The sequence below is a fragment of the Coregonus clupeaformis genome, chromosome 1, assembly GCF_020615455.1.
Source record: "Coregonus clupeaformis isolate EN_2021a chromosome 1, ASM2061545v1, whole genome shotgun sequence".
Taxonomy (NCBI): domain Eukaryota; kingdom Metazoa; phylum Chordata; class Actinopteri; order Salmoniformes; family Salmonidae; genus Coregonus; species Coregonus clupeaformis.
In genome coordinates, this window is record NC_059192.1 from 81996255 (window position 1) to 82140433 (window position 144179).

Sequence of the window (144179 nt, forward strand, 5' to 3'; positions counted from 1 at the left end):
GGTTCCCAATCAGAGGCAGCTGTAGCTTGTTGTCTCTGATTGGGAACCATACTTAGGCAGCCTGCGGGCATGTTACTTTGTGGGATCTTGTTCTGTTTGGTTTGTTGTTATGACCTAGCACTTCACGTTTCGTTTTGTTGTTTTGGTTCGTGTAAGTACAAATAAAGTATGTACGCCTATCACGCTGTGCCTTGGTCCGCTTCTATCGACGATCGTGACAACGGGAGGATCTTGTCAATGATCTCAAGGCAGCTGGGACCATAGTCACCAAGAAAACAATTGGTAACACACTACGCCGTGAAGGACTGAAATCCTGCAGCACCCGTAAGGTCCCCCTGCTCAAGACAGCACGTATACAGGTGTGGTGTCGAGACAACGATGCTGATATGCTGTGTAGACAAGAAATCCGCTTGACACTGTACTTGATTATAAAGGTTTATTATATCAAAGGTTCCAGCGTCAATTTACAGATTTCTGCAGAAATCCGGAGAACAACTAACCCAATCTAAAAATGATTATTCTCCCCGTCCTTTGTTCCAACCATGGTATTCAATCCTATGTAACATAATATGGCGTGATTTGAATAGACTAATCTCTGACCTTCACATAGCAGACTCTCCTCTGTTTTAGGGGGCCCCTATATTAATGCTTTCCAGATGTTTCCGCAAGCAGAGCCAAGTTCTGGAATGTTCAGATACTACATATTTCCCCCCTTCGAGACTAATTAAGTCTCGAAAACAAAAAGAATAGGATTATGATTAATAACAATTTTTCTTATTGAGTAACTTTAGTAATAAACCAACATTTATGGAGAGTAAACACATTTTTCTATGGAGTGTAAATACATTTCTATGAAATATGAACAAATCTTTATGGAGTGTGAGAGCGAAAAACCTGTCTGGCAGCTTTCTTTCCAAATATCCATCAATCAATCAAGACAGGAAAATTCTCTCACGGCCCCTCTGCCCCAGGCAACCACCTAAGTACTCCAGATCAATTTATAAATCTTTATTAATGCATTTTAAACTATGATGCAATTGAATACACATGAAAGCCTCAGAAAACAAAATACTATCAAAAATGTCCACATTCAGGCTGGTCGACCCATCGGACCCTCCTGTGGATTCTCTCTGTCCCTGCCTAGACCCAATTTCCCTAAGCATCCACGAAATAAACAAAAACATCTGAGGTCCCCACATGTACCCAACAACAGAAAACATCATTCTTCAAAAAATTTATACAGAAAGAATATGACACAAATTATGTATTACACATGCAAATATGTCTATATATCATTACAGACACTGGAATGTAGTCCACTACACTGCATCTCCTCAGCAGTGTCGACTTTCAATGCAACGTCGATGATGGAATCTGAACATTTCCACACCTTCCTCGTTCCACTTCCTCCAGTCCATTCATATTGTCCATGTTTGAGTATTTGAGTCCCACTCTAAACATTCCCCATATGCTTCTGGAAGAAAAGAAAACACCAACCAGTATCTTTTGCAAAACAACACATGCAAATTAAAACATCAATATCAAAAATAATATATAAATGATATATAAAATGAATCACATTCCATTTCCCCCCTTTGATTCATTTGAAAATACTAAATATCACAATAATATGTAAAGAAATGTGAAAAGTTATCACACAATCAGATATTCAAAATTGCCTAGAGTTACTTCAACCCTAGTTTTCCTAACATTTTGATCTGACTTTTTTCCCCACATTTTTTTTTTCTTCCAATTTTTGAAAAATCCATTTCACTGATTTATCCACAAAACTCTTTCCCATTTTCGGAGGATATTAAATCGGGAAATCCCCACCTGCTTATGACTTCTTTACACAAAAACTTTGCAACCGACTGAGCATATTTTAGCTTAGTTGGACATATTAGGACATCTTGGTGTAGGAATGTAACCAAGAAAAACAGTCACACCCCTGCGAACATTATTTTTCAGACAGATTGTGCACCTGCCTATGACATAGTCAACCTGTTCCAGCATATATGGTAACCAAAAACCATACTCCTTTGTGATCTTTCTCCTAACCTCCCCCTTTGCAACATGAGCTAACCCATGTGTTTCCTGAATCATCAGACCTAATAGGTCTAGCGCTACTATCAACCCCTCATGGTTTCTCCAAAGACCACAAAGGCATGTTACTCTGAGGATTTTCTATTGTCCTCAAAACACCTGCTTTCGAAAGTCCTTCAATTTGTGGTTCGATCCCTTGGATTGCTTCATCTTTCAATGGATTCTGATTCTTCCAAGGAGGTCTGGCTCCTGGTCGAAGTTCAACTTTCACCGGTTGGGCTGATTTCACAAGTCCAATATCGGTACTGTGTTGAGACCACAAACATTCTGGAACTTGTTGCAACATCTCCTCTTTCATAGGGTCTGAATCCATCTTCACACTGCAAATAGATTCATGTGTCATCCGTACAGCTTATGGCTCTCCTTGTCCTTGAGCCGAAATCATGATTTTGAGAAATCGCTGATCTTCACTCCTCCAAATCCCCAAATTCTCTTTCATCGGTACGAAAACAGCTTTCTCTGCTTCTGTCATAATTTCTCCTATTTGCTTCTGCTCATAGCCTTCAGAAACCAACAAGGTCACATGTGGCACACTCTTCTCAATCTCAAATTCTTTATCCAGATAATCATCTATGTTTATCTTCATAGCTGCTCCTTGTGGTCCTAAAATTATGCAACATGAGCTGAGTTGAACTTTCTTTGGTTGATGACTCAACCATTCCTCTGAGTTCGATTGGGCAGCATTCTTGAAATACTTGAGCATACAATGAAATGGATATTCCGGAAGCCTCACATCTGGCATGTTTGCCACAATGAATTTCTCCCATATCTTAGCCTGCTTCAAAAAATCTTCCCTGAGATTTCCAATCCAGAATACTGAAGAAGAATCCATCTCTGTCGTCATCAACAAATGGTAAACCTTTTCCTTTGGCAATTCTACCAAACAGCCGTCTGGTGTACATGTTATTGTACAGTTCAATTTACACAATGCATCTCTTCCCAACAATGCGATAGGTGTATGTTCCGATACCAGTATGGGTATTGTAATTTTCTGATTTTCATAGCAGAGCTCAATTGGTTCCGTAAGAGGAATCAGCTGTTTCACTCCCTTAAATCCGATTCTCCTAATTAGTTGATTGGACATAGGGAGATGTGTAGCATCTTCAGGCCGAACACAGATAAAAGCAGCTCCGCTATCCGCCATCACTTCCAATGGTCGTTTGTTTACTTTCACCTCAATTGTTGGATCTTTTTCCGGTCCTGATGCTACCAGCTGACACCCCCCTCTCGGATCTTCTGGGCACCTCTAGAATCCTTGCTCCGGGCCCCTATAAGGGTTCACCGGTCCTCCAGATGATCTTGACTGGCCCCTGTATCTTCCTCTGAAATTCCCTCTGGTGTTTCCTCCTGGCCCATTACACTCACGGGCAAAGTGACCAACCTGTCCACAATTATAACACACTTCTGAAGATTGCTGGAAGTATGGCTTAAATCTTCCTCCTCTTCCTCTTCCTAAGCCTTCTCGTCCTCTTCCTCTCCAATTCTGTGTCTGTCCAGAAACTGGCTGTGGATATGAAACAACTGGTACCCCTATTGGTGGCTGGTACAATTGCGGTTGGAACTGGTTCGGTTGAAGCTGTGGCAGTGATTGTTGATTTGGTGAACACCGATTCTGTATAACCAAAGCTCATTTCTTCTCCTTCTTCTTATTCTCCACCAGTTGTATTTGATTGAGTTTTCTGAGAGTTTCTTGGTCCTGTTCTTTCTGGTTGTGTTCCTTTTTCCGGTACAGATCCACTTGATGGGCTATATGATCTGTATAGATACTTTTTGTCATGCTTCCAAGTCCAACCACCTCTGCCAGTTTGCTCCTTACTGGTGAGGGCAGTACCATCTGCAGTTTAGCTCGCAAAATTGACTGCTCTATTTGACTCACATCTGGATCATTTCCGGTAATATTTATCCACACTTGATGAACTCTTGACACATAGGCTCTCTGATTTTCTTGTTGTCCTAGTGGGTCAATCAGAATGTTGTCAGGATGCACATTTGTTGGAAACGTATCTTTCAGTGCTCTCCACAGCCGATTTCTACTTGCAGCTAACAATTCAGGATCATTATGGTGGATTGTGGAGGAGGAGGGTTGAGTGTGTTGGAGTATGTGAGTATGTGCGTGTGTGCTTGTCTGGCATCTGTTGTGGGGAGGTGGGGATGTTGGGGGGGGAGGGTATGGGATGGACCACGGGAATTATTTGCCAGGATAATAATTGCTTGTCAATGAATTAAATGTAATACAATGGCAATCCGGGTTATATGTTAGAATCCTACGCGTGAACTTCCGACATTATTACGCATATTAATTGATAATGATGGAAAATAGGATATGCATAATTTAAAAAAAATTGTTATATAGATACAGTGGGGAGAACAAGTATTTGATACACTGCCGATTTTGCAGGTTTTCCTACTTACAAAGCATGTAGAGGTCTGTAATTTTTTATCATAGGTACACTTCAACTGTGAGAGACGGAATCTATCACATTGTATGATTTTTAAGTAAATAATTTGCATTTTATTGCATGACATAAGTATTTGATACATCAGAAAAGCAGAACTTAATATTTGGTACAGAAACCTTTGTTTGCAATTACAGAGATCATACGTTTCCTGTAGGTCTTGACCAGGTTTGCACACACTGCAGCAGGGATTTTGGCCCACTCCTCCATACAGACCTTCTCCAGATCCTTCAGGTTTCGGGGCTGTCGCTGGGCAATACGGACTTTCAGCTCCCTCCAAAGATTTTCTATTGGGTTCAGGTCTGGAGACTAGCTAGGCCACTCCAGGACCTTGATATGCCTCTTACGGAGCCACTCCTTAGTTGCCCTGGTTGTATGTTTCGGGTCGTTGTCATGCTGAAAGACCCAGCCACGACCCATCTTCAATGCTCTTACTGAGGGAAGGAGGTTGTTGGCCAAGATCTCGCGATACATGGCCCCATCCATCCTCCCCTCAATACGGTGCAGTCGTCCTGTCCCCTTTGCAGAAAAGCATCCCCAAAGAATGATGTTTCCACCTCCATGCTTCACGGTTGGGATGGGGTTCTTGGGGTTGTGCTCATCCTTCTTCTTCCTCCAAACACGGCGAGTGGAGTTTAGACCAAAAAGCTATATTTTTGTCTCATCAGACCACATGACCTTCTCCCATTCCTCCTCTGGATCATCCAGATGGTTATTGGCAAACTTCAGACGGGCCTGGACATGCACTGGCTTGAGCAGGGGGACCTTGCGTGCGCTGCAGGATTTTAATCCTTGACGGCGTAGTGTGTTACTAATGGTTTTATTTCCCTCATTAAAATGCAAATCAATTTATAACATTTTTGACATGCGTTTTTCTGGATTTCTTTGTTGTTATTCTGTCTCTCACTGTTCAAATAAACCTACCATTCAAATTATAGACTGATCATGTATTTGTCAGTGGGCAAACTTACAAAATCAGCAGGGGATCAAATACTTTTTTCCCTCACTGTATGTTGTAGGGTGCATTAGTTGCCGTTCACTGTGTTATAGAGTGTGCAGGCAGAGGACCAAGTTAAATGGAATGGAAAGCTATTACTTCAGAGTTGTTTGATGGTGCTTCAGGTGAGCACCTTAGAAAGTGATTACATCAAAGGCGAGGTAATAAATAATCAAAGAATTGACATACATATGTGTAGAATTGCAGGGAATTAACTTAAAAAAACTGCTCTCTCCACCGCCAAGAGGGTGGCAACTAAAATGGCTACTAGTGGCAGATGCATCCTGTGTCTCCATGGATACCACCGAGGATCAGACAATGCTCAAAACTCAGCTGGTTGGCCCCTTTTATGCTGACTACTACTGCACATACATTTTCACAGATATAATATGACAAAAACACTCAAAGTAAGTAAATAGACATGACAGACAAAGACAGAACTGACACCCGTCACTATATATAGTGCCAGGATTAGTGACCATGCATCCATGACTTTGAATGTGTGACTACATAAATACTACTTACAAGGATCCACTTTGATTTACTAAGGCAGAGCTCTTATATCACCTAATATTGAGAGTTCCAGTACATGCAGAGTTGTGGTATAAGTACTGATGAAAGAGTGAATTAAAGTGAATTAAACGTAACAAATTAAAGCTGGATTAATGACGTGCATCTGGAAACTCACCTTTTCTGTAGTAATTGTGCTTTATGGGGTGCTGAAATTGGGTTTTGATTTGGCTGTCAAAACTGTCACAAAAATGTTTGCAATAAATTATACATTTGCTGTATTTATCATGGTTTCAGAATCACTTCATTTCGCAAGTACATTTACACATACCTGGAATTTGTGAATAGATGCTGCCAGCAATAGACAATGTACAAACAGAATACAGACACATTTAAAAGTCAACATAGAGAATATACAATACAAAATACAGTAAATATACAAATCTGGAGTATAAAACTATTTACAGAGGGATTATGTACAGTTGAAGTCGGAAGTTTACATACACTTAGGTTGGAGTCATTAAAACTCGTTTTTCAACCACTCCACAAATTTCTTGTTAACAAACTATAGTTTTGGCAAGTCGGTTAGGACATCTACTTTGTGGATGACAAGTAATTTTTCCAACAATTGTTTACAGACAGATTATTTCACTTATAATTCACAGTATCACAATTCCAGTAAGTCAGAAGTTTACATACACTAAGTTGACTGTGCCTTTAAACAGCTTGGAAATTTCCAGAAAATTATGTCATGGCTTTAGAAGCTTCTGATAGGCTAATTGACATCATTTGAGTCAATTGGAGGTGTACCTGTGGATGTATTCCAAGGCCTACCTTCAAACTCAGTGCCTCTTTGCTTAACATCATGGGAAAATCAAAAGAAATCAGCCAAGACCTCAGAAAAAAATGGTAGACATCCATAAGTCTGGGAGCAATTTCCAAACACATGAAGGTACCATGTTGATCTGTACAAACAATAGTACTCAAGTATAAACACCATGGGACTACGCAGCCATCATACCGCTCAGGAAGGAGACGCGTTCTGTCTCCTAGAGATTAACGTACTTTGGTGCGAAAAGTGCAAATCAATCCCAGAACAGCAGCAAAGGACCTTGTGAAGATACAGGAAGCAACAGGTACAAAAGTATCTATATCCACAGTAAAACGAGTCCTTAATCGACATAACCTGAAAGGTCGCTCAGCAAGGAAGAAGCTACTGCTCCAAAACCGCCATAAAAAAGCCAGACTACGGTTTGCAACAACACATGGGGACAAAGATCGTACTTTTTGGAGAAATGTCCTCTGGTCTGATGAAACACAAATAGAACCGTTTGGCCATAATGACCATTGTTATGTTTGGAGGAAAAAGGGGGTCGCTTGCAAGCCGAAGAACACCATCCCAACCGTGAAGCACGGGGGTTGCAGCATCATGCTGTGGGGGTGCTTTGCTGCAGGAGGGACTGGTGCACTTCACAAAATAGATGGCATCATGAGGAAGGAAATGTATGTAGACTCAGGAAGTCAACCACCATCTCCACAGGTTTTGACTGGGTTGAGTTCCAGGTTGTTGTGACTGCACCAGGCCATTAGTCGGTCAACCTCTCCTCGGTACTTAGACTCAGGAGCGCAACTTTCACTGGTTTTATCATTGCACTGTGATACAGAATGTGGTATCGGTATGCTTTAGGACAACCAGGTTAAGTTCCCCCCACTTCTAAAACGAAAGTTGCACCCTGCTTAGACTCATCACCGTCGGAGATGAGGTCGACCAGGGTGGAATCATCAGCAAACTACAGCAGTTTGACAGAGGCATTGTTGGAGGGGCAGTAATTGGTGTAGGGTCAGTTGAGTAGGGGGAAAGCACACAATCTTGCGGCGCCCCTCTGCTGTGGAATGTACGGTGCTGTGGCTAAAGTCAAACAGTATTACAGTAAGTCCTTGGTTTGTCGAGGTGTTGGAGGATGTAGTGAAGGCCCATATTGACAGCTTCGTCCACAGACCTGTTTGCTCTGTATGTGAACTCCATGGGGTCGAGGAAGGTATCAGTGGTGACTGAGATGGGACAGGACCAGGCGCTCAAAGGTCTTCATGATGACCGAGGTGAGCACTACAGGTCTGTAGTCGTTCAGGCAGGTTACCTTTTGTTTCTTCGGGACAGTGATGATGGTGGAGGATTTGAAGCAGGCAGGTAAAGTGCATAGTTCCATAGGTCCAATGACTGATATGTCTGTGAAAACAGGGGAAAGCTGGTCAGCACAGTGTTTAAGTGTGGCTGGAGAGACCCGGTCCGGTAGCTTTCCTGCAGACCCTGGTGGATGTGGGTCCTTTGTGAATCTGCAGTAGAACTGGTTTAGTTTATTCGGCAGTAGAGAGAGCAGACCTGTTCGTCTACCCATGAAATAAGCCAAATCCCCTGAAGCCTGACAGTAAATTGAGGCAGCAGACTGGTGCTCCTGACTGAGTATTCTGAGTGTCTCTGAATAATGACTCATCAGGTGGCTCAAAACAAGTTCATTCTCTGTTCGGGAGTAGGCTAGGCCTTAATGTGCCCTCCCCCACCCGGCCAGTCTGTCTCACTCCTGACCAGCCAGTGAAAGCAGACCTTGGGAGTGGAGTCTAATCCCATGAGCGTGCCACATTCCTCATTCCTGTCACAGCTGTCCCTGTCCATGTCTGCCCAATCATTTCCCTACCCCTGTCTGGGACTGGGACTGCAATATAACGAGAGGAAGAAGTGTGTACTGTATATCCTCTGTAGCTCAGTTGGTAGAGCATGGTGCTTGTAATGCCAGGGTAGTGGGCTCAATTCCCGGACCACGCATATGTGAATTATATGACTAAGACGCTTTGAATAGCAAGGGAGCTGGCCGGCCTGCCCCTTCTGTCATAGTAATTGTGTTTACATGTGCAATGCCAGATGTCAGCAGACAAGAATGCCCCACACGTAACGTATCACTTCAAAAGCACTAAGTGATTCTCTCAGCTATGGTTTTGGTTGGATTTGTATCTTTCACCAAATATACTGTACATGTTGTAGGGGTGAAGGAGGTCTAAGGCCAAGCAGAAATCCAGACAAACACAATCCCCTAAAAATCAAAGTGAGTAATGTGCAAGCCAGGAGACTCAATATGAATTCTTAAAAGAATCATAACAATGTTTAATGAATCATAACATAACTTGCCTTTTGATTTTGTAACTTCGGAATACAAGACTAACGAGAGGGCTAGTTGACAGGCTTTGAATAAGCCTCCCTCTAATGTGTCAAATGTGGAGGAACTCTGAGGACCACTTAAAATCATATTTGAATTAAAAAAGGTCAACCCAATTTAGTGCCTAAACCCAATAGAATGGTCATTTCTGGGAACATGCTAATAGAATCACAGACAGGCCGACTAAATTATTTTCCTCCAGGAAAGTTGGATAAAAGTAACTTGTATCTGCTCATACGTGTTGCTGAAAGGGTCTGATGAAATATCTTGCTGTAAGCAGAAGTTGAATTGCAGTGTCTACATATTTGAAAACAGCGCATTTGTACTTTTTGTAGAAAAATATTAAGTAAAAAAGTTATACCCGATGACATCATAAAACATTTCCAAACACTATGAGATTCGCGGTAATGTGGGGAGTAAGAAAATACCCTCCCTCTGGCTACAAACTCGTTGCAGGTTTTGAAAATCACAGTTTTTCTTACTTAATCCTACCCGGTGATGTTACAGAGATGCATTTTTTATGACCTTCCTTCTTATTTTTGTTAAGCACAGATTATAGAAACGCGCCGTTTTCACATACTCTATGTAGACACTAGTATGGTGCTGGAAATAATGAATACGAGGTTGAAAAGGGGCAGAATTGTCCTTTAAATATATCTTTCTCTTATAGCAGGTGCCCAGATTCCTTAATTGGTGCCATATGCTGCAGCCATGAATTCCTCATGACTGTCATGTCTGGCTGAAGATCCTGTGGGCTTAGGCAAATGTTTTCTGAAGTAATCAACATATTATAAAAAATAAAGTGTTTCTTAGTTTGTGATTTAATTAGTGAGTAGGTACGTAGCATAAATGGCTTCTTGGCAACAGGTGTCAACACTGAGTATACCAAATATTAGGAACACCTACTAATATTGAGTTGCACCCCTCCCTTTTGCCCTCAGAACATCTTAAATTAATCGGGGCATGGACTCTACAAGGCGTCGAAAGCGTTCCACAGGAATGCTGGCCCATGTTGACTCCAATGCTTCCCACAGTTGTATCAAGTTGGCTGGATGTCTTTTGGGTGGTGGACCATTCCTGATACACATGGGAAACTGTTGAACTGTTGGAAACCCAGTTTTTGATTGGTTTTGTCTCTTGAGCCACATGTAGACATTGTCTTTTTCTTTTTTTGCACACAAGAAAATACAAGACAAGGGGCGCATTCCTCTGCTCAGTCGTTGCTGACGCTTGCCAGATCATACAATGCCTGGATAGGTATTTTACGAATCAGCTAACCCCATGATGTTAAAGCAATCTGGTGCCTGACTGCACAGTCAATGACATGGCATGCAACCATTGGTTGATGCATGCAACGTCTGAGCAGGGGAACGTGACCAATGTGAGTTTAAAAGCCAAGTGAAAAGTCCATGTGCAGGAGAAGTATAAAACAAACAACCTGAGGGGCTTGTACGGGCAAGTTTCAAATATTTATAGAACAAACAAAAAATGATATCCTGATTATTAAAAAAGATAAACAAATAGTTGGAAATTTACACAAAGAAAAACATGATAGATCAGGGGTAAAAATAAATTCTATAGATATATATTTTTTGTAACTTTTTTCTTTTTACATTTAGAGACAACTTATTTGCTTTGAACCAGTTATTAACATTATTTAGCTCCAAATCAATTAAAGAGATATGTTTTTGTTGGTGTCAGCAAATATCAACCCAGCCCAGTAGTAAATTAAGTATTATTGTGTATGTGGCTGTGAGGATGTTCTCTGCACCGTGGCAAAGCTATGAATGCACAGCAACCCGCTTCTGCCATCAGGAACACTAGGGAATAACCTTGACGAACAGGCTATCCCTCGCTCCATTGTATTTTGATGTATTGTGGTGTGTATTTCATGAGAAATATGGATAACATTTTCTTCCACTTCAAATTCCTGAGTGCAGACCTTCATTATTTCTATAGCTGTGTTTCCAAGAAATGTGAACACAAACATCAGAGCCCTGTCTCAACCCTTACTTCCCTTGTGGTGTCATCAGCTAACGTCTGTCCAGACATATCAGTCACCGTGCTACTCGATAGGCCTTTCTTGTGTCTCTGAGAATGAAAATTGAATGACACAATGTATTAAACCAATGATGCTTGAACAATAACATGATCCATCATCAAATGTGTAAACTTTCTGGCAATAATTACTTTGCACTGCTATACCCATCAGGCTCAGGACTCATAACATACCTTAACAATTTATTACAGTGTATTAAAACACCTGATAGCGTCTCCACCCTACCAAAGACAGTTTCACTAAACCAGTCAGTATAATTTCACTTCAACAGATGTAATTACATAATGTCTAAATCCAATAAAAATGCACACAATCTGTAGCCATCTGTTCATATAGAAATTACAGAATTCTGTGAAGAAATGTTAATCTTACATTTAAGTCAGGGAGCACCACCCCTACAAGTTTCTTTCATGTACAGCTTTGCAGAAATTGAGGCACAACCCTCACATATTATTTTAAACATGTAAAGTGTGCATGGAAGACAAGGTAAAAAGGTGGGCAAGCCGGAGGACGTGACCTTGCTCCTCAAACACTCCAGCTATTAGAGCAGGGTGTTGAGCATCCTGCAGACTAGCTGAGAATACCAAGCTGTTGTGGAAAGTGGGATACGAGAGGTGCACCGGCACAGCAGAAACTAATCAAAGGTCAAATAAAAAGGTCCCTTTCAAACACGGAACATAAATGTGTAGCTGTACCGTTTGTACTTGTGGCTGTACACCCTTTTGAGTTGCACTTACCTCTAACTTTGACAAATACAGAAGGTTTCACAGAGCTTTCAAAAAGGTTTGGAAAACAAAAAACTTTCAGAGAACTTTTTATTGAGAAATTAAGTATTTGGCAATATAAGAATGGTGAGAGAATGAACATCAAAATAAAATAATATCATAAAAGGAAAGTGACGTCTAAAGTGTTGCACATTCTAGTAGAGTAGCAGGTAACCGGTTAAGTACAATTCTTTCTTTGATTTTACATAGATTGGAATCAGTAAACAAGGTACAGTGAGGGAAAAAAGTATTTGATCCCTGCTGATTTTGTACGTTTGCCCACTGACAAAGAAATGATCAGTCTATAATTTTAATGGTAGGTTTATTTGAACAGTGAGAGACAGAATAACAAAAAAATCCAGAAAAACGCATGTCAAAAATGTTATAAATTGATTTGCATTTTAATGAGGGAAATAAGTATTTGACCCCCTCTCAATCAGAAAGATTTCTGGCTCCCAGGTGTCTTTTATACAGGTAACGAGCTGAGATTAGGAGCACACTCTTAAAGGGAAGGGAGTGCTCCTAATCTCAGCTTGTTACCTGTATAAAAGACACCTGTCCACAGAAGCAGTCAATCAATCAGATTCCAAACTCTCCACCATGGCCAAGACCAAAGAGCTCTCCAAGGATGTCAGGGACAAGATTGTAGACCTACACAAGGCTGGAATGGGCTACAAGACCATCGCCAAGCAGCTTGGTGAGAAGGTGACAACAGTTGGTGCGATTATTCGCAAATGGAAGAAACACAAAATAACTGTCAATCTCCCTCGGCCTGGGGCTCCATGCAAGATCTCACCTTGTGGAGTTGCAATGATCATGAGAATGGTGAGAAATCAACCCAGAACTACACGGGAGGATCTTGTCAATGATCTCAAGGCAGCTGGGACCATAGTCACCAAGAAAACAATTGGTAACACACTACCCCGTGAAGGACTGAAATCCTGCAGCGCCCGCAAGGTCCCCCTGCTCAAGAGAGCACATATACAGGGCCATCTGAAGTTTGCCAATGAACATCTGAATGATTCAGAGGAGAACTGGGTGAAAGTGATGTGGTCAGATGAGACCAAAATCGAGCTCTTTGGCATCAACTCAACTCGCCGTGTTTGGAGGAGGAGGAATGCTGCCTATGACCCCAAGAACACCATCCCCACCGTCAAACATGGAGGTGGAAACATTATGCTTTGGGGGTGTTTTTCTGCTAAGGGGACAGGACAACTTCACCGCATCAAAGGGACGGTGGACGGCGCCATGTACCATCAAATCTTGGGTGAGAACCTCCTTCCCTCAGCCAGGGCATTGAAAATGGGTCATGGATGGGTATTCCAGCATGACAATGACCCAAAACACACGGCCAAGGCAACAAAGGAATGGTTGAAGAAGAAGCACATTAAGGTCCTGGAGTGGCCTAGCCAGTCTTCAGACCTTAATCCCATAGAAAATCTGTGGAGGGAGCTGAAGGTTCGAGTTGCCAAACGTCAGCCTCGAAACCTTAATGACTTGGAGAAGATCTGCAAAGAGGAGTGGGACAAAATCCCTCCTGAGATGTGTGCAAACCTGGTGGACAACTACAAGAAACGTCTGACCTCTGATTGCCAACAAGGGTTTTGCCACCAAGTACTAAATCATGTTTTGCAGAGGGGTCAAATACTTATTTCCCTAATTAAAATGCAAATCAATTTATAACATTTTTGACATGCGTTTTTCTGGATTTTTTTGTTGTTATTCTGTCTCTCACTGTTCAAATAAACCTACCATTAAAATTATAGACTGATCATGTCTTTGTCAGTGGGCAAACATACAAAATCAGCAGGGGATCAAATACTTTTTTCCCTCACTGTATCTTTATTCAGACGCAATACATAACTAAAAACTTTGGCTAAGAGTCTTACAGAAAATGTGGGCACAACATAAATCTTTCATTATTTCCTCTCCGCTGCTGGTCAACCAATGCTACCTTTCAGCGATAGCAGAGACTTGATGGAATAATGTCAAGGAAGACTGAGGTTTATTGCTTTGCTGCCTAGAATGCTTTCTGTGGCAACTGACATATCATAACCTGATCTAAACTGAGGAACATTGGTGCTTTTCAGCATGGACTGAACATTAAGCGAGAATATTCTCTCAGGCGAGTCATCTCACACAATTTTCTACAAATAACATTAGAAGTGGCCATCATGTACATATGGAGGTGAGAATACCAAAGGCATTGGCGAGGCATCAAACCTGAGAAGTGTGAAATCACAATTGATTTGCTATCTCTCCTGAACAACGTCACACTCTATTAATTCAAAGTACATTTTAAGACATCACCACAACTACTACATGAAAGACTCCTTTCCGAAGTGACTCAGACAAGTATAGAAGTATTATGATACTAGGTTATGACATCTAGACTCTTTGGCCTTCCATACTTTCACACATTATAAATATTTCCACCAGGTGAAAATACAGCATTGGACTGCAGGTGTTGGGAGAAGGAGGCCAGGGTTCAGACTGTCTCCAGAGCCTCTGCAGGGACTGTCACACCCACCGCGTACAGTCGTGGTCAAAAGTTTTGAGAATGACACAAGTATTGGTCTTCACAAAGTTCGCTGCTTCAGTGTTATGAGATATTTTTGTCAGATGTTACTATGGTATAGTGAAGTATAATTACAAGCATTCCATAAGTGTCAAAGGCCTTTATTGACAATTACATTAAAGTTTATGCAAAGAGACAATATTTGCAGTGTTGACCCTTCTTTTTCAAGACCTCTGCAATCCGCCCTGGCATGCTGTCAATTAACTTATGGGCCACATCCTGACTGATGGCAGCCAATTCTTGCATAATCAATGCTTGGAGTTTGTGGGTTTTTGTTTGTCCATCCGCCTCTTGAGGATCGACCACAAGTTCTCAATGGGATTAAGGTCTGGGGAGTTTCCTGGCCATGGACCCAAAATGTCGATGTTTTGTTCCCCGAGCCACTTAGTTATCGCTTTTGCCTTATGGCAAGGTTCTCCATCATGCTGGAAAAGGCATTGGTCGTCACCAAACTGTTCTTGGATGGTTGGGAGAAGTTGCTCTCGGAGGATATGTTGGTACCATTCTTTATTCATGGCTGTGTTCTTAGGCAAAAATGTGAGTGAGCCCATTTCTTGGCTGAGAAGCAACCCCACACATGAATGGTCTCAGGATGCTTTACTGTTGGCATGACACAGGACTGATGGTAGCTCTCACCTTGTCTTTTCCGGATGCCCCAAACAATCGGAAAGGGGATTCATCAGAGAAAATGACTTTACCCCAGTCCTCAGCAGTCCAATCCCTGTACCTTTTGCAGAATATCAGTATGTCCCTGATGTTTTTCCTGGAGAGAAGTGGCTTCTTTGCTGCCCTTCTTGACACCAGGCCATCCTCCAAAAGTCTTCGCCTCACTGTGCGTGCAGATGCACTCACACCTGCCTGCTGCCATTCCTGAGCAAGCTCTGCACTGGTGGTGCCCCGATCCCGCAGCTGAATTAACTTTAGGAGACGGTCCTGGCGCTTGCTGGACTTTCTTGGGCGCCCTGACGCCTTCTTCACAACAATTGAACCTCTCTCCTTGAAGTTCTTGATGATCCGATAAATGGTTGATTTAGGTGCAATCTTACTAGCAGCAATATCCTTGCCTGTGAAGCCCTTTTTGTGCAAAGCAATGATGATGGCACGTGTTTCCTTGCAGGTAACCATGGTTAACAGAGGAAGAACAATGATTTCAAGCACCACCCTCCTTTTAAAGCTTCCAGTCTGTTATTCTAACTCAATCAGCATGACAGAGTGATCTCCAGCCTTGTCCTCGTCAACACTCTCACCTGTGTTAACGAGAGAATCACTGACATGATAGCAGCTGGTCCTTTTGTGGCAGGGCTGAAATGCAGTGGAAATGTTTTTTTGGGATTAAGTTAATTTTCATGGCAAAGAGGGACGTTACAATTAATTGCAATTCATCTGATCACTCTTCATGACATTCTGGAGTATATGTAAATTGCCATCATCAAAACTGAGGCAGCCGACTTTGTGAAAATTAGTATTTGTGTCATTCTCAAAACTTTTGACCACGACTGTAGTCACTCCAGACATGTCACATTTTATCTAAACTCCTAAAAAACAGGGCATCTCCCTCTCGTGGAATGGGAGGGGCCAAAACATCTGCTTCAGAGGCTCATTTGTAGAGGTAGATAGAAGAATGACACTTTGCCCAACTGAATTCGAACTTCTAAATTGAAAGTGCATAATAGATTTTAAGTGCTGTACAGATATTTTTCATCTGAATAACTACCTTTGTTTTGTGAGTCTCCCTTTCAGAGAGAGAAGCTGGAGTGTAACAATACTATTTTTGTCTTGATTCATTGTGGTTGGTCTCCCACATGGATGATGCAATGCAAAACAAGTTTATTGTTCTAGCCAAACAAAGACTCCCGTCGTTCAATGAGTTAATTCTTGCCATAGTCTTACCATTTACTGTAGCAGCTATCAACATTAATGCAACAAAACAGTGGTGTAAATCATCCCAAAATAGCAGTGCAATGCCAACAGCCATTTTTACTAGATTCTTAATTACATAAACATATCTTTAGCTGGAATATCATTTTTTAAACAAGTTAATCTATAGAAAAGAAACGGGAAAGACAGTTCCCACGTCATTTAAAACAAAAAATGTAATGTGATGATGTTGAACCAACGTGGAAAACTGATTGGAAAAAGTCATCAACGTAAGGGAATTTCGTATTTTTTGACATGGTGACATTTTTTGTTGATTTGACAACTCAACCAAAAGTAAATCAAAACTACACGTTGAACTGACGTCTGTGCCCAGTGGGTTGTGTATAACAAGTCAGTTGTCGACAACATTGCAAACTTTAGGCATGTGGTCAGGGGGGATAGAAAGCACTGTTAAAGCACTCAGAGTGGATGTGGCTGTCAGGATCTTCAAAGTCCTCTAATGCCTCACTGTCAGGGTCCTGTGTCAAGGGCTCTACATCCTCGTCTGAGGTAGAGGGGTGGGTGAGGATAATCCGAGGTATCTAGCAGGAAATTGTCCAGAAATTGAACATTAATGGGTGGGAAATAAAATGAGTTAGTTTGACGGCATACTGACATTTCACAATTGTTGTGATGAGTCCACATCTGACTATCTGTTGTCTAGATTTACACCCCAATTCCAAATGAATTGAAAAGAGGCACTGAAAAAAGTGTATCTTTTCGATTAATCTGGGGTTGAGGTATACTATAGTTGGATCTAAACAACAGATGGTGTGGGACATGGCCTAAACTTGACATTACACCACTTATGAGCTTTGAACACATCTGACAAACGTTTGAAGTGAACAATCCCTTTAAGGTCGTTTGATAGTGCTAATACTGTAAATTATGAATTATTCAACAAGAGTGTACATCTAAGGGACACTGAGATGACTGACGAGTTGCAAAGATTGCAACAGCATAGCCGCGGGGGGAAGATGTTTTGATTTGGGGGATGCTTGGGGGTGGCATACAGCTGAGCAGACAACTTTGGTAGTTTTTTTTAGCGTTTTGTCAACTCATTTCATGCAGTTCTACAGCATTTACATGATAGACGACATTAACAGAATATTTAATAGCACACAAATGGCCAAATGCGGGCTACTACTGTGCAACTCACTATTCAGGTAGGATGCAATTTTTCGTATCCATAATAATTTATTTTACCATGATTATTATTGTATATCATTGTTATTATTGTAGGCCTATTTATTAAATCTAAATATGCAAAACGTGTTTTGTTTCATTCTGTTGAGACATTTTCTTTGACCAAATGAAGTTTCAACTGTAATGTTGTGTTTGCCGCAACATAATATCCTGCTCGTATTTTCGCTATAAACAATGGCTTGACTTACTTTTGATATTACCCTAATAAAGTTTAGAAACTTGTGTGAAGGTTTGGTGTGGTGTGGCTATGAGCCTATTATACTGCAGGCCTATGATATGAAGGCAGTGCACACTTGCCCTCCAACTAACTCCGACAGTTGAACTTGAGGTGAGGAAGAATGTTTGAGGCCTACCAGAGTTGCTCCTATAATCTAACAACATAATGCTTATCTTGAAAAAATATTTTGATTGAAAAATAACAAATTAGCCTCCTTCTGTACGCCTATATCTGTAAAGCAGACGCAGTAGCCTATCAGACAAGGATAAAGAAATGCATGTTGGGGTCGTAGCATATCTCTATCTCTCGCTCTCTGGGGTTAGGCCTAAGCTTCTCTTCCTTTATATATATATATTTTTTAAAATATTAATATCATACAGTGGACGCCTAAGCCTATAGGCCTATGCATGCAATGCCCTGATGCATTTAGTGCTCAAATCTCTGACAGCTGAACCGTGAGGTGGACAATTATTGTTTTAGGAATGTAAAAACCAATAAAAGTTAACAGGAAGGGGGATACCTAGTCAGTTGTACAACTGAATGCATTAAACCAAAATGTGTCTTCCACATTTAACCCAACCCCTCTGAATCAGAGACGTGGGCTGCTTTAATCGACTTCCACGTCATCGGCGCCCGGGAAGCAGTTATTGTTGGGGGTTAACTGCCTTGCTCAAGGTCAGAATGGCCGCTATCCAAACACAAGGAATAGTGTTTCTGTAATTTGTTAAAGGCTGTTAAGGATATGTAAATGTGGCTCACTTGGCCAATATCGCTCGTTTATTGATACATTTTAATCTTCCCAGTCACTTGTCTGGCACCAAATTCTCCTATCCGAAACCCTGATATATAGTATATACTGTATATAGTATGCTATAAATAAACTTTAGCTTGTGCCAATATCTCAAGATAAGCTACTTTGAAAAACAGTGCTGTTCACTCAGAATCGCTCAAACGTTGCTGAGAATTGTTTTATTTGCTTCTACAGACAGATTAGTCTTCTCTTTTCAGCAGTAGGCATTTGCTTTCAAAACAGCAGGCCTATGTTTTTCTCGCGATTGTATTTTGAAATTTGTGAATGGTAAACTGACAGCCATACAAATATAATCCATAGATGGCAGTTCCCATTCAAGTCAGGACTGGCAGCCATTGCTAGTGTATCCATGAGTTTAACAGTCAGTGCCAGGGTTAGAGGTTCCAAAATCGTCATATGGATTATGTCTATGGCCACAATGCAACAAGCTGTTCTATATTTAGCGCTCGTACTGCCCAAATTGCGGCCTTCCCGACTAAGTGTTTGTGATTAAACTTAATCCACAGAAATTCTTTAGAAGCTATTGATACTCTGTAGCTAAATTACGCTCTCTGGTGTAGTATTTTTTATTATTTTATTTATGTCTGTTCAGACAGGAGTAATATCATTTTGGGGAAAATATTTTTTAAAGACTAATGTTGGCAAAATTATTTCCATTTATCAGGGGGTGCTGCAGCACCCCCAGCACACCTACTTCCCACGGTTATGTGCATCAGAAACTCTTTTAAAAAAAGAGAAAATAATCTGTCCTGCCTTCGACTCCTTCCCCTTATCTGGACTGGTTGTAAAAGACTTGACCAGGTGAAAACCAGCCTAATGATGAGCATCCACCAACTGGCTTTCCCCTTGTCAAATTTTCAGACCAGTGTAGATAAAGGAGAGGGGGTGAGGAAAGGACATATTTTTTTGACCCCTGAGAAAGAGCCTTTTGCTTACCGTCATGGTATTTTTCACCACTTGAAGTGCATTGCTTTTAAACGAGGCCTCCGGTTCTCGTTTAAAGAACGACCAATTAAGATCGCTCTGCAGATCAGACTGAAAAGAACCAAAGACATGAACAATAATGAAAACCTTAACCTAGGTGGAGAGAATGTTCAGAGAAAACAAGACAGTATAATAATGGAGTCGTTTTAAAAGGACAGCTTGAGGATTTTCTGAAACCTGTGAAATACCCAACCTAAAATGATTCTGTTCTGCCTCACCTTTCTTTTGTCAACACAATTATAGTTAGAGCCATTGGAGTGGTCAACTCCACTCACCACTCCATTGCCGTTACAGACTACAGCCTCAATCCTCTTGGTCAGGTCACAATCCACAGAGGGCTCCGGGCCTGGCTGCTGGGCCTTGGGTCGCTGGCGTCCATCCTCCAGGTCAACAAGCTGCCAGCTCATGAGAATGTCCGTCTCCGCGGTGACGGCAACAGAGTTTTCCTGCTGGGCCCGGCAGGTGTCGAGGCGCTGGATAGCCCTCTCCCTCATGACTTTCATCTTGATGCAGCTCCCAGCATTCCTCAGGGCGGTGACAGCTTCGTGGTGGCTGACCTCCTGCATGTCCAGGCCATTGACCTGGATGGACAAGTGACAAATGATCTGGTTGGACACCAGCGAAAGTAGAAGCAGGGGTCAAGGGTGGGCAGTAGAAGCTATCGCATCAAAGTGTGCATTCACTGAAAATAAACAGGTCTATTTATGGGACAACAATAGCTCATTCATCGCCACATTTGGTCTAAGAGTTTGACATTTAATATGTAGTGCAAATGAAAGGTCAACTCTTAGACCAATATCACTCACATATTGATATCTACTCTCTAGATATTTCTATACTTGCTTGTAGAGGAAAATGTTTTTTGTTCTACAAACCAGCATAACTCCTTTGTAACAGGAGCCTATACATGCAAAAAAAAAAGTCTAACACTGCAGACCACAGTTTGTGAGTTTGTGTCCATCTAATGGCGCCCTCCTCTGGCCAGGAGGTGAATGGCAATGGCCTCTTTTACTGAGCCTGGTATGGAGGGGATGTATGCTGGTGATTTATCTGGTGGTCATAAGAGCTACATGTAAATAATCAGATATGCTAAAACTACAGGGACTACATGGGAGGATGTTTTGGTCCAACCTCCAGTACTCTGTCTCCAATGTGGACACCCGCCTTTTCCGATGGCCCTCCTTTCGACACTCTGGAAATAAAGATGCCCTGAAAAAGGAAAATATACACTAGTAGAAGTACAACAACCGGCATTTAATGGTGAATTTTTTAATGGTAAATTTTTTTTGAATCAACTGCGGTTTCACTGCGCCTCTAATAATCTGATCTGAATCTGGATTTGTCTGCATCCCTCATGCTTCTGAAATATGTCAGCTGAGAGCTACCACTGAAATTAAATATCAACTGCCTAAGTAAATATTCAGCTATATTACTGATGGCTGACATTCCTGCCATTTATAAATGCCAATACACATATATTATTATTAGCTATCGTTATCATGCAGGAGGTGGTGCCTCAATTGGGGTTGCAGCAGTGCTGCATTAAGTCTGACAGCTCTGCTGTTCCTGCATTAAGGCTGACCTCATCATGCTCCTTGTAAGGCAGAGAGCCCTTCCCTCCTGCAATGCTGATTCCCAGACTGCCCCTCTGGCCGCAAACTTTGATCTGTAGCTAAGTGGGAAAAAGCACAATTAGAGAACAAATGAGCCCATCTCTCAACAGAGCGACCTACAGAAAGAACTTGGTATGCATACATAAAGAAAAATTATAGTACACATCTACCACAGAGAGCTGAAAGCTTCTATACCATGAGACTTGCATTGTAGCACTAATAGGAACTGAAGTTTGAAAAACAAATAGAATATATTATATCATAGGGCGTGCAGATTTACTCTTAAGGGCACTTTGGAGATGACTGATTCGTGTGATGAGGTCCTGTCGGCAGCCCCAGCTTGGACCGTTTTCCCGGAGCTATCGAGGTTTACGGTACTATGTGGGGGGGACTGGGGACTGGGCCCTGCTTGCTGAGCTCTGCATCGCTGCAGTTTCCTGTCCTCGCGGATGTCTCCTCTGTCGTGCCTGAACCTCCTGGGCATCCCCTCTCCCTCAGAGAAATGGACAGAACCATCCTGGGAGAAGGGAGGGAGAGAGAGAGGTAGACAAAGAAAAAGTTGCAATCTGTAGCTTTCAGCACCCTAAGTACAACTAAGTACAAACTTTTTATCCAATAAGTTTGACTTCGACAAAGTGAGACGTAAAAATCAACAATGAGACAGATCAAGTCAACGGAAGAGTACGCTCACGTCTTCAAGCTGTTCCTCCTCGATCTGCTCAGCATCCTTCTCTGGACTAGAGCAGCGTCCCCTCACGCTGTCATAGACGGGGAACAGGTTGAGGCCCCCATGCAGGAGCTCCTTGGAGGCTCCCACCCAGCGCAGGCCAGAGATGGGCCAGTTGTGGCTACTGCTGCCACTGGAGGATGTGTTAGCCTGAGCATTTCTACATCCCTGGAGAGTCAGAAAATATCATGCATAGCTACACATGTTATGATTAGTCGACAATGATTGCAAATCAGAGCTCATTTTGCTGATTGAGATTACACTTCAAAGTTAAGAGAAATAAATCTACTTTGAAATTGTGTCATTTACTTTGTCATCTACTTTTAAACTGTGAATAGTGCATCGTTTTAGACTAGTGTACGCACAGTAACACAAGAAAAATGTGTACATACCCGACAGCATGAATTAACTCTCAGAGCACGCTTAGAACTGCCTTTACATTTCTTTTAAGTTCATTAGCAGAAATGTACACTATATGCACAAAAGCATGTGGACACCCCTTCAAATTAGTGGATTTGGCTATTTCAGTCACACCCGTTGCTGACAGGTGTATAAAATCGAGCACACAGCCATGCAATCTCCATATACAAACATTGGCAGTAGAATGGCCTTACTGAAGAGCGTGGCACAGTCATAGGATGCCACCTTTCCAACAAGTCAGTTCGTCAAATGTTATTGCTGTTATTGTGAAGTGGAAACGTCTAGGAGCAACAACAGCTCAGCCGCAAAGTTGTAGGCCACACAAGCTCACAGAATGGGACCGCCGAGTGCTGAAGCACGTAACAATGGTCTGTCCTCGGTTGCAACACTCACTACCGAGTTCCAAACTGCCTCTGGAAGCAACATCAGCACAATAACTGCTCGCCAGGAGCTTAATGAAATGGGTTTCCATGGCCGAGCAGCTGCACACAAGCCTAAGCTCACCATGCACAATGCCAAGCGTCAGCTGGAGTGGTGTAAAGCTCACCACCATTGGACTTTTGAGCAGTGGAAATGCGTTCTCTGGAGTGATGAATCACGCTTGAATCCGGGTTTGGCAGATGCCAGTAGAACGCTACCTGCCCCAATGCATAGTGCCAACTGTAAAGTTTGGTGGAGGAGGAATAATGGTCTGGGGCTGTTTTTCATGGTTCGGGCTAGGCCCCTTAGTTCCAGTGAAGGGAAATCTTAACGCTTAGCATACAATGACATTCTAGACATTTCTGTGCTTCCAACTTTGTGGCAACAGTTTTGGGAAGGCCCTTTCCTGTTTCTGCATGACAATGCACAAAGCGAGGTCCATATAGAAATGGTGTCGAGATTGGTGTGGAAGAACTTCACTGGCCTGCACAGAACCATGACCTCAACCCCATCGAACACCTTTGGGATGAATTGGAACGCCGACCGCGAGCCAGGCCTAATCCCGTGCCCAACCTCACTAATGCTCGTTGCTGAATGGAAGCAAGTCCCCGCAGCAATGTTCCAACATCTAGTGGAAAGCCTTCCCAGAAGAGTAGAGGCTGTTATAGCAGCAAAGGGGGAACCAACTCCATATTAATGCCCATGATTTTGGAATGAGATGTTCAACGAGCATGCATCCACATACTTTTGGTCATGCAGTGTTCTTAAAGGCCCAGATCAGTCAAAAACTACATTTTCCTGTGTTTTATATTTCCACAATATGGAGGTTGGATTAATACTTTGAAATTGTGAAAATGATAACGCCCTTTTAGTGTTAGAGACGTTTCAAAAGACCAACTGAAATTTCTGCCTGTTTTGGTTGGAGGGAGTTTTGGCCTTTCACAGTAACATATATCTCCCGAGTGGCGCAGTGGTCTAAGGCACTGCATCGCAGTGCTAGCTGTGCCACTAGAGATCCTGGTTCGAATCCAGGCTCTGTCGTAGCTGGCCGTGACCGGGAGACCCATGGGGCGGCGCACAATTGGCCCAGCGTCGTCCAGGGTACGGGAGGGAATGGCCAGCAGGGATGTAGCTCAGTTGGTAGAGCATGGCATTTGCAACGGCAGGGTTGTGGGTTCGATTCCCACGGGGGGCCAGTATGAAAAAAATTAAATTTAAATTTAAAAAAATGGATGCACTCACTAACTGTAAGTCGCTCTGGATAAGAGCGTCTGCTAAATGACTAAAATGTAAATGTAACATCAACATGTGGTAAACTAGTTAATAGACCAATAAGAAAGAGTTCCAAACTCTGCCAATAACAGCTCATTTTCAGTTTTCCTGTTACCACTCAAACCACTCCCAGTCTTAGCAAAATTCTTGCTTGAGAAATTGTTCTTTGCTAAGAAGCTATTTTTGTTTCTTTTTGACGATTTTAATTGAAAAACAATCAAAGGTACTTCATTGTTACCCAGAAAATATTTGATATTGAGACAAAATGGCTACATTGGACCTTTAAGGCATTGCTCTTCAAAATGACATAAATCCACCAGTTATTGCACAATAAGAATACAAAGCCAGGAGAAAAACCGATGCACATTACACATCAATTACAATTTAACACAGAAAAGTTTGTTAGATTATGTATTGTTAAGCAGCAATAAACTACAATGGATTATGAACTAAATCTAATTTACCTTTGGATCATTGGCACTAATAATGCTCAGATTAAATATTTGTATTATTGAAGGATTAAAATGGAATCCTGATACAGTGATTTCACTGTGCAGGCACTAGACAGGCTGCCAAAAATAAGCACCATGAGGAGGAACATTATGTAATGTAGAAGTACTGTTTTCAGAGATAATTAGTATGAGTTCTTGTGAAATTATGTTCTTACCGGACGGTATACAGTGGGGAAAAAAAGTATTTAGTCAGCCACCAATTGTGCAAGTTCTCCCACTTAAAAAGATGAGAGGCCTGTAATTTTCATCATAGGTACACGTCAACTATGACAGACAAATTGAGATTTTTTTCCCAGAAAATCACATTGTAGGATTTTTAATGAATTTATTTGCAAATTATGGTGGAAAATAAATATTTGGTCACCTACAAACAAGCAAGATTTCTGGCTCTCACAGACCTGTAACTTCTTCTTTAAGAGGCTCCTCTGTCCTCCACTCGTTACCTGTATTAATGGCACCTGTTTGAACTTGTTATCAGTATAAAAGACACCTGTCCACAACCTCAAACAGTCACACTCCAAACTCCACTATGGCCAAGACCAAAGAGCTGTCAAAGGACACCAGAAACAAAATTGTAGACCTGCACCAGGCTGGGAAGACTGAATCTGCAATAGGTAAGCAGCTTGGTTTGAAGAAATCAACTGTGGGAGCAATTATTAGGAAATGGAAGACATACAAGAACACTGATAATCTCCCTCGATCTGGGGCTCCACGCAAGATCTCACCCCGTGGGGTCAAAATGATCACAAGAACGGTGAGCAAAAATCCCAGAACCACACTGGAGGACCATCATGCTTTGGGGCTGTTTTTCTGCAAAGGGACCAGGACGACTGATCCGTGTAAAGGAAAGAATGAATGGGGCCATGTATCGTGAGATTTTGAGTGAAAACCTCCTTCCATCAGCAAGGGCATTGAAGATGAATCGTGGCTGGGTCTTTCAGCATGACAATGATCCCAAACACACCGCCCGGGCAACGAAGGAGTGGCTTCGTAAGAAGCATTTCAAGGTCCTGGAGTGGCCTAGCCAGTCTCCAGATCTCAAACCCATAGAAAATCTTTGGAGGGAGTTGAAAGTCTGTGTTGCCCAGCGACAGCCCCAAAACATCACTGCTCTAGAGGAGATCTGCATGGAGGAATGGGCCAAAATACCAGCAACAGTGTGTGAAAACCTTGTGAAGACTTACAGAAAACATTTGACCTGTGTCATTGCCAACAAAGGGTATATAAAAAAGTATTGAGAAACTTTGACCAAATACTTATTTTCCACCATAATTTGCAAATAAATTCATTAAAGATCCTACAATGTGATTTTCTGGAATTTCTTTTCTCATTTTGTCTGTCATAGTTAACGTGTACCTATGATGAAAATTACAGGCCTCTCTCATCTTTTTAAGTGGGAGAACTTGCACAATTGGTGGCTGACTAAATACTTTTTTTCCCCACTGTATCTGTATACACTTCAGATGAAAGCAAACTTTGTTTTCCAGTCTCAATTCATTTACATTCTTGTTAATTAATTTACACACTTGATAACTGTTGCAGCTAGCGACTGGAACGAGCTGCAAAAAACAGTCAAACTGGACAGTTTTATCTCCATCTCTTCATTCAAAGACTCAATCATGGACACCCTTACTGACAGTTGTGGCTGCTTCGTGTGTTGTATTGTTATCTCTACCTTCTTGCCCTTTGTGCTGTTGTCTGTGCCCAAAAATGTTTGTACCATGTCTTGTGCTGCTACCATGTTGTGCTGCTGCCATGTTGTGTTGCTACCATGTTGTTTTCATGTTGGATTGCTACCTTGCTGTGTTGTCGTGTGTTGCTGCCATGCTATGTTGTCTTAAGTCTCTCTTTATGTAGTGTTGTGTTGTCTCTCTTGTTGTGATGTGTGTTTGGTCCTATATATATATATATTTTAAATCCCAGCCCCCGTCCCCGCAGGAGGCCTTTTGGTAGGCCGTCATTGTAAATAAGAATTTGTTCTTAACAGACTTGGCTAGTTAAATAAAGGTTAAATAAAAAAATAACTGCATGCTCATGCAATTTAGTGCTGGTCACGACCAGCTCTATACATATGTATCAGGAGTTGATTGTATTTCATTTCAAACAGTGAGGAGCTCTGCCTTTCCAGGAATGAGAAAAATAAGAGAGACCGTCCCTTTGGGAGATGTACACACTTCCTTTACAAAATGGTAGATAAGTAAAAGTAAGCTACACAGTTCCATTGGTTATTTACTAAGGACCAGAACACTTCAGAAGCAGGGTGACATAGTGCCTTCAGAACGTATTCACAAACCCTCGACTTATTCCACATTTTGTTGTGCTAAAGGCTGAATTTAAAATGGATTAAATGGGGATTTCTGGTCACTGGCCTACACACAATACCCCATAATGTCAAAGTGGAATGATGTTATTCAAAATTCTTATAAATTAATTTAAAATGAAAAGCTGAAATGTCTTCAGTCAATAAGTATTCAACCCCTTTGTTATGGCAAGCCTAAATAAATTCAGGAGTAAAAATGTGCTTAACAAGTCACATAATAAATTGCATGGCCTCTGTGTTTAATAATAATAATAATAATAATAATAATAGTGTTTAAAATGATTTTGGAATTACTACCTCATCTCTGTATCCCACACATACAATTATCTTTAAGGTCCCTCAGTCGAGCAGTGAATTTCACAGATTAAACCACAAAGAACAGGGAGGTTTTCCAATGCCTCGCAAAGAAGGGCACCTATTGGTAGATAAAAAAAATAAAAATAAAAAAAAGCAGACATTGAATATCCCTTTAAGCATGGTGAAGTTATTAACTACACTTTTGATGGTGTATCAATACACCCAGTCACTACAAAGATACAGGCGCCCTTCCTAACTCACTTGCTGGAGAGTTTAATGGCTGTGATAAGAGAAAACTGAGGATGGATCAACAACATTCTAGTTACTTCACAATACTAACCTAATTGATAGAGTGAAAAGGAAGCCTGTACAGAAAACAAATATTCTAAAACATGCATCCTTTTTGCAATCCTGTTCACTTTTTGTTCTGAATACAGTGTTATGTTTTTTGGCAAATCCAATACAACACACATTACAGAGTACTCCATATTTTTCAAACATAGTGGTGGCTGCATCATGTTATGGGTATGCTTGTAATCATTTAAGGACTGGGGAGTTTTTCAGGATAAAAAAAGAAACTGAATGGAGCTAAGCACAGGCAACATCCTAGAGGAAACCTGGTTCAGTCTGCTTTCCATCAGAAACTGGGAGATTAATTCACCTTTCTGTCTCCTAGAGATGAACGTTTCTGGTATCTGGTATTAAGAAAACATTTCAAAGCACTGAAGCGCAATGGAAGAAAGTAAGACAGCCTTGTCACTTCCAATCAATCTGTTGTGGGAGAGTGGTTATGGTACGTGTTGTGTTCCCCACTTAATTACAAAATTACCAAACGTGTCTATATAAAAATGAGTTTAGGATTTGATTAAGAAGTTAGACAATGGAGTAGAAAATACGATTTGAGGCTGTCTACTCACCCAAAGATAATTATATTGTTTTGATAAAACATTAGCAACTGCATTTTTGTTCATTTCTTTACTTAAAAGGAATCAATCCCAGAACAACAGCAAAGGACCTTGTGAAGATGCTGGAGGAAACAGATACAAAAGTATCTATATCCACAGTAAAACGAGTCCTATATCGACATAACCTGAAAGGCCGCTCAGCAAGGAAGAAGCCACTGCTCCAAAACCGCCATGAAAAAGCCAGACTACGGTTTGCAACTGCACATGGGGACAAAGATCGTACTTTTTTGAGAAATGTACTCTGGTCTGATTAAACAAAAATAGAATTGTTTGGCCATAATGACCATTGATATGTTTGGAGGAAAAAGGGGAAGGCTTGCAAGCCGAAGAACACCATCCCAACCGTGAACCACGGGGGTGGCAGCATCATGCTGTGGGGGTGCTTTGCTGCAGGAGGGACTGGTGCACTTCACAAAATAGATGGCATCATGAGGAAGGAAAATTATGTAGATATATTGAAGCAACATCTCAAGACATCAGTCAGGAAGTTAAAGCTTGGTCGCAAATGGGTCTTCCAAATGGACAATGACCCCAAGCATACTTCCAAAGTTGTGGAAAAATGGCTTACGGACAACAAAGTCAAGGTATTGGAGTGGCCATCACAAAGCCCTGACCTCAATCCTATAGAAAATGTGTGGGCAGAACTGAAAAAGCGTGTGCGAGCAAGGAGGCCTACAAACCTGACTCAGTTACACCAGCTCTGTCAGGAGGAATGGGCCAAAATTCACCCAACTTATTGTGGGAAGCTTGTGGAAGGCTACCCGAAATGTTTGACCCAAGTTAAACAATTTAAAGGCAATGCTACCAAATACTAATTGAGTGTATGTAAACTTCTGATCCACTGGGAATGTGATGAAAGAAATAAAAGCTGAAATAAATCACTCTCCACTATTATTATGACATTTCACATTCTTAAAATAAAGTGGTGATCCTAACTGACCTAAGACAGGGAATTCTTACTAGGATTAAATGTCAGGAATTTTGAAAAACTGAGTTTAAATATATTTGGCTAAGGTGCATGTAAACCTCTGACTTCAACTGTACTTGAGATAAGCACATGGATTTTAAACTTTGTGAATACAACATTGAATGCAGTCCATACTTACCCTCTAATTTCAAGACATGCAGACTTCACATACAGCACATGACAGTAAGGTGAGGTGTTGCATAATATATACACAAGTCAAGCAATGCAAGATGGACAGACAAAACAGGACATGAATGGTTGAGGAAAAAGTACTAACGTGTGTATGTGAATGACCACCCTGATGAGCTCTTTATCAACGGGCTTTGTGATTTCCTTTATCAACAGAGTGATTTCCTTTAGAAAATTGAAAATAAACGGTTTAAATCTAATCCAATTTTAATGGTTAATACATACAGTATTTAAGAATAATCAATGATAACGGGCATGTGCGGCTTGAACACAAAATGTCTATATATGGCGTTTATGATTTGACATGTTAACAGTTATGAGACCTGCTATATGACATGTTAACAGTTATGAGACCTGCTATATGACATGTTAACAATTGTGAGACATGCTATATGACATGTTAACAGTTATGAGACCTGCTATATGACATGTTAACAATTGTGAGATGGTGAAGCAAAAACGGAAGATGGTCTACATTTTTCATAAAGGACTATAGGCTGAAACACTAAAGACTAATGGACTTAAAAAACGGAGTTACGGGGAATAACGAATCCTGTTTGGTTTTAAACCCATTTTATTTTATCAGTGGTTAAAAGTAATCAAAATCTGTAGGCTCAGTGTCCATGCCCATTTCGGATTCTGTTTTTGTGCAGCTTGATCATTAAAGAAAATTAAAGAATTAAGATAAAATCCACATTAAAACAAATGTATATGGTCCTCTCCTTGAAATACAATTAAAACAAAAAAAAGTTAAATCAATGTTGTAGTGTACCATTTGAACAACAATCCATTTTTATTAAGACGTAATAAACTTTAAGAAGTGCATTAGTGTATGCTTAAACTGCATTTTCTAAAGATTCCACCCTGGTCCTTATTACCTTGTTTTTAATTAAATTGGCCATTGAAAGTCTAATGCTCATATGCTAAAGGGAGAAAGTGGCAAATTTAAAAAATGCAGCCGTATCTGGTATTAAGAAAACATTTCAAAGCACTGAAGCGCAATGGAAGAAAGTAAGACAGCCTTGTCACGTCCGCTCAATCTGTTGTGGGAGAGTGGTTATGGTACGTGTTGTGTTCCGCAGCACTTATTTATAAAATTACCAAACGTGTCTATATAAAAATGAGTTTAGGATTTGATTAAGAAGTTAGACAATGGAGTAGAAAAGAAGATTCGAGGCTGTCTACTCACCCAAAGATAATTATATTGTTTTGATAAGACATTAGCAACTGCATTTTTGTTCATTTCTTTACTTAAAAGGAAAATACTAAAAAGGAAATAAAATACGTACCAAGTTCCAAGATAACGTTTTTAAAATTCTGCGATAGTTTAAGAAACTTGCTATATACTGTTTTAATTTACACCATCTGAGCTGCCAAAAAGTATAAAAGTATCAATATTCACAAATGACTATACAATAATCCTTAAATCAGTAGGTCCAAAAACTCCTCGGTTTTAAGTATCCCCAAAATGTAAATAGAGAAATTCACCCAGTGTTTAAAAAAAAAATTATTGAACAAATATATAATATATTTATGAAGATGTCAACAATATTTAATATACTTAAGACTTACAGTAGTGCAACTACCTATTGTCCATAAAAAAAGGAAAAAAAAAGATCTTTAAAAAGCACTAACTTTAAAAAATACCTTTAAAAAGGAGCACACCTGTGCATAGTATTGCTGTTTGAAAAGATAGCACAATAGTTTGAAAAGAAGGCACATGGGCCCTGGTAGTCTGAGCCAGATACCGTGGTGGGTATTGGAGATGAAGTAAGGTACTGGACAAGAGGATCACAGCAGAGTCCCAGGGTTGAGCCGCAGGAGGGGTAGGTAGACCGCAGAGGGGTTCGTGGGGAAAAGTAGGTTCAGGGGGTTGTGCAGGTGAACATGGCGAGAGACATAGGAGGTAAGAATGTTTCTGAGGTAAGAGTCACACAGACGTGGTGACTGTAGCATTATTGACCTCGTTTTTGTTGGAATCCAGGCCTTTGGCAGCGTTCAGGTCGTTACGGAGGTTCTCCGCTGCTTTCTTCATAGTCTTCAGCTCGCCTGGGTGAGGAGTGGCCCGTCGCATCAGTGTTCCCTGTGGGGAGGAGACAAACATAGGGGCAGGGAGGAGACAAACAGGGAGACGGATCTGTACGACTGAATGGACCCAGATTCTACAACAGGTCTCTCTTTATGCCATGCATTATATTACCTTCATAGCAACGGATATAATATGTTATACACTCAGTGGCCAGTTTATGCATGGTTCGCTTCTACAGACAGTGAGTCACATTGCCGTGGCTTGCTATATACTGTAAAGCAGGCAGACAGGCATTGAGGCATTCAGTTACTGTTCAACTGAACGTTAGAATGGGCAAAACGGGTGACCTAAGCAACTTGATCATCGGTGTCTGGCGCACCGGTTCCAGTATCTCAGAAATGGCCTGCCTCCTGGGCTTTTCACCTAATAAACTGGCAACTGAGTGTACATATACACTTGGACATACAGTATGGTCCAAAATTATTGGCACCCTTGATAAAAATGTTTTTCTTTAATACTGTATAAAATAAATACAAATACTGAGCTATATTGTATGCTAAAGAAAATGGGGATATTATTCTATTCTAATATAATTGCTCAGAGAAAGAGATTGTCATATTTTTTCTCTAAAAGCTAGGGGTCAAAATTATTGGCATCTCTGTTTTCAATACCTTACCTTCCGAGGATAACGGACATCCATACGTAAATGTATGCACGCATGACTAAGTCGCTTTAGATAAAAGCGTCTGCTAAATGGCATATATTTTTACTAATGGCACTGAGCCTTTTTCAAAAAAATTGAGATTTGAATTGAAGAGGGCAAGTCCATAAGCGCAGACGAAGGATATCAAGGATCTGGAAAGACTTTGTATGGAGGAATGGTATAAGATCCCTTCCAATGTGTTCTCCAATCTCTCTTTTTTTTTTTAAAGGCTCAGTGCTGTGAGTTATTGAAAACAGGGGTGCCAATAATTTTAACTCATATCTTTGAGGAAAAATAATATTACTTGTTAAACAAAATCTTTATCTGAGCAATTGTGTTAGTATAAAATAATATAATAGTCTTTTTATTTTTTTTTACATACAATATAGCTCAGTATTTGTATTATTTATTTTATACAGTTTTTTTTTGCTTATCTTTATCAAGGGTAACAACCATTTTGGACCCAACTAATTTAAAATATCTGAAAGATTAAACCTAGTTTTAAACCAGTTAATGGACTCAACAATGATCATGGCTTTTTATTAGTTTAATCTAAATTCAAGTGGCATCTCTATTCCTTGTTTAGTGAGTATTGACAGTTTTGACGTTTCAAACGACCCGTGAGTGGTGAAAGGTATTTTCTACCTCATCGCCTACTGTCATTCCCCTTCACACGCTCCTCATCTCTCCACAACCTTATCGTCTCTTCACACACTTCTAGTCCTTCATCTCACCTTTTTATCATCCTCGTCATCGTCATCATCCAGGAAGTGGATGGCACTGATCCTGTTCATGGCTCTGTCATCCCAGGTGTCATCCACCATGTCATTCACCAGGCTCTCCAAAGCACCGCAGCGAGCCAGGTTGTCTGAGCCTAAAACAGGATCCATTGGATATGCATGTGAGGATAGTAATCATTCACATCTTTATTAATAATTGGCTTTTCAAAATGACGTTTAAAATCATGCATGAAATGTAAGACCTGTGTGAAAACTACCACAAAAGTGGCCTGAATTCTCCAACAGATTAAAATCTATGTGTTTGGTATGATTGCTTCACTCAATCATGACATATGGATGCAGCAACTAGGTTGTGGAGATAGCGCAAAATAATCACTATCAACAATTGGATCATGCCTAGATTCTGCCAGGCCTCAGCTGAGTGAGTGAACGAGCCTCTCCTCGCCCAGCACAGCCAGATTTTAATAGCTGCAGTTCAGTTGGGAGTTAAGCCTCTTTAGCTGTCCAATCCACTGAGGTCTTTTTCTTTTCCAATACATAGCAGCGTAGCACCAGAACTAGATCGATTAGAGCACGTGTCAAACTCAAGGCAGGGGGGCCGGATCCCATTCAATCCGGCCCGCAGGTGGTTGAGTACAAAATGCCATAAAAAATGTATACAGTGAATTTGGAAAGTATTCACACCCCTTGACTTTTTCCACATTTTGTTACAGCCTTATTCTAAAATGGATTAAATTGTTTTTTCCCCTCATAAATCTACACACAATACCCCATAATGACAAAGCAAAAACAGCATTGAAATTATTTTTGCAAAAAAAATAAAAGTACTGAAATATCACATTTACAAAAGTATTCAGACCATTTACTCAGTACTCTGTTGAAGCACCTTGGGCAGCGATTACAGCCTCGAGTCTTCTTGGGTATGACGCTACAAGCTTGGCATACAGTTGAAATCGGAAGTTTACATACACTTAGGTTGGAGTCATTAAAACTTGTTTTTCAACCACTCCACAGATTTCTTGTTAACAAACTATAGTTTTGGCAAGTCGATTAGGACATCTACTTTGTGCATGACACAAGTAATTTTTCCAACAATTGTTTACAGACAGATTATTTCACTTATAATTCACTTTATCACAATTCCAGTGGGTCAGAAGTTTACTTACACTAAGTTGACTGTGCCTTTAAACAGCTTGGAAAATTCCAGAAAATGATGTCATGGCTTTGAAGCTTCTAATAGGCTGAATTGACATAATTTGAGTCAATTGGAGGTGTACCTGTGGATGTATTTCAAGGCCTACCTTCAAACTCAGTGCCTCTTTGCTTGACATCATGGGAAAATCAAAAGAAATCAGCCAAGACCTCAGAAAACAAATTGTAGACCTCCAAAAGTCTGGTTCATCCTTGGGAGCAATTTCCAAACGCCTGAAGGTACCACGTTCATCTGTACAAACAATATTACGCAAGTATAAACACCATGGGACCACGCAGCCGTCATACTGCTCAGCAAGGAGACGCGTTCTGTCTCCTAGAGATGAACGTACTTTGGTGCGAAAAGTGCAAATCAATCCCAGAACAACAGCAAAGGACCTTGTGAAGATGCTGGAGAAAACAAGTACAAAAGTATCTATATACACAGTAAAACGAGTCCTATATCGACATAACCTGAAAGGCCACTCAGCAAGGAAGAAGCCACTGCTCCAAAACCGCCCCCCCCCAAAAAAAAGATCATACTTTTTGGAGAAATGTCCTCTGGTCTGATGAAACAAAAATAGAACTGTTTGGCCATAATGACCATCGTTATGTTTGGAGGAAAAAGGGGGTTGCTTGCAAGCCGAAGAACACCATCCCAACCGTGAAGCACGGGGGTGGCAGCATCATGCTGTGGAGGTGCTTTGCTGCAGGAGATATTCTGGTGCACTTCACAAAATTGATGTGGATATATTGAAGCAACATCTCAATACATCAGTCAGGAAGTTAAAGCTTGGTCGCAAATGGGTCTTCCAAATGGACAATGACCCTAAGCATACTACCAAAGTTGTGGCAAAATGGCTTAAGGACAACAAAGTCAAGGTATTGGAGTGGCCATCACAAAGCCCTGACCTCAATAGAAAATGTGTGGGCAGAACTGAAAAAGTATGTGCAAGCAAGGAGGCCTACAAACCTGACTCAGTTACACCAGCTCTGTCAGGAGGAATGGGCCAAAATTCACCCAACTTATTGTGGGAAGCTTGTGGAAGGCTACCTGAAACGTTTGACCCAAGTTAAACAATTTAAAGGCAATGCTACCAAATACTAATTGAGTGTATGTAAACTTCTGACCTACTGGGAATGTGATGAAATAAATAAAAGCTGAAATAAATCACTCTCTACTATTATTTTGACATTTCACATTCTTAAAATAAAGTGGTGATCCTAACTGACCTAAGACAGTGAATTTTTACTAGGATTAAATGTCAGGAATTGTGAAAAACTGAGTTTAAATGTATTTGGCTAAGGTGTATGTAAATATCCGACTTCAACTGTTCCTTTATTTGGGAGTTTCTCCTATTCTTCTCTGCAGATCCTCTCAAGCTCTGTCAGGTTGGATGGGGAGCGCTGCTGCACAGCTATTTTCAGGTCTCTCCAGAGATGTTCGATAGGGTTCAAGTCCGGGCCACTCAAGGACATTCAGAGACTTGTCCCGAAGCCACTTCTGCGTTATCTTGGCTGTGTGCTTAGGGTCGTTGACCTGTTGGAAGGTGAACCTTCGCCCCAGACGGAGGTCCTGAGCGCTCTGGAGCAGGTTTTCATCAAGGATCTCTCTGTACTTTGCTCCGTTCATCTTTCCCTTGATCCTGACTAGTTTCCCAGTCCCTGCCGCTGAAAAACATCCCCACAGCATGATGCTGCCACCACCATGCTTCACCGTAGGGATGGTTCCAGGTTTCCTCCAGACGTGACGCTTGGCATTCAGGCCAAAGAGTTCAGTCTTGGTTTCATCAGACCAGAGAATCTTGTTTCTCATGGTCTGAGAGTCTTTAGGTGCCTTTTGGCAAACTCCAAGCGGGCTGTCATGTGCCTTTTACTGAGGAGTGGCTTCCGTCTGGCCACTACAGTACCATAAAGGCCTGATTGGTGGAGTGCTGCAGAGATGGTTGTCCTTCTGGAAGTTTCTCCCGTCTCCACAAAGGAACTCTGGAGCTCTGGCAGATTGACCATTGGGTTCTTGGTCACCTCCCTGACCAAGGTCCTTCTCCCCCGATTACTCAGTTTGGCCAGGCGGCCAGCTCTAGGTGGTCTTGGTGGTTCCAAACGTATTCCATTTAAGAATGATGAGGCCACTCTGTTCTTGGGGACCTTCAATGCTGCAGACAATTTTTGGTACCCTTCCCCAGATCTGTACCTCGACACAATCCTGTCTCGGAGCTCTACGGACAATTCCTTCGACCTCATGGCTTAGTTTTTGCTCTGACATGCACTGTCAACTGTGGGACCTTATATAGACAGGTGTGTGCCTTTCCAGATCATGTCCAATCAATTGAATTTACCACAGGTGGACTCCAATCAAGTTGTAGAAACATCTTAAGGATGATCAATGGAAACAGGATGCACCTGAGCTCAATTGAGTCTCATAGCAAAGGGTCTGAATACTTATGTAAATAAGGTATCTGTTATTGATTTTTTTCCATTTTAGAATAAGGCCGTAACATAACAAAATGTGGAAAAAGTCAAGGGGTCTGAATACTTTCCGAATGCACTGTATATACAGTACCAGTCAAAAGTTTGGACACCTACTCATTCAAGGGTTTTTCTTTATTTTTACTATTTTCTACATTGTAGAATAATAGTGAAGACATTAAACTATGAAATAACACATGGAATAATGTAATAACCAAAAAAGTGTTAAACAAATCAAAATATATTTGATATTTGATATTCTTCAAATAGCCATCCTTTGCTTTGATGACAGCTTTGCACACTCTTGGCATTCTCTCAACCAGCTTCATGAGGTAGTCACCTGAAATGCATTTCAATTAACAGGTGTGCCTTCTTAAAAGTTAATTTGTGGAATTTCTTTCCTTCTTAATGCATTTGAGCCAATCAGTTGTGTTGTGACAAGGTAGGGGTGGTATACAGAAGATAGCCCTATTTGATAAAAGACCAAGTCCAATATTATGGCAAGAACAGCTCAAATAAGCAAAGAGAAACGACAGTCCATCCTTAATTTAAGACATGAAGATCAGTCAATACGGACAATTTCAAGAACTTTGAAAGTTTCTTCAAGTGCAGTTGCAAAAATCATCAAGCACTATGATGAAACTGGCTCTCATGAGGACCACCACAGGAAAGGAAGATGCAGAGTTACATCTGCTGCAGAGGATAAGTTAATTAGAGTTAACTGCACCTCAGATTGGAGCCCAAATAAATGCTTAAGAGTTTAAGTAACAGACACATCAACAAAGAATGTTCAGAGGAGACTGCGTAAATCAGGCCTTCATGGTTGAATTGCTGCAAAGAAACCACTACTAAAGGACACCAATAAGAAGAAGAGACTTGCTTGGGCCAAGAAACACAAGCAATGGACATTAGACTGGTGGGAATCTGTCCTTTGGTCTGGAGTCCAAATTTGAGATTTTTTTGTTCCAACCGCCGTGTCTTTGTGAGACGCAGAGTAAGTGAACGGATGATCTCCACATGTGTAGTTCCCACCGTGAAGCACGGAGGAGGCGGTGTGATGGTGTTGGGGTGCTTTTGCTGGTGACACTGTCTGTGATTTATTTAGAATTCATGGCACACTTAACCAGCATGGCTACCACAGCATTCTGCAGCGATACGCCATCCCATCTGGATTGGGCTTAGTGGGACTATCATTTGTTTTTCAACAGGACAATGACCCAACACACCTCCAGGCTGTGTAAGGGCTATTTGACCAAGGAGAGTGATGGAGTGCTGCATCAGATGACCTGGCCTCCACAAACACCCGACCTCAACCCAATTGAGATGGTTTGGGATGAGTTGGACCGCAGAGTGAAGGAAAAGCAGCCAACAAGTGTTCAGCATATGTGGGAACTCCTTCAAGACTCTTGGAAAAGCATTCCAGGTGAAGCTGGTTGAGAGAATGCCAAGTGTGCAAAGCTGTCATCAAGGCAAAGGGTGGCTAAATATATTTTGATTTGTTTAACACTTTTTTGGTTACTACATGATTCCATATGTGTTATTTCATAGTTTTGATGTCTTCACTATTATTATTAAAAAATATATATATATATATTGTAAAGTGGTCATCCCACTGGCTATCATAAGGTGAATGCACCAATTTGTAAGTCGCTCTGGATAAGAGCGTCTGCTAAATTACGAAAATGTAAATGTAAATGTATTCTACAATGTAGAAAATAGTAAAAGTAAAGAAAAACCCTTGAATGAGTAGGTGTTCTAAAACTTTTGACCCGTAGTGTAACTTGCAGGATATCATGGTAGCCAATGTGTGTTGGCCAGTATACCTGGATTTACTGTTACTGCTGCTAGTAACTTTAGCACTCAGGTTAGCATGTGGCTAGCTATAGCTACCATCAGCCAACAACAGAGTTTTATCCAGTTTGGTTATAGGCGTTCAATGTCTACAATGCTGGTAAAGGCTTATCTTGATTTTGTGTAACAGTACAAGAAATGCTGATGTTCTGAACTGCTAATAAGTGATACGTTTCAAGGCTGCTAGTGGTTAGCTAGTAGAGGTAAGCCAGCAAGGGTCTAAAAGGGGCTATGCTAAAAGCCTGTGTGCTGTAAAAGTGATAATTTGTTTTAGCTGATACAGAATAAAGAAATCAGAGGATATGGTCAGATGATAAGTTGGCTTTATTCAGAGTGCCAATTTATTTTTGCAAAAACCATAGGAGGACTCGATATGATGTGGGTCTTTACTGTCTTATGTGATCAGTGGTTCACTTTTTCAAACATTTTTCCGACATGACTCCGGTTAAATTATATAAAATATGAATTTCTCCCAAAATACAAATTTAAAGTGATATGTCATATTGGGACTTTTAATTGGAAGAATGAAACAAATCAGAATGTTTAACAACCTAATTCCGCAATTTTCCCTTTAATGCCGAGTGCCAAGCAGAGACGCGCATCAGGTCACATTTTTACAGTCTTTGGTATGACCCTGCCGGGGATCGAACTCCCAACCTTCCAATTTCAGGGCGGATACTCTACCCACAAGACCACTGAGTTTATAGCACATGAGAAGACCTTACCTTTACTGTCAGGTTCTGAAGGCTGCTGGGGCAGGAGAACACAGGTGAGCACCTTTTCCCCCGACTCTGGGTCCATGTCATTCTGGAAGGTGAGTAGAGGCTGGGACTGGTTCTCTGACAGCCACAGGGCCTTGAGTCGCAGCGTGGTCAGAGATATGGGTAGGTGGAGTAGTCTGGAGAGAGATGATACCGTGTTATTGAAAGGCTTCAGAGAATATTTTGTGAACCTTATTGATTTGTGGACAGCTCAGAAGGAGTTTATGTTGGTGTCAAATATTATGACTTACTTTGCTACAAGTGAGCACCTGTCACATAAAAATAAATTAAAAAAATATGCCATTTAGCAGACGCTTTTATCCAAAGCGACTTACAGTCATGTGCGCATACATTTTTACGTAAGGGTGGTCCCGGGGATCGAACCCACTACCCTGGCGTTACAAGTGCCATGATCTACCAATTGAGCTACAGAGGACCACATATAAAAGCGTTACTGGATCTGGGGTATAATAATGTAAATAATGTATATGATATAATGTGTATATGATCAAAGGTTAATAAAGACACATTTACAGTGGGGGAAAAAAGTATTTAGTCAGCCACCAATTGTGCAAGTTCTCCCACTTAAAAAGATGAGAGAGGCCTGTAATTTTCATCATAGGTACACGTCAACTATGACAGACAAAATGAGAAAGAAAATTCCAGAAAATCACATTGTAGGATTTTTAATGAATTTATTTGCAAATTATGGTGGAAAATAAGTATTTTGTCAATAACAAAAGTTTCTCAATACTTTGTTATATATCCTTTGTTGGCAATGACACAGGTCAAACGTTTTCTGTAAGTCTTCACAAGGTTTTCACACACTGTTGCTGGTATTTTGGCCCATTCCTCCATGCAGATCTCCTCTAGAGCAGTAATGTTTTGGGGCTGTCGCTGGGCAACACAGACTTTCAACTCCCTCCAAAGATTTTCTATGGGGTTGAGATCTGGAGACTGGCTAGGCCACTCCAGGACCTTGAAATGCTTCTTACGAAGCCACTCCTTCGTTGCCCGGGCGGTGTGTTTGGGATCATTGTCATGCTGAAAGACCCAGCCACGATTCATCTTCAATGCCCTTGCTGATGGAAGGAGGTTTTCACTCAAAATCTCACGATACATGGCCCCATTCATTCTTTCCTTTACACGGATCAGTCGTCCTGGTCCCTTTGCAGAAAAACAGCCCCAAAGCATGATGTTTCCACCCCCATGCTTCACAGTAGGTATGGTGTTCTTTGGATGCAACTCAGCATTCTTTGTCCTACAAACACGACGAGTTGAGTTTTTACCAAAAAGTTATATTTTGGTTTCATCTGACCATATGAAAATTCTCCCAATCCTCTTCTGGATCATCCAAATGCACTCTATCAAACTTCAGACGGGCCTGGACATGTACTGGCTTAAGCAGGGGGACACGTCTGGCACTGCAGGATTTGAGTCCCTGGCGGCGTAGTGTGTTACTGATGGTAGGCTTTGTTACTTTGGTCCCAGCTCTCTGCAGGTCATTCACTAGGTCCCCCCGTGTGGTTCTGGGATTTTTGCTCACCGTTCTTGTGATCATTTTGACCCAAAGGGGTGAGATCTTGCGTTGAGCCCCAGATCGAGGGAGATTATCAGTGGTCTTGCATGTCTTCCATTTCCTAAAATTGCTCCCACAGTTGATTTCTTCAAACCAAGCTGCTTACCTATTGCAGATTCAGTCTTCCCAGCCTGGTGCAGGTCTACAATTTTGTTTCTGGTGTCCTTTGACAGCTCTTTGGTCTTGGCCATAGTGGAGTTTGGAGTGTGACTGTTTGAGGTTGTGGACAGGTGTCTTTTATACTGATAACAAGTTCAAACAGGTGCCATTAATACAGGTAACGAGTGGAGGACAGAGGAGCCTCTTAAAGAAGAAGTTACAGGTCTGTGAGAGCCAGAAATCTTGCTTGTTTGTAGGTGACCAAATACTTATTTTCCACCATAATTTGCAAATAAATTCATTAAAAATCCTACAATGTGATTTTCTGGAGAAAAAAAATCTCAATTTGTCTGTCATAGTTGACGTGTACCTATGATGAAAATTACAGGCCTCTCTCATCTTTTTAAGTGGGAGAACTTGCACAATAGGTGGCTGACTAAATACTTTTTTTCCGCACTGTAATTGAATTTTAATATGTGACTCGTTTCAGGAAACTAGGCGTATGTCGCACATCACTACTTCACAGGAGCAGCATTTGAACGTAAACATTTATTTTTTATCAAAACACGTTTTTGGGCAGAAATGTATTCTGGAACATGTGAACTTTACCCATCCCACTAGCCATGATTCGCTGAGATAATGTATGGGCTGGACATCCCAGTAGATGAGTTTGGATTGAACTGCCATGTTGCACGCTTCTGTCTATAACGTGAGCTGTTCAGTATGTGTTGACAGTCTTTACTACCGTGCCGTTTTTGAAAGATATAACGTTAGCCATCGAGAACTACAAAAGTTTTGCTACTTTTCTCAACAACATTGATGCCCTGAATTTAGCAGGCGCTATCGACAGATCAGTAGGGAAATGTGATTGGCTACTTTCTGCACCCGCCACGGTCAGTGTGAACCGGAGTGACTTGACACAAAGCTGGCCAAACAAGATGTAGCTACAAACAAAACTGAGTTAAATGGTTCCAGTCAGCCGTGAAGCGTTCATCCATGTATACGGGTAAGAGTCTAGCTACATTTTCCAGATATAAGTTTCCAATTCTGTCACAATTTTTTTTTTATTGCAAGTTAAAGCGTACTGTTAGTTAGCTAGCAAACGTTAGCTTGCACGCACACTAGCTAACATTACGTGTATGATCGGTGTATTGATATTATTGGAATCAGAAAACCATTTGCATTGCTAGTTATAGCCTAATGTTAGCTAGCTAACATTGAACCTAGTTTGTTAGCTTTAACTACCTGCAGATTCATCCTACAGCTATGACAATGTTTGTATTGGTAGTAGTACGAGTTGGGGTTATGTCGGTTCATTATTTAGCTTGCTAGCTACCTAGCTAGCTACATGTTTAAACAAAAAAAAAAGACTCCACTTCGACTGGATTATTGCATGACCCATCAAATTAGCAGGTGTGTCTGGGGGTGATTACAGCCATCGATTGTATTTCATGAACATGTGTACAATGTCTAGACAATAGTGACCCATCCACTTAGCTAGATGTGGATGAGGGGTGGTTATAGCATTTCCTTCACATGACCCATCAATGTAGACAAGTGTGTCGGCTAAGCATCATCTAATAACAAAAATATATTTTTATCTGGCAACTTTCTGTTTTTGATATTGCTACTATGCAAGTACTATCACTGTCGTTTACACCTTCTGTGTCCTGTGCATGTGACACATAAACTTATATTTTATTTGATGTAGTGTGTGTTCACCACATGGCCTCAAATGTGAATCCTTAAAGTGGTGGGTGGGATTAGGCTTAAGAGGGTGTGAACGACGCTGAATGAGTGTAGACAAAGAAGAGCTATCCAGTAGGTGTATCAAAAACATTCGAGGGCCATTTTCTCAAAAGTGGGGTTACAAGTTTATCAACTTTCAAAGCAGAATTACTTTCCCATTGTTCCTGAACTGCAGTGTATGATATACAATTGTATAGCTCTGAGTCTGTACTTTTATCCAATGTAAAAAAACACAATTTCAAATGTTGCTACATACAGTGGGGAAAACAAGTATTTAGTCAGCCACCAATTGTGCAAGTTCTCCCACTTAAAAAGATGAGAGAGGCCTGTCATTTTCATCATAGGTACACGTCAACTATGACAGACAAATTGAGAAGAGAAAAATCCAGAAAATCACATTGTAGGATTTTTAATGAATTTATTTGCAAATTATGGTGGAAAATAAGTATTTGGTCACCTACAAACAAGCAAGATTTCTGGCTCTCACAGACCTGTAACTTCTTATTTAAGAGGCTCCTCTGTCCTCCACTCGTTACCTGTATTAATGGCACCTGTTTGAACTTGTTATCAGTATAAAAGACACCTGTCCACAACCTCAAACAGTCACACTCCAAACTCCACTATGGCCAAGACCAAAGAGCTGTCAAATGACACCAGAAACAAAATTGTAGACCTGCACCAGGCTGGGAAGACTGAATCTGCAATAGGTAAGCAGCTTGGTTTGAAGAAATCAACTGTGGGAGCAATTATTAGGAAATGGAAGACATACAAGACCACTGATAATCTCCCTAGATCTGGGGCTCCACGCAAGATCTCACCCCCGTGGGGTCAAAATGATCACAAGAACGGTGAGCAAAAATCCCAGAACCACACGGGGGGACCTAGTGAATGACCTGCAGAGAGCTGGGACCAAAGTAACAAAGCCTACCATCAGTAACACACTACGCCGCCAGGGACTCAAATCCTGCAGTGCCAGACGTGTCCCCCTGCTTAAGCCAGTACATGTCCAGGCCCGTCTGAAGTTTGCTAGAGTGCATTTGGATGATCCAGAAGAGGATTGGGAGAATTTTCATATGGTCAGATGAAACCAAAATATAACTTTTTGGTAAAAACTCAACTCGTCGTGTTTGGAGGACAAAGAATGCTGAGTTGCATCCAAAGAACACCATACCTACTGTGAAACATGGGGGTGGAAACATCATGCTTTGGGGCTGTTTTTCTGCAAAGGGACCAGGACGACTGATCCGTGTAAAGGAAAGAATGAATGGGGCCATGTATCGTGATATTTTGAGTGAAAACCTCCTTCCATCAGCAAGGGCATTGAAGATGAAACGTGGCTGGGTCTTTCAGCATGACAATGATCCCAAACACACCGCCCGGGCAACGAAGGAGTGGCTTCGTAAGAAGCATTTCAAGGTCCTGGAGTGGCCTAGCCAGTCTCCAGATCTCAACCCCATAGAAAATCTTTGGAGGGAGTTGAAAGTCTGTGTTGCCCAGCGACAGCCCCAAAACATCACTGCTCTAGAGGAGATCTGCATGGAGGAATGGGCCAAAATACCAGCAACAGTGTGTGAAAACCTTGTGAAGACTTACAGAAAACGTTTGACCTGTGTCATTGCCAACAAAGGGTATATAACAAAGTATTGAGAAACTTTTGTTATTGACCAAATACTTATTTTCCACCATCATTTGCAAATAAATTCATTAAAAATCCTACAATGTGATTTTCAGGATTTTTTTTCCTCATTTTGTCTGTCATAGTTGACGTGTACCTATGATGAAAATTACAGGCCTCTCATCTTTTTAAGTGGGAGAACTTGCACAATTGGTGGCTGACTAAATACTTTTTTTCCCCACTAAGACCGAATGGAGGAGGTCAGTCACATATAGCCTACCTATTTCCAGACACATCAAACACATGCAGTTCTGTGGCCTGAGAGATCTCAGAGGGAATCTTTGTCAGCCTGTTCCCTCGTACACAGAAGACATTCAGGCTACTGCATCCGCCAATCTGGATTTGGGAAGAAAGGCATACAAATAAGACAAAACAGTGTCTTTAGAGTTTAAGTTATCACACAAGCACACAATTACATATATACGAACAGAGAAGTTGTTCCGTGTTCTTTGAGGCAACAAACATCTTGAGCAGTGATGAATAGAGGGGAAAAGCTTTGGTTAGAACAGTTCACATAAAAAATATAATCAAAAGTAAAGTTTCTAAATCACAGAAAATGAATTCATGTTTATAAAAACACCTTAATTGTTCCAAACTCTATTTAGCATAATGGGCATGGATAGGTAAACCATTTAGAGCATTTGGGAGCTTTGCCACAGAATTGGGCATCTTGATGGAATTGGGCTATGGAGTTTGGCAGAGTAGGAGCTAAAATTAGCTGCAATTAGTAATGTGTTAAAGTAGGGACCGGATGGGCCAGCTAAAGTGCTGTTGTCAGACTGTAATCTACCATCAGCCAGCGGCCAGACAGACCAGAACAGGGACCAAATACAGTAATGGAGTCTCATCAAGTTAAAAGGATCTAGCTAAGCTGATGCCCTCACTGGAGTAAATAAGATTGACTTAAAGAGGTGCTTAGCAGAGGAGTCCAAATATCCGCAGGAATTACAGTTAGTAGGCTACACACAGGTTCTCAAAGTCCAGCCTACAGTGGCTTGTGAAAGTATTCACCCCCACCCCCCCCGGCATTTTTCCTATTTTGTTGCCTTACAACCTGGAATTAAAAGGGATTTTTGGGGGGGTTGTATCATTTGATTCACACAACATGCCTACCACTTTGAAGATGCAAAATAATTTTTCTTGTGAAACAAACAAGAAATAAGACAAAAAAACAGAACATTTGAGCGTGCATAACTACCCCCCTAAAGTCAATACTTTGTAGAGCCACCTTTTGCAGCAATTACAGCTGCAAGTCTCTTGGGGTATGTCTCGATAAGCTTGGCACATCTAGCCATGACAGGTGAACCTCTGTCCCAGTCTCAAATCTCTGGAAGACTGAAACAGGTTTCCCTCAATAATTTCCCTGGATTTAGCGCCATCCATCATTCCTTCAATTCTGACCTGTTTCCCAGTCCCTGCCAATGAAAAACATCCCCACAGCATGATGCTGCCACCACCATGCTTCACTGTGGGGATGGTGTTCTCGGGGTGATGAGAGGTGTTGGGTTTGCGCCAGACATAGCGTTTTCCTTGATGGCCAAAAAGCTCAATTTTAGTCTCATCTGACCAGAGTACCTTCTTCCATTTGTTTGGGGAGTCTCCCACATGGCTTTTGGCGAACACCAAACGTGTTTGCTTATTTTTTTTCTTTAAGCAATGGCTTTTTTCTGGCCACTCTTCCGTAAAGCCCAGCTCTGTGGAGTGTACGGCTTAAAGTGGTCCTATGAACAGATACTCCAATCTCCGCTGTGGAGCTTTGCAGCTTATTCAGGGTTATCTTTGGTCTCTTTGTTGCCTCTCTGATTAATGCCCTCCTTGCCTGGTCCGTGAGTTTTGGTGGGCGGCCCTCTCTTGGCAGGTTTGTTGTGGTGCCATATTCTTTAAATTTTTTAATAATTGATTGAATGCTCCGTGGGATGTTCAAAGTTTGATATTTTTTTATAACCCAACCATGATCTGTACTTCTCCACAACTTTGTTCCTGACCTGTTTGGAGAGCTACTTGATCTTCATGGCGCCGCTTGCTTGGTGGTGCCCTTGCTTAGTGGTGTTGCAGACTCTGGGGCCTTTCAGAACAGGTGTATATATACTGAGATCATGTGACAGATCATGTGACACTTAGATTGCACACAGGTGGACTTTTCTTTAAAATGTATGTGACTTCTGAAGGTAATTGGTTGCACCAAATCTTATTTAGGGGCTTCATAGCAAAGGGGGTGAATACATATGAACGCACCACTTTTCTGTTATTTATTTTTTAGAATTTTCTGAAACAAGTTTTTTTTCTCATTTCACTTCACCAATTTGGACTATTTTGTGTATGTCCACTACATGAAATCCAAATAAAAATAAATTTAAATTACAGGTTGTAATGCAACAAAATAGGAAAAACGTCAAGGGGGATGAATACTTTTGCAAGGCACTGTACCTCAGAAGTAGAATATACAAAGTACTGCATGCATGGGCCTACACTTAAACATCAATACCGGATACATTGTTTGTCTACGAAATTCAGTAGAATTGTACATTGCAAATATGAACAAATTCCCAATTAAAATGGGAATAAGCCAAGGTTCAGCAGATATCTTACCTTGAATGTTTGGATTTAAAATCACAAGAAAATCAGGTTTGGAAACTTTTAGCCAATTATCAGTCATGACTATTAATTAAAAAGAACAACATAGCTACATCCTGACACCACTGTATTGTTGTAAACAAGTACTTGTCTAGTACCAGGACTATTGTTACTGTTAGAAATGTTAATGGTTAGAGAAAATAAAACAATGACACTACCAATTCATTATCTGGGCCAAGTGCTGTGGACTCACACTGAGACACAGGGGCATTGTATAACCACTAAAGGGCTTTAACCAGAGGGAGCTTGCCTTCGGTTTAATAGACAAGAGGCTAGAATCAACAACAGTATCTCACTCTCTCACACGCGCACACACACGCGCAGCAGGCATTCTGGGACAATAAACCAGTGCTGAACACACTAGAGAACTGCAGAAGATAATAGAAAAAGCAGACAAAAACAGGCAGTGTGTGTGTGCTTGCTTTGTCTGTGCTTCAATCCCCTGGAAACAAAAGATAGCATGCCAACAGCCAGATAGCTGAAATCATGCTACTGTACAGACAAATAGACAGTCAGTCACACACACACAATGAAGAGTCGCACAGCCATGTCTTGGGTGAAGACAGTCACAGTGGGAGATGGCCTTTGTGCCTGTGAGAGTGCTCCAGGGCAGGTCGATATGATAATCGACCTTAGTCTGCATAGTACCACTGTGGCATACGCTTCCGCTGAATGTGATTCAGCGCACAGAAACCGGATTTGCTGGTTAGCAGGTGTAAGGATGAGCCTTTTTACAATACCCATTAAAATAAGAGAGGGTCAGGTTTAGTCCAGCAAAGCTCTGCATGCAAATCATACAGTGATCACTGGGGGATGCACTAACCGGATTCCACTTACTCATGACTGAGGCTTCTATGATTTTACATCAATTTTTCCGAGCAGCAGGGTAAATCATGGAGGCAAAATGAGATGCGATCAAGGTTTACGTTAGCTTTTTCTGAGCATGTTCAGACCGAGCATGCACAAGCATTTTGCTTAAGAGTATTGGGGGAAAATGGTTAACATACAGTGAGGGAAAAAAGTATTTGATACCATGCAGATTTTGTACGTTTGCCCACTGACAAATAAATGTTCAGTCTATAATTTTAATGGTAGGTTTATTTGAACAGTGAGAGACAGAATAACAACAAAAAAATCCAGAAAAACACGTCAAAAATGTCATAAATTGATTTGCATTTTAATGAGGGAAATAAGTATTTGACCCCCTCTCAATCATAAAGATTTCTGGCTCCCAGGTGTCTTTTATACAGGTAACGAGCTGAGATAGGAGCACACTCTTAAAGGGAGTGCTCCTAATCTCAGCTTGTTACCTGTATAAAAGACACCTGTCCACAGAAGCAATCAATCAATCAGATTCCAAACTCTCCACCATGGCCAAGACCAAAGAGCTCTCCAAGGATGTCAGGGATAAGATTGTAGACCTACACCAGGCTGGAATGGGCTACAAGACCATTGCCAAGCAGCTTGGTGAGAAGGTGACAACAGTTGGTGCGATTATTCGCAAATGGAAGAAACACAAAATAAATGTAAATCTCCCTCGGCCTGGGGCACCATGCAAGATCTCACCTCGTGGAGTTGCAATGATCATGAGAACGGTGAGGAATCAGCCCAGAACTACACGGGAGGATCTTGTCAATGATCTCAAGGCAGCTGGGACCATAGTCACCAAGAAAACAATTGGTAACACACTACGCCGTGAAGGACTGAAATCCTGCAGCTTCCGCAAGGTCCCCCTGCTCAAGAAAGAACATATACAGGGCCGTCTGAAGTTTGCCAATGAACATCTGAATGATTCAGAGGAGAACTGGGTGAAAGTGTTGTGGTCAGATGAGACCAAAATCGAGCTCTTTAGCATCAACTCAACTCGCCGTATTTGGAGGAGGAGGAATGCTGCCTATGACCCCAAGAACACCATCCCCACCGTCACACATGGAGTTGGAAACATTATGCTTTGGGGGTGTTTTTCTGCTAAGGGGACAGGACAACTTCACCGCATCAAAGGGACAATGGACGGGGCCATGTACCGTCAAATCTTGGGTGAGAACCTCCTTTCCTCAGCCAGGGCATTGAAAATGGGTCGTGGATGGGTATTCCAGCATGACAATGACCCAAAACACACGGCCAAGGCCACAAAGGAGTGGCTCAAAAAGAAGCACATTAAGGTCCTGGAGTGGCCTAGCCAGTCTCCAGACCTTAATCCCATAGAAAATCTGTGGAGGGAGCTGAAGGTTCGAGTTGCCAAACGTCAGCCTCTGAACCTTAATGACTTGGAGAAGATCTGCAAAGAGGAGTGGGACAAAATCCCTCCTGAGTGGCGCAGTGGTCTAAGGCACTGCTTTGCAGTGCTAACTGTGCCACTAGAGATCCTGGTTCGAATCCAGGCTCTGTCGCAGCCGGCCGCGACCGGGAGACTCATGGACGGCGCACAATTGGCCCAGCGTCGTCCAGGGTAGGGGAGGGAATGGCCGGCAGGGATGTAGCTCAGTTGATAGAGCATGGCGTTTGCAACGCCAGGGTTGTGGGTTCGATTCCCACGGGGGGCCAGTATTAAAAAAATATGTATTCACTAATTGTAAGTCGCTCTGGATAAGAGCGTCTGCTAAATGACTAAAATGTAAATGTAAAAAATGAGATGTGTGCAAACCTGGTGGCCAACTACAAGAAACGTCTGACCTCTGTGATTACCAACAAGGGTTTTGCCACCAAGTACTATGTCATGTTTTGCAGATGGGTCAAATACTTATTTCCCTCATTAAAATGCAAATCAATTTATAACATTTTTGACATGCATTTTTCTGGATTTTTTGTTGTTGTTATTCTGTCTCTCACTGTTCAAATAAACCTACCATTAAAATTAGACATATCATGTCTTTGTCAGTGGGCAAACGTACAAAATCAGCAGGGGATCAAATACTTTTTTCCCTCACTGTAGCATTACATGCACATAGACAACTTCACTCACACATACAGGACTCCCTGGAAAACAGTGGCAATTGTTACTGAGTGGACTATCCTAACTAAAAGGAATTAAATGATACAGCATAGAATCATCAGTTTATTTCCTGGATTTAAATTGAAGACAGAAACGGGCGGGAAAAAACTTTTCTACAGCAGAGATAGGAAACGCATGTTCTGCCAATTAGAGAAAGTGACAGTTGGTTTGATTCTAGAGTACCCACAGAAGAAGTGCCTCACTGCAGCAAGGGAACAAATTGCTTTTGGATCCAGTCTGTACTCATTCAGATAATACAAGAACGGGGTTGTAAATCACAATGTACAGTTGAACTACTTCACTGCTGCATCACAAAACGTGATCTATATGGTAAAATCACAACGGGAGATGGAATAAAACTTTGAGCCATACAACAAGCACTTTTCCTTCTTTTTTTGTTTTATCACAGAAAGAAACTCAAAGGAAGCAGTATCATGTCCTAATAACATAATAGATACATCTAAGATAATAACAGCTTGGCACAAATACACTATTGTAGTGGACTGTGGTGCCCTGTAAAGCAGAAAGGACCTACCATTCATCAACAAGTCTCACATTTGCTTCAAACTATTACATGTTGAAAGACTATAGCATACCTCTTTTGGTAATGACGCTAATCGGTTCCTATCACAGTTGAAGTTGGAAAGTCTCTTTAGTTTTCCAATACTTCTTGGCAAACTCTAAAGAGGGAAACAATAAGTAAGAAATAATACATTAACCATCTACAGTTCGAACATACAGTAATGGGTATAGCAGTGACAGTAGACCAGCTAGTGGCCCGAGCATGGGGATTACCTGCACAATCCCACTGTGAGGATGAAATAAAAATATCTGATTGGTTAGTGGTAAAGTGAGGATACGTTCCTGGCGCACACTTAGATGTTTTAAGCCTATTAGGAAGTGAAGACTAAGGATATAATGGAGGTCAAAGGTTACAAGACAATAAGAATGCATCCCTTCAGAAGGAAAAATACAATTTGTCATGCTATACTGTAAGTCACAAGGTCTATCCAAGGACCGAAGAGGGCAGCCATCAGAGTTGGGTAATTAGTACTGTGGAAAACAACAATAGGTTAGAGGACACACTGTTTTGACCTTGTGAGCACATATCAAATTAAACAGTTGGCCGTGGGCTGAAAAAGACGGCCATGTGTATTGTGATCTCGATTACATAAAATAAAATAAATTGGGTCTTACTTTTCAAACCTGCCCTCATAATATTAAGTATATATGAGCAAGTACAGCGCAACCACAAACCCACCTGTAGCCGATTCTCTGTGAGCACCAGTTCAGTGAGACTCTCACAATTGCCAATGCTCTCTGGCAGCTGGGCAAGCCGATTCTGGTCTGCTTTCAATATCGACAGTCGCCTTAGTCTTCCTGCAGAGCAAAAAAGCGTAACATACTTTGATACAGACATATGAGAGTAGTGAGGATAGCATGGCAATCAATATAATTCGTAAAAAAAGTTAGTTGATTTGCAACCAACACCAGAGCCTATGGCTAATGAAACGACATTACACAGATCAATACAACATCAAATAATGCTATATGGATTTAATGACTGTCACATTTCATTTTCCATTCATCCAAAGTTATATTGTGCCCTAGGGGCACATCACCTGTGTTAGTAAGTCAGTTCTGTTACCAAATGTGGACTCCTTTATTTTGTGGTTCACAATCTCTTTTGGTAAAAGTACTTTGTTTAATCTGTTCAGATTAACTTCCTGTTTATGCTCAGTTTACATTGATCCCAGCTTTGACCCAATCAGTTTCAGCATGGTCCAATCCATGACATGGTAAAACAAGTGACCAATAACAAACATGTACACAAACACGCAAGCATACACATGTACAAACACATGAGTGCACACAAATGCACAGAAGCACACACGTCACTCACACATTTATTTTACTATCCTTGTGGGGACCAAACAATTGATTCCCATTCAAAATTATATTTTCCCCAACCTTAACCTAACCCAAACTTTAACCCTAACCCCAAACCCTTAACCCTTAACCTAACCTTAACTCTAACTGTAACCCCAAAACCTTACCCCTCTAACCACTAACCCTAATTGTAACCCTAACCCCTAAGCCTAAAATAGCCTTTTTCCTTGTGGGGACCGGCGAAATGTCCCCACTTGTCCAAATTTTTCTGACTTCTGATCTCAACAAGGATAGTAAAACTAAAAAATACACAGTATTGTAGTGTACAGTGCAGCAGCGTGCTGACCTATACCCTCTGGCAGAGCATCGATGAGGTTCTGGGACACCAGCAGGTCAGTAAGGGAGACCAGGCCGCCCATCTCCTCTGGAAGGTGCTCCAGCTTGTTCTCTGATACGTCTAGACACAGGAGGCTTTTCATGCTGCCCATCTCCTACAGGTTGAACACATTTCTATTATAAATACATTTCCCAGTCTGTGTTAGTGCTTAACGATAATGGTGCATCTCTTGTGATTGCATTATATCAACACAAGTCGCAATATTAATTTAGCCTAAGCACATCGAAAGTTTTTAAATGGGTGGCAGCCTTTCACTTTTTGGGGAATCAAACCATATTCTACAAGTTCAACAGTAATATCAAGGCACTTAAAACATGACAATTATTAGTATAAATATTACAGAAATATCTTACTGCAGGTATTTCAGCCAACTGGTTTCCGTCCAGCCACAAGTCCTTTAAGCTGACAAGACAGCCTATTGTTTCTGGCTGTGTGGGAGGAAGAATTGGAGGCAGAAAATAGAGACAGAGACCGAGAAGCGAGAAAGATGGGGGAGGGAGGGGAAAGGGGTGAGAGAGTGAGAGAGGGAGAATTATACACGACTGAGGCAAATGTAAACAAGACTGTGGAAGAATTTCAGCCATGTGTAAACTGTCATTCCCTAGCCTTGTCTGGTTTCAGTAAATCTCTCAGGGAGTGTGTCTCCGTCTCGGAGTTAAATTTTCATAAACATCAAACCTGACATTATGTTGTAACAGACTACAACTTAAAAACTCAATGGCCCTGTCACACTACCCCTTCAGGATGATAAGAGGCATCTGTATCAGTACTCCCAATTATGTTTCATATACCAAGAAAAGTGTTGAGTGAGATTTGAGTGCTGCCCATTCCACACGATTAGTTTTGCACATCGTTTTCTTCAGTGTGAATGTTATTCCAAGAAATCAACATCTTTACTGAGATCAAGTGTATTTTCGCAAAGTCAGAAACTCACCAAATTGTAAAGTTCATTGTTCCCTAGGTCAAGTTCTTCAAGTCTGTGAAGTTGCGATAGCGACCTGTGGAATGCACAAGAGGGGTTATAAAGTCAAAAAACATTACATTTAGGCTTTGAAAAAATAAACATCATACAGTGACGGATTCACATTGTATCTGCTTCTCATTCTCGGTCTGTTTCACTGCCGTTTAATTTTAACCACGTGCGAGTAAAAATGTAGTGGCCACATACCAAGCAGTGAGATGGTTAGATGTTCCGCGGGAGACTGTTGTTGTGCCAACATAATAGTTGAGCATTGGCTGAATAGAGGGTACACTGCATTCTCTATCACCTCTAAAGTCTACACACATATACATACACGTGTGTACACACACACACACAAGACATGTGAAACACATAAGGCTTCATCTGTGGTCTACCCACAGCCGAATGTGTTACATGCTTGTAATGTAGCCACACAGACGTTACTTCTTTACCTCCCTTTTCAGGGGGATGGGTGGCACTATCAGAGCGTTTGTGGAACACAGATGTCTGGGGGGTTGGGAGCAGAGAAAAATAAGATTTTCTGTCTCTCAAGGACTAATAAAGTAGGCCTACTTGTCTTGTGCCTTCAATAAATGTTTTGCCCTGAAACATATCGTATCTATCCAGGGGAAGTACTTACTCCGGTAAATATGTCAGCAGATTCTCTCGGAGTTCTAGTGACACCAAGTTGGAGAGGCTGTGGAGAAAGGCAAAAGACAGAGAGCCATTTGGTTTGTTAAGTTTGTTATTGTCCCCAAATGATCACGAACAACAGAAAATACTAGACAAAAAAAGCAACGACATATTTGTCCTTTTTATGAGTATTACTGATTGAAGCCATCTAGGACAGAGTGGATGAATTCCAAGAATTGAGGCTTTTAGGACCACAACATGGCTTTGAGGTAATGTCTTTGTTCCCAAAAGAAAGGAAAATTGTTTTATTTAGTAATCGCAGTAAGGGAGCTATGTAGCTCTGATGAAAATAAATTGTTATGCACAATCTGTAACTAGACATTTCTTGCCAAGGTATATTTGCTTCCATCTAATGACGGTCGGTGGCAAAGTGATGCTACTCACTCCTACAAGTCTCAGAAGATATGGCTTGGACATCAGTGGTGAACTATAGGCCTAACTGAATCAGTTAAATGAGGAGCAGAGGAATCTCAAAATCATCTGGACTGGAACATTAAAGCCTAAAATCAAATCGTGGGTTATTGCAAATCCAATGGCACAAAAAGTAAACATATATACACTACCGGTCAAAAGTTTTAGAACACCTATTCATTCAAGGGTTTTTCTTTATTTGTACTATTTTCTACATTGTAGAATAATAGTGAAGACATCAAAACTATGAAATAACACATATGGAATCATGTAGTAACCAAAAAGATGTAAAACAAATAAAAATATATTTTATATTTGAGATTCTTCAAATTGCCACCCTTTGCCTTGATGGCAGCATTGCACACTCTTGGCATTCTCTCAACCAGCTTCATGAGGTAGTCACCTGGAATGCATTTCAATGAACAGGTGTGCCTTCTCAAAAATGAATGTGGAATTTATTTCATTCTTAATGCATTTGAGCCAATCAGTTGTGTTGTGACAAGGTAGGGGGGTATACAGAAGAAATCCCTACTTGGTAAAAGACCAAGTCCATATTATGGCAAGAACAGCTCAAATAAGCAAAGAGAAACGACAGTCCATCATTACTTTAAGACATGAAGGTCAGTCAATACGGAACATTTCAAGAACTTTGAAAGTTTCAAGTGCGGTTGAAATTTTACCTTTGGTCTGGAGTCCAAATTGGAGATTTTGGTTCCAACCGCAGTGTCTTTGTGACTATTTGACCAAGAAGGAGAGTGATGGAGTGCTGCATCAGATGACCTGGCCTCCACAATCCCCCGACCTCAATCAAATTGAGATGGTTTGGGATGAGTCGGACCGCAGAGTGAAGGAAAAGCAGCCAACGAGTGCTCAGCATATGTGGGAACTCCTTCAAGACTCTTGGAAAAGCATTCCAGGTGAAGCTGGTTGAGAGATTGCCAAAAGTGTGCAAAGCTGTCATCAAGGCAAAGGGTGGCAATTTGAAGAATCTCAAATATAAAATATATTGTCATTTGTTTAACACTTCTTTGGTTACTAAATTATTCCATATGTGTTATTTCATAGTTTTGATGTCTTCACTATTATTCTACAATGTAGAAAATAGTAAAAATAAAAAATAAAACTTGAATCAGTTGGTGTTCTAAAACTTTTGAATGGTAGTGTATATATATAGTGCATTCGGAAAGTAATCAGACACCTTGACTTTTTCCACATTTTGTTACAGCCTTATTCTAAAATGGATTAAAAATAAATAAATCCTCAATCAATCTACATACAATACCCCATAATGACAAAGCTAAAACAGGTTTTTAGAAATGTTTGCAAATGTATAAAAAATAAAAAAACAGGAATACCTTATTTACATAAGTATTCAGACCCTTTGCTATGAGACTCGAAATTGAGCTCAGGTACATCCTGTTTCCATTGATCATCCTTGAGATGCTTCTATAACTTCATGGAGTCCACCTGTGGTAAATTCAATTGATTTGACATTAATTGGAAAGGCACACACCTGTCTATATAAGGTCCCACAATTGAGAGTGCATGTCAGAGCAAAACCAAGCCATGAGGTCAAAGGAATTGTCTGTAGAGCTCCGAGGCAGGATTGTGTTGAGGCACAGATCTGGGGAAGGGTACCAAAAAATGTCTGCAGCATTGAAGGTCCCCAAGAACACAGTGGTCTCCATCATTCTTAAATGGAAGGAGGACAACCATCTCTGCAGCACACTGGTAGACAATGCTACGATTGAAATCTCAGAAGTTATATGAAAAGAATAACGGTGCATGTACTTTGGCAACATGAATGTCAGACTATCCACTTATACTCACTAGGTGATGGGTGTGTGTCTTGATCAGTGTAGAGGCATCTTTTTTCAACCGTGTTATAGTGCTGTCATTAACTCCCCTAATTGGGAGGGCAGATACTCACATGCCCTAACTCATTGAGTTGTGAAAGCCAGATATAGCACACATGCCTTTGGCGGCGGTAGAGGCCTATGCCGTACATTGGGAGGTAGAGGAGATGGCTCTGATAATAACTGTGATCTGTCACCCCTGAGCCCTGTAAATCACCCTACTCTGCATGGGAGTCAGATCCAGAAGAAATCAAATAAAGAGATATGACAGAATCCATCTGGCCTGTCATATTTACTGTGAATGCAGGAGCAAAGGTCAATTGTGTACAGGCTCAAGTGCAGCAACACTGATATGGTATATCAATGCTGAATGATTTCCAGCGTGGATTACAAATGTAGCTACTACAGTAGTGTCTCGGTGGTATCCAGTGAGGAGTTAGAGGGCAACATCGATAATCAATATTGGCATCGACAACAGAGGTGTAATTTTTGAAACCTAGTACTAAAATCTTGTGTAATTGTGTCAGATGCTCGATTAAATTCTGGGGGCAGATGTGTTGAAAAGCAGAAGCAGGGCGGTAGCTCCACCCCTCTCTCTCTGAAGTTACAGGCAAGTATATGGGCCAAATGTCACCTCCCCTTCGAAAAGTTGAAAGATACGAAATAGTGATTTGTTCAAATGATCAGTGACGAAATATCTGCACACCGGAACAAAGTTGTTGACAGACGCTACGATACCATTTATGTTACGTGCGTCTGTCCACGAGAGATTAACTAGAGATGAACAGAGGTGTAAAAAAAGTTTTATTTTTTCTACAAATCCATTAAGCCTACACCATTTGTGTGACAGTATTTCAGCCCTCCACAGCTAGACGAGAGAGTGAGTGAATGGATGGATGAACAATCAATATCTGGCCTAATGCTGTGCATTTATGCACGAGTAGGTCTGTCTTCTCATATCTTCACCAACTGTCACAGAGCTCTTACTAGGTCACCATGGTAACTCACAGATCAACGCAGCTTTAATATTACTTAATTGAGCTGAGCACAATAAGTAACATTACTCAAAGTCTATAATCTAGACCTACCTATCACTGAGAGAGAGAGAAAAACACAGCTGAATCATTCCGCAAAACACCATCTTTACATTAACCATGTAAGGTAATCCCTAATTTACAGCAAAATGTCAAGTCAAAACAGAGCCCTGTTTAGTTTTACACTAGTTAAATTCTTCAAGTGTTCCTTAATTCAAAATATATTGCTGTGTTGTGCATAACACAAAAGGGGCCTGTCAACGAGCATAGAATGATATAAGGCCGGTGAGTGTTGGAGGTGTTGTATAATATTAGTTCTTCATCTGAGGATGATAAATCCTAGTAGGAGCCTTAAGGGAGATTATGACTGTAGCTGCTGTATGTAGACTGTAGTCAACCTACAGTCTCCTGCATGATAACTGCATGAAATATTACAGAGTTATTTGAAGGGAGAGAGGGCTAGCATTCTTTTGCAAGTGAAACGTAAGGGAACGTGGCAGGCTGGAGGAAATTACACAGGAAATTACAGGGTCTTCTGGGGATAGAGGGGGACAGGAAAGCAGCAGCACTTACTGATACAACTACTCATGTAAGTTTATTTGCCATAAATCCAATAACACCATTCTTGTCCCTTTGTGAAATAATACACTGGATCGTCATAAAATTACCAAAAGATATTACACAGTATTTATTAAAATATGTTGTCATGGAAACACACACAGCTCCAAACCACGTCAATTGAAGGAGGGTGTGACGGAGTGCCAGTGACTCCCAAAAATGTCAGTGATAGACAATTTGTAGTCACAGTATGTCATTACATTGTTCAGACCTTAAAAACAGGAAGCCGTTTCATAACCACCTGTGACTAAGAAATATGACCGACAGTAGCATATAATTTCTTATTTCTTATTTTTTTCTGTTCAAAGTCACAGCCCATATCAACATCTAAAAGCACAGAAGTGAGAACTAAATTCCAACCAATAAAATATGTTTCTCTATGAAAGGACTATGAAGCAATTTGTATTTATTTTTTTATGACAGAAAGGAGCACTTACTTTCCAATGTTTTCGGGAAGAGCCTGCAACGAAATGTCATTGATGGAAAGGCATGTTAAATTCTGGAGCTCTGGAAAACTCTCAGGCAATCTGCAAAAACAAGAGAGGAATTCAAATCAAATCAGATCTTTGCAGCTGACAAATGGTGGCAGATTCCTGAAAATCAATGGATCCGACTGCATTAATAGGCAATAAGAATACCATAAAATATACTATAAAGCTAATACAGGCCTACTACTTTCCTCTTTGACAGGAAAGTTTCCTCTATCAACAGGAACTAACTTTTTCTTTCAATTTTTTGACAGTGCATTCATAAAGTATTCAGACCGTGGAGATGGGAGAACCTTTCAGAAGGACAACCATATACTGCAGTATTCCACCAATCAGGCCTTTATGGTAGAGTGGCCAGACGGAAGCCACTCCTCAGTAAAAAGCACATGACAGCTCGCTTGGAGTTTGCCAAAAGGCACCTAAAGGACTCTCAGACCATGAGAAACATGATTCTCCGGACTGATGAACCCAAGATTGAACTCTTTGACCTGAATGCCAAGAGGCACGCCTGGAGGAAACCTGGCAGCATCCCTACGGTGAAGCATGGTGGTGGCAGCATCATAATGTGGAGATGTTTTTCAGTGGCAGGAACTGGGAGACGAGTCAGGATCGAGGGAAAAATGAACTGAGCAAAGTACAGAGAAATCCTTGATGAAAACCTGCTCCAGAGCGCTCAGGACCTCAGACAGGGGCGAAGATTCACCTTCCAACAGGACAACGACCCTAAGCACAAAGCCAAAACAACGCAGCAGCGGCTACGGGACAAGTCTCTGAATGTCCTTGGGTGGCCCAGCCAGAGCCCGGACTAGAACCCGATCGAACACAGAGCTTGAGAGGATTTGCAGAGAAGAATGGAAGAAACTGCCCAAATACAGGTTTGCCAAGCTTGTAGCGTCATACACAAGAAGACTCAAGGCTGTAATCGCTGCCAAAGGTGCTTCAACAGAGTACTGAGTAAAGAGTCTGAAAAATTATGTACATCTTATTTCTGTTTTTATATACAGTGGGGGGAAAAAAGTATTTAGTCAGCCACCAATTGTGCAAGTTCTCCCACTTAAAAAGATGAGAGAGGCCTGTAATTTTCATCATAGGTACACGTCAACTATGACAGACAAATTAAGAAAAAAAAATCCAGAAAATCACATTGTAGGATTTTTAATGAATTTATTTGCAAATTATGGTGGAAAATAAGTATTTGGTCACCTACAAACAAGCAAGATTTCTGGCTCTCACAGACCTGTAACTTCTTCTTTAAGAGGCTCCTCTGTCCTCCACTCGTTACCTGTATTAATGGCACCTGTTTGAACTTGTTATCAGTATAAAGGACACCTGTCCACAACTTCAAACAGTCACACTCCAAACTCCACTATGGCCAAGACCAAAGAGCTGTCAAAGGACACCAGAAACAAAATTGTAGACCTGCACCAGGCTGGGAAGACTGAATCTGCAATAGGTAAGCAGCTTGGTTTGAAGAAATCAACTGTGGGAGCAATTATTAGGAAATGGAAGACATACAAGACCACTGATAATCTCCCTCGATCTGGGGCTCCACGCAAGATCTCACCCCGTGGGGTCAAAATGATCACAAGAACGGTGAGCAAAAATCCCAGAACCACACCTAGTGAATGACCTGCAGAGAGCTGGGACCAAAGTAACAAAGCCTACCATCAGTAACACACTATGCCGCCAGGGACTCAAATCCTGCAGTGCCAGACGTGTCCCCCTGCTTAAGCCAGTACATGTCCAGGCCTGTCTGAAGTTTGCTAGAGTGCATTTGGATGATCCAGAAGAGGATTGGGAGAATGTCATATGGTCAGATGAAACCAAAATAGAACTTTTTGGTAAAAACTCAACTCGTCGTGTTTGGAGGACAAAGAATGCTGAGTTGCATCCAAAGAACACCATACCTACTGTGAAGCATGGGGGTGGAAACATCATGCTTTGGGGCTGTTTTTCTGCAAAGGGACCAGGACGACTGATCCGTGTAAAGGAAAGAATGAATGGGGCCATGTATCGTGAGATTTTGAGTGAAAACCTCCTTCCATCAGCAAGGGCATTGAAGATGAAACGTGGCTGGGTCTTTCAGCATGACAATGATCCCAAACACACCGCCCGGCAACGAAGGAGTGGCTTCGTAAGAAGCATTTCAAGGTCCTGGAGTGGCCTAGCCAGTCTCCAGATCTCAACCCCATAGAAAATCTTTGGAGGGAGTTGAAAGTCCGTGTTGCCCAGCGACAGCCCCAAAACATCACTGCTCTAGAGGAGATCTGCATGGAGGAATGGGCCAAAATACCAGCAACAGTGTGTGAAAACCTTGAAGACTTACAGAAAACGTTTGACCTGTGTCATTGCCAACAAAGGGTATATAACAAAGTATTGAGAAACTTCTGTTATTGACCAAATACTTATTTTCCACCATAATTTGCAAATAAATTCTTGAAAAATCATACAATGAGATTTTCTGGATTTTCTTTTCTCATTTTGTCTGTCATAGTTGACGTGTACCTATGATGAAAATTACAGGCCTCTCTCATCTTTTTAAGTGGGAGAACTTGCACAATTGGTGGCTGACGAAATACTTTTTTCCCCCACTGTATGTATATATAAACACAGCAAAAAAAGAAACGTCTCTTTTTCAGGATCCTGTCTTTCAAAGATAATTCGTAAAAATCCAAATAACTTCACAGATCTTCATTGTAAAGGGTTTAAACACTGTTTCTCATGCTTGTTCAATGAACCATAAACAATTAATGAACATGCACCTGTGGAACGGTCGTTAAGACACTAACAGCTTCCAGACGGTAGGTCAGTTATTAAAACTTAGGCCTTTCTACTGACTCTGAAAAACACCTTAAGAAAGATGCCCAGGGTCCCTGCTTATCTGCCTGAACGTGCCTTAGGCATGCTGCAAGGAGGCTTGAGGCCTGCAGATGTGGCCAGGGCAATAAATTGCAATGTCCGTACTGTGAGATGCCTAAGACAGCGCTACAGGGAGACAGGATGGACAGCTGATCGTCCTCGCAGTGGAAGACCACATGTAACAACACCTGCACAGGATCGGTACATCCGAACATCACACCTGCGGGACAGGTACAAGATGGCAACAACAACTGCCCGAGTTACACCAGGAATGCACAATCCCTCCATCAGTGCTCAGACTGTCTGCAATAGGCTGAGAGAGGCTGGACTGAAGGCTTGTTGGCCTGTTGTAAGGCAGGTCCTCACCAGACATCACCGGCAACAACGTCGCCTATGGGCACAAACCCACCATCGCTGGACAAGACAGGACTGGCAAAAAGTGCTCTTCACTGACGAGTCGCGGTTTTGTCTTACCAGGGGTGATGGTCGGATTCGCGTTTATCGTCAAAGGAATGAGCGCTACACCGAGGCCTGTACTCTGGAGCGGGATCGATTTGGAGGTGGAGGGTCCGTCATGGTCTGGGGCGGAGTGTCACAGCATCATCGGACTGAGCTTGTTGTCATTGCAGGCAATCTCAACGCTGTGCGTTACAGGGAAGACATCCTCCTCCCTCATGTGGTACCCTTCCTGCAGGCTCATCATGACATGACCCTCCAGCATGACAATGCCACCAGCCATACTGCTCATTCTGTGCGTGATTTCCTGCAAGACAGGAATGTCAGTGTTCTGCCATGGCCAGCGAAGAGCCCGGATCTCAATCCCATTGAGCACGTCTGGGACCTGTTGGATCGGAGGGTGAGGGCTAGGGACATTCCCCTCAGAAATGTCCAGGAACTTGCAGGTGCCTTGGTGGAAGAGTGGGGTAACATCTCACAGCAAGAACTGGCAAATCTGGTGCAGTCAATGAGGAGGAGATGCACTGCAGTATTTAATTCAGCTGGTGGCCACACCAGATACTGACTGTTACTTTTGATTTTGACACCCCCCTTTGTTCAGGGACATATTATTCCATTTCTGTTAGTCACATGTCTGTGGAACTTGTTCGGTTTGTCTCAGTTGTTGAATCTTGTTATGTTCATACACAATTATTTGCACGTTAAGTTTGCTGAAAATAAATGCAGTTGACAGTGAGAGGACGTTTCTTTTTTTGCTGAGATATATACATACACACACAGTTGAAGTCGGAAGTTTACATACACCTTAGCCAAATACGTTTAAACTCAGTTTTTCACAATTCCTGACATTTAATCCTAGTAAAACTTCCCTGTCTTAGGTCAGTTAGGATCACCACTTTATTTTAAGAATGTGAAATGTCAGGCTATGTGTATTAGGTAGGTGAATCGCACATCCCAATGCAGGGCCAGTCCCGAACTGAACCATATGGCATTGTGGATTTGCCTCCACTAGGGTGCAAACTACACAGACCTCACCATGAGACAGCTAACAGGCAAACTGTGGCAAAAAATATCCCATACAATATTCATTAGCATAAATTACCTGTTAAATACAGCAGATCTAATACTGTAGTTCTTCAATGCCATCAATGAAATTGTCACTAAAACGGGTCCATCAGATTACAGTTCGAGCAAAAAAGAAATCCTGTCTGAAAATACCTTTATAAAAGTTACTCCATTTTCCTCTCAGTATAGTTCGTGTTCTGCTTGTGTTCGAACGACTCTTTCTCTATGTTGAATTTGTCATGCAAAGTTCCTAGATATAACCTACTATAGTGCTGCTACACTACTGTGTTGCTACGGTATGTATTTTTGTTATCACTCCCATTTGCTAAACATTTATGGCAACATGAATTCAAAGTACAGTTACCTTGTTAATGGGTTTCCACTAAAGTCTGCTACTTGGAGAGCTTTACAGTAAGAAATGCTCTCTGGAATTTCCATGATGTCTATATGAGGGATGAAAATAAATACATGTTAGATACATCTTGATCAACACACACTGTAAATGGTATAGAGAAACAATATACAATAAACGTTGGACATAAAATGAAGCCAGGCCTAACCTTTCTTGACCAAACTATAAAATGATCAACTATACCGTCCCTCGGTCAAGATTACAACATAGTTCAGAACATCCATCCAACTAGACATTCCACTTAAAGCTACTGATCCAGACAATGTTAATAGATAGACATAAAACATCCATAAAGGAGAAACGTCTGTTTAGAATAATTTGAATCGCCCCTAAATTATCCTGGTTGTTGCGCCAAACATGGAGTTGCATGTGAAACTGCCATTTGAACAACATAATTAGCATTCTGGATTTGGTCCTGCTGGGAAGCTCTGTGATGGCAGCTTTGAGGAATGTTAACCCGTTTAGTCCAGACGTTATGGGAGAAACCACACCATTATGGCTCTGAGAATATGTTGGGCGTGTACAGTGAAGTCGAGGGAATGGATAGTGCTGACCATGACTGGTGGTTTGAGCTACTTATATTGCTCGTCTAGCACTTACTCGCTGCATTTTCTAACATATAGGCCTATCATAGTAATAACATCTTACAACCAAGGTCTAGGTTGCTTCCTAGGTTCCTGCATTTCTAGGGAGTTTTTCCTAGCCACTGTGCTTCTACATCTGCATTGCAGGCTGTTTGGGGTTTTAGGCTGGGTTTCTGTATAGCACTTTGTGACATCAGCTGACGTAAAAAGGGCTTTATAAATACATTTGATTGATTGTTATCAAAATATCAGCAGTTTTAAATTGTCTGTTCATTCATAGCACCAGAGGTTGAATCAATGTGAGTTTATTTGGTGGGGCTGAAGATCCTTCCAACAGTGTTTAGAGCAGTGGTTCTCTCTTCTCACCATTACGAGAGACATCAAGTTCTACCAGTTCCATGAAGTTAGCTATTTCTGGAGGAAGTCTCTGGATCTCGTTGTCACTCAGGCCCAGCTTTCGTAGCTTTAGCAGCTGAAAAAATGGCTGAAAAAGAAACACATATTAGACTAGCTGTATAGTTGACATGGACATTCACTACTGTTGTGCTGATTAAAGAAGCAATAAAACTGGCTTTCTTGAGACTAGTTGAGTATCTGGAGCATCAGCAATTGTGGGTTCGATTACAGGATCAAAATGGCCAGAAACAAATAACTTTTTTCTGAAACTCGTCAGTCTATTCTTGTTCTGAGAAATGAAGGCTATTCCATGCGAGAAATTGCCAAGAAACTGAAGATCTCATACAACGCTGTGTACTACTCCCCTCACAGAACAGCGCAAACTGGCTCTAACCAGAATAGAAAGAGGAGTGGGAGGCCCTGGTGCACAACTGAGCAAGAGGACAAATACATTAGTGTCTAGTTTGAGAAACAGACGCCTCACAGGTCCTCAACTGGCAGCTTCATTAAATAGTACCCGCAAAACACCAGTCTCAACGTCAACAGTGAAGAGGCGACTCCGGGATGCTGACCTTCTAGGCAGAGTTGCAAAGAAAAAGCCATATCTCAGACTGGCCAATAAAAAGAAAAGATTAAGATGGGCAAAAGAATACAGACACTGTCCAGAGGAAGATTGGAAAAAAGTGTTTTGACAGACGAATCGAAGTTTGAGGTGTTCGGATCACAAAGAAGAACATTTGTGAGACGCAGACCAAATGAAAAGATGCTGGAGGAGTGCTTGATGCCATCTGTCAAGCATGGTGGAGGCAATGTGATGGTCTGGGGGTGCTTTGGTGGTGGTAAGGTGGGAGTTTTGTACAGGGTAAAAGGGATCTTGAAGAAGGAAGGCCATCACTCCATTTTGCAACGCCATGCCATACCATGTGGACGGCGCTTGATTGGAGCCAATTTCCTCCTACAACAGGACAATGACCCAAAACACAGCTCCAAACTATGCAATAACTATTTAGCTCAGTTGGTAGAGCATGGTGCTTGCAACGCCAGGGTTGTGGGTTCGTTTCCCACGGGGGAGCAGTATGAAAATGTATGCACTCACTAACTGTAAGTCACTCATTCTAAATGACCCCAAACTTAAATGACAATAAATGAGATAAAATATGGTTTTCAATAGCCTATGGTTTGTCCCATCCTGAAAATGTGATGGAACAGTACCATTGATAAAACACTTTCCAGAAACCTATGAACCCAATTAAAGGGTCAATCTGCAGTTGCTACTGTACATCCATTTGATACTTGAAAAATATAACTGTCTTTTTATTGGTTTATTCGTATCCCCATTTGCTTTTGCCGAAGCAGCAGCTATTCTTTCTAGGGTCCACACAAAAAATTACAAGTAACAAAACACTGATACACTGATAGACAAGAACAGTCATACCCCAACTGTCGTACCACATCAGAACCCAAAATATAAGCTTGTTTAACTCCAATGTTTGTAAACAAAGTACATTTAAACAAACACTATATAACCTCAAAACATGGTTAAAACTATTATTTTTATATAATGGATGGTCAGTCCTTGCATCCATAGCTCTGTCTTTTAATTTAAGAGTGGTTACATTTCTCCAGCCCCATCCCTAACCTTTTACCGAAATGGGGGCAGGGAGCCGCTTTGTTATTGTTTCAACTGCTGATTGCCACTTTAAAATGTTGAGTGACTAACCAGGTTTCCATCCAACCATTTCATGTGGATTAATTACCTGATGCATGAAAAAAAAGTCCCAACCGGCTTGATGGAAACAGGAAATGTCAGTACAATTTCTTAAATGTCGACAGACAATTTGTTCGTTGTTCTCCCACTACGACTCGGGAAAGCATGCCGTTTATAAGGCTATAAATGCAATAAATTAAGATGAAATTCACAGGGTGGTGAAAATGCACGCTGATGAGCTTGATGCTCCTTTCCAATAAATATTGAGGGTCTTGTTCTGGTGACATGATGATCGATGCTTGGCTGCCGTTTGACCAACAAAAAGAATCTCGCTCTTATCCATAATAATCTCATCATCTAGGCTATCCTACCCGCACTGTAGCTGCGAGCTGTTGGCTAGAGCGCACGTGCCAAGACCAGAGTGGGAGCATCTGCAATATAAACACAATTTTACTGCAAAAAAAATATTTATATGTGCCCTACGTCATCATGCATAGACAAGTCAGTTTGATGGAAACATCTCTGGTGGGAAAATGCGCATATTGTTTTTAGATTATTTGCATTAAAATCTGTCGCCAATTGGATGGACACCTAGCTACTGTTAAAAATAGGTAATAATAGACTAACTGAAAGACCATACTTGGCCACAATCAACTCACTAAATACATTTTAACCAGCAAAAAGTTAAGCAATTAGGCCTAAGAGTGGTGGTCAGTGGCCTGGCAAATATTGTTCAGTTCCTACCCAGTTCTCTGATGTAATCAACTAGCCTATTCTTTTATCTGGATGATGACCTACTTGGATGCTGCCTTATCCTGACACTTACAGGCACCCTGAATCAACCTTTTGTCAACATGCAATTTAACCATCTCTGTTTCATAGATTAACCCCAAAAGACTTGTTCTTGAAAATGCTGTATGTTTTTTTAAACACTATGGCTGTGTTTACACAGCCACCCTAAAAACCCAAATCTGATTTTCTTTCTATATCTAGGCCTAATCTTTTTTTCTGACTGTCCACACTCAGTTTTACATTAACCATATCAGATTTGCAGATTCACACTGATGTAGCCTCTGATTGTTGGTAAAAGAGCTGATCTGATTGTACAAAATACCAATTAGTGAAAAAGTTATCAGAATTTGGCTGCTTGCGTAAAGGTGATATAAATCGGAAGTCAAAAGATCAGATTCCATGTGTTTTTTTAGCTGTTTACACTAGGGAAAAGATCAGATTGGTATCAGATATGCAAATAATTGGCAAAATATCTGAATTAGGCTGCGTTTACACAGGCAGCCCAATTGTGAGATTTTGCACAAGTATTGGCAAAAAAGCTATCTGATTGGTCAAAAGACCAATTAGTGGAAAAAGATCAGAATTGGGCTGCCTGTGTAAACACAGCCAATGTCCTGCACATTGAACCTAGGAGTAGAGACCTATAGTGAGACTAACAGAAGTCGTGAGGGAATAGCCCTCCACTTTAATTGAATATGAATAATAGGCTACTGCATAACAGGTATAAAACATCTCAATTGAAGTAGGTCTATTTTAAGGACAAGTAACCTACTTTGATTGCAAACACAATGTAAATCAGTGAAGATGGTGAACTGCACTCCAATTTGCATTTTCAAGAGCACACTCAATCTAGGCTTCCACCTTTTACATATTTTACATGAATTTAAATGAAAATGTAGCCTAGACCTTCTACCTGTAAGTAAACTTCCAGAAAAGTACAAGGTTCTGAACTCAAAAGGTAATAAGGAGTCACTCAAATCCATCAATGTTTTGATTTGATCATCCTTTAAGGTTGATATAACTTTCATAACTATTGCAGGCTGTCTTTATGACAAAGGCCTGCCCATCTTTGTGTGAAGGAAAGTAGATCAATTCTGGGAGTTTCTAGGCCTACAGCTTCAATACCAACTGCATATTATGTTTGAACGGTAGCCAGGTTGTGGGATAGGACTAACTTCAAGCTACATGTATTGGCCTGACTAGGCCTACTCATAATAATAATCATCATCAAATAGAGGTGACAATGACATGCTAAAATGGAAACTAGAGAATGAAACAGGCAAGCTAATAGGCCTACATGTGCCTTTCTTGTTGACTGTGCTTTTTTGATAAAGATATTACGTTGTGGTTGTGTTCTTTGGAAATATACATTTTCCTGTTCACAATACCGCATTCTGCTATGTCAACAACAAACCTAGCCTACTAACTGAACTGAAAACTGGCGTTCTTGGGACGGAGGCACAGACAGACAGACAGACAGACACACACACACACACACGGACAATACAACCTAGGCCTAGCCTATCTGATGTGTGGATAAAACTAACACTGGTTTCATAGAATGTTTGTCCTGGCCTGAAACTCATGGTTTCAACGACCCTTTGGCCAGACAGAGGTGCACACAAGCCTCTATTGTGTTCATTATAGACTAGGCCAATTCCAATGTCCCGACAAGATAGGTCAATCAACTGCTCCAGAATACAATGTCAGCTAGCCTAACCTGCTTTTCCTGTTACCGTTATTCATCCCCAGAGCACGCCCAACACAATGAACCCACCTAGAGGTCTGCGCGGGACAGATCCCGCTGCCGCCCACACCCGCAGCTTTTCATACTATACCCGCCCGCTCCTTCTGGCTTTCTGTCCGACTCCCACCCGCTTCCCCCCAGTCCCGCAATGTTAATTTCGACCTCTGGTCAGGTTGGATGGGGAGCATCACTGCACAACTATTTTCAGGTCTCCCCAGAGATGTTCGATCGGGTTCAAGTCCGGGCTGTGGCTAGGCCACTCAAGGACATTCAGAGGTTTGTCCCGAAGCCACTCCTGCGTTGTCTTCGCTGTGTGCTTAGGGTCGTTGTCCTGTTGGAAGGTGAACCTTCACCCCACTCTGAGGTCCTGAGTGCTCTGGAGCAGGTTTTCATCAAGGATCTCTCTGTACTTTTCTCCCTTCATCTTTCCCTCGATCCTGACTAGTCTCCCTGCCGCTGAAAAACATCGCCACACCATGATGCTGCCACCACCATGCTTCCCCACAGGGATGCTGCCAGGTTTCCTTCAGACGTGACGCTTGGCATTCAGGCCAAAGAGTTCAATCTTGGTTTCATCAGACCAGATAATCTTGTTTCTCATGGTCAGAGTACTTTAGGTACCTTTTGGCAAACTCCAAGCGGGCTGTCATGTGCCTATTACTGAGGATTGGCTTCCGTCTGGCGACTCTACCATAAAGGCCTGATTGGTGGAGTGCTGCAGAGATGGTTGTGCTTCTGGAAGGTTCTCCCATCTCCAAATAGAAATTCTAGAGCTCTGTCAGAGTGATCATCGGGTTCTTGGTCACCTCCCTGACCAAGGCCCTCCTCCCCCGATTGCTGAGTTTGTCCGGGTGGCCAGCTCTAGGAAGTCTTGGTGGTTGTAAACTTCTTTCATTTCAGAATGATGGAGGTCACTGTGTTCTTGGGGACCTTCAATGCTGCAGAATTTTTTTGGTACCCTTCCCCAGATCTGTTCCTCCACAAAATCCTGTCTCAGAGCTCTACGGACAATTCCTTCGACCTCATGGCTTGGTTTTTGCTCTGACATGCACTGTCAACTGTGGGACCTTATATAGACAGGTGTGTGCCTTTCCAAATCATGTTCAATCAATTGAATTTACCACAGGTGGACTCCAATCAAGTTGTAGAAACAGCTCAAGGATGATCAATGGAAACAGGATGCACCCGAGCTCAATTTCGAGTCTCATAGCAAAGGGTCTGAATACTTATGCAAATAAGGTATTTTTAATACATTTGCAAAAAAAATCAAAAAACCTGTTTTCACTTTGTTATTATGGGGAATTGTGTGTAGATTGCTGAGGAAAATATTTTATTTAATCAATTTTAGAATACGACTAACGTAACAAAATATGGAAAAAGTCAAGGGGTCTGAATACTTTCCGAAGGCACTGTAGGTAGTCGCTACCGAATGTCATTTTTGGGTGAGTTTGGACATTTACAAGCGAATGTGAACGAGAGACATTGTGCAAATGAACAAAGTTTGACACATGCTTGTCTGAAGGAAGAACTGTACTGTATACACACTGTCTGTGTGGAGTCTGGAAGTCGCTAGGGCAACGGGCCTGCCTGCTCTGCTCGGAGAAGATAGGGGAGGAGCAGACGGGCCTAGAACTGAGAGGAGAGGAGCAAAAATGCAAGGAAATCAAGCTGCAGCGGCAGCTGTACAGATAACTAATCCAAAGGGCTTTGACTTCCCAAACATGGCAGAAAGCTAACACAATTTGATGCCCTGTGAGCTTATTAATTCAGCCACTTACTTAGATAACTAGCAAGTTAAACTTAAGGGTCACCCTAACGCAGAATTCTTCATTTTTCACACAGGAAAAAAAGATAACGCATAAGAAATATCTTGCTGCGTTTTTTAAACGCAGATCTAAAATGCTTCTTATTGTAATTCCTGCTCAGCATCAAACTAATTTTGTGCTTCAGTTGCACTTCTCCACTCAGTTGAGAATTCACGAATGGACATTCTATCAAAAGACAGCACTCTGACTGATGTGTAGCTACTTTTCTCGGTGTAGCCAGCCTACTTTTCTCCAGTAACATGCAAGATTGACTTTAAGCAAAACATTAGGAAATGTAGCTGGCTACATTATTTGTATGATAAACATTAGAAATATCATGACCATGCATCGTTTTTTGCAAAAACAAAGACCTTGCTTTTTCATTTTAAGCTTATTTACTTGTGTGGCTGCCAGCCAAATAGTGTTGCACTTCTGTTTTTCCTCCTCTTACTATTATTACAGCATTGTTGCGTTAGGTATTTGTTATATATTTTGTTTTATGATGATGATTGGGACCTGTTAGTGGTAGTTGTGACAACTGCACTGTGATTAAAACTGTGTGAGAAAATAAGAAGTTTTTCGGTTAGGGATTATTTATTTTTACGTTAAGGATTCCAATTACGTTTTTAAACGTTTTAACGTTTAAACGTTCACACCCTTAACCGACACTGTAACTAACTATAGCCTAATCATATTTAAGTTAATTTCCTTGGAAAGATAACTGCCACGTGATTCTCCACCCATGCATAGTCAGCCTACTCTATTTCATTGAGACCACACATATAGGCCTACTGTAGGCACACTTGATCTTGCACATCCAACTAGGAGAAGAAAGGTAGGCTACTTAACTTGAAGCAGTGAACTCAGAGTGTGAATAAAGCAACAAACATTGTAATACAGTAGGTAGGCTAACACATACAATGCAGAAACAACCATTTCCAAATAATCTGCGTGACAAAAAAATCCCAAAGTCGTCTGTCTGACCGCCAGCTCCCTCCCGCAGAATGAAAAATAGACCGCACCGCAATGATCTCGTCTGGAACCGCAGCCCTCTAAACCATCCTCCACACCATGCAGACAGAAACTAACAAGTAGGCTATACTTAAACCGTTCTCCACTCCTAAATCAATATTTTGAATCTTATTGGGTTAAGTCAGACTGAGGGATAGCTTAATGACTCCGACAAACTAAACTTATTTTTGTCTCTGTACCAGTTTCTTTACAAAAAGAAGAGCTCCTGTTTAAAAACAGAAATTGGCAACAAAATAGAACAAATCTAATAGACACAACAGAGTTGAACTCCTGCTCCCAGCATGGTTAGCGTGATCTGTTAGTTTGGTCTGTTTGAGCTAGGCTATTTGATCATCACTGATAGCCTATTTCATGATTTAGGCTATAACTTAGTGAAGTTTAGTGTCTACCTTCTTCCTTGCACATAACATTATCCAAAGTCAAAGGTATTAGCTTGAAAACTGACAAAAACAACCAAAACTAGCCTACATTTAGCTTAACCTAGACATTTTCCCTGTGGCCTAACAAAGGTTTTCTAAACTAAACAACTGTACAAGCCTGATTAAGACCAGTCGAAGTCACAGATCCTCAAGGACAACTTGTTCAAACAGCTGCCAAAATTCATTAACTTAACAAACTACTGGTACTGACTCCGTCTCTAAATGAGGGGCCCCAAGAGGTCACACTAACCAACACTGCTAGGGGTAAAGGGGAATGTCAAACATTCCAAGCCATTTGATATGGTTACCTTGTACAACAGCTCTGCTGACTCATAGTTTTTAAAGGGGGAAATTATTACCTAGATGAAGGCGTTAAGGTGTGGTCTAGCATCGTAGCCTAGATCTCTAAAAGCTGCAGATTGGAGAAAGGGGGCTGGTTTTGACTAGGACTGGCTTTTGTATATTAGGCTAAGTTAGCATCTTACTTAACTTAAGACAATGGCAATAAACTTCAGGTGTGATGCTAGGCCTAGAGTTCAACAGAACAAAGGAACAATCACGTTGCGCCATAACACTATTATCCCTTTCCTACTAAGATGTTTTTACGCCAATTTTATCACACCAACTTTTTTCTGCATTTTCTTTATATATGAAAGGTATTGCCAGTATCAAAGCAACAGTTAGTATTTCCGCCAAACGACCTAGTAATCATTTCGGTAAAGTTCTGCCTACGGCTTAGTATGAAACGTAGCAGTAATGCCGAGGAAGCATTGGCACGCACTACGCTCTTAAACTCTTCATGGTTGCTAGGCAGCGCCCGTTAACCATCCTCCTGCCAGTTCTAAACTATGCAAGGCATGTCACTTCGCCTATCTCTTCGCATAGCCAACCACTAAGCATGCACTGTTTTCTTAACCACAACTGGATGGATCCATAAAATAATTTCTATGGGAATAAATATCCCGGAATGACGAAAATATTGGAATAAAGTAGGCTAATGCAATTGTTGCTTACTGAAACTCCCAAAGTCATCCACTCCTTGTAATACATTTGAAGCAATAGCCTACCCGCGTGTGATCAACTAGATTATAATTTCATCACCGTTTTTGATTGGGACAACACCATCGTGCTGCTTTAAGACAATTAAATAGTGATTTGTTTTCCACTGAATCTCCATTTGGATATTGGTTAGGCTACAATTAGGCTGGGAAAATGTCAGCTAAGTTGAGGTGAGTGCTTCCCATGATCCTCTTGTCTAGTTGGCTCATTCATTAGAACATTTTGCTATGTTATGTAGTTTAACAAGTGGATTATTTTGCTCTTCACTCGCAGTCGCCTAGTAGCCTAGGCCTACTCCCGACCAATAGCCTGTGACTTCACCGAATCTCTATCTGTATAGGCTTTTTGGTTAATTGGTTTCTGGCTAAGCAAATAAGTGAAGGTGGTATAGCTCATCTATTCGTTTGCTCATCTATCACTGATTAGAAACATTTAGCATGCAATAATGTAGCCTAAATCAAGTGTAGACCTATTATTTTGCTCAATCGCATATAGGCAACTTCAAAAGCCTGCGATGTTGTGAAATATGAACGAGCTTCACATGCTTTTGAAAATAGGATTGCTATTATTTTCTATCAGTATCATGCTGAAGGTAAGACCCTACGCCTGCTCCCTAACAAAGCGGAGTGAGGGTAGGAAAGAGACGAAAAGTGGATCAAAAAAATAATGGGCTTGGGCTCCGTTTCAAAATATCACTTTTTTATATGACAGCGGTTCCACACATTCCCGTGAAATATTTGTTGTATTTTATTCCGTTATATTCCATTATATTCTTACTATAAAATATATATGTGTGTTGACTGTGATTGGGTAGGTGCGCCTTATCTCTTTAATTAACAAAATAACAAACTATTGATTTTATTTGGATTGCGCAGCCATGGCTGCACAGACCCGTAACATAGGCCGAATTAAACTCAAAATATGCTATTCTATTCTTTTGAAAATACATTTAGTCTTATGTTTCTTAGGACCTGCCTAAACAAATCAATAATGGATTTATTTTGATGGTGTATATTCTCAATGGACTTATTAAAATAGACACCCAGCCACATCTCAAAACCAGTAATACCACTCGTTACCAGGCATGCCGGTATGAGCACGGGATGTATAAAAGGTGTATGTATGCAGACAAGAATGTTCTAAAAATGGGCCCGTTTGTAAGGGGGATATATACACTACCAGTCAAAAGTTTGGACACACCTACTCATTCAAGGGTTTTTCTTTATTTTAAAAATTTGTTTTACATTGTAGCATAATAGTAAAGATATCAAAACTATGAAATAACACATATGGAATCATGTAGTAAACAAAAAAGTGTTAAACAAATCAAAATATATTTTATATTTGAGATTCTTCAAATAGCCACGGTGATGGAGGCGAATCGGGTAAGGAGGTACTAAAGTGCCCAAGGGGTTTTGTTATGTTACGTTGCTAGTAGAAGATAGAGAACTACTATAGATAGATGGCTAAGTGCACCGGGCCATCCAAAACAAACTGGTCCACTCTAATCTAGCATGGTGTTTGGGGATGGAATAAGCTAGCTAGCAGGCAAGCTACAACTCCATCAACACTGCACGTTTTGCAGAAATGAATGGTCAAATTCCAAATCTGATTAATGTCATTGTTTATTTCAAGGTATGTTTTTATTTTTGCTGAACTGCCTGATCTTTATTGGCCGATATAACTTGCAGGATATCATGGTAGCCAATGTTTGTGTTTGCCATTATTCCTGGATTTACTGTTACTGCTGATAGTAAAGTTAGCCCTCAGGCTAGCATGTGGCTAGCTATAGCTACCATCAGCCAACAATAGAGTTTTAGCCAGTTTGGTTATAGACGTTCAATGTCTACTATGATGGTAAAGGTTTATCTTCAATTTGTGTAACAGCACGAGAAATGCTGATGTTCTGAACTGCTAATAAGTGATACGTTTCAAGGCTGCTAGTGGTTAACTAGTAGGGGTAAGCCAGCATGGGTCTAAAAGGGGCTATGCTAAAAGCCTGTGCGCTGTAAAAGTGATAATTTGTTTTAGCTGATACAGAATAAAGAAATCAGAGGCTATGGTCAGATGATAAGTTGGCTTTATTCAGAGTGCCAAAATATTTATTCACAAACAAATGAGGACTCTGTATGATGTGGGTCTTTACTGTTATGTGGACAGTGGCTTTACTCCTGCTGTGTAATCATTTGTGTGTTCTTCTCGAAGTCACTTTTTCGAACGCTTTTCTGACATGACGGTCAAATTCGGATAAAATATGAATTTCTCTCAAAATACTAATGTAAAGTGATATGCCATAATGGGACTTTTAGTTGGAAGGATGAAACCAATCAGAATGTTTAACAACAAACTAATTAAGCAATCTTCCCTTTAACTAAATTTGAATAAATGTGTTAAAATATTTTTGTGTAACAATAGTAGCAGTGCATTCAATTGTGGGCGGCGTGGGGTAGCACGAGATGTTCACCCATGATGAAAGGCTGGGGCGTGACCATGGCCGTTGACAATGCTGCTGTCGCCGACCAAACATTTTAGAGGCCCTCCTGTTGGCCGCAGTGACATAATGTAGCTGTTTTAAAGTAAATTTAATGCAACTGTACACATTTTGCCACGGGGCTGAGAGAATTTGTAGTTTTAAAGAGCGACCTCCCATAAAATCAACTTCTCGTTTTGAAAATGGCCTATGTGGCATCGATATGAGTCAAACATTTATTATAGTGTCAAAATTGTCTACAAAGTGTAAATAGGATAATTTGTCATAAAGTCCGTCTTCGTCCAAAACTGAGATTTGCGAGATGATAGTAAAAAATCGTTTGTCAAGGAATTAAGGGTACCTAACAGTATTCCGTGAGTTGGGTTTATTTTAGTCCTGCCCACAGACCACAGCACCCAAGTAATCATCAATTCGGAGAACAGATGGCACGCGACCCGATCGTAACGCTGATGGTCAATTTGGTTTGACATTCAAAATCCCTATGGGGCTAGTTAGGGACCATAAGTAAATTACACAATGTACATGGGACAATATTTTAAAAGGCCAATAGCTCCAAATTTCAATGACTTAACCAACTATACATTGTAGAAATTAATATACAAATATTGAAAGCCTCCTGTAGCTCAGTTGGTAGAGCATGGCGCTTGCAACGCCAGGGTTGTGGGTTCGATTCCCACGGGGGGCCAGTATGAAAAATTTATGCACTCACTAACTGTAAGTCGCTCTGGATAAGAGCGTCTGCTAAATGACTAAAATCTAAATGTAAATGAGACAACTAAAAGATGTGTAACATGACAATATTGACATTGTGTCATTTATTGACAGTCCCTAACTATCCACAGAGCTAGGCTATCCAAAGTCAAACCAACTTTGACACGGTCACACACCAGCCGGCTGAAGCCATCTACTCCGAATTAAGATTTAAAGATGTCGGAAAAAAGAATGGTGTGTCAGCTATGATACGACACCTTGACTTTGCAAAAAAACGATTTTGGTTATTGAACTACAGTAAGTGAAGTGGATCAACACCCAGTAACAGAACGATATCATGAGTCCTTGATCTGTACTATACAGAAATGCAGAATTATAAATGTCTTTCTCTTCATGGTGATGTATCTTGAATAGGTACACAAAGATAGAAAAAAATGTATATCCTCCTCTGCATGTTTGTGTATTATTCTACACACTGGATACTATTCTAATGAGCTCCGTCCCCCAAACAAGACAACATTTGGATGGACCATATAGGACCAAATCTAAACCAATCATAGACGTGTATGTTTCACAAGTTTGGACATCACAGTACAGCAGAGTAAAGTACAGCCCTCTAACCAATTGTACTATTATGTGTGTTTTTTCGCGTTATTTGTAATTTATTCTGTACATAATGTTTCTGCTACAGTCTCTTACGACCAAAAAGAGCTTCTGGATATCAGGACAGCGATTACTCACCTCGTATTGGACGAATATTTTTTTTTCCGAACGAGTCGAACGCAAAGGATATTCTACAGACACCCGACAAGGCCCAAATCCCTGTCATTCGCATGAGAAAGAGACAGATATATCGTGGACGTAGGTCGGGGTGCCTTGTAAGGATCTGACAGCGAGCGAGTAAACTGCCTCTTCCATCAAACCTATTAGCCAATGTTCAATCATTTGAAAATAAATTGGACAACCTAAGATCAAGGTTATCCTACCAAAGGGTTTCACAGAGTTGTGGCTGAACTACGACATGGATAACATACAGCTGGTGGGATATACGCTACATCGGCAGGATAGAACGGCTGACTCCGGTAAGACAAGGGGTGGCGGTCTGTGTATATTTGTAAACAACAGCTGGTGCATAAAATCTAATACTAAGGAAGTCTCAAGGTTTTGCTCGCTGAGGCAGAGTATCTCATGATAAACTGTAGACCACACCATTTACCAAGAGAGTTTTCATCTATATTTTTCGTAGCTGTCTATTTACCAGCACAAACCGATGCTGGCACTAAGATTGCACTCAATGAGCTGTATAAGGCCATAAGCAAACAGGAAAACGCTCATCCAGAGGCAGCGCTCCTAGTGGCCGGGGACTTTAATGCAGGGAAACTTAAATCCATTCTACCAGCATGTTAAATGTGCAACCAGAGGAGAAAAAAAAAAAAACTCTAGACCACCTTTACTCCACACACAGAGACACATACAAAGTTCTCCCTCGCCCTCCATTTGGCAAATCTGACCATAACTCTATCCTCCTGATTCCTGCTTATAAGCAAAACTAAAGCAGGAAGCACCAGTGACTCGGTTAATAAGGAAGTGGTCAGATGACGCAGATGCTAAGCTACAGGACTGTTTTGCTAGCACAGACTGGAATATGTTCCGGGACTCTTCTGAGAGCATTGAAGAGTACACCACATCAGTCACTGGCTTCATCAATTTTTTTATTTATTTTTGTTTTACCTTTATTTAACTAGGCAAGTCAGTTAAGAACAAATTCTTATTTACAATGACGGCCTACACCGGCCAAACCCGGACGACGCTGGGCCAATTGTGCGCCGCCCTATGGGACTCCCAATCACGGCCAGTTGTGATACAGCCTGGAATCGAACGAGGGGGTCTGTAGTGACGCCTCAAGCACTGAGATGCAGTGCCTTAGACCACTGCGCTACTCGGGAGTGCATCGATGACGTCGTCCCCACAGTGACCGTACGTACATACCCCAACCAGAAGCCATGGAATACAGGCAACATCCGCACTGAGCTAAAGGGTAGAGCTGCCGCTTTCAAGGAGCGGGACCCTGTGCCCAAGAACACTAAGATTACCTGCCTAAATTACTACCGACCCGTAGCATTCACGTCTGTAGCCATGAAGTGCTTTGAAAGGCTGGTCATGGCTCACATCAACACCATTATCCCAGAAACCTTAGACCCACTCCAATTTGCATAGCGCCTCAACAGATCCACAGATGATGCTCTCTCTATTGCACTTCACACTGCCCTTTCCCACCTGGACAAGAGGAACACCTATGTGAGATTGCTATTCATTGACTACAGCTCAGCGTTCAACACCATAGTGCCCTCTAAGCTCATCACTAAGCTAAGGACCCTGGGACTAAACACCTCCCTCTGCAACTGGATACTGGACTTCCTGACGGGCCGCCCCCAGGTGGTAAGGGTAGGTAACAACACATCTGCCACGCTGATCCTCAACACGGGGGCCCCTCAGGGGTGCGTGCTCAGTACCCCTCCTGTACTCCCTGTTCACCCATGACTGCATGGCCAGGCACAACTCCAACACCATCATGAAGTTTGCCAACGACACAACAGTGGTAAGCCTGATCACCGACAACGATGAGACAGCCTATAGGGAGGAGGTCAGAGACCTGGCCGTGTGGTGCCAGGATAACAATCTCTCCCTCAACGTGATCAAGACAATGGAGATGATTGTGGATTATTAGGGGGAAAAGAGGACTGAGCACGCCCCCATTCTCATCGACGGGGCTGTAGTGGAACAGGTTGAGAGCTTCAAGTTCCTTGGTGTCCACATCACCAACAAACTAACATGGTCCAAACACACAAGGACAGTCGTGAATAGGGCACAACAAAGCCTATTCCCCCTCAGGAGACTGAAAAGATTTGGCATGGGTCCTCAGATCCTCAAAAGGTTATACAGCTGCACCATCGAGAGCATCCTGACTGGTTGCATCACCGCCTGGTATGGCAACTGCTTGGCCTCCGACCGCAAGGCACTACAGAGGGTAGTGCGTACGGCCCAGTACATCACTGGGGCCAAGCTTCCTGCCATCCAGGACCTCTATACCAGGCGGTGTCAGAGAAAGGCCCTAAAAATTGTCAAAGACTCCAGCCACCCTAGTCATAGACTGTTCTTTCTGCTACCGCATGGCAAGCGGTACCAGAGCGCCAAGTCTAGGTCCAAAAGGCTTCTTAACAACTTCTACCCCCAAGCCATAAGACTCCTGAACAGCTAAATCATGGCTACCCGGACTATTTGCATTGCCCCCCCACCCCATCTTTTTACACTGCTGCTACTCTGTTAATTATTTATACATAGTCACTTTAACTCTACCCACATGTACATATTACCTCAACTAACCGGTTCCCCTACACATTGACTCTGTACTGGTACCCCCTGTATATAGCCTCCCTACTGTTATTTTATTTTACTGCTGCTCTTTAATTATTTGCTTCTTTTTTTTTTTACTTAAAACTGCATTGTTGGTTAAGGGCTTGTAAGTAAGCATTTCACTGTAAGGTCTACACCTGTTGTAAGGTCTACACCTGTTGTATTCGGCCCATGTGGCAAATACATTTTGATTTGAAGTACAGTACTAGGGTTTAATATACAGTGAGCTACAAAAGGTATTATTTATCGTTTTGGCTCTGTACTCAAGCACTTTGGATTTGAAATGATACAATCAATATGGAGATAAACGTGCAGACTGTCAGCTTTAATTTGAGGGTGTTCTCATCTATTACAACACTTTTTGTACTTAGTCCCTTCATTTTAGGAGACCAAAAGTATTGGGACAAATTCACTTGTGTATTAACGTAGTCAAAAGTTTAGTATTTGGTTCCATATTCCTAGCACGCAAAGATTACATCAAGCTTGTGACTCTACAAACTTGTTGGATGCATTTGTTTTGGTTGTGTTTCAGATTATTTTGTGCACAATAGAAATTAATGCTAATAATGTATTATGTCATTTTGGATTCTACCATGATTATGGATAGTCCAGAATGAATCATGAATAATGATGAGTGAGAAAGTTAGACGCACAAATATCATACCCCAAAGACATGCTAACCTCTCAACATTACAATAACAGTTGAGGTTAGGATTTTTTGGGGGGTATGATATTTGTGCGTCATACTTTCTCACTCATCATTATTATTCACGATTAATTTAGGATTAACCATAATCATAGTATTATTATGGTAGCATGGTTCATACCCTCAAATTAAAGCTGACATTCTACACTTTAACCTTATAGTCATTGTATCATTTCAAGAGCTACCGCATTTAGCGCACGTCTTCCATCTAAATAACACTGATGTAAACATGTCTGCCAACTGTTGATAGCCAACTGCTGATGCTGTCATTGACAGTAGAGGCCTATGGGAAAGAGTCGTTTTCAATGTGATTGTGGAGGCTGCGCGTTGCGGTAATTCAGTTGTTCTGTAGCACTGGGGGTGTTTTCTATACAGCCTGCCAAGTGCGGGTTAAACTGAAATTTGACGCATAGGCCATGGATCTGATCATGGATGGGGTGGCATTTTGGAGAAGCCCCGGAGCCATGCTTTCTTTGGAGAGGTGGATTGTGGATGTTGATCCATGGGAACGTTTATTTTTGGATCTTAGGATCAATGTGATCACAGTTGCTTCTTGTTGAAGAGGCAGCAGATATCGTTAGTTTGCTATAGCTAGCTGTCCTCTTCCTCCATTTCTGAATGAACTTGCGGCCATTTTCTTACTGTCAAAATAAGTGAGCTAGATTTTGTTTGTGTACTGCCATATGTCGATAACACAGCTAAATTTGACACTGGTATGGGCTAGTAAATATAAGATAAAGATAAATGCCATTTAGCAGACGCTTTTATCCAAAGCGACTTACAGTCATGCGTGCATACATTTTTTTTTTGTGTATGGGTGGTCCCGGGGATCGAACCCACTACCTTGGCGTTACAAGCGCCGTGCTCTACCAGCTGAGCTACAGAGGACCACCCAAATATCCTAAACCTAGCCAGTTAGTGATAGCCGTAAGCTAAAACCGGGCAGAGAGAATTCACTTCTGTTTCATCTGCTGCATGCTTGCTAATGTAAAATATACACAGGTAATTATTGAAATTAGATTTTTTTTGTATAAAGATTGTAATTGTGTCAATATGTTGTGAACATTGTAGAAAATCCTCACAACCTTTTTCCATAATAAAAATGAAGTGCCACTTGGTGCGCACCAGCTTACCATGTACAGTAGGCTAGAGGTAATATGTTCCTCCACTGTGTGAGTCATAGAAATTACAATCTTGCGTTCGGGACTTTCCAGCAGTCTTCGCGATTTTTATATGCGGGGAGCATAAATTGTACAATTGTAAACTAACAAAGATTTTTAAAAGTTATAAACCATGTATATTAGTTATTATAAAATGAGTGGTTCGAGCCCTGAATACTGATTGGCTGAAAGCCGTGGTATATATATTTATACAGTACCAGTCAAAAGTTTGGACACACATACTCATTCAAGGGTTTTTCTTTATTTGTACTATTTTTTACATTGTAGAATAATAGTTAAGACATCAAAACTATGAAATAACACATATGGAATCATGTAGTAACCAAAAAAGTGTTAAACAAATCAAAATATATGTTATATTTGAGATTCTTCAAATAGCCACCCTTTGCCTTGATGACAGCTTTGCACACTCTTGGTTGGCATTCTCTCAACCAGCTTCACCTGGAATGCTTTTCCAACAGTCTTGAAGGACAAACTTTTGACTGGTAGTGTATATCAGACTGTATACCAAGGGTATGACAAAACATTTATTTGTACTGTTCTAATTATGTTGGTAACCAGTTATAATATCAATAAGGCACCTAGGGGGTTTGTGGTATTTGGCCAATATACCACGGCTAAGGGCTGTATCCAGGCACTCCAGCGTTGCTATGCATTAGAAGAGCCCTTAGCCGTGGTATATTGGCCATATACCACACCCCCTTGGGCCTTATTGCTTAAATATACAGCACCAACTACATAAATATCAGATAAGGGCCATTATCTGCTACCTGGACTTATGAGCACCACATTAAAATACATTTTATGAGCCCAAGCCCACAAAATACCAAATGATAGGCTGCCGAACATTATGCACATAAAAGCCCATAGATGTATGCTCTCTTGGGTAAATAAACTTAAACTCCAGTAATCTTTTTGAGTGTGGACTCTTACTGTATTGTATTATACAGAGTGGAATTACGCACCTCGTTCAAACCATGAAGCTGGGAGAGAACACGCGATGCTGGTACAGGACATGTGGCCTACAAAGTCACAATTATAGATTTTAATCTGGAAATATAATAGGGCCCGTTTAAAATTTGTATAATTAGTAGGCTGACGCATACCTTTCAAAATAATTCCCCTAATGTTGTGCGACATGTGTATTAGCCTACCTCATATTTCTCTCTATTGTTGCTTCATTCCGTCCTCGCTTTCAACAGTTAAATGAAAAAAAGCTGCATTGTCCTCATCATGGTAATAACATGCTTGAATAATATAGGACTAGAATAAGATGCAGCCATCTTTCGCTTCTCTTCACGAAGATTGAACGGTTATGGTTCTGAATAATTAACTCTTCTTTCAAACTGCCCTGTGAGTTCTATTGGTTGCTGTATTTAACATTCAGCAAACAAGAGTAAGCTTGCATTCCTCTTTGAATAGTCTATTAGTATAAAATATGCAAAAAAATGTGCAACAAGCTATTCTAGTCTAGCTTTTCCTTGGACTCCAAGAGCTAGGGAGAGAGGCCAGCGGAGCACAGGCGCGTATTGCGCAAGAAACAGAGGATATAAGTTAGAAGCTTATGCATAACCCATCATTCATTAGATAAATATAAGGCTAATACTGCATTGAATGTATTAACTGAAAGAGATAAACTAGGACATATGTACATTATTAATCTCGAACAGGATTTCTATTTTAAATGCAATTTCAACGTAATTGATGGAGAGAGAAAGAGAGCTCGCGTGCGCACCGATTTAAAGCAACAATACTCGATTGATAGGCTGTGTTAAAACTCTGCAGCTGCAATTTTTAAATATCTTCTTTAAAATAAAAAAATAAGCCGACGCCCGAAAGCAGGATGGAGATGTTTAAATTAGGCACGCATTCAGTCCTTATATTACTGCAGAAAATGTACCTGTCACAAGAAAAAAGTTGCGATGACACATGCATTGTGAACTGTGCTCCATAGTGAAAAGTGCCGTCTGTTCCCACGCTGCACGTTGATAACTGATTCAAATGTATTTATTTTTATTTAACCTTTATTTAACTAGGCAAGTCAGTTAAGAACAAATTCTTATTTACAATGACAGCCTACCCCAGCCAAACCCAGACGATGCTGGGCCAATTGTGCGCCGCCCTATGGGACTCCCAATCACGGCCGGATTGTGATACAGCCTGGAATCGAACCAGGGTCTGTAGTGACACTTCTAGCACTGAGATGCTGTGCCTAATCAAAATCACATTTTATTTGTCAGGTGCCGAATACAACAAGTTTAGACTTTACAGTGAAATGCTTACTTACGAGCTCTTTCCCAACAATGCAGTTAAAAAGTAAGAAAATTAACAAATAGATAAAAATTATATAGTAACAAAATAAAATAACTGTTTTTCCTCAATCTACACACAATACCTCAATGACAAAGCTAAAACAGGTTTAGACATTTTTGCAAATGTATTAAAAATAAAAAACAGAAATACCTTATTTACGTAAGTATTCAGACCCTTTGCTATGACACACGAAATTTAGCTCAGGTGCATCATGTTTCCATTGATCATCATCATTGAAATGTTTCTACAACTTGATTGGAGTCCACCTGTGGTAAATTAAATTGATTGGACATGATTTGGAAAGGCACACACCTGTCTATATAAAAGGTCCCACAGTTGACTGTGCATGTCAGAGCAAAAACCAAGCCATGCGCTTCCCGAATGCTGGAAAGAGGGCTCTGAGTGAAAAAGTTTGGGAATCCCTGCTTTAAGGGACGGGCCGTTACCGTGGTAATTTGGGCACTCGCTTGTTTGTGATTTTTTTTAAATCTCAGACTGCAATGTCTTCCTTGCAGCTGACGGTTGCAACAAACTCAAACGAACACTGGCCTGAATGCCAAGCGTCACGTCTGGAGGAAACCAGGCACCGGTCATCACCAGGCCAATACCATCCCTACGGTGAAGCATGGTGGTGGCAGCATCATGCTGTGGGGATGTTTTTTAGCAGCAGGGACTGGGAGACTAGCCAGGATCGAGGGAAAGATGAACGGAGCAAAAGTACAGAGAGGTCCTTGATGAAAACCTGCTCAAAAGCGCTCAGGACCTCGACTGGGGCTAAGGTTCACCTTCCACCAGGACAACGACCCTAAGCACACATTGAAGACAACGCAAGAGTGGCTTCGGGACCAGTCTCTGAATGTCCTTGAGTGGCCCATCCAGAGCCCGGACTGGAAGCCGATCGAACATCCCTGGAGAGACCTGAAAATAGCCTTGCAGTGACCCTCCCCATCCAACCTTACAGAGCTTGACAGGATCTGCAGAGAATAATGGGAGAAACTCACCAAATACAGGTGTCCCAAGCTTGTAGCGTCATACCCAAGAAGACTTGAGGCTGTAATCGCTGCCAAAGGTGCTTCAACAAAGTACTGAGTAAACGGTCTGAATACTTAAGTAAATTTGATATCAGTTTATTTTTTTTTATACATTTGCAAAAAAATCTAAAAACCTGTTTTTGCTTTGTCATTATGGGGTATTGTGTGTAGATTGACAAAGAAATTCCAGCATTAATCTAAAATTGATTAAAATGTAACGTAACAAAAAGTCAAGGGGGTCTGAATACTTTCTGAATGGACTGGTTAAAAGACGCAGGTCACAAAAATGAAATGAAATGAAATTAAGCAATATACCCCATTACTTCTTACTAGTAATACATTTCTTCATGCTCATCTATATTTATTTATTATTATTATTATTTTATTTTTTTGTGTAATTATGGCAAAAATGTATTTTGGCTGGTAAAAAATCTGAGTGGCTGGTAGATGTCTACCTGCCACAGTGGCTGGTGGACCAAAACGTTAATTTCCCCACCCTGACTGTGTTTTGTGAATACTATGATTTCCCATTGTGGCCAATTCAATTGCAGTCACTGTTATCGGTTTGGTAACAGAGTGACGCACTTTAATAACTGAATAATTCATTAACAAAATACTTATCAGTAAAAACACTAACTAAATTGGTAGGTCTACCTTTACTTGATACTTCTGTTAACTTTCATAATCCTCCCTCCTCATGAGGGAGAGAAATTAAAAAATATCTTAAAGATATGTGGGTTTTTGGTAACAGAATGACATGACATTAAGCAATATTTCTTTAACTAACAGAAGGCAAATACTTTCTGCAAAACTAAATATAAATGTTGATATTAGTTGGCAGGGGCCGTTACTTCAACATTGTGTTTTGGTGTATTTCAAATAGCTTATAAGACTTTTTCTAGTAGACGGTTTTAAGACCCCTTTTCCCATCTGTGTGACCAGAAATCAAAGCCTTTGTTTATTACACATTTTTGGGATGGGAAATGGTTGAAAAACATATCTACGCCTTCATTTCCCCAAAATATAGACTCTTACCTTTCATTTGACATGCTCCTATAAACTTCACATGTTGATGCTCATGGGTCCTTTTACATGGAAATGGCCAAATGTAAATACTATAGGCCTGTCTTGTGTTAAGGCGAGTGTTAAATCACCAACATGGTAGCAAATGTGATGGGACCACACAATGAGTAGAGCACATTACAGTACAACAGTGATCTGGAGGATATATTCTGTTTGACTCGTCTTGCGTCCACTCAGCTAGCCTAGATAGTATTAGTTACATGCCAAGGAGCACCATCAACAATGGTTGTGGTCTATCTTACAGCATGGCATGCAATGCAAGGGAGCTCCCCTCTTCTCCTCCTAATCTCACACAAAGATATTAAATGAAAGCTTAGAGAATGATGACTGGGATGAAATTGCATGTTTGCTCAATGTTCCCTAATGTTTTACCTTGGGTCATTTCCATGTAAAAAAGGATCCATGAGCATCAACATGTGAAGTTCATAAGAGCATATCAAATTGGGTGTCAAATGAAAGCTAAGAGTCTATATTTTGGGGAAATGAAGGCATAGATACAGTGGGGGAAAAAAGTATTTAGTCAGCCACCAATTGTGCAAGTTCTCCCACTTAAAAAGATGAGAGAGGCCTGTAATTTTCATCATAGGTACACGTCAACTATGACAGACAAATTGAGGAAAGAAATTCCAGAAAATCACATTGTAGGATTTTTTATGAATTTATTTGCAAATTATGGTGGAAAATAAGTATTTGGTCACCTACAAACAAGCAAGATTTCTGGCTCTCAAAGACCTGTAACAACTTATTTAAGAGGCTCCTCTGTCCTCCACTCGTTACCTGTATTAATGGCACCTGTTTGAACTTGTTATCAGTATAAAAGACACCTGTCCACAACCTCAAACAGTCACACTCCAAACTCCACTATGGCCAAGACCAAAGAGCTGTCAAAGGACACCAGAAACAAAATTGTAGACCTGCACCAGGCTGGGAAGACTGAATCTACAATAGGTAAGCAGCTTGGTTTGAAGAAATCAACTGTGGGAGCAATTATTAGGAAATGGAAGACATACAAGACCACTGATAATCTCCCTCGATCTGGGGCTCCACGCAAGATCTCACCCCCGTGGGGTCAAAATGATCACAAGAACGGTGAGCAAAAATCCCAGAACCACACGGGGGGACCTAGTGAATGACCTGCAGAGAGCTGGGACCAAAGTAACAAAGCCTACCATCAGTAACACACTACGCCGCCAGGGACTCAAATCCTGCAGTGCCAGACGTGTCCCCCTGCTTAAGTCAGTACATGTCCAGGCCCGTCTGAAGTTTGCTAGAGTGCATTTGGATGATCCAGAAGAGGATTGGGAGAATGTCATATGGTCAGATGAAACCAAAATAGAACTTTTTGGTAAAAACTAAACTCGTCGTGTTTGGAGGACAAAGAATGCTGAGTTGCATCCAAAGAACACCATACCTACTGTGAAGCATGGGGGTGGAAACATCATGCTTTGGGGCTGTTTTTCTGCAAAGGGACCAGGACGACTGATCCGTGTAAAGGAAAGAATGAATGGGGCCATGTATCGTGAGATTTTGAGTGAAAACCTCCTTCCATCAGCAAGGGCATTGAAGATGAAACGTGGCTGGGTCTTTCAGCATGACAATGATCCCAAACACACCGCCCGGGCAACGAAGGAGTGGCTTCGTAAGAAGCATTTCAAGGTCCTGGAGTGGCCTAGCCAGTCTCCAGATCTCAACCCCATAGAAAATCTTTGGAGGGAGTTGAAAGTCTGTGTTGCCCAGCGACAGCCCCAAAACATCACTGCTCTAGAGGAGATCTGCATGGAGGAATGGGCCAAAATACCAGCAACAGTGTGTGAAAACCTTGTGAAGACTTACAGAAAACGTTTGACCCGTGTCATTGCCAACAAAAGGTATATAACAAAGTATTGAGAAACTTTTGTTATTGACCAAATACTTATTTTCCACCATAATTTGCAAATCAATTCATTAAAAATCCTACAATGTGATTTTCTGGATTTTCTTTCCTCATTTTGTCTGTCATAGTTGACGTGTACCTATGATGAAAATTACAGGCCTCTCTTATCTTTTTAAGTGGGAGAACTTGCACAATTGGTGGCTGACTAAATACTTTTTTTCCCCACTGTATGTTTCTCAAACATTTTCCATCTTAAAAATTTGGCATAAGTAATGATTTTTATTTCTGGTCAAAGAGATTTCGATCTGGTGTCTTAAAAAGCACCTACCGGAAAAAGTCTTAAGGTATTAGAAATAAATCAAAACACAATCAAATTGAAGTAAAGACCCCTGCCAACTAATAATCAACACATATTTAGTTTTGGATAAATTATTTGCCTTCTGTAAGTTTAAGAAACATTGCCTAGTGCCTTGTAATTCCATTACCAAAAACCAACATATCTCTAAGATATTTGATCATTTCTCTCCCTCATGAGGATAATGAAAGTTCACAGAAGTAACAAGTAAAGGCAGATCTACCAATTGGTTAGTGTTTTTACTTATATACATTTTTGTTTATGAATTAAGTGATTAAAACTCGTAATTCTGCCTTTCTCCATCTCTCTCCAGTTAATGTTCCCTCTCCCGGCTCTTACTGACACATACATACCCATGAGCCCGCGCTTTCCATTTACTGTAACCAGCATCCGCACCCACTGAGCACCGACTGACACCAGACGTCCATGGACAATGAAAAGTAGTTGATACTTGGTCAGTCAGCCCTGGCCTTGATTTCAACGTCCACAGACGTCGTTTTTTTGGGCCCGGACAGACCGGCCTTGATTTGGCCCAAACATAGACTTCCATGACTGGTGACCGGACCAAATCTGAACCAATCGTAGACGACTATGTTTCATAAGTTTGGACAGCACAGTACACAGTGAAGCACAGTAGTGTACAGTAAAGAAAAGTATTGTATAGTTCAGTACAGTAGATTTCAGTAAAGTGCACTAGAGTACAGTACAGTATAATGTACTGTATTGTACTATACTGAATTTTACTCTAGGGTTTCCCAAACTCGGTCCTGGGGCCACCCCTAGGTGCACATTTTGGTTTTTGCCCTAGCACTACACAGCTGATTCAAATAATCAAAGCTTGAATCAGCTGTGTAGTGCTAGGGCAAAAACCAAAACGTGCACCCAGAGGGGGCCCCAGAACCGAGTTTGGGAAACCCTGTTCTACTGAACTCTACTGTAATGTGCTGTGCTGTCCAAACTTGTGAAACATAACCTTGACGTCTATGATCGGTTCAATTTGGTCCGGTCCCACCAACCTTGGTCTTGTTTAGAATAATACCCAGTGCGTAGGACACTACCCATATTTGCAAAGGATGATATTGCATATTTCTACCTTTGTGAACCTATTCAGGATGCACCATGAAGAGAATGACATTCATATCCATAAATGATGCATTTCTGTGTAGTACAGATCAGGGACCCATGATGAAATTCCATTACCGCAATTCCATTAACAGGTGTAAATCCACTCACTTACTGTAGTTCAATAAGCTGTAATGTCATAGCTGACACCCCATTTTTCTGCAGACATCTTTGAATCTTAATTCGTAACAGATATTTGGAAAACGTGTTCGGAAAAAAAATTTAACTGGGGGAGATTTTACCGTAATTCTGTTACCAAACTTTGCATCTGCACAGTTCTTCCAGTAAATGCCTTGTCAATGCCATATAGGCCTAGCCCTTGATCATGACTCTCAGTTCCATTACATTAGACATAAAAGTAATTGGACTAAGGCGTCTTCTGCACAGGGGAGTTTTGTTAAGAGCCCCGATGCTCAGTCTGAACATTAACTCTCATCGCTTGCAGTACGACTTTGGAAGCATAAGGACCTTATCTTACATATCAGTGAGAAATCATTTTCTAAAAGCAAAAGGTTAAATTGATACGCACCTTTATAGGGTTAGGGTTCCCGCACGGCCATATAAATCATGTTACAGTGCTTGTTTATGGAAAACAGAGTGGACTCAGGGGTCACGTTAACGCGTTAAAAGATAAAACACATAAGAAATATCTTGCTGCGTTTTGTAAACGCAGATCTAAAATGCTTCTTAATGTAATTTCTGATGCTCAGCATCAGACACATTTTGTGCTTCAGTTGCACTTCTCCACTTGGTTGAGAATTCAAGAAGAGCCATTCTATCTGCAGACAGCCCTCTGACTGATGTATAGCTACTATTTTTCCGGTACTTTTCCTCGGTGTAGCCTACTTTTCTCAGATAAAATGCAAGATTAACTTTCAGCAAAACATTAGGAAATGTAGCTGGCTACATTATTTCTATGATAAACATTAGAAATATGACAGCCATGCATAGTTTTTGCAAAAAATACCTTGCTTATTCATTGTAAGCTCATTTACTTGTATGGCTGTCAGCCAAATAGCGTTGCACTTCTCTTGTCATCTGATGAAAATGAAGCTATTTTCTGCCGAATGTGTTGAACTAATGTATATTCTGTGAAGGAAAACTATTTGCACACACCTAATCACTCAATTGAGGCACTCGATTGACTTTCAATATAAAACGCAGGTGAAATTGATTAAAACGCAGATTTTTTGAAGTTCTGTATTTTGAGAACGCATATTTCTGAACTCTAACACAACCCCCTGGGACTACCTGTGCTAATTAGGTATCTGTGTGTCCGAACACCTGAGTGAAAACAGAAGACGGACGCCACAAATGTGTTGTCACTGAAATATACTGTTGGCTGCAACTTGTGTTAAAACAGTATACAGTTTGCATTAGTGAAATTATATTGATGTGATATGAAAGTAGAGGGATTTATGTTTCTAGAACTGTACCGCAATTGAGAATCAATGTATCTTTAAATGCAGTAGGGTGTATTCATGGATGCCAAGGGAAGCCAGGATTCCCCAAATATTTGACCAATAAATAAATACAAATTATAAACTAATTTATCTTTCATCTCTCTCTGTGTTTTCATAATTTTCCAACAATTCGCAAGTGGCCGAATCTCACCGGAGAAATCATCCGAGCGAGGGAAACAGTGCTCCTCTGTCTCAGTATGTGTAGCCCATGTATTCATCCCCCTTGGCGTTTTTCCTATTTTGTTGCATTACAACCTGTAATTTAAATGGATTTTTATTTGGATTTCATGTAATGGACATACACAAAATAGTCCAAATTGGTGAAGTGAAATTAAAAAAAGTAACTTGTTTCAAAAAAATCTAAAAAATAAATAACAGAAAAGTAGTGTGTGCATATTTATTCACCCCCTTTGCTATGAAGCCCCTAAATAAGATCTGGTGCAACCAATTACCTTCAGAAGTCACATAATTAGTTAAATAAAGTCCACCTGTGTGCAATCTAAGTGTCACATGATCTCAGTATATATACATACATACACCTGTTCCGAAAAGCCCCAGAGTGTGCAACACCACTAAGCATGGGGCACCACCAAGCAAGCGGCACCATGAAGACCAAGGAGCTCTCAAAACAGGTCTGGGACAAAGTTGTGGAGAAGTACAGATCAGGGTTTGGTTATAAAAAAATATCTGAAACTTTGAACATCCCACGGAGCACCATTAAATCCATTATTACAAAATGGAAAGAATATGGCACCACAACAAACTTGCCAAGAGAGGGCCGCCCACCAATACTCACAGACCAGGCAAGGAGGGCATTAATCAGAGAGCCAACAAAGAGACCAAAGATAACCCTGAAGGAGCTGCAAAGCTCCACAACGGAGATTGGAGTATCTGTCCATAGGACCATTTTAAGCCGTACACTCCACAGAGCTGTGCTTTATGGAAGAGTAGCCAGAAAAAAAGCCATTGCTTAAAGAAAAAAATAAGCAAACAAGTTTGGTGTTCGCCAAAAGCCATGTGGGAGACTCCCCAAACATATGGAAGAAGGTACTCTGGTCAGATGAGACTAAAATTGAGCTTTTTGGCCATCAAGGAAAACGATATGTCTCGTGCAAACCCAACACCTCTCATCACCCAGAGAACACCATCCCCACAGTGATTGAGAATCTGTGGTATGACTTAAAGATTGCTGTACACCAGCGGAACCCATCCAACTTGAAGGAGCTGGAGCAGTTTTGCCTTGAAGAACGGCTAAAAATCCCAGTGGCTAGATATGCCAAGCTTATAGAGACATACCCCAAGAGACTTTTTGTTTGTTTCACAATAAAAAAATATTTTGCATCTTCAAAGTGGTAGGCATGTTGTGTAAATCAAATGATACAAACCCCCCCAAAAAATCAATTTTCATTCCAGGTTGTAAGGCAACAAAATAGGAAAAATGCCAAGGGGGGTGAATACTTTCGCAAGCCACTGTAACATGTTGCTGACATAGCATTTGATTGATTGATGCCAGCAAGCATTTGGCCTCCCTTGATAAAAAATAATAATTAGCCAATCAGCGTTGAGCTGAGCTCAACTGTGGGTTGTCCTGGTGCAGCAAAACGCCGCCAACGGAGGCTAGTTTGGATTTGGATTCAGACCAATCAAATCACTTCCTTTGCAAATCGTCTTTTTCAGAAAAACTTGTCTGTTTCTGGTCTGCTTATGTTGATGTCCTGCAGTAGCTAGCTTGCTAAATCAGCCCTTTCCTAAGACATGGATGGAGATGTGGATTTGGACTTGGGGTTTTCACTTAATTCTCTGTACAGGCCAATGATTTTGACGGTGATTCTGATCTAACCATAAGTGAATATGCTGTGCCACTGGCCTGAGATGATTGAAGTTCAATATGTAGCCTAGTAGGCTCACATTACCTAGCTAGTTAGCTAACTTAGCTGCTTCATTGTTGCCCATTGGAGGATGTCAGGCTAGCAAGCATTTTAGCTAGGTAGCCTGTGACAACAAAAACAAAAAGTGTACTGTATGACAGACCCATAGACCATTGACAACATGAAAGAGAGGAGGATGGCATTGGCGTTCAACTAGTCTATAAGTAGGGTGAGTCAAAAAAAAATGTTTTACTTGCACACACACACACAATATTTTGTAACATTGATTGGACTAAATTGTTTTTGGCATCTTTAAATTTGCTTTCAGTGTATTAAACTAAGCATATATAGCCTTGTTGATTTGATGATGTTTAAATGTTTAAGTTGAAAGGCTGCTGGAATAGCGGAGGCAGTGCTCCTGTTATCTTTGTGCTGACTTGTTTAGTAAACTGTCGAAAACATGAACTTGCTTGACCAATGCCGCAGGTGATATAACTGTTTGTATGCAATATTTTATTTGTGGACTTCACCAGACAGATTTTGCTCACCGGTTTTGTGATGAAACAAAAGTATGTGTAGTTGAATTTATTCCGCCACTGGTTGACTGTTGTCTTTTTGTTGCCAAGGTCTTATTGTATATCACGGTGGCGTACAAACTAGTGGGTTATAATAATATAATATGCCATTTAGCAGACGCTTTTATCCAAAGCGACTTACAGTCATGCGTGCATACATTTTTTGTGTATGGGTGGTCCCGGGGATCGAACCCACTACCTTGGCGTTACAAGCGCCGTGCTCTACCAGCTGAGCTACAGAGCAAACAACGCAATTATCACAACATAGGTTGTAATATGGCTTTTTTACTGGCTTGGCTTAGCTTCCTCTGTGATTTTACCCACACACCGCTACTGTTTAGATGGAGTATTTGGCTTTTTGGCTTCCAGAGCCAATTCGCCTTTAAGCAAAACATGTAAAGGTCCTTGGACTATAAGGACTGAGGTTAGGCTCCTTTAGTCCATTATTGGGCTAAGCCATGGCCTAACTGTTGTAGTCACTTCAAAACCACAGGGCCAGAGATAGACTCATCATTGTGACAGGCCTATTTCTTATTTTACCTTTAATCTTACAAATACTGACAACTACCATATGGTCTTCATATAGCCAGATAGATGTGTAACAAGCTGATCCTACTGATTTTGTTTTATGTAGCTTGATTATTGAATAAAGACGTTTGCAGCTGACTAGTATTCCCTCTTCATAATAAAGATGACATGACAGTAGAAAGTATCATTTGTTGTAGCAGCATGTTTTGCAGTTTGCATGTCAAATAATAGGGCGTGCGCATCATTCCACGTCAAGTCTGTCCAAGGAAAATTCCTACGACATGCGCGTTGCCTCGCTGTCCTGACGAATGGCGATATTGCGTAATGATGTCCCCATGAGATGCAATTATGTACCTAACTACCTGTTTAAACTGCAGGTTCTGGTATTTCCCTTCACATGAACAACACATGGTCATTGGTTACATTTAAAATACTTACAACTGTTTTTTCCTGAAATGACACCACGTAAACCTTATCAGTGAACTTCACATTCTACAGGTTTAGCTTAGCAGCTAGCCAGTTGGAAAAAACATTCTGCTTACCTTGGGCAAGTCACTGAGTTGGTTAGCATCCAGCAAAAGCTCCTCCAAACTCCGACTGTAGCGGTAGATCTCATCCGGAACGTACAACAGAGAACAGTGCCGCTTATCGATCAATTCAATATGACGGTTGCACCGCCACAGGGGTATACACTGAAACATCACGGGGTGATGACAAAATCCGTTCTTAAAAAATATCCCGAAAAGATGTCCAATAAAAGAAACAGAAGGCGCAACTGAATACGGCCAACTACTACTCGAACTGAACTAGCTAGATGGCTTGCCAAACACCTTCTTGCTCTTCGAACGAATTTTCAAAACAAACAAACATCGAAACCACCTCCCCAGGCGTAAATAAATTGTACTGGGCACCATGGAATAAATACGCTGTGTATCTCACTTTGAATACTTGTAGGCACCTGATTTTCGCTTGGTTCTTTATCCTTTACTCACGTCGCCACTGGGATGTTAGTCGTTTTTCTAATCGGGTCCAGAAAACGATCATATCTCTGTTTTATTTCGTGTTTCCTACTGTTTTCCTTGTCCCAGAGTTAATTTCCTCAGTCCAGTGTCTGACCCGGAACATTCACTCCCTCATTCCAATCTGACGTCACCATTCCTAACTGCTCCTCCCTTTGTATTTCTCCCTCCCTCCCTCTGGAAAAGTAGAAGCCAGAGAGGATTATACAAAGGCTACTGATTCATTCTTCAGTTGGCCTACTGTACCTCAGCTCAGTGTTATTTTAGCCTGAAATAGCCTACAGTTATACATATCTTTTGACCTTTTTACTGTTTTTTAATACAGTTTATTCTGGAGTTATACTTTAGGTAGGTAGAGTACAAATAACTAAATTACACTGCTTTAATTGTTTTCATTTCAGCATGGGTGATTTTTTAGAGAAAGTATTTCTCTCAAATGTAAATCTGTCTTTATGGGGCCCCTGTCTGAATTGTACATGTAAACCTGGGGTGCATTCAGTTTGGTTCAACTTTTGATACATTTGACGGTACAGTACAGTAGTTTCCTTTGACTTAAATGTTAAACACCGTTCTGTCATACTGAATGCACCCTAAGGTATGTCCATGCACCAAAAGCAATAATTACAAATATAGAACCCATTTTCTAAATAGTGAGGGTGCACTGTATGAACTCAAGTCATTGCTTGCCTTTGTAAATCAGGATTAATAAGTCTCCACTTGGTGAACATCTAGGTCAGAGGGTCTCAACCCTGGAGTACTAGTACCCCTGGGGGTACCTAGTATACCCACAGGTGATGCATGGGAAGACTCAAGAGCATAGGCATAATGATCAGTTGCATATGATGGGATACCTTGGGTAGAGCAAAATGTGATTAGGGTATACAGTAACCAAACATTTTGAGAACCACTGCCCCGTTGACAAAATGAGATAGCCTTGATAATATGATGGGCATGACTGACTTGACTCTAATTTTCTTCTCTTATCCACTAAGAGGCGCTGGTGACTACTTAATGACAACAAGTGGGATGAAAGGCCCAAAACAATCATGCATGGTTTATCATATTTAAAGGGGAATTTCACCCTGGCTTTGCCACGGCATATAGTCATTACTATATTAACAACATTACAATTTTATCATAAACATCACAATTATCCAAACCACAAGCTAGAACTAGCACATTTTAATTTCACTGGCAGAATCGGGAAGTTGCGACTCCCTGTGTATTGGTCTGCTCAGAGTGAACCACAAAGTCCGGCATTCATTGCTAATGCTGGTACCGCCCGCTAGATAGAGGGGGCGTGCCCACAAACTTGAATTATGGATTTGTTTACTTCGAACTTCGAATCTCAGAACTTATTTTTTCTTTTTTTCACAGTTTGTCATGATGCTCGTGTGGTGTTCTCTGCCTGGCTGTGCTAATTACAAACAAGCACGAAAATGAGTTATCTTTCACCATTCTACCTACCAGAGATTCACCCCGATTCTGCCAGTGGCTTGCAGCTATCAAGACCCTTACAAAAAAAGATTGCAGTTTTAAAACTGCAGTAAAAGTGCAGTAACTGCAGTCCACTGTGGTATGTTGGACTCAGTAATTGCAGAATAACTACAGTGTACTGCAGTTGAACTGCAGTTACAGTACCAGTCAAAAGTGTGGACAAACCTACTCATTAAAGGGTTTTTCTTTATTTTTACTATTTTCTACATTGTAGAATAATAGTGAAGACATCAAAATTATGAAAAAACAAATACGGAATCATGTAGTAACTAAAAAAGGGTTAAACAAATCAAAATATATTTTATATTTGAGAATCTTCAAATAGCCACCCTTTGCCTTGATGACAGCTTTGCACACTCTTGGCATTCTCTCAACCAGCATCACCTGGAATGCTTTTCCAACAATCTTGAAGGAGTTCCCACATATGCTGAGCACTTGTTGGCTGCTTTTCCTTCACTCTGCGGTCCGACTCATCCCAAACCATCTCAATTGGGTTGAGGTCGGGGGATTGTGGAGGCCAGGTCATCTGATGCAGCACTCCATCACTCTCCTTCTTGGTAAAATAGCCCTTACACAGCCTGGAAGTGTGTTGGGTCATTGTCCTGTTGAAAAACAAATGATAGTCCCACTAAGCCCAAACCAGATGGGATGGCGTATCACTGCAGAATGCTGTGGTAGCCATGCTGGTTAAGTGTGCCTTAAATTCTAAATAAATCACAGACAGCATCACCAGCAAAGCACCCCCACAGCACCATACCTCCTCCTCCATGCTTCACGGTGGGAAGTACACATGCGGAGATCATCCGTTCACCCACACCGCGTCTCACAAAGCCACGGCGGTTGGAACCAAAAATCTGAAATTTCGACTCCAGACCAAAGGACAAATTTCCACCAGTCTAATGTCCATTGCTCGTGTTTCTTGGCCCAAGCAAGTCTCTTCTTCTTGTTGGTATCCTTTAGTAGTGGTTTCTTTGCAGCAATTCGACCATGAAGGCCGGATTCACACAGTCTCCTCTGAACAGGTGATGTTGAGATGTGTCTGTTACTTGAACTCTGTGAAGCATTTATTTGGTCTGCAATTTCTGAGGCTGGTAACTCTAATGGACTTATCCTCTGCAGCAGAGGTAACTCTGGGTCTTCCATTCCTGTGGCGGTCCTCATGAGAGTCAGTTTCATCATAGCGCTTGATGGTATTTGCGACTGCACTTGAAGAAACTTTCAAAGTTCTGGAAATGTTCCCAATTGACTGACATTCATGTCTTAAAGTAATGATGGACTGTCGTTTCTCTTTGCTTATTTGAGCTGTTCTTGCCATAATATGGACTTGGTCTTTTACCAAATAGGGCTATCTTTTGTATACCCCCCTACCTTGTCACAACACAACGGATTGGCTCAAACGCATTAAGAAGGAATGAAATTCCACAAATTAACTTTGAAGAAGGCACACCTGTTAACTGAAAGGCATTCCAGGTGAGTACCTCATGAAGCTGCTTGAGAGAATGCCAAGAGTGTGCAAAGCTGTCATCAAAGCAAAGGATGGCTATTTGAAGAATATCAAATATCAAATATATTTTGATTTGTTTAACACTTTTTTGGTTACTACATGATTCCATATGTGTTATTTCTTAGTTTTGATGTCTTCAATCTTATTCTACAATGTAGAAAATAGTACAATTAAAGAAAAACCCTTGAATGAGTAGGTGTGTCCAGACCTTTGACTGGTACTGTATACTGCACTCTAACTGCAGTTACACTGCAAAATTACTGCAGTAAAAAAAACGGTGTTATTTTGGATGCAGTATTTGCAGCATACTGCACTCTGACTGCAATTTATTTTCTTAATGGGAATGATGGCTGCGGAGACCAAAGATTACCAGAGGGATTTTCAGGCTGAACTGATGGGAAATCCATTTCGATGACAGCTGAGAAGTGATGGAATACCAGTGATTTTTTTCCTTCACAACAACACGGAAGATCCTCAATTAGAGGTAACCTAACGTTAGCTAGCTTGCTAGCTTAGCTGGGTAAGTTAGCTAGCTAGAGAACGCTACAGTCCTGTATTGAACTCTGAAAGCCATAAGCTAAATCATATAGCTATCTTTTGGTATACACACTGCCAATCAATTTCGCCTATGCCATGGTAGTCAGTGCTGGACTGGTAGCTACCTTCAGCAGAGTAAACATGTTTGTTTGTTCGTTCTATCTTTGACTGACGTTAACTAACGTATCTCAATTTGGTAGCAATCTATTCCACCCTTGTCTGGAAAACACTCCGTTACTAAAATTAAAATTGTCAGTGTAGCTAACTCACTCTGTGGGTTGATAGCAATGTTGAATGTATATAAATCGTCTATGGTTGGTTAGTTGGTTCTCAGCCAGTCTCAGCAGGCTAGCAATCTTGCTGCCAATTTGGTGACTCTAGTTAGCTAACAGCAAGCTGACAATATTGAAATGTCCATGTTAGGTATGCTTAGCTAGCCAGTCTAATAGAGATCAATACAGTTGGTGGCGTGGTTAAATTATGTATTGTTGTGTATTTTGTTGTAGGTGGTACAGAATCTATTTCCACCAACATGCGCTTCCTAGCCCTAGCTCTGCACAAGGTGAAGGTAAGTTGGCCAAAATATTTACAAGCTGACGGCTAAGATAGCTCAATTAAGCATGGTATAAACACGAGTTGGGTAGTGTTTGTATGATTTGTGTTATGGGGTTACAGGTGGTTAGAGGCAGCCTGAGGACCAAAGTGTATCTTCCAGACAATGTAATCAATTTAGTCTACCCCTCTCTTTTTACTTTTTCTTTTTGTAAAACTCAGGTTATCTGGAGTCATTCCACAGTGCCCTGTTGAAAAATACCCCAAAGCTGGGACATTTTGGGTACACAAGCACGAGGGAGCGGACACACCTTGTTATGGTTATGGAGAACAACACGATTGTGGGACAGAAACCAGCAAGGGACACTGAAAGGTATAAAATCAAGACTACACCAGTAATGACAACCACCTCATTATTCACACTGCAGATTCTCAAAACACAATACAATGACAGGTCTACAAAATTCCCCTGCAAAGGGCTACTATTGACAAGAATGATCTGTCAAAGTCAATGGGCTGGGGGAGGTTTACAGACTGTACTTTGAGATGAGGAAGGGGGTTTTGGTTGTGCAGGGTTGTGCTTAGACTGTAAATGTATTGTTGTGTATGAAATCTCTCATACACAACAATTCATACTGTGTAAGAACTGCCTTCCTAAAACTTTTCACACCTTCTTTAGTCCCCTTGCCCATTCACTTTGTTGACTGACCTTTCCTCTCAAAAGCACCTCCCAATGTCCCCTCATTGTCCCTAAACAACACACTATCCGGTCCCATTCGGTTGATATCATTACCAACAAAGGTGTGTTGCCCTACGTCCCTTCCACAAAAAGTGTAAAATAGTAAGACCAAAACCATGTCTTTCCAGGAGATGTGCAGAACCATCAAATCTACCAGACGAGCTAAATGACTTCTATGCTCGCTTCGAGGCAAGCAACACTGAAGCATGCATGAGAGCATCAGCTTTTCCGGACGACTGTGTGATCACGCTCTCCGTAGCCGATGTGAGTAGATGGATTACCAGGACGTGTACTCCGAGCATGCGCTGACCAACTTGCAAGTGTCTTCACTGACATTTTCAACCTGTCCCTGACTGAGTCTGTAATACCAACATGTTTCAAGCAGACCACCATAGTCCCTGTGCCCAAGAACACTAAGGTAACCTGCCTAAATGACTACCGACCCTATAGTACTCACGTCTGTAGCCATGAAGTGCTTTGAAAGGCTGGTCATGGCTCACATCACCTGGAGAAAAGGAACAACTACGTGAGAATGCTATTCATTGACTACAGCTCAGCGATAAACATCCTGGATCCTGAACTTCCTGACGGGCCGCCCCCAGGTGGTAAGGGTAGTTAACAACACATCTGCCACGCTGATCCTCAACACGGGGGCCCCTCAGGGGTGCGTGCTTAGTCCCCTCCTGTACTCCTTGTTCACCCATGACTGCATGGCCAGGCACGACTCCAACACCATCATGAAGTTTGCCAACGACACAACAGTGGTAAGCCTGATCACCGACAATGATGAGACAGCCTATAGGGAGGAGGTCAGAGACCTGGCCGTGTGGTGCCAGGATAACAATCTCTCCCTCAACGTGATCAAGACAAAGGAGATGATTGTGGACTACAGGAAAAGGAAGACCGAGCACGCCCCCATTCTCATCGACGGGGCTGTAGTGGAGCAGGTTGAGAGCTTCAAGTTCCTTAGTGTCCACATCACCAACAAACTATAATGGTCCAAACACACCAAGACAGTCATGAAGAGGGCACGACAAAGCCTACTACCCCTCAGGAGACCTGTGATCCTCAAAAAGTTATACAGCTGCACCATCGAGAGCATCCTGACTGGTTGCATCACTGCCAGGTATGGCAACTGCTCGGCCTCCGACCGCAAGGCACTACAGAGGGTAGTGTGTACGGCCCAGTACATCACTGGGGCCAAGCTTCCTGCCATCTAGGACCTCTATACAAGACTCCATTATCTATGCATAGTCACTTTAACTCTACCTACATGTACAGTGGGGGAAAAAAGTATTTAGTCAGCCACCAATTGTGCAAGTTCTCCCACTTAAAAAGATGAGAGAGGCCTGTCATTTTCATCATAGGTACACGTCAATTATGACAGACAAATTGAGAGAGAAAAAATCCAGAAAATCACATTGTAGGATTTTTAATGAATTTATTTTCAAATTATGGTGGAAAATAAGTATTTGGTCACCTACAAACAAGCAAGATTTCTGGCTCTCACAGACCTGTAACTTCTTCTTTAAGAGGATCCTGTGTCCTCCACTCGTTACCTGTATTAATGGCACCTGTTTGAACTTGTTATCAGTATAAAAGACACCTGTCCACAACCTCAAACAGTCACACTCCAAACTCCACTATGGCCAAGACCAAAGAGCTGTCAAAGGACACCAGAAACAAAATTGTAGACCTGCACCAGGCTGGGAAGACTGAATCTGCAATAGGTAAGCAGCTTGGTTTGAAGAAATCAACTGTGGGAGCAATTATTAGGAAATGGAAGACATACAAGACCACTGATAATCTCCCTCGATCTGGGGCTCCACGCAAGATCTCACCCCGTGGGGTCAAAATGATCACAAGAACGGTGAGCAAAAATCCCAGAACCAGGACCTAGTGAATGACCTGCAGAGAGCTGGGACCAAAGTAACAAAGCCTACCATCAGTAACACACTACGCCGCCAGGGACTCAAATCCTGCAGTGCAAGACGTGTCCCCCTGCTTAAGCCAGTACATGTCCAGGCCCGTCTGAAGTTTGCTAGAGTGCATTTGGATGATCCAGAAGAGGATTGGGAGAATGTCATATGGTCAGATGAAACCAAAATAGAACATTTTGGTAAAAACTCAACTCGTCGTGTTTGGAGGACAAAGAATGCTGAGTTGCATCCAAAGAACACCATACCTACTGTGAAGCATGTGGGTGGAAACATCATGCTTTGGGGCTGTTTTTCTGCAAAGGGACCAGGACGACTGATCCGTGTAAAGGAAAGAATGAATGGGGCCATGTATCGTGAGATTTTGAGTGAAAACCTCCTTCCATCAGCAAGGGCATTGAAGATGAAGCGTGGCTGGGTCTTTCAGCATGACAATGATCCCAAACACACCGCCCGGGCAACGAAGGAGTGGCTTCGTAAGAAACATTTCAAGGTCCTGGAGTGGCCTAGCCAGTCTCCAGATCTCAACCCCATAGAAAATCTTTGGAGGGAGTTGAAAGTCCGTGTTGCCCAGCGACAGCCCCAAAACATCACTGCTCTAGAGGAGATCTGCATGGAGGAATGGGCCAAAATACCAGCAACAGTGTGTGAAAACCTTGTGAAGAATTACAGAAAACGTTTGACCTGTGTCATTGCCAACAAAGGGTATATAACAAAGTATTGAGAAACTTTTGTTATTGACCAAATACTTATTTTCCACCATAATTTGCAAATACATTCATTAAAAATCCTACAATGTGATTTTCTGGATTTTTTTTTCTCATTTTGTCTGTCATAGTTGACGTGTACCATTGATGAAAATTACAGGCCTCTCTCATCTTTTTAAGTGGGAGAACATGCACAATTGGTGGCTGACTAAATACTTTTTTTCCCCACTGTACATATTACCTCAATTACCTCGACTAACCTGTGCCCCCGCACATTGACTCTGTACCGGTAACCCCTGTATATAGCCTCGCTACTGTTATTTTACTGCTGCTGTTTTTTTTTTTTTTTTTTTTTTAAATTTACTTATGTATTTTTGACTTAACTCTTCTTTTTCTTAAAACTGCATTGTTGGTTAAGGGCTTGTAAGTAAGCATTCCTGTTATATTCAGCGCATGTAACAAATACAATTTGATTTGATTTGAATTCAGAATTGACCCCAACCCTGTTAGGATCCTCTCATATTCTAATAAACAATCTCTAGCCTTACATGGCCAGCGGGGGCTCTGACAAATTGACAGGTTCTCATTTAACCCTGTAGCCAGTTTCACTCCAGATCTATTCATAGCCTCAGATGGTCGGGGGACAGATGGCCAGGTCTTTGTTAACCCAGTGCCTGGCCAGTATATATGAGTAGTCTTGCTCATATGAGTAGTCCCTGCTTTCAACACCTTGTAGAGTCCATGCTCCGACGAATTGAGGCTTTTCTTAGGGCAAAAGGGGGTCCAACTCAATATTAGGAAGGTGTTCCTGATGTTTTGTACACTCAGTGTATATACAGTGCATTCGGAAAGTATTCAGACCTCTTCACTTTTTCCACATTTTGTTACGTTACAGCCTTATTCTAAAATGGAATTAAAAAATATATATCCTCATCAATCTACACACAATACCCCATAATAACAAAGTGAAAACAGGTTTTTAGAAATCTTTGCAAATGTATTAAAAATAAAGAACAGATATACCTTATTTACATAAGTATTCAGACCCTTTGCTATGAGACTCGAAATTTAGCTCAGGTGCATCCTGTTTCCATTGATCATCCTTGATATGTTTCTACAACTTGATTGGAGTCCACCTGTGGCAAATTACATTGATTGGACATGATTTGGAAAGGCACACACCTGTCTATATGAGGTCCCGCAGTTGACTGTGCATGTCAGAGCAAATACCAAGCCATGAGGTCGAAGGAATTGTCCGTAGAGCTCCGAGACAGGATTGTGTCGAGGCGCAGATCTGGGGAAGGGTATCAAAAAAATTCTGCAGCATTGAAGGTCCCCAAGAACACAGTGGCCTCCATTATTCTTAAATGGAAGAAGTTTGGAACCACCAAGACTTCCTAGAGCTGGCCACCCGGCCAAACTGAGCAATCGGGGGAGAAGGGCCTTGTTCAGGGAGTTGACCAAGAACCCAATGGTCACTCTGACAGAGCTCTAGAGTTCCTCTGTGGCGATGGGAGAAACTTCCAGAAGGACAACCATCTCTGCAGCACTCCACCAATCAGGCCTTTATGGTAGAGTGGCCAGACGGAAGCAACTCTTCAGTAAAAGGCACATGACAGCCCGCTTGGAGTTTGCCAAAAGGCACCTAAAGACTCTCAGACCATGAGAAACAAGATTCTCTGCTCTGATGAAACCAAGATAGAACAAGGTTGTCCACTATCGGCATATCTATTTATTGTGGCCATCGAGATGTTAGCTATTAAAATCAGATCCAACAATAATATCAGGGGATTCGAAATCCAGGGCTTAAAAACAAAGGTGTCATTGTACGCTGATGATTAATGTTTTTATTTTAAATCCACAACTAGAATCACTCCACAGCCTCATAGAGGATCTAGATACATTTTCTAACCTCTCTGGATTACAACCAAATTATGACAAATGTACTATATTACGTATTGGATCAATAAAAAATACAATTTTTACATTGCCATGTAGTTTACCAATAAAATGGTCTGATGGTGTAGTGGATATACTCGGAATACATATCCCAAAGGAAATAAATGATCTCACTTCAATAAATTATAATAGAAAGTTAGCAAAAATAGATAAGATCTTGCTACCATGGAAAGGTGGGTGCCTGTCAATTTGTGGAAAAATCACCCTGATTAACGCTTTAGTATTATCCCAGTTTACCTATTTGCTTATGGTTTTGCCTACTCCTAGCTAACAGTTTTTTTAATTATATGAGAAAAAAATATTCCATTTTATTTGGAACGGCAAGCCAGACAAAATTAAACGGGCCTATTTATATAATGAATATGAATTTGGAGGACAGAAATTGTTAAATATTAAAGCATTAGACCTATCACTAAAAGCTTCAGTCATACAAAAGTTATTCTTTAATCCGAACTGGTTCTCTAGCAAATTAGTAAGATTGTCTCACCCAATGTTCAAGAATGGCCTTTTTCCCTTTATTCAGATTACAACCAGTCACTTTCAGTTATTTGAAAAGGAAATCATCTCCCAGATATCACTATTTCTAAAACAAGCCATAGAAAGTTGGTTGCAATTTCAATTTAATCCTCCAGAAACGACAGAACAAATAATGCAACAAATATTGTGGTTAAACTCAAATATACTAATTGACAAAAAAACTTTTTTTTTTTTGACAAAATGTTTAAAAAAGGTATAATCTTTGTAAATGATATCATCGGTAGGACTGGTGGAGTTATGTCGCACATGCAGCTAACAAAAACATGCTCTACCCAAAATTACAACCAAATAATTGCAGCCTTACCGCAAAAATGGAAGAGGAAAGTGGAAGGAGGAGAAAGTAAGGAACTTGTCTGTCGGCCTTGTATTAAAGAACATAATTGGTTAAGGAAAACTGTGATAAATAAAAAAGTATATCAGTTTCATTTAAGGACCAAAGGATTGACGGCCATCCCATATAGATTGCAAAATAGTTGGGAAGAGATTTTTGACGTACCGATCCCATGGCATAGTGTTTATGAACTGATACGCAAAACGACACTGGATTCAAAACTTAGTATCTTTCAATTTAAATTATTATATAAAATTATTGCTACCAATATAATGTTATTTATATGGGGGATACAATCTTCCCAGCTCTGCAGATTTTGCTGCGAAGAGACAGAATCATTAGATCATTTGTTTTGGTACTGTCCATTTGTAGCTTGTTTTTGGACGCAGGTCCAGGAATGGCTAAAGGATTGCAATATTTACCTGGAGCTAACCCTGCAGATAGCACTACTGGGTGATCTGAAAAGTCATAGTCAATCGATCAATAACATAATAATACTATTAGCAAAAAATGTTTATTTTCAATTCACAATCTGTAGAAACAATGAGAATAGAAAGGTTCAGAACTTTTGTAAGACATCACAGTACACTTGAAATATATATGGCAAATAGAAATCCTATATGGATGGTGTTAAAAGATAGATGGGAGGTGTTGAATGGAATTGAAGGATGGGACTAATAACAACTAACAACAAACAATAACAAGATAACTAGTGTATGGGTTGTAGGTTGGGAGCTTTTGTGAAGGAGCACAGTTAGAAAGATATGGCATATAGAAGCAAACCGGATGGACATCATGAAAATGATCGGAGAGGTTGAGAGTAGAAGAAGTTCAGGAGAAAGAACAAACAAAATGTAATTATTGTAAAATTGACTGTGTCCATAAAATGTAGATAGTGGGTATGGGCTGGAAGTAGAGACCTAGGCGTTGTTGCTCACTAGTTTACTCCAAGTGGGGAAAGGGTGGCGGGGTTGGAAAGTAATAAAGAGGAATATATATATATATATACATATACAGTGGGGGAAAAAAGTATTTAGTCAGCCACCAATTGTGCAAGTTCTCCCACTTAAAAAGATGAGAGAGGCCTGTAATTTTCATCATAGGTACACGTCAACTATGACAGACAAATTGAGAAAAAAAATCCAGAAAATCACATTGTAGGATTTTTAATGAATTTATTTGCAAATTATGGTGGAAAATAAGTATTTGGTCACCTACAAACATGCAAGATTTCTGGCTCTCACAGACCTGTAACATCTGTTCATCATGCTGTGGGGATGTTTTTCAGTGGCAGGGACTGGGAGACTAGGTGGGATCGAGGGAAAGATGAACGGAGCAAAGTACAGAGAGATTATTGATGAAAACCTGCTCCAGAGCGCTCAGGACCTCAGACTGTGGCAAAGGTTCACCTTCCAACAGGACAACGACCCTAAGCACACAGCCAAGACAACGCAGGCGTGGCTTCGAGACAAGTCTCTGAATGTCCTTGAGTGGTCCAGCCAGAGCCCGGACTTGAACCCGATCAAACATCTCTGGAGAGACCTGAAATAGCTGTGCAGCGACGCTCCCCATCCAACCTGACAGAGCTTGAGAGGATCTGCAGAGAAGAATGGGGGAAACTCCCCAAATACAGGTGTGCCAAGCTTGTAGCAGTTCTTCCATGGTTCTTCCAATAAAAAAAACTATAAATATTTACAAAAACAGAAACTTGACATACACCTTTGTGTTTTCCTGAATTGGCAGACTATGGTTTTTGTCAGTCTTTGGAGATTCCACTCTCTTTCCTCAGATAGCCTCTGTGCATCTTTCTCCAGGACTTGTACTCCTCCAGCTGGCCATTCCTAAAGTCTCGCTGACAGTAATTTTCCCATAAGTGATCAGGAGCACCATTAAATCCATTATAAATTTTTTAAAAGAATATGGCACCACAACAAACCTGCCAAGAGAGGGACACACACCAAAACTCACGGACCAGGCAAGGAGGGCATTAATCAGAGAGGCAACAAAGAAACCAAAGATAACCCTGAAGGAGTTCGCCAAAAGCCATGTGGGAGACTCCCCAAACATATGGAAGAAGGTACTCTGGTCAGATGAGACTAAAATTTAGCTTTTTGGCCATCAAGGAAAATGCTATGTCTGGCGCAAACCCAACACCTCTCATCACCCAGAGATCACCATCCCCACAGTGAAGCATGGTGGTGGCAGCATCATGCTGTGGGGATGTTTTTCATCGGCAGGGACTGGGAAACAGGTCAGAATTGAAGGAATGATGGATGGCGCTGAATCCAGGGAAATTCTTGAGGGAAACCTGTTTCAGACTTCCAGAGATTTGAGACTGGGACGGAGGTTCACCTTCCAGCAGGACAATGACCCTAAGCATACTGCTAAAGCAACACTTGAGTGGTTTAAGGGGAAACATTTAAATGTCTTGGAATGGCCTAGTCAAAGCCCAGACCTCAATCCGATTGAGAATCTGTGGTAGGACTTAAAGATTGCTGTACACCAGCGGAACCCATCCAACTTGAAGGAGCTGGAGCAGTTTTGCCTTGAAGAATGGGCAAAAATCCCAGTGGCTAGCTTATCGAGACATACCCCAAGAGACTTGCAGCTGTAATTGCTGCAAAAGGTGGCTCTACAAAGTATTGACTTTGGGGGGTGAATAGTTATGCACACTCAAGTTTTCTGTTTTTTTGTCATATATATTTTGCATCTTCAAAGTGGTAGGCATGTTGTGTAAATCAAATGATACAAACCCCCCAAAAATCCATTTTAATTCCAGGTTGTAAGGAAACAAAATATGAAAAATGCCAAGGGGGTTGAATACTTTTGCAAGCCACTTTCGATCACATTTTTACTAATACTGTAGAACTTTGTTCTAAAGCTGTATCCGTACCCATTGGATGCAGTGATCACAATATTTTGGCTATATCCAGGAAAGCCAAACTTCCCAAAGCTGCGCATAAAATAGTGTTTAAGAGATCATACAAAAAACTTTGCTGTGACTCTTATGTGGATGTTGTTAAAAATATTTTTTGGTCTGATGTGATTAATAAGGAGCATCCAGACGCTGCACTTGATTAATTTATGAAATTGCTTCTTACAATTATTGATAAACATGCACCCCGTGTAGCTCAGTTGGTAGAGCATGGCGCTTGCAACGCCAGGGTTGTGGGTTCGATTCCCACGGGGGGCCAGTATGGAAAAAAAAAATGTATGCACTCACTAACTGTTAGTCGCTCTGGATAAGAGTGTCTGCTAAATTACGTAAATGTTTAGAAACTGACTATTAGAACTGTTAAGGTTCCATGGATCGATGAGGAATTGAAAAACTGTATGGTTGAAAGAGATGGGGCAAAAGGAGTGGTTAATAAGTCTGGCTGCACATCTGACTTACTGCAAATTGAGAAATTATGTGACGAAACTCAACAAAAAGAAGAAGAAACGGTATTATGAAGCCAAGTGGCTAGATATAACAGTAATCCTTCTACCCCACCCCACATATAAAAAAAGGGTGGTTGTCCCACTGGCTATCCTAAGTTGAATGCACCAATTTGTAAGTCGCTCTGGATAAGAGCGTCTGCTAAATGACTTAAATGTAAAATGTAAGATCAATTATATAAAGAATGATGGAAAAAAAAACTTTAATAATATGCCATTTAGCAGACGCTTTTATCCAAAGCGACTTACAGTCATGCGTGCATACATTTTTTTATAATTTTTTTGTGTATGGGTGGTCCCGGGGATCGAACCCACTACCTTGGCGTTACAAGCGCCGTGCTCTACCAGCTGAGCTACAGAGGACCACACTTTGGAGTACTTTAAATGAAATTATGGGCAGAAAGACAAATTCAACTCCATCTTTCATCGAATCAGCTTATTCATCGCAAAACCATTTGATGTTGCCAAGTATTTTAATGATTACTTAATTGGCAAAGTGGGCAAACTTAGGAAGGAAATGCCAAAAACGAACAGTGAGCCATCCTACTCATGCATAAAAAACTAATAATGAAAGAAAAGCATTGCAAGTTTGAATTTTGTAAAGTTAGTGTGGGAGAGGTGGAAAAAGTATTGTTATCGATCAATAATGACAAACCTCCTGGTATTGACAACTTAGATGGAAAGTTACTGAGGATGGTAGCCGACTCTATAGCCACTCCTATCTGTCATATCTTTAATCATAGCCTAGAGAAAAGTCTTTGTCCTCAGGCCTGGAGGGAAGCCGAAGTAATTCCGCTACCGAAGAATGGTAAAGCAGCCTTTACTGCTTCTAACAGCAGACCTATCAGCTTGCTGCCAGCTCTTAGCAAACTGTTGGAAAAACTTGTGTTTGACCAAATACAATGCTATTTCTCTGTAAACCAATTAACAACAGACTTTCAGCATGCTTATAGAGAAGGGCACTCAACATATACTGCACTGACACAAATGACTGATGAGTGGTTGAAAGAAATTGATAATAAGAAGATTCTGGGAGCTGTACTGTTAGATTTCAGTGCAGCCTTTGATATTATTGACCATAACCTGTATGGCTTTTCAACCTCTGCCATAGTGTAGATTCAGAGTTATCTATCTAATAGAACTCAAAGGGTTTTGTTCAATGGAAGCTCCTCTAATGTCAAACATTTAAAGTGTGGTGTACTGCAGGGCAGCTCTCTTGGCTCTCTCTACTCTTTTCTATTTTTACCAATGACCTGCCACTGGCATTAAACAAAGCATGTGTGTCCATGTATGCTGATGATTCAACCATATACGCATCAGCAACCACAGCTAATGAAGTCACTGAAACCCTTAACAAAGAGTCGCAGTCTGTTTTGGAATGGGTGTCCAGGAATAAACTGGTCCTGAACATCTCTAAAACTAAGAGCATTGTATTTGGTACAAATCATTCCCTAAATTCTAGACCTCAGCTGAATCTGGTAATTAATGGTGTGACTGTTGAACAAGTTGAGGAGACTAAATTACTTGGTGTTACCTTAGATTGTAAACTGTCATAGTCAAAACATATATATTCAATGGTTGTAAAGCTGGGGAGAGGTCTGTCCTTAATAAAGAGATGCTCTGCTTTTTTGACACCACACTCCAAAAAGCAAGTCCTGCAGGCTCTAGTTTTGTCTTTTCTTGATTATTGTCCAGTCGTGTGGTCGAGTGCTGCAAGGAAAAATCTACAGTAGTTAGCTGCAGCTGGCCCAGAACAGAGCGGCACGTCTTGCTCTTCATTGTAATCAGAGGGCTGATATAAATACTATGCATGCCAGTCTCTCTTGGCAAAGAGTTGAGGAGAGACTGACTGCATCACTTCTTTTTATAAGAAACATTATTGTGTTGAATATCCCAAATTGTTTGCATAGTCAACTTACACACAGCTCTGACACACACACACTTACCCCACCAGACATGCCACCAGGGCTCTTTTCACAGTCCCCAAATCCAGAGAAAATTCAAGAAAGTGTACAGTATTATATAGAGCCATTATTGTATGGAACTCCGTTCCATATCATATTACTCAAATAAACAGCAAACCTGGTTTCAAAAAACAGATAAAGCAACACCTCACGGCACAACGCCTCGCCCCTAATTGACCTAGATAGTTTGTGTGTATGTATTGATCTGTAGGCTACGTGTGCCTTTTTTTTATTGATGTAGTTCTGTCCTTGAGCTGTTCTTGTCTATTCATGTTCTGTATTATGTCATATTTCATGTTTTGTTTGGACCCCAGGAAGAGTAGCTACTTCTTTTGCAACAGCTAATGGGGATCCTAATAAAATACCAAATGCGCTGGATAAGAGCATCTGCTAAATGACTGAAATGTCAATGCAATCTTACAATTCACAACAAACCCTTGGAAAACACACCACATTTTAAACACTAATTTTTCCAGTCGTAGTAGTTGAAGTTGGAGAGCTCATCATATTCAGGTAGAAATGTGGGCAATGGAATGTTGAGCAAGTCCATCACAGACCCCTTCATAGCCTTAAAAATGATGTAATTGATAAATGTGACATTGTTGATTCAGAATGTCAGCACAAAACATTTTTATGAAACATTTGTAATACATTAAAGCTCCATGCCAAATTTACTTTTTTAGGAGGTGAAAAGTCTGCAGTCACCTCAGATACAGTAACTGCTTATTAGATTTGGTGCTGGGTGCCTTCACAACCTTCACGCCCTTTATTTCTTTTTCAACAGTCTTTTACTGTCAACAAATTTGTTCTTCCTCTTAGGTGCACTGATATCATAGCTCAAGAAAGACTCAAAAGACATGGAGGGCACCTCACCGTCATTTTCTTTTGGCTTGTCTTCATCAATAATCTTCGCTATTTTCTCTTTGCTATTTGATTTCCCCTTATGTACAGTCTTTTCTTTGTCTTTAAGGCAGACTTGCGTTCTTTCACTTGGTTTCCTCCTCTCTCCATTACAACCCAAGGAGTCACTCGCTTTATTTTGTGCTTTTTTGTTGTCTTGGTCATTAGAATTGTCAATTACTGTCCTTTTTCTATCAGGTTTAGATTTCAAAGACTCTTCACTGCATGGTTTTGATGATTTTGGACATGGCAGTGTTTTTCTATTAGAGTCATTCTTCGTCCCACATTTCCCTCCATTATCTGAATTGTCTTTAGATTCTTCCCTGGAAATCGACTTGGCTTTCTTGCTACCAAGCTCAAAACTTTCATTTTCAGAATGTGTACTACAATTTTTCTCCTTGTGTTTTTCGACTCATCTGTCAAATTTTCTTTCTTCAAAGTATTCTTGTTTTCCTTCTCACTTTTAAAATGATAATTTTTCAATTGACTTGAGTCTTTATCTAATTCCTGTAAATGTTTCTTCTCTGAAGTACCTTCGGTTTTGTCTACAGTCTTTCAAATGTTTCTCTTTTAAAGTACCTTGGTTTTTTCTTTGAGTTTTCAAATGCTCATCTTTTAAATGTTCTTTGTTCTTGTCATTGGTTTTCAAATGCTCTTCTTTTGAAGTTCCTTGGTTTTCCTCATCAGTTTTCAAATGCTCCTCTCTTGAAGTAGGCATTAATTGGTTTTCCTCCTCAGTTTTTAAACATTCATCTTTTGAAGCATTTTTACATTGGTCCTCTGTTTTTTGAGCACTCCTCCTTTGAGTTGTTCTGAACCTCCACTTCAGTTTTCAAAAGCTTGTTCTGTGAAGCATCATCCTTCTCTGTACGGCTGTATTAGGGAGAAATTCAAACATGCTGATAATGGACAGTGGACACAATCATCATACAAATTATTCAAAATGAGTCAAAGCAAGTATGTTAAGTACACTGTACCTTGAGGTCTCTCCTGAGTGGCGCAGAGATCCTGGTTCGAATCCAGGCTCTGTCGCAGCCGGCCGCGACCGGGAGGCCCATGGGGCGGCGCACAATTGGCCCAGCGTCGTCCAGGGTAGGGGAGGGAATGGCCGGCAGGGATGTAGCTCAGTTGGTAGAGCAACTGAGTTGATAGAGCATGGCGTTTGCAACGCCAGGGTTGTGGGTTCGATTCCCGACTGTAAGTCGCTCTGGATAAGAGCGTCTGCTAAATGTGTAAATGTAATGTCTCTTTTGGAACCAATTTCTTCCAGTGACTGACTAATAGCCTGGCTGCATCTCCTGCAAAGAGTTTCCAGCTTTACCGATTCTGGTCTCCTAATCAGAATCAGACAAACATACATTCAATTGAATAAAAATCAGTGCATGCAAGCCACAACTCTTCATGCTAAATTATATATAATATATTAATAACAAAAATAAGGAGTGTCTTACTGCAAGAATGTCTAGGGTTATAGCCAACTCCTGTAATTTCTTTATGATTTTCAGGACCTGTAAAATAAACAGATGTCTATGCATAAACCATAATGTTTCGCATAAACCTTCAGTTTAAATTAGGATCAGTGGAGGCTGCTGACGGGAGGATGGCTCATAATAATGGCTGGAAAGGAGCAAATGGAATGGCATCAAACACATGAAAACCATGTGTTTGATGTATTTGATACCATTCCACCAATTCCGCTCCAGCCATTACCACGAGCCCATCCTCCCCAATTAAGGTGCCACCAACCCCCTGTGATTAGGAGGATACATTATAATACTGTCCTTGCACGATTATAATGGCCAACATTATTGTTTATCATGAACTATCATGGAGATCATGCATAATTTGTATGAAAAAAAGTATAAAAGAAAATGTATTTGAAAGCTTAAACAAATTGACATACATCCCAAAATGGTAATCCTTGTTTCGGTTCACTAGAAAGTCAGAATTGCTGAAGGTGCATTCCGAAAAGGAGCTATGTATGGGAACACCCCCACCCAGCCAGGCTACTCCTTTTACTATGAACTATAAATGGGCAATGCCTGCATCCACCTCGGTTGTAAAATGTGACTGCCTACGTAGCCTACTGCATGCATGTATGTAGCAGAGGCCCCATATGCAGCTCAGAAACACAAGACACACACCTAAAACAAAGTCTTCACACATGACAGATGGCGAGCACTACATCTGTATTCATAATTATCTCAAACAAAACCATTCCAGTAAGTGTTTCTGCAACTCAGTGCTGAATTGACAGACAGCAGCCACAAGTTTGGCAACTGGCTGGGTTTTTAATTATAGCACCAGAGCATCTCCCATTCCCTCCAACACTCTCCTCCAACCCAACCTGGTCTCATAGACTAGACGTAACATAGTAAACTTAAATCTGGGGCACTCAAATTAGTATGATATCAAATAAAATTAAATAAAAATGTATTTGCCACCTGCGCCGAATACAACAGGTGTATACATTACCGTGAAATGCTTACTTACAGCCCTTAACCAACAATGCATATTTTTTTTAAATAAAAAACAACAACAAAAAAGTGTTGAGAAAAAAGAGCAGAAGTAAAATAAAATAACAGTAGGGAGGCTATATACAGGGGGGTACCGGTGCAGAGTCAATGTGCGGGGGCACCGGCTAGTTAATAATATAATAAATAATATGCCATTTTAGCAGACGCTTTTATCCAAAGCGACTTACCGTCATGTGTGCATACATTTTTAGGTATGGGTGGTCCCGGGGATCGAACCCACTACCCTGGCGTTACAAGCGCCATGCTCTACCAATTGAGCTACAGAGGTAGTTGAGGTAATATGTACATGTGGGTAGAGTTAAAGTGACTATGCATAAATAATTAACAGAGTAGCAGCAGCGTAAAAATATGGGGTGGGGGTGGGGGGGCAGTGCAAATAGTCCAGGTAGCCATGATTAGCTGTTCTGGAGTCTTATGGCTTGGGGGTAGAAGCTGTTGAGAAGCCTTTTGGACCTAGACTTGGCGCTCCGGTACCGCTTGCCATGCGGTAGCAGAGAGAACAGTCTATGACTAGGGTGGCTGGAGTCTTTGACAATTTTGAGGGCCTTCCTCTGACACCGCCTGGTATAGAGGTCCTGGATGGCAGGAAGCTTGGCCCCTGTGATGTACTGGGCCGTACGCACTACCCTCTGTAGTGCCTTGCGGTCGGAGGCCGAGCAGTTGCCATACCAGGCGGTGATGCAACCAGTCAGGATGCTGTCGATGGTGCAGCTGTATAACTTTTTGAGGATCTGAGGACCCATGCCAAATCTTTTCAGTCTCCTGAGGGGGAATAGGCTTTGTCGTGCCCTCTTCACGACTGTCTTGGTGTGTTTGGACCATGATAGTTTGTTGGTGATGTGGACACCAAGGAACTTGAAGCTCTCAACCTGTTCCACTACAGCCCCGTATGTTACGTTTGGTATGGTTATATAAGACCAAAGGTTACTTATGGCAAAAAAGAAAGTAGGGTGGTTGGTTGGTTGGTTGGTTGGTGTGGGCGTATAAAGCGACCATCTAGCAATCCAAAGGTTGCGTGTTCGAATCTCATCACAGACAACTTTTGCAACTTTGCAACTATTTACTACTTTTTAGCTACTTTGCATGTTAGCTAACCCTTCCCATAACCATAACCTTAACCCTTTAACCTAACCTTAACTCTTTAACCTAACCCTAACCTTAACCGTAACCCTAACCACTAGCCTAGCTAATGTTAGCCACCTAGCCACTGTTAGCCACAACAAATTGGAATTCGTATTATATCATACGTTTTGCAAATTCATAAAATATTGTACAAATTGCAATTCGTAACATATCGTATGAATTGCAATTCGTAACATATCGTACAAATTGCAATTCGTAACATATCATACGAATTGTAATTCAGAACATATCATATCAAATGGATGATGGACATCCACAAACTAATGCATACCATATGAAACGTAACATATCATACTAATTGGAGTGTCCCGGATTTCCATTTACTATGTTATGTCTACCCCTGCTTCTCCACACTCCCAACCCAATCTGAAGTGGTGCACACATGCCTTCTCAGACACAGCAGCATGCAATCAGTCACAAGAGACTCCCATGTCAACTTTAACTATAGTTGTTTATAAACTCTTTCAAACATTCCTGAAAGAGTATCAAACAAAACAAGCATTTCATGAATTCATTTGTGATTCAGTCGACAAGGCGAGGGAGGGCTATCAAATTTGAATCATTGGTGTCAATCTATTACTGTCCAGGATTTGAGTAATTGTACAATAAAGAATAAGATTAAAACAACAATTACACTTGTTGTTAGTGCATCTAAAATACCTTCCTTGATTCTTTTGATTCTTTGAGCTTAAGTTAACTGCAACACTTTCTTCAACACATCACGGTGGCTCACGTGCATTCACCTGCAGACCCGAAAGCTTTATCACACCATTGTCACATTTTATAAGGGGCAGTGTCAAAATGTTTTTAAAGAGGTATGTCCAATTATACAAATATCAATTTGTGAACGTGAGCGGTTGTCAATGTCACTGTAAAATACACCCCTAAGAGCAATTCTGCATCTCAAAAAGCCTTTCCTATACTGCTGAGACAATTAAATTAGGCAACTCTAAATATGGGCCTAAGACGGTGACAAATAAAAAATAAATTAGATACATTAGACATCATGGTTGCCTGTAAATGTTCATCCTTGTGATATTTTTTTTTCCATATGCAATCTGAACTTTATCACCATGTCAGGTGTCAGTGTGCAGCGGTAGGACGGAGTCAGGCGCAGGACACAGAACTGAGTAAATAACTAACTTTACTCAGAAAACAACAAATCTAATTTCCACGCAGTGAAATACAACAGCTCACAGCAGAATACAACACCAAACAAAGAACAATCACGCACAACACCATGAGGGAACCAGAGGGTTAAATAGGGAAACAAATTAAGGTGATGGGAACCAGGTGTGTACAGTACAGACAAAACAAATGGAAAACAGAAACGTAGATCGGTGGCAGCTAGAAAGCCAGTGACGACGACCACCGATAGCCGCCCGCACAAGGAGAGGCACCAACTTCGGCGGAAGTCATGACAGTACCCCCCCTTGACGCGCGGCTCCAGCAGCGCGCAGACACCGACCTCGGGGACGACCCAGAGAATGAGGTGCAGGACGATCCGGGTGGAGACGGTGAAATTCCTGTAGTAAGGAAGGGTCCAGGATGTCCTCCACCGGCACCTCTCCTCCGGACCGTACCCCTCCCACTCCACGAGGTACTGAAGGCCCCTCGCCCGACGCCTTGAGTCCATGATGGCCCGCACAGTATACGCCGGGGCCCCCTCGATGTCCAGTACAGATAAACCACTTCTATGCTCGCTTCGAGGCAAGCAACACTGAAGCATGCATGAGAGCACCAGCTGTTCCGGATGACTATGTGATCACGCTCTCCGTAGCCAATGTGAGTAAGACTTTTAAGCAGGTCAACATTCACATGGCTGCAGTGCCAGAGGGATTACCAGGACGTGTACTCCGAGCATGTGCTGACCAACTGGCAAGTGTCTTCACTGACATTTTCAACATGTCCCTGACTGAGTCTGTAATACCAACATGTTTCAAGCAGACCACCATAGTCCCCGTGCCCAAGGACACTAAGATAACCTGCCTAAATGACTACCGACCCGTAGCACTGACATCTGTAGCCATGAAGTGCTTTGAAAGGCTGGTCATGGCTCACATCAACACCATTATCCCAGAAACCCTAGACCCACTCCAATTTGCATACCGCCCCAACAGATCCACAGATGATGCAATCTCTATTGCACTCCACACTGCCCTTTCCCACCTGGACAATAGGAATACCTACGTGAGAATGCTATTCATTGACTACAGCTCAGCATTCAACACCATAGTGCCCTCAAAGCTCATCACTAAGCTAAGGATCATGGGACTAAACACCTCCCTCTGCAACTGGTTCCTGGACTTCCTGACGGGCCGCCCCCAGGTGGTAAGGGTAGGTAACAACACATCTGCCACACTGATCCTCAACACGGGGGCCCCTCAGGTGTGCGTGCTCAGTCCCCTCCTGTACACCCTGTTCACCCATGACTGCATGGCCAGGCACGACTCCAACACCATCATTAAGTTTGCCGACGACACAACAGTGGTAGGCCTGATCACCGACAACGATGAGACAGCCTATAGGGAGGAGGTCAGAGACCTGGCCGTGTGGTGCCAGGATAACAACCTCTCCCTCAACATGACCAAGACAAAGGAGATGATTGTGGACTACAGGAAAAAAAAAGAGGACTGAGCACTTCCCCATTCTCATCGACGGGGCTTTAGTGGAACAGGTTGAGAGCTTCAAGTTCCTTAGTGTCCACATCACCAATGAACTATCATGGTCCAAACACACCAAGACAGTCGTGAAGAGGGCATGACAAAGCCTATTCCCCCTCAGGAGACTGAAAAGATTTGGCATGGGTCCTCAGATCCTCAAAAAATTCTACAGCTGCACCATCGAGAGCATCCTGACTGGTTGCATCACTGCCTGGTATGGCAACTGCTCGGCCTCCGACCGCAAGGCATTACAGAGGGTAGTGTGTACGGCCCAGTACATCACTGGGGCCAAGCTTCCTGCCATCCTGGACCTCTATACCAGGCGGTGTCAGAGGAAGGCCCTCAAAATTGTCAAAGACTCCAGCCACCCTAGTCATAGACTGTTCTCTCTGCTACTGCACGGCAAGTGGTACCGGAGTGCCAAGTCTAGGTCCAAAAGACTTCTCAACAACTTCTACCCCCAAGCCATAAGACTCCAGAACAGCTAATCATGGCTAACCGGACTATTTGCACTGCCCCCCCACCTCCACCCCATCTTTTTACACTGCTGCTACTCTGTTAATTATTTATGCATAGTCACTTTAACTCTACCCACATGTACATATTACTTCAACTACCTCAACTATCCAGTGCCCCCGCACATTGACTCTGCACCGGTACCCCCCTGTATATATAGCCTCCCTACTGTTATTTTATTTTACTTCTGCTCTTTTTTTCTCAACACTTTTGTTGTTGTTTTATTTTACTTTTTTATTTAAAAATAAATGCACTGTTGGTTAAGGGCTGTAAGTAACATTTCACTGTAATGTCTGCACCTGTTGTATTCGGCGCATGTGTGACGATCCCGGCTGTCTGAGTCGGGTCCTGTCTGGTGACTAGTGTTCCTGCTCGTATTCTCCAGTTTCCCGAGGGTTCGGGAACGCTCCGGGGAGCGCTCTGGTTTTCCGCACCTGCATCCCATCAGCAATCTGCACACCTGGTCCTGATCATCACCCTTCTTAGGCTCTGGCCCAACATCCAGTTCCTGCCGGATCGTTAGCCATGAACAGTATGTTGTCAGCGTATCAGTCTCTGAGCCAGTAGTGTTAGTTTTGTTGTTTTGCACCTTTTTGACTTGCTGTGTACTGACCTCCGTTTTGTTCTGTCTGCAGTCTCTCACCCGGAACCTTCACCCAACCTCTGCCTGATGGTCGGCGGCTGCCGAGCCAGTACCGGACCAACCACTGCACCCTCAACAACCCATCCACGCCACCCGCTCTGTTCCCTGGATTATTCAGCTTCACTCGGACTCTATTAATAAACACTCACCTTTGTCTCACGTACCGTGTCCTGGTCTGCTTCTGGGTTCTGGCTTAGTTAACCGTGACAGAACGATCCGGCCAGTAATGAACCCAGCGGACCTGGACTCTGTTCGCCATGCTATTACCCAGCAGGAGAAGATGTTGGGCCATCATAGCACGGTACTACAGGAGATCGCGTTGTCAGTTCGGAACCTTTCTACCGGTCTGACGGAGGTCCAGAACCAACGCAAGTGTCCGGTGGAGGATCCACTACCGGTTTCACCCATCTCGCCTGCCGCTTCTGAAGCTGTGTCCATCCGTGAGCCCAAGGTTCCGACGCCGGATAAGTATGAGGGAGAGCTGGGAAGATGCCGTTCCTTCCTTATGCAGTGTGGACTAGTGTTCGATCTACAGCCCTACTCTTATGCCACAGACAAGGCTAGGATAGCCTTTGTGATTGAGTTGCTGCGTGGTCGAGCGCTGGAGTGGGCTTCAGCCGTTTGGGAACGACAGGATCCCTGCATGGCTTCATACCAGGGGTTCACGGCCGAGATGAGGAAGCTCTTCGACCATTCCGTCCGAGGGAGGGACGCAGCTAGGCGCCTGTTTTCGCTTCGCCAAGGAACTCGCAGCGTGGCCGACTTCGTGATCGAGTTCAAGACGTTGGCTGTGGAGAGTGGGTGGAACGAGGAGTCTCTGCAAGCGGCCTTTTACCAGGGTCTGTCGGAGCAGCTCAAGGATGAGTTGATCTCCTATCCGGAGCCTAGTGACCTGGACAGCTTGGTAGCTTTGTCTATTCGGGTGGATAATCGAGTCCGAGAGCGAAGGAGGGAGAAGCAATGGGTTCCGTCCAACCGATCAGCTTCTCAGGATCCAGTCGGGTCGTCAAACTGCGCGGCTCGCTAAAGTTGGGAGGACTTTTAGCGAGCCAGTTTCGACCTCTCAATACCTCTGTCAGACCCCGTTTCCCGGCTACCCTTATGAACAGGAATCAGAGCTTAGCGATTAACGCTTTTATCGATTCAGGTGCCGATGGAAGCTTTCTAGATGCCGAGTTGGTGGAACAGCTGGGGCTTTCCAAGGAGCAATTGCCGGAAGCCATTGAAGCTACCACTCTGAACGGCAGTAGTCTGGCACGTATCACGATGAGGACTGAACCGGTTAAGATGCGGTTGTCGGGGAATCATTCTGAGATGATTTCATTCTTCATTCTGCCGTCTTCCCATGTTCCTCTGGTCCTTGGATACCCCTGGCTGAAGGAACACAATCCCACGTTCGATTGGGTGACGGGCAAGGTAACGAGTTGGAGCCTTGATTGTCATGCTAACTGTCTCAAGACTGCCTGCCCCCATTCGGTTCCCAGTCAGGTGATTGAGGCTAAACCCCCAGATTTGTCCCTGGTTCCCGAGACATATCACGATTTGGGGGAAGTTTTCAGTAAGCAGAAGGCTCTGTCACTCCCTCCCCACCGACCATATGATTGTGCCATCAACCTGGTCCCTGGAGCTGTCTACCCCAAGGGAAGGTTATACAGTATCTCCCGACCTGAACGTGAGGCGTTGGAGACCTACATCAAGGAGTCCCTAGCTGCTGGTCTCGTTCGTCCCTCGTCATCACCCCTGGGGGGCAGGATTCTTCTTTGTGGGTAAGAAGGATGGCTCTCTTCGACCGTGTATTGATTATCGGGGGTTGAATGACATCACGGTCAAGAACAAGTATCCCCTGCCATTGATGAGTTCTGCCTTCGACTCCTTACAGGGTGCTACGGTGTTCACCAAGCTAGACCTACGCAATGCGTATCACCTGGTCCGGATCAGAGAGGGGGACGAGTGGTTGACGGGTTTCAATACACCGATGGGTCACTTCGAGTATCAGGTGATGCCGTTTGGACTGACCAATGCTCCAGCGGTATTCCAGAGTATGGTGAACGACGTCCTGAGAGATATGATCGGTCTCTTTGTGTTTGTTTACCTGGATGACATTCTGATCTTCTCGAAGGAACCTTCCGACCACGTCCAGCATGTCCGGCAGGTTCTGCAGCGATTGTTGGAGAATCGCCTGTTTGTGAAGGCCGAGAAGTGCGAGTTTCACGCCCACACGACATCCTTTCTCGGGTACATCATCTCCAGGGGAGAGATTAGGATGGACCAGGAGAAGGTTAGAGCGGTTCTGGAATGGGCCCAGCCCGGTCACGAGATTGCAGCTCCAGAGATTTTTGGGGTTTGCGAATTTCTACCGCAGATTCATCCGGGATTACAGCCGTGTGGCCGCTCCGTTAACTGCCTTGACTTCCAGCATCAGGACCTTCAAGTGGAATCCGGAGGCGGATCGAGCGTTTCTGGATTTGAAGAGGCGATTCACCAACGCACCGATTCTCTCTCAACCGGACACGGCCCGTCAGTTCGTCGTTGAAGTGGACGCGTCTGATGTGGGAGTTGGCGCCATCCTGTCGCAGCGATGCTCCACGGACAGTAAACTCCATCCCTGCGCCTACTACTCTCGTCGCCTTTCGCCTGCGGAGAGGAATTACGATGTGGGTAACCGGGAGCTTCTCGCGGTGAAACTTGCCTTGGAGGAGTGGCGCCACTGGTTGGAGGGGGCGGAGCAACCGTTTATTGTCTGGACGGACCACAAGAATCTTGCTTACGTGCAATCGGCTAAACGTCTCAACTCCCGTCCAGGCCAGGTGGGCGTTGTTTTTCGGACGATTCAAGTTTGCCCTGACGTTCCGACCTGGATCTAAGAACGGCAAGGCGGACGCCTTGTCCCGGATGTTCTCCAAGACGGAGGAGAGTGGGTCCAAGACCGAGACAATCCTCCCCCGGAACTGCGTCGTGGGAGCAGTTATGTGGAAGATTGAGGAGGAGGTGCTGGCGGCCCTTCGGACTCAGCCCGGTCCCGGTAACGGTCCACCCGGTCGGTTGTTTGTGCCTGAGTCGGTTCGTCCTGCTGTCCTCAAATGGTCCCACGCCAGCAAGATGGCTTGTCACCCTGGCGTGGCTCGGACTATGGCGTTTCTTCGCAGACGCTTTTTGGTGGCCTGCCATGGCCGAGGATACTCGGGGTTTTGTTGCTGCCTGTCCAGTGTGTGCGCAGAATAAGAGTACCAATCGGCCCAGCTCTGGACTACTTCACCCCCTTCCTATTCCCCGCGACCATGGTCGCATCTGGCCCTGGACTTCGTCACGGGGTTGCCCGCTTCTGAGGGGAACACGGTCGTTCTGACTATCGTGGACAGATTCAGCAAGTTCGCCCACTTTGTGCCAATTGCCAAGCTTCCCTCTGCCTCGGAGACGTCCGAGATCCTGGTTAGGGAGGTTTTCAGGGTCCACGGTTTGCCCAGTGATATCGTTTCCGACCGTGGCCCTCAGTTTACCTCTGCTGTCTGGAAGTCCTTCTGTTTGGCCATTGGAGCTACGGTCAGTCTCACATCTGGTTTTCACCCCCAATCCAATGGTCAGGCGGAGAGAGCCAACCAGAAGATGGAATCAACGCTACGCTGTCTGGTCTCTTCCAACCCCACCTCCTGGGTCTCTCAGTTGCCTTGGGTTGAGTATGCCCACAATACTCTTCCTACATCTGCCACTGGGATGTCTCCCTTCCAGTGCCTGTATGGCTACCAACCTCCCCTGTTTCCTTCTCAGGAGAAGGAGCTCTCAGTGCCTTCTGTTCAGGCCCATATTCGGCGTTGCCACCGGACCTGGCATCGGGCCAGGAAGGCACTCCTTAGAGTTTCGGACCGGTATCAGCTCCAGGCGAATCGTCGCCGGATTCCCGCTCCCACCTATACCATCGGAGATAGGGTTTGGTTGGCCACACGGGATCTTCCGTTACGGACTGAGTCTAGGAAGTTGTTACCGAAGTTCATTGGTCCGTTTGTGGTGGAGAAGGTGATCAATCCAGTGGCAGTTCGACTCAAACTACCGAGGACGCTCAGAGTCCATCCCACCTTTCATGTCTCCTGCCTCAAGCCTGTCTTCCTCAGTCCTCTGTTGCCTCCTCCGCCTCCTCCTCCTCCTCCTCGGATGATCGGAGGTGGTCCTGCCTACACGGTGCGTCGCATCATGGATTCCAGACGGCGGGGCCGGGGTTTCCAGTATCTCGTGGACTGGGAGGGGTATGGCCCTGAAGAGAGGAGTTGGATTCCCGCGGCGACAGGTCCTAGACGCAGACCTCATCAGTGACTTCTACCGCCTCCATCCTGGCGCTCCGGGAAGTCCGCCCGGTGGCGTTACGTCGGAGGGGGGGTACTGTGACGATCCCGGCTGTCTGAGTCGGGTCCTGTCTGGTGACTAGTGTTCCTGCTCGTATTCTCCAGTTTCCCGAGGGTTCGGGAACGCTCCGGGAGCGCTCTGGTTTTCCGCACCTGCATCCCATCAGCAATCTGCACACCTGGTCCTGATCATCACCCTTCTTAGGCTCTGGCCCAACATCCAGTTCCTGCCGGATCGTTAGCCATGAACAGTATGTTGTCAGCGTATCAGTCTCTGAGCCAGTAGTGTTAGTTTTGTTGTTTTGCACCTTTTTGACTTGCTGTGTACTGACCTCCGTTTTGTTCTGTCTGCAGTCTCTCACCCGGAACCTTCACCCAACCTCTGCCTGATGGTCGGCGGCTGCCGAGCCAGTACCGGACCAACCACTGCACCCTCAACAACCCATCCACGCCACCCGCTCTGTTCCCTGGATTATTCAGCTTCACTCGGACTCTATTAATAAACACTCACCTTTGTCTCACGTACCGTGTCCTGGTCTGCTTCTGGGTTCTGGCTTAGTTAACCGTGACAGCATGTGGCCAATAAAATTTGATTTGATTTGATTTACCCGAGCGCTGAGACAGCACAGCTCCTATCCCAGCCTCGGACACGTCCACCTCTACTATGAATGCTAAAGAGGGATCCGGATGAGCCAGCACGGGAGCCGAGGTAAACAGAGCCTTCAGGTGACCAAAAGCCTGTCCGCCCCAGCTGATGATTGCAGTGAAATGGTAATGGGAGCCGCTACCTGACCAAAGCCCCGGATAAACCTCCGGTAGTAGTTGGCAAACCCTAAGAACCGCTGCACTTCCTTTACATTGGTTGGAGTCGGCCAATTACGCACGGCTGAAATGCGGTCATTCTCTATCTCCACCCCTGACGCGGACAGGCGGTACCCTAGGAAGGAGACGGACTGTTGGAAGAACAGACATTTCTCAGCCTTGACGTACAGGTCATGCTCAAGCACCTTGCACACCAGAGACACATGCTTGGTGCGTGTAGCGGAGTATATGAGAATGTCATCTACAGTGAAGGAAAAAAGTATTTGATCCCCTGCTGATTTTGTCTGTTTGCTCACTGACAAAGACATGATCAGTCTATAATTTTAATGGTAGGTTTATTTGAACAGTGAGAGACAGAATAACAACAAAAACATCCAGAAAAACACATGTCAAAAATGTTATAAATTGATTTGCATTTTAATGAGGGAAATAAGTATTTGACCCCTCTGCAAAACATGACTTAGTACTTGGTGGCAAAACCCTTGTTGGCAATCACAGAGGTCAGACGTTTCTTGTAGTTAGCCACCAGGTTTCCACACATCTCAGGAGGGATTTTGTCCCACTCCTCTTTGCAGATCTTCTCCAAGTCATTAAGGTTTCGAGGCTGACGTTTGGCAACTCGAACCTTCAGCTCCCTCCACAGATTTTCTATGGGATTAAGGTCTGGAGACTGGCTAAGCCACTCCAGGACCTTAATGTGCTTCTTCTTGAGCCACTCCTTTGTTGCCTTGGCCGTGTTTTTTGGGTCATTGTCATGCTGGAATACCCATCCACGACCCATTTTCAATGCCCTGGCTGAGGGAAGGAGGTTCTCACCCAAGATTTGACGGTACATGGCCCCGTCCATCGTCACTTTGATGCGATGAAGTTGTCCTGTCCCCTTAGCAGAAAAACACCCCCAAAGCATAATGTTTCCACCTCCATGTTTGACGGTGGGGATGGTGTTCTTGAGGTCATAGGCTGCATTCCTCCTCCTCCAAACACAGCGAGTTGAGTTGATGCCAAAGAGCTCAATTTTGGTCTCATCTGACCACAACACTTTCACCCAGTTCTCCTCTGAATCATTCAGATGTTCATTGGCAAACTTCAGACGGGCCTGTATATGTGCTTTCTTGAGCAGGGGGACCTTGCGGGCGCTGCAGGATTTCAGTCCTTTACGGCGTAGTGTGTTACCAATTGTTTTCTTGGTGACTATGGTCCCAGCTGCCTTGAGATCATTGACAAGATCCTCCCGTGTAGTTCTGGGCTGATTCCTTACTGTTCTCATGATCATTGCAACTCCACAAGGTGAGATCTTGCATGGAGCCCCAGGCCGAGGGAGATTGACAGTTATTTTGTGTTTCTTCCATTTGCGAATAATTGCACCAACTGTTGTCACCTTCTCCCCAAGCTGCTTGGCGATGGTCTTGTAGCCCATTCCAGCCTTGTGTAGGTCTACAATCTTGTCCCTGACATCCTTGGAGAGCTCTTTGGTCTTGGCCATGGTGGAGAGTTTGGAATCTGATCGATTGATTGCTTCTGTGGACAGATGTCTTTTATACAGGTAACAAACTGAGATTAGGAGCACTCCCTTTAAGAGTGTGCACCTAATCTCAGCTCGTTACCTGTATAAAAGACACCTGGGAGCCAGAAATCTTTCTGATTGAGAGGGGGTCAAATACTTATTTTCCTCATTAAAATGCAAATCAATTTAGGCAACGGGTAACTGTACTTCACCGTGATCTGATTTATACCCCGATAGTCAATGCACGGGCGTAAACCTCCATCCTTCTTCTTCACAAAAAAGAAACTTGAGGAGGCAGGTGAAGTGGAAGGCCGAATGTATCTCTGTCCCAGAGATTCGGAGACATATGTTTCCATAGCCGCCGTCTCCTCCTGTGACAGAGGATACACGTGACTCCTGGGAAGTGCTGCGTCTACCTGTAGATTTATCGCACAATCCCCCCGTCGATGGGGTGGTTATTGAGTCGCCTTCTTTTTACAGAAGGCGAGAGCCAAATCGGCATATTCGGGGGGAATGTGCATGTGGGAGACCTGGTTTGGACTTTCCATCGAAGTTACACCTACACACCTCCCTGAGCACTGACGTGACCATCCCTTCAGAGCCCTCTGTTGCCACGAAATAGTGGGGTCATGATGGGCCAACCAGGGAAGCCCCAACACCACAGGAAACGCAGGAGAATCAATCAGGAAGAGGCTAATACTCTCCTCATGACCCTCCTGCGTTATCATACATAGTGGAGCTGTGACCTCCCTAATCAGGCCCGATCCTAAAGGACGACTATCTAAGGCATGTACAGGAAAGGGCACATCAACAGGAACAATAGGGATCCCTAATCTAAGTGCAAATGCACGGTCAATAAAGTTCCTAGCTGCGCCTGAATCTACTAGCGCCTAATGCTGGGAATGCGGGGAAAACTCAGGAAACTTTATACAGACATACATGTGCGCAACAGGCAGCTCTGGGTGAGTCGGGTGCCTACTCACCTGGGATGATCCACCAGTGCCCTGCCTGCTGCCTCGACTCCCTGGGGAACCTCCCCAGCACCGACCAGCAGTGTGCCCTCTGCGGCCACACTTGGTGCAGGAAACGGCCCCCCCTCCGGTCACCCTTAGAGCAGCACCTCCAAGCTCCATAGGGGTAGGGTCGGAGGTGCTGGGGGATAGAATGGACGGACCCTGATCCGGACGTCTGCAGGTGGCCAACAGGTTATCCAGCCGGATGGATAAATCCACCAGTTGGTCGAGTGTAAGGGTGGTGTCCCTGCAGGCCAGCTCCCGACGAACGTCCTCCCGTAGACTACACCGGTAATGGTCGATCAGGGCCCTCTCATTCCATCCCGCGCTGGCAGCCAGGGTCCTGAAGTCCAGAGTGAAGTCCTGTGCGCTCCTCTTCCCCTGTCTGAGATGGAACAAGTGTTCCCCTGCCGCTCTCCCCTCAGGCGGATGATCAAAGACCGCCTGGAAATGGCGGGTGAAATCCTCGTAGCGAACCAACGTAGCGTCTATCCCTCCCCATTCGGCGTCGGCCCACTCCAGCGCTTTCCCCGACAAACAGGAGATGAGGGCGGACACTCTCTCGTAACCCGAGGGAGCCGGGTGGACGGTCGCCAGGTAGAGCTCCACCTGGAGCAGGAACCCCTGGCACCCGGCAGCCGTCCCATCATAGGCCTTCGGGAGCAAGAGCCGAATCCCACTGGGTCCAGGTGACGGAGGGGTGGACAGTGGTGTGGGTTGACCTGAAGTTGATGGGGTTGTGGGAAAACCCTCTCTCTCCCATCGCTCCATGGTGTGCAGCACGCAATCCATGGCTGTGCCCAGATTGTGGAGCATCGTTGCGTGCTGCTGGATGCGCTCCTCCACCGGTAACGGAGGACTGGGTGCACCTGCTGACTCCATAGGTGGTGCGTGATTCTGTCAGGGGTCAGTGTGCAGCGGTAGGACGGAGTCAGGCGCAGGACACAGAACTGAGTAAATAACGAACTTTACTCGGAAAACAACAAATCTAATTTCCACGCAGTGAAATACAACAGCTCACAGCAGAATACAACACCAAACAAATAACAATCGAGCACAACACCATGAGGGAACCAGAGGGTTAAATAGGGAAACAAATTAACGTGATGGAACCAGGTGTGTACAATACAGACAAAACAAATGGAAAACAGAAACGTAGATTGGTGGCAGCTAGAAAGCCGGTGACGACGACCGCCGATAGCCGCCCGCACAAGGGTAGGCACCAACTTTGGCGGAAGTCGTGACACACCAGTCTAATTAATCACCAGATAACCATGATATCTATTTGAGGTATTACATTTCTGTATTAAATTAGGTTGACAATTAGGCCTTATCTGTGAAATCAAGCCAGAAAGATGGATTTTAATGTAGGCTATACTATATGAAAACTTATTCAGGGTGATCCCAGCTATCATATTACAAGTCAATACACTATTGTTACGGTGTCTGATTGCCTAATTAGGGGATTGGCTTCAGCCTTCAGGGTCTCCGAACTCATGAGTCTTCCGTAATACTTCTATTCGCATATGCTCAGAGGAGGAGTTTGCCCAGCTCTTCTGGCACCATTGCGTATAGTGAGTCTCTCTCTCCTGCACACTATCTGGAGGTGCAAGTCTTTTCTTCACCGGCTTCTCATCTCTTTGGTAAGTAAGTCCCCGTTTAGGCCATATTATTCCTATGTTTGTAAAGTCTTTCTGTGTGTCTGTCAATGAAAAAACTTGCCTATATGTGTGTTAACAGGTTTTGTTTGATTTTGGCACAGTGACACAATACAGTAGCCTAATGTGTAAATTTGAAACCATAGTTGCATTGTCAGTGTATTTCCATCAGATTTCCAAATAACTAGGCAAGTTTTTACTATAGGCTCATTATTTTATTGTAGGCTGGTATTATTATAGGCTGTAGATCTGCTGACTTTTTCGATAATGTTTGGGATTTTTCGTTCGATTTTCAGTTTATTTTACATGTATCATTTCTGGACACGTGGATTATTTCATTGATTAGTTGATCATTGGGACTCCTTGTAAAAAATCTTAATAATTAACTGAACTTTTTAGAAGGATATTAGGCCAGGTCCTCTTGCCACAAAGTCTATAATTGGAACGTCATGGGTGAACTATCAAGCGTTGCTATTCCTGGAAATGGTACTGATAAATCATGACAGATGCAGAGAGAGGAATGTTGACTTGCTGACTAGGGCTATAGCATAATTCTGGTATAGTCCAACTATACCTACTGGGGAGTTGGCAGTTTATAGTAATCATGTTGACGTTGATTATGTCTAACAAAATTGCTTTAAATTGTTACCAAATATAAATGCCAAAAATGCAAGTAAGATAATAATATGCCATTTAGCAGACGCTTTTATCCAAAGCGACTTACAGTCATGTGTGCATACATTTTTACGTATGGGTGGTCCCGGGGATCGAACCCACTACCCTGGCGTTACAAGCGCCATGCTCTACCAGTTGAGCTACAGAAGACCACAAGATAGAATAGGCCTTCATGTGGTTTGGGAATGTAATGCCCTTGTCACAATCCTCTCCAAATGTCAGAAACAAAACTGTTTATATTTTCATTAACATGTTGAACTTTGGTTGCAACTGTTAAAATATAAAAATTGCAGTATAAATGCACACAAATGATTATGTTTTATTCAGACAGCCTTTTACAGACACTTTATTCCCTTATTCACACTTTATTCAGCCCCTTTGTCAATTATTCGACGACATACATTGTCAAATGGCAGCAGCAACATATCAGAAACATATATAACATGCCTAAATGCATTACTGATATTTACAGGTCATGATTATAACCTACTATATTACACATTTGATTTTGACAATATTTTGTGTGACAATATTTAGTAAACTGTACAGTCAGTCAGATTCGTCTTAAATGTATTATTTACCATATGGTATTGTGATTGTGATTGTTAATATCAAAAGGTTGCTCTCTCTCTCTGACATATTCTTATTTTCTTTCCAGTAGGTCTGGGCTGTGCCCCTCTGCTGCAGACATGTCACCCAAAAAGAACAAGACTGCCAAAAAGAACAAAGGGGATATCAATGAAATAACCATAATGGTCGAGGATAGCCCAATCAATAATATCAATGGGCTGAATACCTTGTTGGAGGGAGGAAACGGCTTCAGCTGCATCTCAAGTGAAGTCACTGACCCTGTCTATGGTCCTAATCTCTTGGAGGATCTTAGCACCATGAGGCAGGATAGTTTCCTCTGTGACCTGACAGTCTCCACCAAGTCAACGTCCTTCGATGTCCACAAAGTTGTCATGGCGTCCTGCAGTGAGTACATTCAGAATATCCTAAAGAAGGATTCCGCCCTCACGAAGATTGACCTGAACGACCTTTCACCCACAGGCTTGGCCACAGCCATCACATACGCCTACTCAGGGAAACTAAGCCTGTCGTTGTACAGCACTAGCAGCACCATCGCAGCAGCCATGTTGTTGCAGATCAACACCCTGGTGAAAATGTGCAGCGATTTCCTCACGCAGGAGCTCAGCGCAGAGAACTGCATGTATGTGGCCAACATCGCCGACACCTACAACCTCAAAGAAACCAAGCAGGCCGCCCAGAAGTTCATGAGGGAGAACTTTATCGAGTTCTCTGAGATGGAGCAGTTCCTGAAGCTCACCTACGAGCAGATCAACGACTTCCTCAGTGATGATTCCCTGCAGTTGCCCTCTGAGATTACAGCCTTCCAGATGGCCATGAAGTGGTTGGACTTTAACGAGAAGAGGCTGAAATACGCCCCAGATCTTCTGACCAACATCCGCTTCGGCACCATCTCAGCCATGGACCTGGTCAACCATGTCCAGAGTGTGCCCAGAATGATGCAGGACCCCGAGTGCCATCGTCTCCTAGTGGACGCCATGAATTACCACCTGTTGCCCTACCAGCAGAACATTCTGCAGTCCCGCAGAACAAAGGTGCGTGGCGGCCTCCGGGTCATGCTGACAGTGGGTGGACGACCGGCCTTGACAGAGAAGTCTCTCAGCAAAGAGGTTCTCTACAGGGATGATGACGATGTATGGAATAGGCTGACAGAGATGCCAGCCAAGAGCTTCAATCAGTGTGTGGCAGTCCTGGATGGCTTCCTTTATGTTGCTGGTGGTGAAGACCAGAATGATGCCAGGAACCAGGCTAAACATGCTGTCAGCAACTTCTGCAGGTGAGGATTTGATTCTATATAAGCTTATTCTATTGTAAATGTATTTGCTCTGCTCTTAAAGTATGGCCGATATTACACAGACCATGACAAGCTATTGTACTGTACATTCAATTGTGTATTGAATAATAATATGTATCTAATAACATGTTTTTGGCAATTAGGTATGATCCTCGATTCAACACCTGGATTCATTTGACCAACATGATCCAGAAGCGCACCCACTTCAGTCTCAACACCTTCAATGGCCTCTTGTTTGCTATTGGAGGTCGTAACTCTGATGGATGCCAGGCTTCAATGGAGTGCTACGTGCCCTCCTCCAACCAATGGCAGATGAAAGCCCCCATGGAAATCCCCCGGTGCTGCCATGCCAGCTCCATCATTGATGGCAAGATCCTTGTTAGCGGTGGATACATCAACAATGCGTACTCCAGGGCTGTGTGCAGCTATGACCCTTCCACTGATGTGTGGCAAGATTTGAACAGTTTAAGCTCCCCTAGAGGCTGGCATTCCGCTGCTACAGTCGGAGACCGGGCTTACGTGATTGGTGGCAGCCAGCTGGGTGGCCGTGGAGAGAGGGTGGATGTCTTAGCTGTTGAGTGTTTCAACCCTCACAATGGGCAATGGAGCTACTCTGCCCCCCTAAACACAGGAGTGAGCACTGCTGGTATCGTCAGCATGAATAATAAGATCTATCTCCTTGGAGGCTGGAATGAGATTGAGAAGAAATACAAGAAATGCATCCAGGTGTATAATCCTGACCTCAATGAATGGACTGAGGACGATGAGTTGCCAGAGGCTACAGTTGGCATCTCATGCTGTGTCGTTACCATACCCACACGCAAAACACGAGAGTCCAGGGCCAGCTCAGTTTTATCTGCGCCAGTCAGCATATAGAATCTGGCAGGTCGTTCGAAAAGTAGTTTGCTTGCTAATTAAAGCAAGACCAAAAATCCTCTAGCCAGTTCATTTCAGAAAATCCTTTATGGCTTTCAATGCAGAAAGTGATCACCCTTTTTGAGGTCAGAAAAAAAGTGATAACATACAAATGTCACACATACATCTAATTTGGAATTTAATAAGATATATTCAAATTGTTTTCTTGAGTCTTATTAAGGCCTGAATGTGTGACAATTCAGGAAGTTGTTTTGTGTTGTGAGACAAATTAAAATCTTCTATTATGATGGGAACATTTATTTTATTTTGGGGCCTATTCAGCCATAATAGTTGAATCAGCCTATACTCCTCAGACCATAGCTGTTATTCCCAATAGAATACTTATTTGATGGTATATGTGCTAATAGTAACTGCATTATTTGTACAATACACATAAACATGCCCATATATTGAACCCTTATTATAATGTCACTATTATTATCATTTCCAGTGACATAAAGCTAAATACACTGTATATAGAATAAACAAAGACTGGACATATGATGATGGAAGACCGTATACTTAAAACATCATATACATGTATACAACTGTGATTAACACTGAAAAACTTGAAAAGAAAAATCTCTGAAATCAGATGTCAATGCAGAAGATAAAGGAATTACTCTGTTGCTGGAATAATAAATAATGAAGAAATGCTATATTGTACCTACCAGGAGTAGGTGCTGTTGGTTAGTACTTGTTGCTTCTTTTACTTGAGCATTTAACACACTACACAGTACAGTTATGTGAATTGGGATTAATTCGATCACTCTTTTGTTGCTGAGAATTTTCCTGCACTGCAGGAAATGCAGATGAGCTTTGTAAAAACCCATAAATTCACTGAAAACCCATACTAACGCGGTTATATTAACAGCACTTTTCATGTAGCCTACTTTTGGCCAGCTAATAGCCTAACCACTGTTCAAGCAACGTTGTGGACTAAACATTCAAATCCTGTTGCTGCAGGATTATTTTGCTGTGACAATATAGGTCAAATTAAGATCCTATGTACTGTCCTGACTCAGAAGAAGCTGGGAGAATGTTGTTATGATGAAGGTTGAATGGGGTAAAAAAATGAATTTGCCAGTGGTCATATTTGTTTTGTGAACATTTTTGAATATTGGAACATTAAGCTATTAGCCTGAGCCATTAAGGGTGTGGGCACTCTGCAACAGTGCCTCTAAATTTCCCTGAAAGATCATGATTTGTCTTGTTCTTATGTTTACTTATTTTTTAAAGGTACTCTCACTTGTAGGTGAAACTGGATTGTCTCATCATACTGTACTACTATGGCTGTGGTCCTCTGTAGCTCAGCTGGTAGAGCACAGCGCTTGTAACGCCAAGGTAGTGGGTTCGATCCCCGGGACCACCCATACACAAAAAAAAAAAAAAATGCACGCATGACTGTAAGTTGCTTTGGATAAAAGCGTCTGCTAAATGGCATATTATTATTATTATGGCTGACTCTGTAAACCAACACATTTCACTGCACCTATAGCCTTTTTCTTCAAGGCTATACACCACTATAAAAAAAACTACATAAATATTGTCTGAATTTGACTGTTTCTATGTTATTTATGCAAAGCTACATTTTACTGTCATATATGCAAACATATTTTTCACTTTATCTTTGGTATGAGTTTGCATACTTTCATGAGGCCACAGAAGCATTTTGCCAAGTCATTTCATTTGCAGGCATACATCTACAAAAAAGTTATTCATCATCAATCAATCAGTATAACAACTGTACTTGAGTAGTTGATTTAGTTTGACCTGTACAATGGAACCAACTGAATAGTCTAATTGAATGAGTGAGCTAAATCAAGCACACCTCAAATACTTTCTATATTTGAAAGTATATTACATGTATTTGACCCAGGTCTGCAGCACAGGTCTGAGCTTACTTGGCTTATTTGCAGTAAATCCAATGGCTATGAGACATACTTGCCTATGAACTTGAATAATCATACATGAGCCACCCTATTTCATGGTCTAACTCTACCCGTTGTTGAATCGTTGTGACTATCAGGTTCAAACCTCATGCAGAGAAGAAGTACAGGTAGTAGACTACAGAGGGCGACATTTTCAGTCCACTTCACAGTGCCGTAGTGTGCAAACACCATTCTAGCCCTGTATCTTGCAGCATACATAATACAGATAATCTCAAAACCTATTTTTACAACATCAGTGAGGTATCAATAATTTAATACAGATCTAAGGTTAACAGTGGGTATATGTGATGCAATAACGTCCAGCAATGTAGGTCAATCTAAATGGCAATATGACTTACTCATTATTCAATCAAGTTTGCTTGCCCCGTTTTGCTGTTTTCAAAAGAGCGATTCTGTCTTGATATCTGAAAAAACTATATTGTTGTTTTTCATTGTATAGTAGTTTGGTTGAGAAAATAAACCTTTTTAAGTTATAAAGATGTTTAATGATCAACTTGAACAATAATATGTCACACCCTGATCTGTTTCACCTATCTTTGTGCTTGTCTCCACCCCCCTCCAGGTTTCGCCCATCTTCCCCATTATGCCCAGGGTATTTATACCTGTGTTCTCTGTTTGTCTGTTGCCAGTTCGTCTTGTCTCATCAAGCCTACCAGCGGTTTTCCTGTACTCCTGTTTTTCCTCTAGTTCCTGTTTTCTAGTTTTCCCAGTTTTGACCTTTCTGCCTGCCCTGACCCTGCCTACCGTTCTGTACCTTTTGACACAGCCTTGGATTACTGACCTCTGCCTGCCCCTGAGCCTGCCTCCCGTTCTGTACCTTTTGCACTCTGTTCTAGATTACTGACCTCTGCCTGCCCTTGACCTGTCGTTTGCCTGCCCCCCTGTTTTTGTTATAAACTTTTGTTACTTCGAAACTGTCTGCATCTGGGTCTTCTCCTGAGCCGTGATATAATATTACTTGGGAAGGTGACAAAGGGAGAAATAAATAGAGGTAGAGAGGAAGGCCCATTGGCTCCAGACCAGAACACTGTACTTCCAGAAAGAGGTGAGGCAAGGTGTGGGACACTCCCACCAAGCGGGCAATTTTTTTTAGTGGCCCCCATAGAGATCCTATTAAATTACTAGACAGGCTATGTCATAAACCTTCAAAGTTCCAGAATGGGGTGAAAATGACAGCCAGTGAGAAATCCATACCAGTGTAATTGGAATGAATGGCAGTAGAGGCATAATCCTGATTTTACATATGCAGGACAATAAAAGTAAGGCATGTGATATCAGAAATGGTGTAATAGATTTATTGTCAACCTAAAATATTGTCATATAATTATGAATACAGTTTATACGGGTTTTATACAAATTGTATGTATAAATAGCCTCTAAAATATATGTAAACAGTTTATATACTTTGTATGCATTTTTTGTTTTCTTGGAAAGCTGTGTGAGTGCTATTATATGATACAATATCAGTACTTGTTGCATTTACAACTTGTCTAAGTCCTATCATCAACTGATTTCAGCCAGTGTATGGCTGTGGATTGACTGCATTGTTTGAATGGAATGTTGGCATACTGGCAGCTAATTAGAAACATTTATGGAATCATTCCTCTAAAACTGGTTGGCTAGCTAGCTAACAAACATACACTGCAGATACATTCTTTAAATGCGTTATAAAAACAATATCTTATCATAGCACTGGCAAACCATGGTTGACCAACTTCCTGACCACAATGGCAGACCTTTATCCAATCATAAGAAGGTTAATGTCCATTCTAGTATTCTAATTCCTGATTCTATGGTGACCCCCCCTCTTGAAGGCAGAAAGAAAAATGTACGTTTTAAAGGGGAACTGCACCCGCTAATTTGGCCTCATTTTTTGGCTTGTTCTTCAAGAAATGCTGCCGGCCATGACAGAAACCAAACGTGAGTTGGCTTGGGAATGTGGTTTGATGTGAGTGTTTCTTGGGTGTGTCCTTGCCACCACCAAAACAAACCCATATTTCAGAACCTTGCCCGTAGCTATTTCCCTCCACTCTATCACAACAAACAAACTCCTGCAGGTTGAGTTCAATAACTACAGACAAATGTATGGTGAGATGCTGGAGGAAGCTTTGAATAGGTCAGTAGCCTGCAGAGTAATATGAGAAGAATGAAATTGCTGAATTTATGTAGATATTCTAAACTAAGTATTTTGATAACTTTCACATGTGGTCCTCTGTAGCTCAGCTGGTAGAGCACGGCGCTTGTAACGCCAAGGTAGTGGGTTCGATCCCCGGGACCACCCATACACAAAAATGTATGCACGCATGACTGTAAGTCGCTTTGGATAAAAGCGTCTGCTAAATGGCATATTATTATTATTATTATTACATGTAGTAACAGGTCCATGTAGAATAAACAACCCTTTACATAATATGGGGAGGGAGAAAACACCAGGATCAAGGAACTCCTGTTGTATACAGGACACCACACAGGAAGGTAAGAGTATGACCACTCTGACATGTTTGCCAAGGTAGCCCAGTCTCTACCTTGGCTGAAGGTGATGTCTTTGCCAGAGCCCCATTGATGGGCATAGCAGAGTAGATCAGCTCCTAGCCCCTCATCGAAGATACTGGTCGGTCACACACAAGCGCATACACACAGAGAGCACTGATTTCATTATCAATGGTGGTTAGGATTAGCCTGGTGGAACCAACCTGAACGCTGCATTCACATTTTATATTTCACTTCAGATATCATAAAATGTGAAGTGAAATAGAATGGTGAACACAGCACTCAGGCTGGTTCCATCAAGCTTGCTTATGCCCTGGACATTCTATGCATCTAAGAAGTAGAAAATAAGCAACAAATAATGTAAGTTTACATAAATTATGTTTCACAATTGGGTTATCAAATGTATCAAAGTAATGAAGTGGGTTACCTTCTGTATTTGTACAAATGATGAGCCTGTGAAAGATGTTGCCGCTGACAGGTGAAGGTTGCTGACAGCGAGGGCATGTCTGCATGATGCTGATGAGGGCCCCCTTGCTGGTCTTCTCAATGCTGCAGGTTCACCTACAAACTGGACATCTCTCAAACAACTGCAGCAGGCAATCTTATGAGGTGGTGATGACTGGGAGGGCCTGCGACAGGGTGATATAATAGACAGCCAAGTGGTAAATTGCATTTTGTTCTAATGAAGGGACAAAGCTTTTTGCTAATGCACTTCACAACCAAAATGACTCTACTAGTCTACTGAAGAATTAGCCTACTATTTTATCAAGCCAGGTATTTTTTTATACAACTTTTTACATTTTACATAACACACATTACCTTCCTGCGAGCACAGATTTAATGTAAAGTCACTGTATTCAAAACATAACACGTCCACAGTCAATTCTTAGACTAAATTGTTATTTTTCAGTATTACTTTTGTGCAGACTTTCCAGTCATGTACCCAGCAGAGAAAGTAGCTAGCTAGATAAACTGTAAAGTGGTTGTCCCACTGGCTATCATAAGGTGAATGCACCAATTTGTAAGTCGCTCTGGATAAGAGCGTCTGCTAAATGACGTAAATGTAAATGTAAATGTTGTTGATAAAGCCATCTGTGTCATCAGGGCAGTAACTCACGACACTCTCAGAGGCCTCATGATGGTGTGTCCTTTTCATAGGAGTTGAGGGTGACTCTGGCAACAACGGAGGAGGTGTCACAAGAGTACTTGTGTCGCATGACACACTTTTATTCTGAGGTCTTGCCTGACAAGCTGTGAAAATAGCAAGTGAACAATTAATGAAAATATTTTTTGAGGTACTACACCATTGTAATCACATTGCTGGACATGTTATGATACCCACCTTTGCTCCTTCTGGTAGGTCCCGGCATCTGTTCATGTATTGATTTGTGGATATCCATCCCTTTCGTATGATATGTTTCGAATTACGATTCGTATTATATGTTGCGAATTGCAATTTGTACAGTATGTTATGAATTTGCAATACGTATGATATGTTACAAATTCCAATTTGTTGTGGCTAACGTTAGCAAAGGTGGCTAACGTTAGCTAGGCTAGGGGTTAGGGTTAAGGGTTAAGGTTAGGGTTAGGGTTAAGGTTAGGGTTAAGGTTAGGGTTAGAGTTAGTAGTTAGGTTAAAGGGTTAAGGTTAGGGTTATGGGAAGGGTTAACTATCATGCTAAGTAGTTGCAAAGTAGCAAAAAACTTGCGAACTGGCTAATTAACCTCTTAAGGATCGGACCCTTTTGTAGCTCAGGACCTGAAGCAAGGATATGCATATTCTTGATACCGTTTGAAAGGAAACACTTTGAAGTTTGTGGAAATGTGAAATTAATGTAGGAGAATATAACACATTAGATCTGGTAAAAGATGATACAAACAAAAAAACATGCGTTTTCTATAAAAAAAATTGTTCCATCATCTTTGAAAGGCAAGAGAAAGACCACAATATAAAATTGCAGTTTAGGCACAATTTTGGCCACTAGATGGCAGCATTGTGTATGCAAAGTTTCAGATTGATATAATAATAATAATAATAATATGCCATTTAGCAGACGCTTTTATCCAAAGCGACTTACAGTCATGTGTGCATAATTTTTTTTTGTGTATGGGTGGTCCCGGGGATCAAACCCACTACCTTGGCGTTACAAGCGCCGTGCTCTACCAGCTGAGCTACAGAGGACCAGTGAAGCATTGCAATACTGGACTATTTTGTATCAAGTCTGCCCAAATGTGCCGAATTGGTCAAATGATACATTTTCAAGTACATAACTATAGAGAACATACAAAAATGATATGGTAATACCAAAATTAAGTTTACAAACTCCCAGGAATGTCGTACATGATGGATCATTATCTTATACACTAACTTTTACACATCTAGATGGCCGGGCAGAGTGGGTGTGGAGCAAGAGACAGCAAGGGTTCAAACTGTAGAACCCAGTTCCTACATTTGAATATAAAAATTGATTTTATCAAACAAAACTATGCTACATTTTATCTTTGGGACCCTCAGGATGACAAATCAGAGCAAGATTACTGAATGTAAGTACATTATTTACCTTCAGAGGTGAATGTATCAAACCAGTTGCCATAATACGCTTTTTGTTGCAGTGCACTCTCCTCAAACAATAGCATGGTATTTTTTCACTGTACTGTAAATTGGACAGTGCAGTTGGATTAACAATAATTTAAGCTTTCTGCCCATATAAGACATGTCTATGTCCTGGAAAGTTTGCTGTTACTTACAACAGTCATGCTAATCACATCAGCGCACGTTAGCTCAGCCGTCCCGTATACGGGACACCAATCCCGTAGAGGTTAACTCAAACGCTAAAGTTGTCAGTTATGAGATTCGAACACACAACCTTTGGGTTGCTAAATGTTCATGTTATATGTCTACCCATCCACCCCAACCAACCAACCAACCACCCTCCTTTAGTTTTTTGCCTTAAGTAACCTTCTGTCTTATGTAACCATACCAAACATAACATGTCATACTAATTTGAGTGTCCCAGATTTACATTTACTATGCTACATCTAAGCTATGAGACCAGGCTGCACCATAGCTGCATCCAATATTTATTTGTGTCCTAGACATGGGAGGCTAATGTGACTGTTTCGTGTAAATTACACTAATTTACAGTGGCATGGAAATACGATGACATTGCTAAAGTAGGCAAATAATTAGTAGGAAACAACGTTGCCATATTATGATGTTGTCAAATTTACTTTAGAGAGATGGCAATGTTGCCATTACTGTTCCTACTAATTATTTGCCTTCTTTTGAAATGTTATCGTGTTTCCAAGCCAAAGCCGAGTTGTTGGCAGTGCATCCTGCTGCTAGTATGTATTGCATGGTCAATCCGTATAGGACTTTTCAGTCTCAAATGGCCGTGATCCTTTGAACGCTTTGGTTGGGGTCTATGAAACAACGGAGCCCCATTCAATGATGGGAAGCGAAGCGGGCGGAGGGGCGATTTGCACGTGGAGCTTGGCAAAAGGGGGCATTTGTTGACACAATTGTAATCCAAACCCAACCTTCATTTACTCATTGTGACGCATCAAGGTTCCAAAGACTTACTTTATGTCCAAAATTATCCTATTTACACTTTGTAGTAATTTTGGCACTAGAATAAATGTTTCTGACTCATATCGATGCCACATATGCCATTTTCAAAGGGATTAGTTGTTTTTTAGGGGCAGTCACTTTTTAAAGTTAATATACTGAAATTCTACACATTTTGACATAGGGTGTAGAGAAAATGTTGCAGTTTTAAAGCAAGTTGTCAGCAGTTCTACATTTTGCCATGAGGGGAAAGAACATTTTGCCATCAATTTCATGCAATTCTACTCATTTTGCCATGGGGCATATCATTGTTTTTGCAGTTTTAAAGCAAATTTCCTGCAACTCTACCCATTTTGCCATGGCATATACCATGTTTATGATATCTGAGTGAGAGTGACTAACAAAATCAATGTGGGCTCCCTGGAGGTCAGGGCCCCTGGGCACGTTCCCTGCATTCCCGGTCCATGTAGATAACTGGCTAAACTAACTTCCCGATCAAAAATGTATTAGCTGACATGGCTAATTGAGAGACTGTCAGTGATTGACAAAACAAGATAAAAACTGGTGATGTGCAACCAAATTTCGAACTTGCACTTTGTGTATTCTATTATCCTAACTCTCAACAGTAAGTTGAGATCCCCGACTGAGTTCCTAAAAAACTCGCGGCCGGGGACCCTAAGCGACCGCTTATGCCGCTGTTGTGGAAAACTGTATCCAAAGAATCTAGGCAGAGACTATTTAAGGTATAATAGTGAATCTTTAATACAAGCAGCTGCAAGTTAGATCCTCTCTGATCTCAGCCAGGGAAGGAGCTCGAAGAGTAAATGGTTGCATGTCCCTTATATAGTGGGAGGTGATAATACTATCATTTACATTTACATTTACGTCATTTAGCAGACGCTCTTATCCAGAGCGACTTACAAATTGGTGCTAACAATATGTTGTTGTTTTTTTGGGTGGGTGGGTGGGTGGGTGGGTGGGGTAGAAGGATTACTTTATCCTATCCCAGGTATTCCTTAAAGAGGTGGGGTTTCAAGTGTCTCCGGAAGGTGGTGAGTGACTCCGCTGTCCTTGCGTCGTGAGGGAGCTTGTTCCACCATTGGGGTGCCAGAGCAGCGAACAGTTTACACTACAGTTATTTTATACAAGCAACAGTTCCAGAATACAATGGCCTTGTGTTACATTTACGTCATTTTAGCAGACACTGTTATCCAGAGCGACTTACAGTTTAGTGAGTGCATACATTCTTTTTTTATTTTTGAAAAATATTTTATTATTATTTTTTCATACTGGCCCAGCGTGGGAATCGAACCCACAACCCTGCCGTTGCAAACGCCATGCTCTACCAACTGAGCTACATCCCTGCCGGCCATTCCCTCCTCTACCCTGGACGACGCTGGGCCAATTGTGCGTCACCCCATGGGTCTCCCGGTCGCGGCCGGAATCAAGCACAGTTGTTATGCCTTAATTGGGAATTAAGCAGATAAAGTTTTGTTGCAGGGTCGGCTACAATGTTCCTCCTATAGAAGTGGGAGAAAGGGTGATTTGGCGGTACTGGGGTAGCACGCACAGCAGGAACAACATAGGCCTGATCCTGACCAGTTTGTAGGCAGATAATAGTAGGCTTTCCCCCCACACACATACATACACTACATGACCAAAAGTATGTGGACACCGGCTCGTCGAACATCTCATTCCAAAATCATGGGCATTAATATGGAGTTGGTCCCCCCTTTGCTGCTATAACAGCCTCCACTCTGGGAAGGCTTTCCAATAGATGTTGGAACATTGCGGTGGGGACTTGCTTCCATTCAGCCACAAGAGCATTAGTGAGGTCGGGCACTGATGTTGATGTTGGGCGATTAGGCCTGGCTCGCAGTCCCAGACCCTTATTCCTCCTCCACCAAACTTTACAGTTGGCACTATGCATTGGGGCAGGTAGCGTTCTCCTGGCATCCGCCAAACCCAGATTCGTCTGTCGGACTGCCAGATGTTGAAGCGTGATTCATCACTTCAGAGAACGCGTTTCCACATCTCCAGAGTCCAATGGCGGCGAGCTTTACATCACTCCAGCCGACACTTGGCATTGTGCATGGTGATCTTAGGCTTGTGTGCGGCTGCTCGGCCATGGAAACCCATTTCATGAAGCTCCCGACGAACAGTTCTTGTGCTGACGTTGCATCCAAAAGGCAGTTTGGAACTCGGTAATGAGTGTTTCAACCGAGGACAGACAATGTTTACGTGCTACATGCTTCAGCAGTCGGCGGTCCCGTCCTGTGAGCTTGTGTGGCCTACCACTTCGCGGCTGAGCCGTTGTTGCTCCTAGACGTTTCCACTTCACAATAACATCACTTACAGTTGACCGGGTCAGCTCTAGCAGTGCAGAAATTTGATGAACTGACTTGTTGGAAAGGTGACATCCTATGACGGTGCCATGTTGAAAGTCACTGAGCTCTTCAGTAAGGCTATTCTACTGCCAATGTTTGTTTATGGAGATTGCATGGCTGTGTGTTCGATTTTATACACCTGTCAGCAACTGGTGTGGCTGATATAGCAGGGGTGTCCACATACTTTTGTACATATAGTGTAGTTCCATTTACTGAGGAAGTAGGTTTAGCATACACACTGACATTCTTAAGTCTAAAATATATTCACACTGACATGTCAGGGTGGAATGTTCAATTTCTCAACAGTAAGGGTAGAGTAAGGTTATTGTATAAATAAATATTATACAATGACTTTCCCCCAACTGGGGACCGGTTCCATTTGCCAAATAACACAAACAACCTGGGGGAAGGAGGCCAGGGTGATGGGTTGCTTGGGCAGAGAGGTGTGATTATTAAAATCAAAATGTCTCATATAAAACACCTCATCCTACACCCAATCAAGCTCTCGGTCTGTAAGGTTACCTGCTTTGGTCCACATCAATATTTCATAAGCATTAAGGGGTATGGCTAGCAATGGCATAGTCTCAGCACTGTCTGGTAACACTGTCTGGTAACAATCCACAAACCCAACAACAACACTAGATACATTCTGTAGTACAGAAACATTACTAGCTAATTGTAAGAAAGTGTTTGACCCGGGGAAAACCCCAGAATGTTCATGTCCTCTTTTTCTTCTCTTCAGGTCAGCGGGTTCATCAGAGTCCAGGCCGGTTTCATCTACTTCTGGGCTTCCCCCTGTGGAAGCCGGGCCTAGTTGGAGCGGAGATGTCGGGGAGAGGTTACTGGTACGTTCACCCGCCTCTGTTTCGGAGTATGCTACCACCCAGAGGATGCCCACAGCCACAACAGCTGCGAGTCCCAGGGTGAGCAGAGTGCGCCTACTTGGTTGCATGAGTAGCAGGAGTAAAATCTTCTCCCAGCTCTGCTACTTGCTTACATTGCTTACAGGCGTGGATCCAGGTGTCTTTTTCTAAGCACTTTACCACAGTTGGGGTGGTGAGGGTGATCTGATGTGGTCCTTTCCACCTGGGTTTTAAAGGTTCTTTACCTCTATCGTGCCTCCGGATCATTACACAATCTCCAGGCTGGAGATTGTGATGGGGACGGTCGTCCGGGGGAGTTTGGGCAGCAGAGACCTGTGAGTGAACAGTTCGAATACAGTTAGTCAGAGCTATACAGTATTTCATCATAGTATCATCCAACAGTTACAGATCTGGGACTGCTGCTGGTGGTGGCACGGGGGCCCTCAGTATCTCACGTGGACTGAGGCCAGTTTTTCTGACCTGGGTGGAACGCATTGAAAACAAGGCTATGGGTAGGTATCCACCCAGGTAAGTCCTGTTTGAGCACATATTTTTGCCAGTTTATTTTTCAGAATGCCATTATAGCGCTCTACAATTCCAGAACTTTGAAACAGTACATGCACATTTATTTTCACTTGCATTATGTCATATAGTTCTTTCATTATCTTTGAGGTGAAATGTGTCCACCTTATCGCTATCTAAACTTTGTGGTACTCCAAATCGTGGAACAATATCATGTAACAGGCATTTGGCCACAGTCTTTGCTTCCTCATTTGATGTAGGGAAAGCTGCAATCCATTTGGACTAACTGTCAACCATTACCAACATGTATTTTTTTATGTTACAGGCATGTGAACAAAATCAATTTGCATATCTACAAAAGGGCCCCAGAGGACTGGTAGGCTTGACAAAGAGGTCGGTGCTTGCTTTCCTGCATTGTGTTCTTGACAAATTAGACATTGGCAGTGGTGTAGAAAATAGAAAATGACTCAAGTAAAAGTGAAAGTCACCCAGTAAAATACTACTTGAGTAAAAGTCTGAAAGTATTTGGTTTTAAATATACTTAAGTATCAAAAGTAAATGCAATTGCTAAAATATACTTAAGTATCAAAAGTAAAAGTAAATTAAGCAATATATTATTTTATATTAAGCAAACCAGATGGCACAATTTTTGTTAATGTAACAAGTACTTTTGGTTGTCAGGGAAAATATATGGTGTAAAAAGTACATTATTTTCTTTAGGAATGTAGTGGAGTTTAAGTAAAAGTTGTCCAAAATATAAATAGTAAAGTAAAGTACAGATACCAAAAAAACTACTTAAGTAGTACTTTAAAGTATTTTTACTTAAGTACTTTACACCACTGGACATTGGGCACAGATTTGTGCGGCGACCGTAGTAAATTTGGGTGCGTACCATTCTTTTCTACAAGCACTTACAGTTAAAGTCGGAAGTTTACATACACTTAGATTGGAGTCATTAAAACTAGTTTTTCAACCACTCCACAAATGTCTTGTTAACAAACTATAGTTTTGGCAAGTCGGTTAGGACATCTACTTTGTGTATGACACAAGTAATTTTTCCAACAATTGTTTACGGACAGATTATTTCATTT

The 144179-nt window shown here is 42.1% G+C and overlaps 2 protein-coding genes and 1 long non-coding RNA gene across 4 annotated transcripts; 2 read left to right on the forward strand and 1 right to left on the reverse strand.

Moving 5' to 3' along the window:
• Window positions 1-30287: 30287 nt before the first annotated feature.
• LOC121575108 (leucine-rich repeat-containing protein 1) lies at window positions 30288-94504 on the reverse strand. The gene is made up of 14 exons (XM_041887963.2): window positions 93924-94504; window positions 64076-64193; window positions 63078-63156; window positions 58283-58372; window positions 53874-53930; window positions 53207-53270; window positions 52626-52700; window positions 52222-52366; window positions 51247-51365; window positions 50582-50665; window positions 44580-44695; window positions 39222-39394; window positions 32980-33119; window positions 30288-31596 (listed from the first exon to the last, which is right to left on the reverse strand). The coding sequence occupies exons 1-14, from the start codon at window positions 94080-94082 to the stop codon at window positions 31444-31446; spliced, it is 1572 nt and encodes a 523-aa protein (XP_041743897.1). The 5' UTR covers window positions 94083-94504; the 3' UTR covers window positions 30288-31443.
• A 3171-nt stretch (window positions 94505-97675) lies between these two features.
• On the forward strand, window positions 97676-99397 carry LOC121584201. The gene is made up of 4 exons (XR_006003680.2): window positions 97676-97885; window positions 98445-98506; window positions 98713-98863; window positions 99358-99397. It is a non-coding gene; the product is annotated as an uncharacterized LOC121584201 (long non-coding RNA).
• Window positions 99398-127696: 28299 nt separating this feature from the next.
• Window positions 127697-132288, forward strand: LOC121575115 (kelch-like protein 31). 2 transcript variants are annotated; one of them, XM_041887977.1, is made up of 3 exons: window positions 127697-127820; window positions 129169-130374; window positions 130536-132288. In XM_041887977.1, the coding sequence occupies exons 2-3, from the start codon at window positions 129200-129202 to the stop codon at window positions 131266-131268; spliced, it is 1908 nt and encodes a 635-aa protein (XP_041743911.1). In that variant the 5' UTR covers window positions 127697-127820; window positions 129169-129199; the 3' UTR covers window positions 131269-132288. The 2 variants fall into 2 exon arrangements, with proteins under 2 accessions (XP_041743911.1, XP_041743922.1); XM_041887988.1 differs by having other exon boundaries at window positions 129172-130374.
• The last annotated feature ends 11891 nt before the right edge of the window (window positions 132289-144179 follow it).

Bases quoted from the DNA above. Each gene is read 5' to 3' on its own strand.
- LOC121575108 (XM_041887963.2), bottom strand. From the start codon at position 94,082: ATGTTTCAGTGTATACCCCTGTGGCGGTGCAACCGTCATATTGAATTG. The intron at 52,367-52,625 runs GTAAGATATTTC...TTCAACCTGTAG, and splicing joins AGTTGGCTGAAATACCTGCA to GAGATGGGCAGCATGAAAAG. The intron at 33,120-39,221 runs GTAAGGTCTTCT...ATCCTGTTTTAG, and splicing joins TTCAGAACCTGACAGTAAAG to GCTCAGACAACCTGGCTCGC.
- LOC121575115 (XM_041887977.1), top strand. From the start codon at position 129,200: ATGTCACCCAAAAAGAACAAGACTGCCAAAAAGAACAAAGGGGATATC. The intron at 130,375-130,535 runs GTGAGGATTTGA...TTTGGCAATTAG, and splicing joins GCTGTCAGCAACTTCTGCAG to GTATGATCCTCGATTCAACA.